The sequence below is a fragment of the Aquarana catesbeiana genome, linkage group LG01 (assembly GCF_042186555.1).
Source record: "Aquarana catesbeiana isolate 2022-GZ linkage group LG01, ASM4218655v1, whole genome shotgun sequence".
In the NCBI taxonomy this organism is placed as follows: Eukaryota; Metazoa; Chordata; class Amphibia; order Anura; family Ranidae; genus Aquarana; species Aquarana catesbeiana.
The window spans coordinates 692,597,673-692,741,851 of record NC_133324.1 but is presented as its reverse complement, the minus strand read 5'-3'; the positions used below and the strand labels follow the sequence as shown (position 1 = coordinate 692,741,851).

General features: G+C 42.6%; 1 protein-coding gene across 1 annotated transcript; it reads left to right on the top strand.

Annotated features, from left to right (window-relative positions):
* The first annotated feature begins 29,501 nt into the window (after positions 1-29,501).
* ANKRD50 (ankyrin repeat domain containing 50) lies at positions 29,502-128,177 on the top strand. Its single transcript, XM_073603661.1, has 5 exons — positions 29,502-29,775; positions 45,296-46,158; positions 74,629-74,858; positions 104,546-108,057; positions 123,492-128,177. The coding sequence occupies exons 2-4, from the start codon at positions 45,683-45,685 to the stop codon at positions 108,052-108,054; spliced, it is 4,215 nt and encodes a 1,404-aa protein (XP_073459762.1). The 5' UTR covers positions 29,502-29,775; positions 45,296-45,682; the 3' UTR covers positions 108,055-108,057; positions 123,492-128,177.
* The last annotated feature ends 16,002 nt before the right edge of the window (positions 128,178-144,179 follow it).

Here is a 144,179-nt window from a genome sequence, read left to right as displayed (position 1 = left end):
AGCTCTCTCTCTCACTCTTGTGAGAGTTTGCCAGGAAGGGAGGAGGGATGAGTTAGAGTAAGAGAGCCAATGAAAGCTGCAGAGCTGGAGGGGGGCCCACTGTGTGTCTGTGTGAATCCAGGAAGTTAACAGGCAGCAGCCTCAGATGTCCACAGTTAAAATGGCTGTAGCCAGACTTAGTGGAGGGAGATTTCTGCAGCATATTTGGCAAGTACAGAATCATATTATATATTAAATAATATGCAAAGTGGTTGGAGAGAAGCTTCAGAAGGGCAAAGATGTTTTTATTACAAACTCAGCTCCCTAAATAAATTTTATATAGGATTAAGGTCTGGAGACTGGCTAGGTCACTGCATGACCTTAATGTGCTTCTTCTTGAGCCAATCCTTTGTTGCCTTGGCGTTATGTTTTGGGTCATTGTCATGCTAGAAGACCCATCCACAACCAATCTTTAGTGTTCTGGCTGAGGGAAGAAGGTTCTCATCCAAGATTTTACAATACGTGGCCCCTTCCATTGGCCCTCAATGCAGCAAAGTTGGCCTGTACCTTTATCAGAGAAACAGCCCCAAAGCATAATATTTCCACCTCTGTGCTTGACTGTAGCGATGGTTTTCTTAGGGTCTAGGAGTGAGCTCGATGTTTGAGTAGAATGTAAGTTGAACATTGGGTGTTCACCCATTTGCTGAACAGCGAACAATATGGGGCGTTCGCGGGCAAATTCAAGTGCCGCAGAACGCCCAATAATGCTTTGCGAGTTCGCAGTGCATTAGTGTTTGATGATTGGCCAAAGCATGCACCTGACCTGCATGCTTTGGCCAATCACAGCAAACACTGCAGAGAGAGCCATAACTGGCCAAAGGCAGGGTGCCTTTGGCCAATCATGGCTCAGGAAGACTAAGTCCATGCCCCACACTATATAAGGCTGCTTACATAGCAGCCTTATATAGTGTGCGACTGTGGACCGAGATAGATTGAGCTAGATTAGGCAGGTAGTTTAGTTAGTTAGTCAGTCTAATATATATATATATATATATATATATATATATATATATATATATATATATATATATATATATATATATATATATATATATATATATATATATATATATATATATATATATATATATATATATATATATATATATATATATATATATATATATATATACACAGTTACATAGTAGGTGAGGTTAAAAAAAGACACAAGTCCATCAAGTCCAACCTATGTGTGTGAATATATGTCAGTTTTATATTGTATTTCCCTGTATGTTGCGGTAGTTCAGGTGCTTATCTAATAGCTTTTTGAAACTATTGATGCTCCCCGCTGAGACCACCACCTGTGGAAGGGAATCCCACATCCTTGCCGCTCTTACACTAAAGAACCCTCTACGTAGTTTAATGTTAAACCGCTTTTCTTCTAATTTTCATGAGTGGCCATGTGTCTTGTTAAACTCCCTTCTGCGAAAAAGTTTTATCCCTATTGTGGGGTCACCAGTATGGTATTTATAAATTGAAATCATATCCCCTCTCGAGCGTCTCTTCTCCAGAGAGAATAAGTTCAGTGCTTGCAATCTTTCCTCATAACTAATATCCTCCAGACCCTTTATTAGCTTAGTTGCCCTTCTTTGTACTCGCTCCATTTCCAGTACATCCTTCCTGAGGACTGGTGCCCAGAACTGGACAGCATACTCCAGGTGCGGCCAGACCAGAGTCTTGTAGAGCGGGAGAATTATCGTTTTATCTCTGGAGTTGATCCCCTTAAATAGGATTGGTCCCAGCACGGAGCCTTGGGGGACCCCACTACCCACCTCTGACCGTTCTGAGTACTCCCCATTTATCACCACCCTCTGAACTCACCCTCGTAGCCAGTGTTCAATCCATGTACTCACCCTATGGTCCATGCCAACTGACCTTATTTTGTACAGTAAACCTTTATGGGGAACTGTGTCAAATGCTTTTGCAAAATCCAGATACACCACTTCTACTGGTCTTCCTATATCTAGATGGCAACTCACCTCCTCATAGAAGGTTAATAGATTTGTTTGGCAAGAACGATTCTTCAATCCATGCTGATTACTGCTAATGATACCATTCTCATTACTAAAATCTTGTATATAGTCCCTTATCATCCCCTCCAAGAGCTTTCATACTATTGATGTTAGGCTAACTGGTCTGTAATTCCCAGCAATGTATTTGGGGCCCTTTTTAAATATTGGTGCTACACTGGCTTTTCTTCAATCAGCTGGTACCATTCCAGTCAGTAGACTGTCAGTAAAAATTAGGAACAATGGTCTGGCAATTACTTGACTGAGTTCCCTAAGTACCCTCGGATGCAAGCCACCTGGTCCTGGTGATTAATTAATGTTAAGTTTCCCAAGTCTAATTTTAATTCTGTCCTCTGTTAACCATGGATGTGCTTCCTGTGATGTGTCATAAGGATAAACACTGCAGTGTTGGTTACTGAAGCCCCCCGATTCCCTTGTGAAGACTGAAGAGAAGAATAAATTCAATACCTTCATCATCTCCCCATCCTTTGTAACCAGATATCCTTCCTCATTCTTTATGGGGCCAATATGGTCTGTTCTCCCTTTTTTACCGTTTACATACTTAAAGAATTTCTTGGGATTTTTTTTGCTCCCCTCCGCTATGTGTCTTTCATGTTCTATCTTAGCCACCCTAATTGCACCCTTACATTTCTTGTTGCATTCTTTATAAAGTCTGAATGCTGATGATGATCCCTCAACCTTGTATTTTGACAGAAGCAGATCAAGCGTGGGTAGAACAGCAGCCGCTTGGCAACCTGCCATGCAGTCCGTTGGCAGCAGCACCTGAAAGACCCACATCATAGAAAAGGGCAGACATCTGGGATCTCAAACAATACTACACAGTATCTCCAGTCCTCTCAAAAACCTGCACTGAGAGGAATGAAGGTATAGCAATAGGTGTCACAAGTACCTGCATCCAATCTGCTAGCAGTATACCACCAGTTGATTTCAGCAGGCAAATTTCCCTACCCCAGATACTGAACCATAAAAAGAAATTTGGTCCCAGCCATCCACATGCTCAGCGTCTAAATGCTAACTTGGTCAAATTGCTAGCACTGCAACTGCTGCCTTTTCAGCTGGTAGATTCAGCCCCCTTTCGTGAATTTGTGGAATGTGCTGTACCACAGTAGCAGGTTCCAAAACACCATTTTTTTTTTCACGTAAGGCCATTCTGACTCTCTACTGCCATTAGAATTGAATGCCTCTGCAAACTTACGCTGGATGGCCTCCCTGATTCTGCAAAGCCTGTGCAAGGCCCCTAGGATTCCTGGTATTAAGGAGAGGGATCATTATTGGCTGGCAACCCTTCCTGATCCACATTACAAGGGTAAGGTTTCAGAACTCATCCTGCCTTCACAGAGAGAGCAGAGGATGAAACATCTTTAGGAGGCCTTGAAGAAAAGTTTGTGTAATGCATTTCCAAACCCTGGGAGGTTACCATTTCCTGGTGCTGAAAAGAAAAGAAAAAAAAAGTGCTCTCTTAAAGTGATAAATAAAAGCTGCCAGCACAAAAGAAATCTGTGAATATGTGAACAAATGGGAAAGTGGTAAAGTGCAGCGCTAAAAGTGAAGGTGAAAGTGAGATTCCCCTGACGGGATCAAACTAGTAACAAACCATTATTACTGATGTGCATAAACCATGATAAAATACATACAATATTACTCTAATATACAAACAACAATAATGATGATGTTTACATAAACTAACAGTGCATATATATATATATAAGAATGAAAGCCAATAAAGTGACTCCAATATATAAAGTGACTTGCGAGATAAATCTGTGAACTAGTTGTCTGTTGATAATCCACCACCAAAAGGAAAGAGGCTTACCAGACAAGTTGAACCCAACTAGGCATACGCCTGATGAGTCAACAGAGCTTGTGGCGTAACACACCCAGGAAAGAAAATCAGCATACACGGTTTCCGATGTAGACCAATCAGGCAGGGGTCCGTCACAATGTATAACATCAATGGATATCCACCAAGGGAACAGTGACCAAAGATCAAGAATGGATCCTCCCAGTATTATACATGGTAAAAGGAAAAAAATTGGGCCACATAGTGTGATTCCATTTACATAAAAGGCATTTTATTGAAATAAGTAAAATGGTCACTCACATTTGAGAAGGCATTAAAAGGCATGTAAGTAAAATCAAATATCGCAGTGGCATCAGCAGAGCCCGTCCCAGAGCCCCTTTAGGGACGAGCTCTGCTGATGCCAGGACTGATTCAGTCAGAGGCTTTGTTCAGTCAGAGGAAGAGCTGTGGAGAAGGTGGCCGGCTGCCCTATGCCTTTCAACAATTTTTCAGTCCTCAGCACCAAGGTTTCAGCAACCATCGCCAGTGTCTGCATTATATGCTACAGGAATATCTAGGGGCAAGAGCAGACTTGGAGACCTTTCCAAAAGAGCATCCACTAGGTTACTGGGTCTTGAGGTTGGACCACTGGCCAGAACTTGCTCAATATGCAATCGAGCTACTGGCCTGTCCTGCATCCAGCGTGCTTTCTAAATGCACATTCAGTGCTGCTGGAGGGTTTGTAATGGATCAAAGAGTGCGCCTGTCCACAGGCTCACATTTATAAAAATGAATCAGTCCTAGATCACTAGCTATCAAGCACCTGGTGCTGATGTACAGTAACTGGTTGAATTTGCTATGGATCTAGGATCCCTTGAAGACTGCCTATGCTGCCTATTCTTAATCATGATGATGCTAGCTTCCAACAATTTTTTTGGTTTAGGGCACCACCACCACCCAAGGCCTAATTTTTCTGCCCCTGTTTAACAGGGGCATGTAATTAAGTTTTTTGAAATTTAGAGTATATAATGCAGTCCATATAGTCTATATACTGCAGTTCAGAGTATAGTGCCGTTCGAATTATATATATCTTGCAGTTCAGAGTATATAGTGCAGTCAGTGTAGTATATGTAATACAGTGCAGGGTATATAGTGCAGTGTAAAATATATAATATTGTGTATTGAAGTGGTTAAGGGGAGCCCTATGACAGAATTAAGAAAAAAACAGCATGAGTTCCCCCATCCATAACAGGCCCTTTGAGTTCCCCTTAACATCCATATCAGACCCGAAGGGACTGGTATGGACTGGGGGGACCCACACTGTTTTTTTCAATGATTTTTTTATGTATATTGCTGGGATCTGACAATACATTACAGCCGTGAGCAATTTTAGATGATATTTTTTCCTTTAGAAATTTAATTTTGCTGCTGTACTGTGCTAAACATGGGGGAAATGCGCTACTTTACAGGCAGACTAAGGGGACCCCCCAGGCACGATATTTAAAGGAATATTTCATTTGTATTGTTTCACTTTAACCATTATTAAAATCACTGCTCCTGAAAAAACGGCCGATTTAAAAGACATTTTTTTGATTGATACATGTCCCCTGGGGCAGTACCCGGGTCCCCAAACACTTTTTATGGCAATAACATGCAAAAATCAAAATTAGCAATTTTGATTTTTCATGTTTGTATCCCATAGACTTTAACAGTGTTCGCGTGTTCGAACAAATTTTTTGCCTGTTCGCATGTTCTGGTGCGAACCGAACAGGGGGTGTTCGGCTCATCCCTAGTTCCAAGGCAGAGCAAAGCTGAAAAAGAAGTGGCTCCAATAAAAACTCACCGCAGTATATGTATCAGAACAAGTTTATTAGTACAAAAGTTTCATTTAATGTAAAAAAAAATACAAACCTTCACCATGCCAGATTAAAAAACATTTGTGTCAACATTGTTAAGAACTAAAAATAAAAACAACCCGGGCTCTCATTCATACACCCACTCGCAGCAGAAAACCGACTGAATGGGGTGTATGGGGCAAAGCAGCAGCAATGCAAAAAAAAGTTTTAAAAACAGCCATTTTTTCGGGAGCAGTGATTTTAATAATGCTTAAAGTGAAACAATAAAAGTGTAATATTCCTTTAAATTTCGTACCTGGGGGGTGTTTATAGTATGCCTGTAAAGGGGCACATGTTTCCCATGTTTAGAACAGTCTGACAGCAAAATCACATTTCAAAGCAAAAAAAGTCATTTAAAACTACTCGCGGCTATTAATGAATTGTAGGTCCGACACACAGTTGTCCGTCGGTCCGACACACAGTTCATTGATAAAAACGGCATGGGATTTCCCCACAGGTGAACCCCGAACCAAAATTAAAAAATGAAATGGCGTGGGGGTCCCCTGAAATTCCATACCGGGCCCTTCAGGTCTGCTATGGATATTAAGGGGAACCCCGTGCCAAAATTTAAAAAAAATGGAGTGGGGACCCCCAAAAATCCATACCAGACCCTTATCCGAGCACGCAACCTGGCAGGCCGCAGGAAAAGAGGGGGGCGAGAGAGCGCATGACGAGAGTACCCGGTTACGTAACGGGTGACCCGCTCCCCTCTGATGTCACGGGGAAAGCCATAGGGAAGTCCCCGTCCATCAGAGGGGGGTGGGGTCACCGGGTGGCCTCGCCCTCCGTTATATAAGAAGTTTTAGAAGAAGAGAAGCGTCACAAAGCGGGAGCCTCCCATGGATGCGGAGCGGCCCAAGAACGAAGCAGGGAAGAAGACACCACGGAGGAAGATGCCGGACGAGAACACCGGAGCAAGAAGCAGAGGATCGGAGGAAGAACCAGAGGAAGAAGAAGATGGAGGAAGAAACCAAAGGAAGGAAGAAGGAAGAAGACCCGAAGAAGATGGAAAGAAGAAGACTTTAAATAAAGGAATTGTCAAAAACTGTCTCTTGTCATTTTTAACATTTTTGACACTTTTTTTGTGAAATGGTAGGGGTACTTTTGTACCCCATTACCATTTCACAAAGGGGGGGTGGGATCTGGGAGTCCCCTTGTTAAAGGGGGCTTCCAGATTCCGATAAGCCCCCCGCCCGCAGACCCCCACAACCACCAGGAAAGGGTTGTGGGGATGAGGCCCTTGTCCCCATCAACATGGGGACAAGGTGCTTTGGGGTAGCCCCCTCCCAATGTTGAGGACATGTGGCCTGGTATGGTTCAGGAGGGGGGGCGCTCTCTCGTCCCCCCCTCTTTTCCTGCGGCCTGCCAGGTTGCGTGCTCGGATAAGGGTCTGGTATGGATTTTGAGGGGGACACCCATGCCATTGTTTTAAAAATTTTGCCCGGGGTTCCCCTTAGTATCCATACCAGACCTGAAGGGCCTGGTATGGAATTTTGGGGGACCCCCCACGCATTTTTTTCCTTAATTTTGGTTCGGGGTTCCCCTGTGGGGGAATCCCATGTTGTTTTTATCAATGAACTCATATGTGTATTGCCGGACCGACAATTCATTATAGCCGCGAGTAGTTTTAAATAACTTTTATTCCTTTAGAAATGTCATTTTGCTGTCAGACTGTTCTAAACATGGGAAACATTCGCCCCTTTACAGGCATACTATAGACACCCACCAGGTACAAAATTTAAAGGAATATTACACTTTTATTGTTTCACTTTAAGCATTATTAAAATCACTGCTCCCGAAAAAACGGTACTTTTCAAAACTTTTTTTTGCATTGATACATGTCCCCTGGGGCAGGACCCAGGTCCTCAAACACTTTTTATGACAATAACTTGCATATAAGCCTTTAAAATTAGCACTTTTGATTATTCATGTTCGAGTCCCATAGACTTTAATGGTGTTCGTGTGTTCAAACTAATTTTTTGCATGTTCTGGTGCGAACCGAACAGGGGGGTGTTCGGCTCATCCCTTTTCCCAAAGCAGAGCAAAGCTGAAAAAGAAGTGGCTCCAATAAAAACTCACAGCAGTATATGTATCAAAACAAGTTTATTAGTACAAAAGTTTCATTTAATGTCAAAAAAGATACAAACCTTCACCATGCCAGATTAAAAAACATTTGTGACGTTGTCAAGAACTAAAAATAAAAACAACCCGGGCTCTCATTCATACACCCACTTGCAGCAGAAAACCGACTGAATGGGGTGTATGGGGCAAAGCAGCAGATTGATTGGTTCAGCCGTGACCAGGAGAAGGGGCAAAAGTCTTTTGGGAAGGAGCCAAGAATTGAGACAGTATACTGTAGTGAAGGGTGGACCAAATTTCTGTCAGGTGAGCACAGACAGGCACAGATAGAAACGGCTCATGCAGCATAGATGTTCAACAACAGTGGAACATGTGGTGGAAACAAGCAGGAGGGTAGAGGGAGGAAATGAAGAAGAAACACAGGAGGCTGATATCCACAGGGGGGGTTAGCTCCACACAACATGGGTTAGTTCAAGGTAATAGCATAACCTGGACTTGTCTATATCTATCTGCAATGGCAAACTTGAGACAAGAACTTTCAGAAAGGAGACAGCTGCTAACACACTTCTTCTGGCCTCTAGCCATCACTCATCTGGGGAATTCCCACGGGTCAGTTTCTCCACATTCGCCAAAACTGCTCTATTGACACTGATTATCGATAGAGGCTATTCTTGTCAAAGAATTTTATTGTAGAAATAGAGGCTACTCACACCAAACGATTAGGCAGGCATGGAAAAAGGGTCCTCATCCAAACGGGAGGACCTTCTTAAGACACAGAACAGTATATCCTCCCCACCTCATTCATCCCCGGTCCGTAATATCACCCGGTATGGATCTCAATGGAACAAAGTTAGGTCTGTTTTGACTGAGCACTGGCATATTTCATCTTGATCACATGAACTGTCTCAGATTGTAGGGCCTCGACCATTACTTGTGTCTAGAAGGGCTAAAAATCTTAGGGACAACGTGGTGCACTCGGAATTTGTACACACCCCAACGGAAAACTGGCTAGCTGGGCTGTCTCGCCCTACTGGTATCTTTCCTTGTAGACATTGCCATAGTTGCTGATTTGTAAACAAAAGGTCTATTCTATTAAACAATTCATTCATTGTAGTACTGCAAAAAATTCTGTGTTGGAAAGACGAAGCTCCAACTACGTATCCGCATTGGTGAACACTTCAGTAGCATCAGGAACCCTGGGAATTAAGAAAAACTGGAATGTATGTTTATAGCTCAACACTTTGACAGATTTCATAATTCCTCCCCTGATAGCCTGAGAATGAAAGGTTTTTTTGCCCTCACTCTATCCAGCCGAAGGGGGGACTTTGACACAGTCCTCCTTCGGAAGGAAAAAGAGTGGATTTTACGTTTACAAATGTTGATTCCCAAGGGGCTCAATATTGAGCTCAGTTTACAGGTATTCTTGGATCCCTAGATGTAACGTTTGAAAAAAATAATTATTTTCTGTGAAAACCTTTTTATGGTTGGTGTCCTTCCCTGTCTCCTCTGTTTCCCTCTTCCCCTTTAAAATTAAAATTGAAATCTCTATCTATGTGGGGTTGACTTTTGCTCTGTATTTCTAAATTTACTTGATTGATTTGCTGTGGATGCTATTGTCTTTGGTTCCCTGGATGTAATGCCTAGTGTAACTAATGACTGAAAATCTCATTTGTACCTGTGGTATATAACAAATATTATTATTATTCTTCTTCACCATTTATATAGCACCAACAGTTTATGCAGTGCTTAAGTGTTAAGTGCTGATCGGATATACCGGGGCAGGGAATTCCAGAGGATGGGAGAAGCTCTGGAGAAGTCCTGAAGACGAGCATGAGAAGAGGTAACAAGGGAGCTAGAGAGCAGGAGGTCCTGGGAGGAGCGAAGGGGACGATTTGGGTGATATCTGCAGATGAGGTTGGTGATGTAGCTGGGGCAAAGTTGTGGATGGCCTTGTATGTTGTGGTTAGCATTTTGAATCTTATACGGTGGGGTAGGGGAAGCCAGTGAAGGGATTGGCAGAGAGGGGCAGCAGTCACAGATTGATTAGTGAGGTGTATTCGTCTAGCAGCAGCATTCATAATAGACTGAAGGGGGGATAGCCTGCTTAAGGGTAGGCCATTAAGGAGAGAGTTGCAGTAGTCAAGGCGGGAAATAATCAAGAAGTGAATAAGTTGCTTTGTGGTGTCATTAGTCAGGAAGGGTCGAATCCTGGAGATGTTCCGGAGGTTAAGGTGGCAGGATTTAACCAGTGATTGGATGTCGGGGCTAAAGGAGAGGTCAGATTCAAGGATTACACCCAGCACCCTGGCATGTGTGGAGGTACCAATGGTTGTGCTGTTGATCTTAATGGTAAAGTCATGGGGGGGGGGGGAACCGGGAAGGATGAAATATTACAAGCTCAGTTTTGGAAAGATTGAGTTTGAGAAAGTGGTGTGACATCCATACCGAGAAGTCATTCAGTAAGTTTGAGATCCGTGAGGAGATAGAGGGGGTGAGTTGAGGAGTGGAGAGATAGATCTGGGTGTCATCGTCCTAGAGGTGGTATTGGAAGCCATGGGAGGTTATCAACTGGCCCAAGGAAGAGGTATAGAGCGAGAATAGGAGGGGCACAAGGACAGAGCCTTGGGGTACCCCAACAGAGAGAGGAGGAGTAGTAGAGGAGATGGAGTTGTAAGTGACACTGAAAGTGCGCTGAGAAAGGTAGGAGAACCAGGATAAAGCAGAATCACAGAGAAGAGGGAGTGTAGTTTGCTGAGGAGGAGCAGGTGTTCAACTGTGTCGAAGGCAGCAGAGAGGTCTAAGAGTATGAGTATGGAGTAATGGCCATTGGTTTTGGCAGTTAGTAGGTCATTGGTGAGTTTTAGTAGGGCAGTTTCAATAGAATGTTGTGGACGGAAGCCAGACTGTAGGGGGTCGAGAAGGTTGTTGTCCGTGAGGTAGTGACTCATTCGGTCATGGACAAGGCGCTCGATGAGCTTGGAGGCAAACGGGAACAGGGAGATGGGTCTTAAGTTATTCAAACAGGTGGGGTCTTGTGAAGGTTTTTTAAGTATGGGGGTAACCAGTGCATGTTTGAGCAGGGAAGGAAAGGTGTCGGAGGAGAGGGAGAGGTTGAAGATGTGGGTTAGGGAGTTTAGGCTAGAGTGGGAAGGTGGTCCCAGTAATTGTGAGGGGACAGGGTCTAGGGGACAGGTGGTGAGGTGGGCCATGGAAAGGAGTTTATCAACTTCATCGGTAGTAACTGGGCAGAAGAAGTCAGGGCAGCCATAAAAAATTTTGGGGCCCCTTACACAGCTTTCGGCCTGCCCCCCGGGTCTAACCACCAACATTCTCCAGGGCCCGCCCACTGGCTGTTCCACTGAATCCATCAAATCATCATCCACATCCCTCTCCACAGTGTAACTCTCATCCTCATCCCCACCCAGAATTATCTCCATCCATCTCCAGGAGAGGGATGAATGATTCTGGGTGGGGATGAGAATGATGGAGAGGGATGGAAGATTCTGGGTGGGGATGAGGATGATGGAGAGGGATGCATTATTCTGGGTGGGGATGAGGATGATGGAGAGGGATGGATGGATGATTCTGGGTGGGGATGAGGATCATGAAGAGGGATGGATGATTCTGGGTGGGGATAAGGATCATGGAGAGGGTTGGATGATTCTGGGTGGGGATGAGGATGAATGGAGAGGGATGGATGATTCTGGGTGGGGGTGACGATGATGGAGAGGGATAGATGATTCTGGGTGGGGATGAGGATGATGGAGAGGGATGGATGGATGATTCTGGGTGGGGTTGAGGATCATGGAGAGGGATGGATAATTCTGGGTGGGGATGAGGATGATGGAGAGGGATGGATGAATGATTCTGGGTGGGCATGAGGATGATGGAGAGGGATTGATGATTCTGGGTGGGGATGAGGATGATGGAGAGGAATTGATGATTCTGGGTTGGGATGAGGATCATGGAGAGGGATAGATGATTCTGGGTGGGGATGAGGATGGAGTTACATTGTGGAGAGGGAGGAGGATGATTATGGGTGGAGATGAGAGTTACATTGTGAAGAGGCTCCCCACAATGGCACTCATCTCCACCCAAAAACTTCCTCATCCCTCTCCACAATGTAACTTCATCATGTTAGCTTGTCAGGGCCAGTTGTATGATATTCCATCTGGGGAGATTAAATATGGTTCACTCCACACACCAATCTACAGCAGGACACCGCTGCACACTTAGTGACTTACCATGTCTGCATGCATCTGAGAGGGCTGGGTCCCATCACTGATGAGGCTGGCCACACCCCCTCCCCGAGACCCGCCCAATCACATTACTAGCCTATCACCATGCTCTGTCTCAGCAGGAAAGTGAAGTGACGGATCATGGAGCGGGGTGACAGAGGGAGGAGGAATCCATGTCCTGGCCTCGGCTGCTTGTGTGCAGAGCTGCAGCCTAAAAGTAGTGCTTCTCTGTTGCTGGCAGCGTGCGGGCCAGCGGCTAGCTGCTAAAGGTCTAATTACATTATGCTGCTGTAGGGGGTGCAGGCTGGCCCTGGGCTATGGTTGCCACCTCATCCCTTTAAACCCGAACACATATTAATTACACAGGTTCTGTGGCTGATTAAGGTAGTAATTAAACTCACTTGGTGCCTCATGTGCATTTAATTAGCCTCAGAACCTGTGTAATTCATATGTGTTCGGGTTTAAAGGGATGAGGTGGCAACTCTACCCTGGGCCCCTCTGGCCGGGCCCCTTGGGATGCTCGGGCCCCTTACAAGTTTATTAGCTGTACCCCCCTGATGGCGGCCCTGAGGAGAGTATTGAGTGTGGTGTTGGACCTGATGTGTTGGGTAGGGGAGGAATTTGAATGCTGGATATCTCCTTGCGAATGTTGTCGATTTTGCTTTTGAAATGGTTGGCAATCTGTTATGATATGATATATATATAAATATGATATGATAGATTTTTCATATATATATATATATATATATATATATATATATATATATATATATATATATATATATATATATATATATATATATATATATTATGATATAAATATTTTATCTTGCACACATATATTATCATTTCTCTATTGGTTTATTCATGATGTGGATCTTTAAGTCTGTGGTGAGTGAAGAGGGAAAATTTCAAAAGGAGGTTCATCTTCTTCTAGTTATAAGCCCCAGTACGGACATCCACAGTATCCTAACGAAGCTCAAGTGACCCGGTGAGCGAAATGCATCAATGTCACTACATCATGTGACCCAGCCTCTCCTTCCATCCATATGGCATGCACACCTGCCGTCCCACATCGCTGGACATAGACTGCACAGTGTCTATGAGGACTCCATGAGGACACTTATGGCAAATGTAGCAGACTACGCTTTTGCCTAAACTTATTATAAGATTATTTGTTTGCAAAATTTTAAAAACATGTTTTTTTTTCAAAATTTTCAGTATTTTTTAATTTATATATGTAGCACTTACCCCCTCAGGAGCGGCTGGTATTTGATTGGGCTTACCGTTCCTTTACTGTTTCACCATATCCGTCATAGGGGTCCCATTAAAGACTTCTTTCACTGATTTTAGCTCCGACACACAGTCTTTTTTTCCAGTGCTTTATTTAAGAAAGACACATGCAATAGAGGGATGAAAGGTTTAAGGGAATTCAGGTACCTTGGAATTTCAGATCAGGAACACTTTCTTTGATCCAGAGGACAACAACTCCACAACTGGATTCAGCAACCACCGGATAGGCCTCTCTCACTGACCCAGCAGCCGATGCGATGCTCGCTCATAGTCTCTGCCACAGACTTTAAGATTTGGTATAACTGTTACACAATCCTCTGCCACAGGATTGGGTAATTAGAGACTTTTTGCAATATCAAGGCTTGATCACATAGTATCAGTTTCCTTCTTCCGAACCTACGGTACTGTGTGGTAGGTGACCCGGGATACATCCTTCAACCGAGTCTCCAGGCTCTTCTAGAGGCACCGGCCTTATTGTGCAGTCCTCTCCTGAAAAGTCCTCCCCTGGATCCTCCAGTCGCTCGGCTTCTTCACGCAGGCAAGACCGCACAGGTCCATCCCTGGAGCGGTAAGCCCCAGGACTTTTGGGCCTACCTTCAGTAACGACGCCTCAGGCCAGCCAGCCCTGAGACAACTTAGCAGCAGCGACACACCTTAGGCCAAGAGGGCCATCAGGTCAGAACTTCTTTCCTTTCACGGGGTCTGCCCCTTAAGTACCCCCTCCCAGAATGCACAGCAGGCAGACCACACCCACTGACCGTTTCCGGGCAAGGAGGCACTCAATACACTCAGCTTGTTGCAATTTCCAACTTTGGCCGAAATAATAGGGCACCATCCCTAGGCCAAGGGGAAAACCACACAACCAGCCAAGCTGAAACAGAACCAGAATTTACAAAAATGGCAGTCTGAGCTAAACTACAGCTTCAGACAACTAATTTTGTATTTATAGCGTATGTATTGAAAATACCAGTGCTACATATACAGTAGCAAAAACTGAAAAGCCCAATAGTGATTCAATACTACCAAAAGAAAGCTCTATTTGTGTAAAAAAATTATATAAATTTCATTTTTGTACAGTGTTGCATGGCCAAGCAATTGCCAGTTAAAGTAGCACAGTGCTGAATAGCAAAAAATTGGTCTGATCATGAAATGGTCTGAAAGCCCACACATATTCTGGCAGGAGTATGCATCATTTTACAGCGTTTCACTGACTATAGCATTCCATGGGATCCAGTGGTGGTGGGGGGCGGCCCTTGGCTCCCATCCAGCCAGTCAGGGTGCAGTGCTTTCCATCCTGAGCCCACCCTTTTTGAAGCCAATCTAATCATGTGCTTAAAAAAAAAAATGCATGTGTTTTCTAAAAAATCCGCTGCTAAATACCCTTTTTTATAGCGCCAATTGGCGCTCATGTGTCCAGCCTTCTCTCTCCTCTCTCGAGCTGAAAGGAAAGTGGGCGGAGCCGAGAAATTCTCGCTGATGTCACCTGGGAGGAGGAGGGGAGAAGAGGAGAGGAGAGACACGGCCGTCACGTGACAGCTGCTATAGAATAAGGTAATTAGCGGCAGATTTTTTAGAAAACACATGCAGTGCAGCACATCATTTAATATTGCAGAGAGGATGGTAGCAACAAAAATATCTTATGATACCAGCATGAAGGGGGGGGGCGGCCCTGCTACTAGCTGACAGGCAGGGAGGGGAGGGGGTAGGAGGACATAGACACATGAGAGCAGGTTGCGGATGACGGAGGCACGTAAACTGGCCACGGTGTCAGGGCTCAGTAGCCATGATACACCGTGGTCAGTTTACAGAGGTGGAGGGGAGAAACTGGCAGGATCAGCCAGGTTTTTTAGGTGTTACAGGGGGCCAAATGACACAGCACAAGTATTGTGCTGTATAACATGATTCAGAGGAACAGGATCCATTTTTTTTATTTTTTGGGGGGTTAACAAACACTTTATTCAAATCTGTTCTCTGAGAATCTGTTGCAATGTTTCTGCCAATAACATCATTTTCTGTTGCAGGCTAAAAATACTATGAGGTGTATTTATAGAAAAATGTTCATAGCAATTGGCCCAGTGCAATGTATATTGGGTCTGTGTGAATGTAGCAAAGAAAAAAAAGTGTTAGGCTATTTCCTGTGCTGAATGAATGTTTCGTATTAATTTAAAACAGAAAATACTGCATCTGGACACTGGATGGTGGTAAGTATTATCAGAATTCCTTATGATACTTAGCTCCATCTAGTGGAAAAATGCAATATTTTCCATTTTAGATCAATGAAAAACATTTGTCAAGCACAGAAATAGCTTACTAACATTATTTTTTCCCCCATTTGCACAGAACAAATGTAAAATGGCAAAATAAATGATTTGTTTGCCTTTTTCTTTTTTTTTAATGCCACCTCACCTCTTGTCCGCCCTTCTTGCATAGGCAAGAATGACGTCTACTCTGCTCTGAATCTTTCAAGTTTCAAACCTACCAATAATGTTAGTGGCATTGCGGATCTCAGCTGGTTAACAGTGAATATTTTTAAAAAGTCAAAAATTTTAAATCATATATTTATTTCCTCATCTTTAAGTTTCAAATTTTTCTTGGATTCTGTGACACATATTAACTATACCCTTTGAATTGGCACTGCTGTGTCACCACAGCTTGCAGGCAACAAGGAACCATTGGATATACAGTTTATTCTTTAGTAATTGAAACCAAACCTAAAGAAAGAATAGAGGAGAAGCTGCAAAGCATGCAGGGAATACAGAAAGTTGTAGGAAGAGATGACCATCAGACAGGCAGCACTAAGGCTGGGTTCACACTATTGCGAATTGGATGTGGGGCATCTCGCATAGCAGGAGATTGTAACCAGCTCTCTATGGAGCCGGTTCACACATCTCCGGAGCGGCTCTGAGGCGAATTGTACAGGAGTCCTGTACGCCTTTTGGTCCATTTCAGGTCCAAATTCAGCCAAAAATTCGGGCTGAAATCGGACCTGAAATGGTGAATGGAGACGCACCGCTGTGAGACGTTTTCTGGTGTGAACCCAGCCTCAAACAATGAAAGGAGATTTTTCCAGTAATCCAAAATAACTATCGTTTGTGTTGCTATTACTGTACAATGCTGATTTTATAATGAAATTAAAATGTATGCAGTGAATTTAGATCTATTTTATAGCTGGGGGAGATCTCTAGCTGCAAAAGCTATTTCTCTTTTAATAGGCTAATCATGTTTATCTTGTTGTTTTTGGCTGGAGTTCTGCTTTAACCAATATCAGCATACATTTTTGAAAGGCAAAGTGGTGGATGCTTATTTCTACAGTGCCATTTATAAACATTGGGTGGCCAGTGTGCCTGTTAAGGCCTGTGAACTGAGCCATTCGAGGACAACTTGGTTTAAAGACACCGTGTGCAGAGCCGAGCGATTCTGTACCTTGGAATTGCTGTGATTGGTCATAGGAAGACCAATCACAGCAATCGTAGATGTAAACAGTTTAGTGTTTACATCTATGAGCCCTCTCCTTCTCCTGACAATGGAGAAAAGAGGAAATCATCAATAAATAAGTAATTCAATAGTTCCTGATCACTGCTGTACAGATCATGACAGCAGCAGATGCAAGAAATTTTTTTAACCCCTTACCCCACCTCCCATACATCTGCACTCAATACTGTCTCTTCAGTGACATGTATATTAAGCCTTCACCTCCCCTTATCTCCATCCTCCCACTAGCTGTGTACATTAATTCCTTCACCTCCCCCTCCCTCTGTGTATGATTTGTATGTGCTATATCTAGTGCACCATTACCAAGCTCCATGCTTTAACCATCTCAGTACTAGCATGTTTCTTCATTTCCAAAAAATTGTGGCAATAAAATGAGATCATCTTAGGGTGAGCTATGGTCAGTGGTGGCTGCTCATGCAGGGCACACGGGCGCCTTCCCCCCTATCCATGGGTCCTGCCTCTAATCTACATGTGGGGTGCTGGACGCGTAGAATTTAATGTTTTTTTTTTTTTGAAGCACATGATTAGAACCTGAGGCTCTAATTGGCTTCAAAAAAGGGTGAGCTTAGGGGCGCCCCAAGCCCACCCACTTTTGTGACAATAGTGAATTAATATTCGGTATTGTCTTCCTGATTCTCCTCCCGACCAATCAGGAAGCAATTCCTGTGACCTGATTAGCTGGGGAGTCTTAGGACTCCATGGCCAATCGAGTCTCAGGACATACTTCCTGTTCGCCCGGGAGGAGAATCGGCCCAGCTCTTCATTCCCCCTGACTCCAAAGGTAATGCACTGATCACCTCCATCCCGTCTGTCCCCCGGGGGGACACTGACTCTTGGAATGTGACGTAGACATCCCAAGAGGCAGTGAGTGGTTGGATCAGGTCATCCTCGCATAGGTGGGGATTCAGGAAGTGGATTGATACACAAATAAAAATAAGTATTTAATGTTTACAAAAAAAAATAAAAAATCCAAATGTGTAATGCCGCGTACACACAGTTGGACTTTCCGGCAGGAAAAGTCCGAAGGAATCTTTTCATCGGACATTCCGATCGTGTGTGGGCCTCATCGGACTTTATCTTTCGAAAATTCTGACGGACCTAGAAATAGAACATGTTTTAAATCTTTCCGACGGAATCAGTTCCTATCGGGAAAACCATTCGTCTGTAAGCTGTTCCGATGGACCAAAAACGGCGCATGCTCTGAAGCAAGTACGAGATGGCAGCTATTGGCTACTCGCTATTGAACTTCCTTTTTCTAGTCCCATCGTACGTGTTGTACGTCACCGCGTACTAGACGGTCAGACTTTGGTGTGATCGTGTGTAGGCAAGACAGTTTCAGGGGAACTCAGTCGGAAAAACCTTCAGAGTTTATTATGATGGAAAAACCGGTCGTGTGTACGTGGCATAAGGGGGAGGAGGCAGAAGAGACTAAATGCTATACCTGAGTCAAGGTCTGCAAACGATGGGCTGCCAACAATGCTGCTAACTGTGAGGCAGTGGCTTAGGCAGTCCATAGACTAATCGAAATCCGAAAGTTCTGTCGAACGAATAACAAAAATAGCTCATACAATTGTGCCATCAATTATTTCATTTTTCCTAATAGAAATCTACCACGTTGGATCGGGCACTTGACGCAGCTGGCACACTAATGATGCAAAAAAGAAAAGATTCAAAATTTTTGTTTGGTTTTCACATTGTCTATGGCCTGCTTTACTCTTTTTATCGTTGTTACTTGCAGGACCTCTATACTAGCAAAAGATTTTGAAAAATCTATTTTCTTAAGACAATGGTATACAGTGAGGCAATGATGCCATACATCTAATGTGAATACAAATAAAAGCACATCAGAAGAAAGTCAGAAGCAACTCAAACTCAACTCAAACACAAACTAATTTTGAACACAAGCCATTTTTGGCATGCTGCTGATGCCCATGCACACAAATCCTAATATGCAGGCTTGGATATTCAAATGGTCTGTGAAAACCTGAGGGGCTTCCTTTAAGGAGTATCACTAGTATACAAAGTACCTCCGTTCCAACCATCTATTTCCCTTGTAATCATGCAGAGTTTTTGGTTATCATGCTGAGGTTGAAACCTATTGTCACCTGAAAGCTCATTCAGGTATGTATATCCATTAGTGCCCATCCAGCACTGTCTGCGGTCTTCAGTGTCTGTTTTTGTCCTTCCTCCTAGTCTGTGTTCATCAATGTCTGTGTGGAGCTGTCAGTCTCCATCTGTCATTGTCATTCAGCCTTTCTGTGAGGTTTACTGCAACAGCAGCAGTAATGAGGCACTTGGAATAATTAATGATGTTACGCTTTACCTTGGAGTTCACTGGCCTCTGGCCTTCTGTCTTTGTGAACAAATGCAGGCGCTTCTCTATGCTCCCGTGACATGTTGTTTATAGATCTGTTCCTAATGTTCCTATATGGCACAGAAAGGAAGCTTGCATTAGATTGTACATTGGGCATACACAGTTATTGCATGCTGCTGCAGTTCAAGGTAAAATCCCTCTGTTCTATGCCCTTGTTGGTGTAAGTTGGATTCAGAAGCCACCAGGAGCATGGTGAGTAATCCTTGGCAGCCAGCTAAGACAGTTTTGCAAAGGTCTGTAACAAGGATATGACTGTAGGTGAGACGGGCAATTAAAGTATTTGTAATCCCAATCACTAAAATCTGATATAAACTTTCATTTTAAAGTAGATGCAAACCATTACTGGCTGACATCTGGTTTGCCAATGCACCCTGCACCATACATCATTGCTGTAATATTTTTATTATAAAATATGATTTATTCTTTTTTTTCATCCTCTGTTGCATCTCAGTGCTGCTCTTTCAGGCACTTCCTGCCCGCATGCACTTAATCCAGCACTGGTTGCATATCAGTGCTCAGGACTGGCTTCCTGATACTAGTGATAATAATGGATCATGCCTGTGCAATGTGTGCTGGTAAGGCTGCTTGTAGCATCCACCAAGGGCTTGTGTTTAAGGGTATGCCTCGATCTAAATATTCTAGAAGTGGGGGCAGGTACCATCATCCATAATTGTTGAAATTGAGAGGAAATACCTGGGGTTGCCCCAAAACATGCCCCTGGTAAAATAGGAAAGGATTGGACTATCTCGGTACCCAAGGATTAGGTGAAAATATGATAATTAAAAAAAAACAATTTATTGAATAGAAAACATGATTAAAATTGGGAAGGGGACAATATTACAGGAAAATTGTATACACTCAATAGTTACAACCATGCTTTGTTGTTGACAATGTTCAAATAGGTTGATGAACCCTGAGTAGACACAGGGGGTACCAGAATGTAGATTTTGACAAGGTTCCCTTGTCAGGGCTGGGCTTAGCCCTTCCTTCTCAGAGCTGGCTTCTCAGCTGTCGGCTAATTGCCAGCTCCTATCTCTCCACAGTTACTCAGCTGTTGATGATATCCTGCTCGTCAGTCCTGCCTACTTAAGCCGTCCAGTCCAGAGGAGCTCTGCCTTTGCCTTGGTCAACATCACAAAAACTGAGACACTCTCCTGTAATCCTGTTCAAGACTTGCTTTGCTGACATCCCTTCTGGCTCCAGATCCTGCTTGCTGTTCCACTACACTGATCCCTGACTTCTGGCTTGGCTGACTATCCATTTTGGTTACTGAACTTTGGCTATGTTTTGACTACGTTTGTTCTTTTTACTTTTATTATTAAACAAGCGTGATTTAACTGTACTTCTGTCTCAGCCTGATTTCATGGTTTCTGACACCTCGGCAAAAGCCGCTTCCTCAGGAGTCAATCATTGTCAACTACAAAGTAAATCATAAATATACTCTCAGTCAAACAGCCATAACAGGTGTATAATATAACAAGGGGGAAATAACAATTGTTTAACATACACTTTAACATATATTTTGGGGATCCATAGGTTTATGCACCGCTTACCTGGAAAGACGCATGGAGCATGAAAACAGCACAATTAGAGGCACCCGAAGGTAGTCCCCCCATGGCGGACACTAGGGAACGTTGGTTTCTATACTTCCTAAATATATATATATAAAAATGAGATCGGTGATCTATTGTGAAAGACTAAAACACAGGGGGAAGAAAAAAGAAAGAAGAAGAAAAGAAAAAGGGGAAAAAAGGGAATGTTTTTTATTATATTTTTGCCCAATCCTTGGGTACCGAGATAGTCCAATCCTTTCCTATTTTACCAGGTGCATGTTTTGGGGCAACCCCAGATATTTCCTCTCAATTTCACCAAGGGCTTGTGATGGGGTGACACAGCAGGACCGCAATTGGTAGACAGTTGTCAATCCTTAATAGAAAGTGGCCTTCATGGCAGGATCATCTGTTTATAATTTTCATAAAAGTTGCAGGTTTAAAAAGATAGATTTTAGTGATTGGGTTTGGATCTAATTTGATGTAATTTCCAAAATAATTTACAATATTCCAGATATGCATGTTTTGCCTAGCTTGGACCAATATAAGGATATATGTAAGGATATATGAGTCCTGGAACCTGGAAGATCCCCGTGGAAGATGGAAATTATGGTGGCAGTTACTACAGCGATCTCCACTAACTTCTGGGCCCTGTGCCAACCGGTTGTCCTGCTGCTGAACACAGGAGGCCGCATACTCGGTATGGGCATCATTCAGAAAGCATTCTCTTTATCAATGCAGAGCGTTCTTTGTTTGAACAAAGTGGTGAGGCGAGGTAGGGACGTCCAATCAGAGAATGCAAGGGTTAAACATTTGTTATGTTCAGGGGTAGAGGAACACGGCAAATTTAATACTCACTCCATCAAGGTCCCTTCAGGGCTGCGGCTGGTGCCCTGCAGCTGGCTCTGTACGTTGGGTAACTACAGTCGCACGTCAGCCACCTCAACTTACAATACAGGGCTAATGTCCCTGTATTGTACGTGGCAATGCCAAGGCTCTGCACACAAACAGGAGCTTTAGGTAGAGGAGGAGAGCGCTGGAGCCGACTGAAACAGGGGGATCATTTAGTAATACAGCCATTGCTATACTCCTAGACATATAACAAGCGTTTAACCCTTTAAAGTGGAAATTCAACCAAAATCTAATTCTAAACTTACAATTAGGCACATTCTAAGCCTAATCTATTTAACCCTGTAAAGAGATCGCTATACTTATCTATTCTGCATTCTATTAAACCTGCAATTTTTATTTTTTTAAATAACAAACATGTTATACTTATCTGCTCTGTGCAATGTTTTTGCACAGAGCAGCCCTGATTCTCCGCTTCTCAGGTCCCCCATCGGCACTCTGGACTCCCCCCTGCCGAGTGCCCTAGGCAAGTGGCTTGTTATGGGGGCAGTCAAGCTTGCTCACTCCCGAGTCGCCTCTGTGTGTCTATGGGACACACAGAGCATGGCTTTGTCCTGCCCCCCATTCCCTTCCCTCCTCCCTGGCTGTGATTGACAGCCATGGGAGCCAAGGGCTCCCCCTGCTGTGTCTCAGCCAATGAGGAGGCAGAGACCCAGGAGAGCAGCAGATCTCGTGCACATCCCTGGATTGAGGTTGGGCTTTGGTAAGTATTGGGAAGGGTCTGAAGGGAAGCTGAATACAGAAGGTTTTTTTACCTTCATGTATAGAATGCATGAAGGTAAAAGAGCCTTTAGAACCACTTGAATTTGGTCCATAGATCAACTTCAGTACAACCAGCCTGTCGGATTTTTGACATGCAGTTGCTGCCGGCGGCTATAGCTGCTAGCAGTAATCATGGTGGTCTGCAAACTGGGGTGGCAACCCTGCTGACAAAACACAAGTGCTACTGGAGGCAACCTGTCTATTGCTTTCCATACTGACCAGATCTCCAGAAAATAAAGCTTAAAAAATAAAACTAATGCAGCCACCACTGGTAAGTTGCACTATAATAAATGTTTGCATTTGGGTTCAAGGGCTCATTCACACCAGAAACTGTGCATTTACAGCATGTTTCTGCATGCGCAGTGACGTGCATTTGATGCATTTTTTTACATGTATTTTCATGCCTTTGCAGTGCATTTTTCCTAAGCTTAACCTTCCTTTGAGGTCACTTCCACTTTCTTTGGGTTTTTACATGCGCTGCATTTGCACGCTTACAGTGTCTTGGAAAAATATTTATACCCTTTGAAATTTTCCACATTTTGTCATGTTACATCCAAAAACGTGAATGTATTTTATTGGGATTTTATGTGATAGACCAACACAAAGTGACACATAGTTGTGAAGTGGAAGGAAAATGATAAATGGTTTTCAAAATGTTTTATAAATAAATATCTAAAAAGTGTGGCGTTCCATTCAGCCCCCTTTACTCTGATACCACTAACTAAAAAGAAAAATGAATTTCAATATTTTCAAGCAAGGCAGCTCATATATGCTTCTTACTCCTTGTCCAGCCTGGTCTCTGAATTCTCCCAAGTATTAATATTTATGAAGTCCAGTGAGTTCTGTGAATATGGGAAACCATATATGCTGTATTTATTTTGTTCACTTTGTCAAAGCACTTTCAGAAATGTTTATTTAAATATTTAATATATAATAGCAATTGGTCATCATTTTTTCATTGGTGCATACTGGATCTGTTTTTTAGGCACTTGGTCAACTTGTTGGACACTGATTTTTAGATCAAAAAAAAAAAAAATCTCACACCACATTTTTCATCAAGGTGGTGAATTGTTGTTTTCTTTTGTGGCTCTTATGATCTATTTTTATCATCGATATTTGATATCCATTAGCAATAACCTTATGTGTTTACAAGGGCCGGTTCGCACCTGAATTGCACTAGAATGCAATCCACGTTCCTGTGTAGCAATTTTCAGCTCTTTCATTTGAAAACTAAAATGGTACTGAATTGCACTATAAGTAGTGCATGCAAAAACACTGCACTAAATTGCAGGGTACTGTGGTACCTTGTGATCCAGTGCAGGAAAAAGAGCTATGTTTTGGGTTGTCCTTGGGAATATAATGATACTCGCAGCAGGTCGCACACTGTTTTGAATGAGGGGCAGAAAATGCACAAGGAACGTGGGTTTCCCACACATCTGTGTGGTGGCACAGTGGTGCAGTGGTTAGCACTCTCGCCTAGCAGTAAAAAAGGGTCGCTGGTTCGAATCCCAACCACGACACTACCTGCCTGGAGTTTGCATGTTCTCCCTGTGCCTGCGTGGGTTTCCTCCGGGTACTCCGGTTTCCTCCCACACTCCGGAGACGTGCTGGTGGGTTGATTGGCTTCTGTCCAAGATTGGCCCTAGTATATGAATGGGGACCTTGGATTGAGGGTGGGGATTGATGTGAGTGTGCGATGTTCAGGGTTAGGGACAAGGGTCAGGGTTGTAGACCCACACTCACTCAGGTTGAACTGGATGGACTGGTGTCTTTATTCAACCTTACTAACTATGTAACTATGTAAAATCTAGTGGAACCAATTGCCCTCAGAAGCCACCTACTTAGTAAATAGAGTCCACCTGTGTGTAATTTAATCTCTGTATAAATACAGCTGTTCTGTGAAGCCCTCAGAGGTTTGTTAGAGAACCTTAGTGACCCAGGATCTGTGCTCACTCAAGGGGCTCACGGGCCCTTCTTTGATCGTGTGTTGGCATTTTAACTGTGGGCTCCCTGCTGTGACAGTCAGGTGCCTGCCGCGCATTACGAATGGTCCCGCCATCTTCTGGGACCTGTGATGTGTCCCAGAAGACTGTGGGGAGGGTGGTGGGAAGGAGAACTTCTGTTCAGATCGCCTAGGCGATCCGAGCAAAACTGGAAGCTGGTACCTTTTAAAACCAGGTAACCCCAAATAAAATGGCAAATGTCAAAGAGGAGCGGGGGAGGAGGCCTTAAAGTGGAACTTCCCCTTTGGGTGAAGTTTCGCTTTGAGGTAAAGCATGTCTAGCACTTAGAACTAATCAAATCCCTCCTTACCCCATTCAAAACTGGAAAGAAGAGTTGTGTAGATACACATTACCACTTGCCGACTGCAACGTGTATATATACTGGGACTGTGGCTGAAGATATCAGCCATAACCCCGGTATCGTCTTTTGCAGCTGGCAGCTGGCTTCCTCATGAAAGCTGGAACACTTTCCGAAGAGGCGGATGGGGACATCCCCCCTCCCGTCGCTTGCTGTTGTTTCTCGGGCTTACCATTTTTCGCCCAAGAAACGATCCAACAGTGTGGCTGGCTGCTCCCATAAGCGATCAAATAGTAGATACTCTTTGATCACCTCTGTGGCCTTGAAGGACCGGAGCAACATCATGATATCACTTCTGGTTCAGGCTGGAAGTAAATATATTTTTTTTTTATCCTTATCCTCGTTTTATCCTTTGCTTTTAAAGGTAAAGAAGATGTTTTGGGGTCTTTTTGGTCCTAGATCTCTCCATAAAGAGGACCTCTCATCCTTATTTCTATTACAAGAAATGTTTATATTCCTTGTAACAGAAATAAAAGTAATTTTAAGGGTCCTTTCACATGGGCATGTCCATGTACGAACTCCGCTTTGCTCAGCAGGGATCGATCCGCTGATCCCCGCTGAACAGGCGGATGACAGGTCTGTCTCCGTTCACTGTGCGGAGATGGACCTGTCAAAGCCCCGCTGTCCTCTATGGAGAGTGGATGAAAACCGACCGCCTGTCTGTTTTCTTTTGATTCTATTCTCCAGACGGATGGAAAATAGGGTTTCCATCAATCTGGATTTCATGGACAGGATGGGATCGGGTATCAGTGGATGTCAGCGGACATGTCACCACTGAAATCCGCCGCTCCATGGGGTGAATGGAGTGTCCGATCAGATCAAAAACTGACAGGCGGACCTGATCGAAAAGCCTGTGTGAAAGGGGCCTAAAAGAAATTAAACGGACAGTGTAAAAATACAAAGTAAAATAAATAAGAAAAACAAACCCCAAAAGGTAAAGCGTCCCATCCATCCATGCTCACACGCATATGTAAGTTGCACACGCATATGTAAACAGTGTTAGCACCACACCTGCCTGTGAAGTATCACCATGAACGTTAGCAATAATTCTAGCGCTAGATCTCCTCTGTAACTCTAAATAGGTAACCTGTTAAAGCGTTTAAAACGTCGCCTATGGAGATTTTTAAGTACCATCGTTTGCAGTCATTCCACGAGCGTGCGCAATTTTAAAGCGTGACGTTTGGTATCTATTTACTCAGCGTAACGTTATCTTTCACATTTTGCAAAAAAATCAGGATTTATATATTGTTTTTTTTTTTATTTATAAAATCGCTGCGCAAATACCGCGTGACATAAAAATTTTTTTTCTTTCTGTGAACTCTGCTAAAACAAAATGTATAATGTTTGGGGGTTATAAGTAATACTGATTTAAAGTATAACTAAAGGCAGAACTTTTTCCTGGTGACTCCATGGCAACATACCTGTGACAGAGCTCTGCCTCGACTCCTCCCTCAGGACCAGTGAATAGCATAAATTAAAGACGCAGTCCCTCCCCCAACATTCCCCTTTTTTCCCTCATACCTCTTGAGCTGGTGAATAGTAGCAGACTTTGGCAGCGTCCCCTCGGGTTCAGCCTCTCCCATGCGTAGTCCCTGTTCTTGGGCCGCTATTAGCGCTAATAAGACTGGTACTTCCCATGGTTCGTCGAGTAGCGCAGTAATCGTTACTGCGCTACTCAACGAACCATGGGAAGTACTATTTCTAGTACTTGGCATGCTGTATCTCTATTTGACCGTATGATCCTGTTCAAGACCACTTTCTAGTGAATAGATGTATATTTATTAGATCCATCTGGAAGGGTTACCCACACATCCTCCTTCATACATATCTTCACAAGCTGTATGTCCATTTTTGGACTGTATGACTGTGGTAGAAATTGCACACTAACTCTCATGTGGGGTCTCTCTCGATTACTGCAATTTGGGTCAATCAGTGTGGACAGGCGTGGGCCAGCGACCGACTTCATTATCCTTTCGGCCTTGGGGTGGTGGATATGTGATACAGTTGTCATTATGGTTCCAGCAGTGAGATTTTTATGGTGACTGTCCCTGGTATGATCCGACTCCATGACCTGCCCCTGATGAGGGGACATCTTTATAGACCTGAAACGCGTTGGCCGCCTGGACTATCTTGGATAATCACTACCATCGACACCATTGTTTTTAGTGATTTTGTAACCTTTGCATTTATTTACAGTGTTTGGTATATTGTATATTTTTGAGTAAATGATTTTACTTTTTATTTTTGTTGTCACTTCCCCAGCATAGGAAGGTCCAGAGGACAAGAGCCTAGCTTTCTAGATTTCGACAGTCAAACTCCAGAGACTTCGGGCAGTCGCGACCGTTTAAGGACAACAAAAGGTCGTGGAGAGGCACTCAGACATGCTTTCTAGGAGCCAGGAGAAATAAGACCCTCACAGCTCCCCAGGAGGGGACGAAGTCTTTTTGACGCCAGAAGAGCGGAGACGCTTCCAGTAGTAGCCCGGCTAATTTTTTCCCAACCTGGGCTGTCAGATGCCAGGACCCATGGGTTCTATCAACAGTTCAGTTCGGTCACATTTGAACCTTTTTTCGTCAGCCTCCTCACACATCCTTCAAAGGAACAGAGGCACCAGCCTTCCCGTAGAAAGCACTAGCCTTAAGCCAGTTTATAATGTCACTTCAGCATCAGGGAGCAACTGTGCCTGTCCCCTCATCGGAATGATTTACAAGGTTTTTTCCTTGTTTTCCTGCAATCCATACTGTGACTAGTACCTTTCCTGAAGGGGAGAACTTTTCCCTGGTGACGCTGCTCACGGGCTAGCGCTTCCTTCCAGAGTTTGCAGCGGATAGAATCAAACGATCCCAGCAGGACCTGCTCTGATACTGGTCCTCTGTGCTGTATCTGCATCTTTCGCAACCTCCTTCTGAATTCCTCTTTCATGGTGGCTGGTATCTGTACCTCTCCTCTCCTGCTATCCGGACATTGGATCCAGGTGGAAGTTTGGATGTCCCAGACTGCAGGAAGCGTCCCACTGCTTGCCACCAATGTAACGAAACGTTCCACACTCCGATTGAGTGCTTTCGTCATATACCACTTCCTCCCAGTCTGAATATAGGTATCAGATATTCCAACCACGCACAAGCACAAAACAAGATGATACTTGTTTATTTGCTGAACATGGACTGTTTATTAGAACCAAAATACAAGTCTTATATACAGTAGAAGAAGAGGTCCGCCCTCCTGCTCATATTACTCTAACAATACACCTGTAACCAGAAACAGAATTAACATGAGCTAATTAACCAATCCCTTAAAGCAGCCGATGTGACTCCGTGCCCTCCTGAACATTGTTATGATAAATCAAGATTTCACTACAGGTCAGACTTGTTGTCACCGAGCTTCACACAGTAGATTATACATTATCACAAGTATAAACACAGGACACCTTCACACAATAGCAGGAGCTCCAGCAGGAGTCGGCCTGTCTACTGCATTGTACAGAGGCCAATGTGATCAGCTCTCTCAGCTAACATATTGAGTTCAGAACAAAACAAACCGAGAACAGTCTTTACATATATCCTGGGAGATATTGTGGATAAATATTCCTCTCCCATTTTAAGTAATCCAAGATATATTTTCTTAGTCACCCTGTGCCAGGATTGCACAGGATGATTTAGACATAAGAGGTGCATGGGGAGCTGAAACAAGGGTTTCCCAACCTTTCCAAGGGATTCTTGGTTTCACTGGCCGTGATTTTCCTTTCCTGGTGCCTATCTATGGCAGCATACGCCCCCCACCCTCAGTATTCTATGTTACGGAGAATGTTGGGGGAGGGACTGCGTCTTTAATTTATGCTATTCACTGGTCCTGAGCGAGGAGGCGAGGTGGAGCTCTATCACAGGTATACTGCCATGGATAGGCACCAGGAAAGGAAAATTATGGTAAGTATGATACAGATTTCTGTTTTTTTTTAGTTTTGGATAAAGTGGAGAGGGATTAGAAAGCTTATCAGTTTTTATTGCGGTCTGTGCCCCCATTAAGGACATTCACCCTCTCTTTTTGTCCTGTTTACCGTTATCATTGAAAATGAAAGTAAAAGAAAAGCCCAAATTTTGAGTGTCCCCAGAGAAGTAATAGAGGGGAAATCTTCCAATGGGCACTAGTTCTGGTGACCTGGGGGTCCCAAAGAAATTCCCTTAATTTGCAGGGTTTTCCTCTCACTTCCTGTTTGGTTATTGGACAGGAAGTAAAGGGAAATCTCCAAAATGGGACACAGATGGCAAAAAAAAAAATCTGACAGGGTTATAACCCTCCCTAACTCTATCCAAAATGAAATAAAAAAGTTTTGTTCATAGTTCTAGTTTAAACTTGACTAAAAAAGAGCCTGGTCGGCAAGTACATGAAGTCGCTGTGAAAAGTGGAAATGAGGACTCCTGCACACCTAGGACCACCAGTGACTTGGTCAGTTCATCACCATCTACATACAAAAGACATGTGAACTCTCTTCCACCATGTACAGAAATCAGAATTCACACCAATAAGGAGAGAAGTCGGTGAGGCTGCGCACGCACACACACAGCTCAGAAGACCCCCGTTAAGGGTTACTCCAGGACGCCCGCTCCCTCACGTGACCAGCAGCCCGGAAAGCGCCCCGAACTACAAGTCCCGTGATGCCCCGCGCCTCTGGCTGGCGTCCAGACCATGGTAACTAGAAAGTGGCCGCTAAAGGAGACGGCGACGTCACGAGGTGGGCGCGGCCACCTGCGAAGAGTTGTCCTCGTCTTTGCGGTGGTGTCTGTGTGGCTCGCTGTCCCCTCCTGCTGTTTGGAGGCGGAGTCCCCGGCTCTCCGGGAGGAGGGGCGGCAGCCGCTGTACAAGGCAGACTGAGGACCCGAGAAAGAGAGAGAGAGGGGGAAACAAAGAGCGAGCACCCCGGGAGGAGAGCGGCAGGAGGGAGCCCGGCTGACTGGCGGTGGCCGTGCCCTGTGCAGGTAACTAGCCCGGGACTGTACTGTGTATAGACATCAGTGACTGACAACACACCCACCCTCCATAGGGACTTGTGTCAGCGCTGAGCCGGGGACAAGTTGGCTGTCAGTGGGAGAATGATGATGGAGGAGGGAGGGGGACCCCCAATGTTAGGTGTGGACCATGGGACACCCCTCATTATCAGGGCTTCCTCTCCCCTCATCTGTTTGGGTGGGGTCTGTGACCATGGCCTGGCCTGTCATTGGCTGCCTCCCCCTCTATGTTGTCCATACAGCCCCTGTGTACGTGTGTCTGCACGGCCAGACACGGATGGCTGGAGCTGCCCAACTCTCCATAGACACAGGGAGGAGGAGGAGGGTAATAAATCCCCCCACAAGACAAGTCCAGCATGGCATCACTGCCCCCTGGAAGTCTCTTGTCTGCTTATAGACCCTGCATCTCTTCTCCACTTTGGTAATACTTTTCAAGCCTTGAGGTTATTTGTCTATGGCGTTAGTCTGCGTTCGGGACGCGTTTCCCGCATTCAAACGCCACCGCCTGATCTTTAGGTTTTTAAATGCTAAAAACGCGTCAAAAAGGCACTTTATGTAGCCTTAAAGTTGAATTTAATGGAGGTGACAGGTTGTAGCAATGTCTACCGCTCTGGAGGCACACTTGTGGCCCTGGGGGCGGAGTACTGCATTTTGGGGCTTTTTGTGTTGTTATCGGGGGCCCTGTAGACACCAATCTGTATATTCCTATTGCCTTGTTATAGCAGTGATTTCTAGCAGTCTCATGTAACATGTTTCATGTCAATGACTCTCTAGAAAAAGCATGTCCCCAGTCTCCCAACAACTCCCATAGCATGTTCACAGTCTCCTGCAGCAGGTCCGCTGTCTCTGACCGTTCTCTGGCGTCCGCTGTCTCTGACCGTTCTCTGGCGTCCGCTGTCTCTGACCGTTCTCTGGCGTCCGCTGTCTCTGACCGTTCTCTGGCGTCCGCTGTCTCTGACCGTTCTCTGGCGTCCGCTGTCTCTGACCGTTCTCTGGCGTCCGCTGTCTCTGACCGTTCTCTGGCGTCCGCTGTCTCTGACCGTTCTCTGGCGTCCGCTGTCTCTGACCGTTCTCTGGCGTCCGCTGTCTCTGACCGTTCTCTGGCGTCCGCTGTCTCTGACCGTTCTCTGGCGTGGCGTCCGATGTGTCTGACCGTTCTCTGGCGTGGCGTCCGATGTGTCTGACCGTTCTCTGGCGTGGCGTCCGATGTGTCTGACCGTTCTCTGGCGTGGCGTCCGATGTGTCTGACCGTCCTCTGGCGTGGCGCACGCTGTCTCCGACTGTGAATATTCACTTTAATTTATTTATGTGTGTCTTCTTGGTGATCTCAGGGGCCGTTCTAGAGGCCCACCATATCAAGAAACTTGACCATTAATGTTCTAGACATGATGCTAATGCGTTGGTGTATACCAGGGTTGAACAATTAGCGGACCTCCAGCTTTTGCAAAACTACAAGTCCCATCATGCCTCTGTCCCTGGGTGTCACACTTGTGGCTGTCAGAGTCTTGCTATGCCTCCTGGGACTTGTAGTTTTGCAACAGCTGGAGGTCCGCTGATTGCATATCCCTGATGTATACTGTCCCCTCCATTGTGGCTTTCCTTACCTAGTGCGTTGGCAGTCAGTATGGGAACGTTAAAAATATAGTGAAAGCACTTGTTTTTTTCTTTCTCTCTAAGTTCATGTGAAACAGACTATTATTATTATTATTATTATTATTATTATTATTATTATTATTATTATTATTATTCAGGATTTATATAGCGCCAGCAGTTTACGCAGCGTATTACAACTTGAGGGTAGACAGTACAAATACAATACACTTTAATACAGTAGGAATCAGAGGGCCGTGCTCCTTGGTGCTTACATTCTAAGATACATCTTGGGGCTCATTTTAGGCATTAAATACGTACAGTTGAGCCATGTTTTTTGCGCCCCCCCCCCCCCAACCTTTAAAGGGGTTGTAAACTTACGTGTTTTTTCACCTTACTGCATCCTATGCAGTAAGGTGAAAAAACACCTGGCACTGACTGGCCCCCCGTCTTACTTACCTGAGCCCTGGAACTTGACCCAGCAGGGACGCGCTGTCTCTGCCCGGGGTTCTCGGCTATTGATTGGATGGATTTATAGCAGCACAGCCATTGGATCTTGCTGCTGTCAATCAAATCTAATGACACGGGGGACGGGGTCGAGTCACACATTCGGCGGCTATGGACATGGAATGCTGGATTTGGGAGCGCGCCTGCAAGATAACCCCCTCGGGAGAGTGCTTCTCCTAGGGGGTTATCTGATGTGAGGAGGAGCCGCGAGAGCCACCGGGTGACCCCAGAAGAGGTGGTTTGGGGTCACTCTGTGCAAAACGAGCTGCACAATGGAGGTAAGTATCATATGTTTGTTTAAAAACAAAAACAAAAAAAAAAACGAACCCTTACAATCACTTTAGGCTACAAGGGCAGTGGATGGGGCTGACTGTTGCTGCAGTCACATCCTGCGGCGAAAGTTATCACTCTTGTTACGTTTGGCAAGAAGCAAATGGGGATGAGCTGTAAGCATGTGCAATACACGTGATAAAGGGGTCCAGCATGGCTCCAAAACATTGTTTTCTGCTGTAACGATGTGATCGCTAATAAAACTTTGGATCCATTTTTGGAGATCCCTGGTGTGCTGGTGACGTTTTTTGTTTTAACTTTAAACTGTTCCAAGCCGTTGGTGCCTACAGCACCCACTTGGTTTCAAAGGCACATCAACAGGAACGTGTGTGTTGGGATTAGTATGTTCAATACATGTGATTGTCCCAAGTGGGTGCTGCATTTATGGGGCTAAAACGGGTGGTAAGGAGGCGGTGTTTATTGGGCTAGGACGGGCATTGAGGTGGCATCATACCTCCTCCTTTTCACTGCCTGTTAATGCCTCTGAAAAATGATCCAAATGCAAATCACTTTTCAAAGATGCAAGTCTAAACTTAGCCTTGTTCTTCTAGATTGAAAGCTGGTGGGGAGACACTTTTTTTTTTTTTTTTTTTCCTGTCTGTCCTCCTTGCATTAGATTTGTTAGGCTTAAAATAAAACACTGCAGGACAGGCTCACTATTTCTGTTGACTAACATGGTTCTATTGTAGATTATGTGGTTAACTGTTAGTGCAGAGGAAGCTTCTTCACATACATATTGGCAGTTGTGGGCATGGTTGGTGTACACTGGCAGGCTTGATGTGCAGCTGATTTGTCATAGGGGTGGGTCATTAGAATTGTGTGATCTGGATTTGTGTTTAAAAACCAATGTTGTAATAACTGGCAAGGAAAAGCCAGTACTGTATGCAGTTGTGAGCAATGTGCTTATCCTGTAAGGTGAAATGCGGCAAAGCATGATCCATGTGATGGAATAGATGAAAAGGGCAATGCCAGACACATCAGACATGTCATTCCCACCGCTCTCCAGTGTCTGGGCACATATCTCTCATTTCCCCTCCCCCTCTCTTTTGAAAATGCAGAGCTGGTATATTGATTATTTCAGTGGAATCTAAACATATGTTATTACGCAACTCGGTATACATATTTATTAACTCATTACCTAGAGAATTCTTAAAGGAACACATCCCGTTTTCTCTTAAATACCCGTCTGTCATCACTTTTTTTTTTTTTTTGCTAAGCAAATAAACCTTTTCCAAGCTGTCATTTTTGTCAGTGCCTAGAAAATGCATCAACTCTCCTGACTGTATTACCTAAATTCCTTTTGTTATGTCTCTGTTGTCCTTGTAATGTCAGTGACATTTTTTTTCACTTTCTTTTTTTTCTCCTGTGAATGTCTTCATTTTTAGTCATCAATATTGACACATAGTTTTAAAAATATGTATACTGATTGTGCTAAGGTTTGGAGCTCCCTAAGGCCTCATAAACTGGGCGTTTATCTCCTGTACATCAGAACTGGTATTTTCATGTAACTGGAATGCACAGGTGCATCATCCGGCCCTGCTGCTAGCACCCTGTAAAGGTCTATGAGAGGCTGAAAAATGCAGTGGCTGGATGCTGCATCGGGTGCTATTAATGTTCAAACGTCTAGGGACAAAAGCCCAGAACAGAAGAATTCTGAGTTCTGGGCATACGTCCCTAAGCACCAGTACCACACGATACAGTGTTCAGCCACTGCGTTTTTTTAGCCTCTCATAGACTTTTACTGGGTGCTGGTAGGTACTGGATGGTGCACTTGTGCGTGTCAGCCATGTGGAAATGTTGGGATCTATGGCAAAGGGGCGCAATGCCCAGTATGCATGAGGCTTAAAGTTGTTCTAGAGGCAAAAGGTGTTTTTTTTTTTTTACCCTTTATTACATTCTCTGCATTAAAGGATAAGTTCACTTTTGTAAAATGTTACACCCATATTCAGGGTGTAACCTGTTACGAACAGACCGGCTCTGACAGCTAGCGAGGGCCTTCTTCCCTCCCCTTGCGCTGCGCTATGGAGTGTCATGGTAGTTCATTCTCTTCCTGTCAGCTTGTATTGGTTTGCCTGTAGGGATGTATGGGTACACTAGCAGATCTGCTGGAGACCTGCATGGCACCAGTGATTCTCTGGTGCAATGCTTTACATGCTTCAAAAAAAAAAAAAAAATGTAAATGCATTTTTTTTTTTTTCCTGCAAAAAAAAAAGTGCATTTATTTTTTTTTTTTTTTCAAAAAAGTGAACTTATGCTTTAAGGTAAAAAATAAAAAACAATTTTCAATATTTGCTCCCCCTCCCCTCTTAAACACTTACCTTAGTCTTCTTCTCTCGGTCCAGCGCTGTCCCGGCTCCAATAGCTCTTCTTCCCTCCCCTCTTCCTGTATTCACAGGTGGCCCTTAATGGCAGTGGGAGCCATTGGCTCCTGCTGCAGTCAATCCTATTGTGAGGAGGGGGTGGGGCCGAGCCGAGCTGTGTGTCTATAAATGCATACAGCCTGCCTCTGGAGTGCACCCGCACGAGTGTCCCATAGCAAGCAGCTTGCCATGGGGGCAATTCAAAAAGAGGAGGAGCAATCAGTGGAAGCGGGGGGGGGGGGGGGCGACACCGGAAAACGAGGCAAGGGGCTGTTCTTGCACAAAACGGGTAAGTATGACATATTTTCTATTTTGGCAAAAATGACTGCTTTATGTAAAATGAAACTACAACTACATTGTCACTTGAATAACTTCATCCATGGAACAGATTTTCTTTAGCATCTGTGCATTCAAAAGTACCTTGAGATATTTGACATGTATGGTTCTTTGCAGTGCAGCCTATTGCCCTGTGTTGGCTATCATGTAAGCCAGAGGAAAGCAATAAAATTTCAGTTTGTAGTGTGTTGTTGTTTTTTATTTTTTTTTTTTATTTTTTTTTTTTTATTTTTTTTCTGTGGGATTACATCACAGCAAGTCAGCTATGTATTGGAAAATATCAGGCTGTATTCCCTTCCACATGTTTACCCATGTTATTAAACTGTTATCATTTAGCTATGGTAATTGGAGGTAAGTAAATTTAAAAACCTACTCCCAAAATCCACTCCTTTTGCATTCACATTTGATAGTTCATTGGTAACTAAAGTATATGTATATGTCATGAACTGCTCTAATTTGCTCCCTTAGGCCAGCCATAGACGGAGCATTTTTTTAGTTGCAGGAAAGAAAATTGCTCAATTCCTCGCGTTTAAAGCGGTTGTATACCCGCACATAATTAAAAAAAAAAAAAAAAAGAAACAAAAAACCCCTGCAAGGCAAAGGCATAATGAGCTAGTATGCAGTGCATACTATCTCATCATGAAATACTTACATCAGAACGAAGCCCCATTATCGGAGCCTGGTCCACGCCGAGGGAGCTGACATCTTGCCCTTGGCGTGTCCTCCGGGTTCGTGGCTCCGGCGCTGTGAGTGGCCGGAGCCGCAATGACGTCACTCCCGCGTCTGCCGGACCTTCAGCCGGGCATTCAGAGAGCATGCGCCGCTGACATCAGCAGCTGCATGCAAAGGGAATATCTCTTAAACCTTACAGGTACCTATAATTAGGCTTACCTGCAGGTAAAAATGTCAAATTTGGGTATACAACCGCTTTAACACAGCTTAAAGGGTAACTCTACTTTCGTGGCAAAAAAGGGGCAAATAAAAAAATATAGTGTATATAATTGCGACACAAGTCATTTTGTAATTGAATGTTATTAAAAATTACCTTTCCATTTCAAACTGCAGCTCTAATTTTCTGTGAAATGCAATATGGCTACCTGGAGGTGTTCTGTACACAGAATGTCCTGCTTGTGTGATTGGCTCACTGATTTTCCCAAAAGTCTACACTAAGATACAAGTCAGATTTGAGGCATTTCCTGGAACAAATCGCATCTGAAGGGATTCAGACCCTGCAGTTTTCCTCATTGGAGCTTTACACGTTGCTGCAGCTGGTTGATAATTAAGAAACCACTCCCATTAGACTCACTTCTGAACATGGACACAGGCAAACACACAGACTTTTTTTTCTCAGAATAACAAAAAGTAGCAATCCAAAAATGTTTTTGTAAAAAATCCCTGCAATGTACATGGATCACCAGAGGGGAATGTTTTTTTCTTTTTCTCAACAAAAGTGCTCTCTAAAGCTGGCCATAGTTTGAATCTCAGCCAGTTTAGCAGAAACCGACCCAGATTTGATCCATGTATGGGCAGGCTAAATGTACCCAAGTTGATTGACTTGGGTACAACCATCCTGTCAGATTTTACATGCGATTATTGCTAGCGGCTGTTACAGCTGCTAGCAAGAATTGCTGTGTCCTCCTGGCAGGGACAGCTCCTGCTGGGAGAACGCAGTAGCTTAGTGGGAGGGATTTTTCCCATCAACACTCACTGTTTTGTTGGAAGAAACAAGCAATTTTCTTTCCTGGTTACAGGAAATAAAATCGCTCAGAAGTACCTTAGTGCCTTAGAAGTACTTTTGTTTTTATCTGGTTGCAACGTGTAAAAGCCAGTTCCTGTGTTATCTCAAGGAGAGTAAATAAAGAAGTCTGGTAAGAACTGTTAATTGTCTCTTTTACAAAGATAGTATTTAAAAGACAAGTATGGCCAAACTTTTTTTTTTTTTTTTTGGTCATACTTCTCTTCTGGGTCACAGGAGTTGCACTTACTTTTCCACTCCTGTGACCCAGAATCAGCTGACAGCTGGTGTCGGCTGAGGTCACAGAGCTGCTGCATGCTCTGGAAGGATCCCGACAATGTCAGGATCCACCCAAATTCCTGCTCAGCAGCTGGCTCGGCCTCCCGGCTCGCTGCTGAGAGCCTGAGCTAGCCACTCCAGTTTCAGTGCTCCAGTGAGTGGAGGGGCAGAGCAGAGAACGGTGATTGACAGTCACTGTTCTCTGCTCAGAGTGGACCAAGAACTGAGCGATCAGCGGTCATGTGATCGCTCAGTTCTCGGTCTTAGCGCCAACAGGGGACAGCTGCCGTGTCAAACTGATGCTGCAGCCAGAGATTTGAGTATAGTTGTTTTTTACCCCACACTTTTTCTTTAAACATGTAACTATAGACCTGCATTTAAAGCGGAGTTCCACCCATTTTATTAAATGTCACCAGCTACACTTTTTGTAACTGCTGACTTTTAATAAACAGACACTCACCTGTCCAGTGATGCGGCCCCCTGAAGCCTTGCTCCTCTCCTCTCTTATTTGACTGATCAGTTAGGCTGCAAACTACTGATCTAGGAGAATATTTCTGTTCCAAATGTATAGCTAGATCTGGGTTTAGGACAAGAGATTGGGTTATATAAATTCTTGAATCTGATACAGTGATTTATTTCTATTTTGAAAAATGTTTTGTTTAACCTAGTGTCCATTTTCAACCAGTTTTCCTGAGAGCCAATAACAATTTATCTGGCCACTGCAAGTGACACCTTTCTGCTTGAGGACCACAGTGGGACAAGAGGTTCCCATTATATTTGGGCTGGTTTTTTGATAGGGCTCTTTTTTTTTTTTTTTTTTTCAGGATCTGTGCTAAAAGGCTTCACACAGTTGTCAGCATAGTGGGGGATCCCTGCACATTCATTGAACTTCAGCCATTGGTATTTCTACCTGTAAATCTTTCAGTTGGTGTATTTTAGGGGGAACATCTGCTAATCTCAACACAGTGTAGGCCACATCTTTAGTTTAATGATTCCTTAACGCATATGGTCATAGACTTGGCAACTTTGGAACCATTTGATCAACTGGGGGGAGTAGATTTTCAACAACCAAATGAAGGGAAATTCATTTTAAGTGGCATTCATGTGGCTCCAATCCATTTTCACTGCAAGTGTGATCACTAACTTGCTGGCAACTAGAAAATTATTAAAACACTGGGTGAAAGGTTGCTGCGGGCTGTTCATTTTCAGGTGACCCTTTCACTGAAAGCTAATGGAAGGCTTCCAAAATTAGCAAGTACTGTATAGGCAACTTATTTGTGACTCTTTCAAATTCTACTCACATAAACATAAGAATTCTGGGTAAGGCTCAACATGTTTACAGAGCGCTCCCATGTCAGTGAAAGTAATTCTTCACTGACCTGTACACATGTATGTATGCAAGTGGCTGCATTATGTGTATCAGATAATAGAATATAATAGATCTGTCACCAAACAATACAGACATGCAGTAACATTGTTTGGTAGATTTTCGCTTTGATTAGAATGTATAGAATGTCATGGTAAACTTTACCCAATGCTAAAGCCTAGAATGCAAAATGTATTGTATATTGCAGCTTACTAGTCTTTTAAATATGGAGAAGCAGCATTGTCACCCCAGGCTTCACTACTGATCTGGACTACAAACCCCTCAACTCCCTCTCTCCATCTCCATTACATAGGGTGAGGTGTTTGCAATTTACAGATGATAGCTGAGTTGGCTAATAACATTCTATGAGATTTCCGTTGCGTGCACAGGAAGTTACAAGAGCACAATGTGTGGCAGGATCCGCAGGTATTTTTCTGTATTTATAATAAATGTACTTGGCCTGAAAAAAATCAAACCATGTCTGAAGTGGTAAGCTGTAATAAAATACATTTTTGTTCTTGGGTTTAGATTTCATTTATATGTTTTGAGTTTTACCTTAAGTTTATGCAACAAGTTAAGTAGAACATTTTTTTTCCAGGAAATTCTGCCACCAGGATTTAACCTGTGGTGTCAAAAAACTAAAATAGAGGTGGTTCTACCTAAAATACAATACCTAAAGTGGACCTTCACACTCTTATGCCCTGTACACACGGTCAGATTTTCCGATGGAAAATGTGTGATAGGACCTTGTTGTCAGAAATTCCGACCGTGTGTGGGCTCCATTACACATTTTCCATCGGAATTTCCGACAAACAAAGTTTGAGAGCTTGCTATAAAATTTTCCAACAACAAAATCCGTTGTCGGAATTTCCGATCGTGTGTACACAAATCCGACGTACAAAGTGCCACGTATGTTCAGAATAAATAAAGAGATAAAAGCTATTGGCTACTGCCCGTTTATAGTCCCGACGTACGTGTTTTACATCACCGCTTTCAGAATGATCGGATTTTTCAACAACTTTGTGTGACCGTGTGTATGCAAGACAAGTTTGAGCCAACATCCGTCTGAAAAAATCCTAGGATTTTGTTGTCGGAATGTCCGATCAATGTCTGACCGTGTGTACGGGGCATAAGTCAACATCAACTATTTTTAATCCTTATGATGCTAGCAATAGTAAATAGATAAAAGTTTATCATAGTTACTTGTTCCAAACTTTTTTTTCCTACATTTCTTCAGTTACTTCCTGGGCAAATTATGTCATTCATCCCAGGAGTCTTCAGGAGAGATTTTCTCAGCTAAGCACCTTTTTTCTTACATGCTTGAGCTAAGGGCAGATGGATTCCAGGGAGTAAATGCTACATGAATCATCTGCTTTTACTCAAGATGGCCATGGCCAGAAATGCTAGGAGGTGTTTTTCACAATGATTTCTTAGCAAAATAAAGCATGGAGAAGTGGAAGGAATCCTGATATTCTGACTGCTTATCACACTTATTGAGCCTCTAAGAGGACAGTACAAACTAAGGTACTTGGTAAGAGAATTGGAAGGATGACTCGCCAGCAATGGGGTAGCTGTGCCTGGTCTATCACAAAACAGACAAGTCCTGGAGATTGCAGATGTCCACTTGGGAAGGGAGCATTTGGACATAGAGTTTTCAGCAAAATGCTGATGTAACTATTGTTGGGAGATGAGAACTGAAATGTCATGGCTCTCGTTGGGTGAAGCTGGTACTGCGTGAGAAGATAGCGGCTAATGTGACTGTATTGAACACTGGTGTTGCGCCATAGAAGTTGGCTCAGTTTGTCTTGTGCAGTGCTAGCTGTCAACACACTTAGCTGCGTCCTTACAGTGTTCTCACAGTGTTGGCTTTACCTAACAATAGCCTTGACATTTTAGTACCTACCTGTGTCCACCAGCAATATCTCTCAATGACCAGTCCCTATATATTATTTATTTTTTATTTTTTTTCAGCCCCGCAATAACCAGATGTTTAATTCAGTTTTTCCTCTGAAAAAAGACTTGCATTGCATGAGTGGTCTGATTAAAGGTAAAGGGTGTACTATTAAGGTATTTATTGAGAGCTCATGTTAAACCCTATTATCAAAAATCAGTGTTTATTATATGCATTATGGTCTCCATTCATCTATTGTGACAGCAAGCTGCCACTCAAATTATAGCGTGGGTCAGCTGTACCATGTCTGCACAAGTGTATTAGCTGAACTCAAGGCAAACGGGTAAATGCACAGATGTAACAAATATGAGAGCTGTTTAACCTACGTATGTATGTATGTTCTATCCAGTTCTGAGATTTACACAGCCCTGTCTAGTAGAGTAGTGGCCTTTCTCTGTCTGTGCTGCAGTTTCACTTTTACTTGGAGGCCTCCTTCCTACTCCCACCCTGTAACTGGACTGTGAAAGGAGAAGCAGCAGACTGATGAACTCTGCTCTCTCCTTCTATCAGCATGTTCCTTGTATTGCAGCACACCTGCTTGGCTGCTGTTGCTGCCTCTTTCTCCCCTGTTCTGAGCTCTGCTGTACAGCATGTACAATAAACTGCAAACATCTGTACAATGGAATGCAAAGCTGATCTCTCAAATTCAGGTATTTTATACTGTTTGTATCTAAAAAAAAAAAAAAAAAAAAAATTATGCTAAATGAAGATGTGATTTACTAAAAGATCAGCATGGCAGGACTCCACAGGTGCATGGTAAAGCATCTCTGATTGGACAAGAGGTGGCAATCACAAAGCCCTAGTCCAATCATAAAGCACGTTGTATTCTTTAACTAAAATTCAGGAAGTTTTCTGAAAGGTGGAGTTGCACAGCCCTGAGTGTCAGTTTTGCTGGTGGAACATTAGCAGTGACATCACCATCAGAGGTTGCATGTTAGTAACATTTTTCAAGAAGCAAGCAGCAAGTGGCCAGTGGGACACAGCTCATTACAGGTATCTTCTTTTTTTTTTTTCTTTTTTTTTTTTTTTTGTACCTATTTAATACCCCTATAAGGTTCTTTCTCATGCTTCGCCTTTAAGACACACAAAACCTTGTGTGCTGCTCAGTGTTGGGCAAGAGGGAAATCCTTCTCACCTTACATGACAGTAATTCTGGAAGTCTGGGTACTCTTTATCCTATTAGAACATGCCAAGTAAAACAACGAGATGCAATGAGCGTGGGCAAGATTTTCAGACCAGAACATCCTTAACACATTGCACTTAAGCTCGGTTTATACTGCTGCGATGCAATTTTGACTCACTTTTCAGTGTAACTATGTAGTGCGACTTTGATGCAACTTTGCATATTCAATGGGGTCGCACTGCAAGTAGCACAGTAACCTTTTCCAAAGTCGCATTGATGAGAAAAGTCCCATTGAGTATAATGTCTTTTTTCTTGTCCTGCGACTAGTCACACTAGTGTGAACGAACTCTTAGGCCTCTTTCACACTACCACGATTTTAAAGTCGCATGATTTTGCTGCAGTTATGCCACGATTTCAGGGAATGTGTAACTAGCATCAAAGTCGGACCAAAGTAGTACAGGGACTACTTTGAAGTCGGTGCGACTTGAAGTTGCACAAATATGGAAATCATGGAGTACAACTTGTCATGCAAATTTTGCAGTCTCAAGTCGCAGGACAAGTCGTACAAGCGTGAAAGGGGCCTAACTTTACAAAGCTGAGTAAGCTTTCATCAAGCAAGATCCTCCTGGTCCTTATAGCAGCTAGAAGTGCATGATTCTGGAACTTTAGGTAGAAGTCTGCCATTGTTATTTGGTGAGCACTTGTGATTCAGTAAAGAGATCTGGAATATGTGTGTTTTAGTGATCAAGGTAGACTGAAGTTTACATGCAGTGTTGTGTTTTTTTTTTTTTTTTTTTTTTGTCATATGTAGACTGATGGTCAGCCACTATAATATTTTCCAGTGTCCATTTGTCCATTTAGCACATTTTGATTATTAGCAGCTTGCTTTTTAGGCTTTAGGCTGAGGAAAGATATTCAAAAGATTAGCTAGTAGACTCAACACAGATTTGTAATCTCAACCATTTAAAAGCATGTGGTCAGATACTGTATTGGTACCACAGGCTGAACTGGAATGTTCCTGAGCAATAATTTTATGATGCTTACTTTAAAGTAGAATTCCAGCCTAACAGTAAGTAGTCTTAAAATATTCCCTCCCCTATCCTGCTACCTATGCTGCCTAACCTGTGCAAAAATGATGTGTATACTTTCCTGGTCTGGTCATATGATCCCCTGTGTTAGTGAGTGGTGGCTGCAGGGGAGAAGAGGGAGAGCCGACAACGACAAGGACATGGGAATCTGAGTGACTGCTACCAAATTCCCAGCTGTTGTTGAGCTCTCCCTCTTCTTCTCTGCAATCGGCGCTCAATGACCCAGGAGATCACTGGACTGGACTAAAAATAGGTAAGTATGTACATCATTTTTACACAGGTTAAGCAGCATAGGTAGTAGGAGTACAAGAGAATATTTTATAAGACTATTTAGTATTAAGCTGGAATTCTACATTAAAATAGAACTATGCTCAAAATGAGAAAATCAATATAATATGTAAAATATGTTGCTCTTTGTTTTGCATATAAAAGCAGGATATTTAGAAATGTACCTTTTTTCCTGCTGCAGCTGAAAGCCCTCCGGTCCCCTTCCTTTAATAAGGAGATAGCCCAGCTTTTTCTGTCTTCAAATGCCCCTGTTCCCTTTTTTTGCATTTATGCTGCTGCTCTGGACTACAGTGTGGTGTCATGATGTCACTGGGGGCGTTGCTATTACATAGAGCTGCACGATTCTGGATAAAATGAGAATCGCAATTTTTTTTGCTTAGAATAGAATAAAGATTGAGGCTAATTTTACTGTTTATTTTTTTTTTAATTCATTGAAGTGTATTTTTTCCCAAAGTATTGCATTTGAAAGACCACTGTGCAAATACAGTGTGACATAAAATATTGCAACGACTGCCATTTTATTCTCGGGATCTCTGCTAAAAAAATGAATGAGTGAGTGTGTGTGTTTGTGTATATGTATATGTGTGTGTGGATAGATGGATAGATGGATATATAGATATAGATTTGGGCGGCACAGTGGTGTAGTGGGTAGCACTTTTGCGTAGCAGTAAGAAGGGTTGCTGGTTTGAATCCCAACCACGACACTACCTGCCTGGAGTTTGCATGTTCTCCCTGTGCCTGCGTGGGTTTCCTCCCACACTCCAAAGACATGCTGGTATGTAATTGGATCCCATCTAAATTGTCCCTAGTATGTATGAATGTGAGTTAGGGACCTTACATTGTAAGCTCCTTGAGGATAGGGACTGATGTGAATGTACAATGTATATGTAAAGCACTGTGTAAATTGATGGCGCTATATAAGTACCTGAAATAAATAAATTAAAATATATATATATATATATATATATATATATATATATATTATAAATAAAAAATGTATGTGTGTTTGTTTTGGGTTCTAAGTAAATTTTCTAGCAAAAAATACAAATTTTACCTTGTAAGCAACAAGTGTCAAAAAAAAAAAAAAAAAAGTCTTTTAAGTGGTTAAACTGACCTCATTTACAGACCGAAGTTCATTCTTTTGATCTAAAAAGAACTAAAAGATACATTGTGTCTCTTCTCTATCTCTCAGCCTGAGCAATGTTGATAAACATTTTGATATCTATTTCTATTATATTTTGACAGCTGGGCTCTGCGCTGTTTACATAGAATCACAGAAATTGCTGATTAGCATTGTGAGGGGGGTAGAATTGAGATCGTTATATATATATATATATAAATATAAATTTTTTTTTTATCCAATAATCGTGCCGCTCTACTATAACAAGTTCTACGTTTCCCCAGTTTGTCAATCCTATAAGGCTCTGCACATTCCACCCTCACAGTTGACCTGCTCATGCCACACCCCTCCCATGTCTTTCCCACTGCTATATATTCCCCGCCTGTAAAGTCACATACCTCAGATCAGGATGATTGATTCTGTTTTACATAACGCACAGCCAGCTGTCAAGGCTATTCACTTGCAACACCCTTTCAAAAGAGCATGACAATAGCTTGACTAATAGATGGGCATGTGTTATGTAAACTCCTCCCATCATTGCTAGCATTATCCAGCAGCGGTGGAACCGTGTGGGGATTGGAGACCTTGATTGCCATTGTGGGCTAGGGTAATAATCATTTCATTTATCATGTTTATTATTGTGTGTAGCTTTCAGGTGTTTTGTTTGTTTGCCTTTTAGTTGTACAGTAAGGGCTTGTTTACTCCAGATGCAGTCAAATGAGTTTCCAATGAATGTATTTCAGTGAGCCTAGTTTGCACTATTGCAATGCTTTCATGTGTGCTTAAAACAGTACATGCTGCATTTTTTCACACAAAAACACATGCAAGTAAATGCACATGAACACACCATAAATGCAAAATATATCCTTAAAAATGCACTGCATACAAGACAGAAATGCACCATAAATGTTACAAATACATATGCGGACCTGCACACAGAACGGGGGAATTGTGGTGTGAATGAGCCCTAAATGGGCAAAGATGCATAAGATTTCCATAGGTTTATAGTACATCGTATTTAGCACATACTTTTTGTTGCTGAAAGCAAGGAATGTGCTGTTCATAGCAGCCAATCAGATGTTTACTTTTAAACTTTCCAAACGGTCTTGCCAAAGAAAAAGTGAAAGTTGATTGGTTATTTTGAACACATTCCTTCCTCCAGCTTTGATAAATTAGGACACTGTTGAATCTGGCTTGGCCACAGTAACAGTTTTATATATTAGGACTTCCGCTTTTGAATGGTATAGCCGATCTATTCCCTCACACACATTTTCTAGTTCTACTGTCTTCCCAATTCAAACATAAATAAAGCTTGTTAAGTGCTGTTTGGATATGAACCGTTGCATGTGATTAACAGTGTTTGCATGCTAACGGCTGTCTATTTTTTTTTTTTTTTTCTCCCTACTCCTCCTTTTAGTTTTCCAGATGTATTGTCTCCTGCCTGTACTGAAAGAATGCATCGTTATATGAAATCCAGATGCAGTGATGAGAGTACTTAACTTTTGGAGCCAACTGAATATTACTTGTGGATGCAGTCAGCCTATTGCCATCTCAGCTATAAACTGAGTCTTTCAAATACTGGAACGTAAAATGTCAAGGAAACGAATGAAAGCTTTTAAACTTGCATAGTGTGGAGATTGACATGTACAGAAACCGGTGAATTCGCCTTGCATTCCACTGACCCATCCTGGGCTATGTCACTACTGGAATTCAGTTCTGTGTTTTGCCCCAAGGTTTATTCAGTTTCAAATGCTGAAGTAACACAGTCCTATGTGAGAGCTCAAATTCACAAGCAATAGCTGCAATGGCTCAGACCAGCTTGCTGCAAGGAAAGCCCTTCTACTGCAGGGAATGGATCTTTCACAAGCTTCAGCACTGCCTGCAGGAAAAAACAAACTGCAGCACCATCACAGCAAACAAATTGTCAGTTGTGGCAAATTCTGGCAACAATGGTGGCAGCACAGGCAAAGGGTCAGCTTGGGGTTTATTGTTTGTTGGCGGCCCTGGAAGTGGAAAGACAGCCCTTTGTACAGAGCTGGTGTGGCCAAGTTCACCTGCTGGCTTGCAGAGAGGATTACACCGCCAAGTCTTGGCTTTTCATTTCTGCAGGGCCCAAGACTCTGACACATTATGTGTGGGAAACTTTATCAGGACCCTCGTTGACCAGGTTTGCCAAGGAGGACTGATGCCTGGATATGAGGAAAAACTAAATGATCCCTCAGTTCGGAAATTGCTACAACCTGGAGAATGTGAACGAAATCCATCAGAGGCTTTTAAAAGGTACAGACTTGTTTGCAAAGTCCTTTTTTTTTTAAATTTACCGGTTTTTGTATACTGCACACATTTTTTTTTTTTTTTTTTATTTAAAAAATTGAATGTTCTTTTTATCTACTTTTGCTCATCATGTCTTTTCATGTAAAATCATCCATCCGTTAACATGCCTAAAGCTTTACAGATAAGGTTTTAATTGGAGCATTTGTTTTAAGTCTGTAATTTTATCTCTTTTATCATGGTCATTAACAGCAATATATTGGAACCTCCGGTGCCACATTTTACCATTTTAATACTAAATTTTCTGCCTACTTCCCAAACCTGGTGTTTGGCAGCACACGCCCAATATTAAAGCAGAAGTATGGCCAAAGCTTTTTGCCTGTACTTCTCCTGTTGGTCACAGAAGTGCAGTTCTGCTTTCCCGTGACCCGTTTTTAGCTGACAGCAGGCTTAAACCTGCTGTCGGCTGACATCACTCAGTTAGTCCAGGCTCTGGAAAGTTCCCAACTTCACAGTTGGGATCTATCCCAGATGCCTGTACCGGCAGCTGACTTGGCCTTTCAGCATGCCACTGGAAGCCTGACCCATCCTTCCCTCCCACTCCAAAGCTTAGTACTCTGATGAGCGCTGGAGGGGCACTGGAGCAGTTTGTGATTCTTACGTTTTTTTAAAGAAGGCCAACGTGCGTTGGCATTGCCTGCACAGTTATGTTCTTTCATCACATGAAACTTAGTGGTACTAAAGTTTTTGTTTAAAAAAAAAAGAAACAAGCATGTTATACTTACTTGCTCTGTGCAGTGGTTTTACACAGAGCAGCCCCAATCCTCCTCTTCTCGGGGGGGCCCCCCGTCGGAAATCCTGGCCCCTGCCTCCTGTTGAGTGCCCCCACAGCAAGCGGTTTGCTATGGGGGCACCTGAGCTGAGCCGCTGCTCTGTGTGTCCATTCAGACCCTGCCCCCTCTCTCTCCTCTTTGGCTCACTGACTTTGACAGCAGCAGGAGTCAATGGCGCCCACTGCTGTGTCTCAGCCAATCAGGAGGGAGAGTCCTGGACAGCCGAGTCTCTCGTGCAACATCACTGGATCGAGATGGGTTTCAGGTAAGTATGAGGGGGGCTGCGGGACACAGATGCATAGAATGAATTAAGATTTAAAAAAACTCCTACCTTTAGAACCACTTTAAGACACTCAAGACATCCCCAGACAATTCTATGGAAATGTATGAGGGCAGTAAAAAAAAAAAAAAAAAAAAAAATTGTGAGAAGGATGTAAACAAAGCCACATAGACTGAGGAAAGCTGCAGCTGTCACATGTAAGCTGAACTCCAGGCAAAAAATGTATACCCTTAGCATTAGTGATTTCACATCTCACTGCAGTATACTTGTTTCTTTTCTCAGTGTTTCACCTGTGAGAAACTAATTATTTGAATCGGCTTATCATTCCTTGTGACATTCATGTTGTAAGACTGGTGGCTGCTATGCTGTGTATCCTCCTGTCCACCAGCCTTATCTCTGCACCACTGTAGATCTTTCCAAGTGAGCGGTTATGTCATTTACACTTCCGCTCTCTGTAGTGGGTGGACTCGGGAGTCTGAGACTGCTGGTCTGAAATGCCCACTGATGCACCATTGTTTGATTGATATTCCAGGAAGCTCCTGATCTGTCCTACCCCCTAAAACTTCACACAGTGACAGGCTGGCATGATACACCCCAATACTGAGCCAGACCTGTAGCTCTGCAATCAGCAAAGCTTATAATTCTTGCTCTGACTCAGCAGACGGCCTGTTGGATCTCTCCTCAACATGATGGCAAGGGACAGGCTTTTATACTCAAGATCTGGCTCATTTTTTAAAGAAAACAATTTGTAAGACTTTGTAAACCTTTGTTGTGATATGCCCTGGTGTATTCTTTTAGGTCCCTTTCACATGGGCCTCATCCATTCAGTCACATTTATTGCTGAAAAAAATGCATTCAGCTTACATCAGCTTTTTGTCAGCTTCCATTTTTTAAATGGAAGAAAAATGCAGACTTGTTCCGTTTAGGAAAAAGGGACCTGAACGGAAGCGGATGAAAAACCGATGTAAATGGAAAATGTGGGTAGCACTCTCACCTAGCAGTAAGAAGGGTCGCTGGTTCAAATCCCAACCACGACACTACCTGCCTGGAGTTTGCATGTTCTCCCTGTGTCTGCGTGGGTTTCCTCCGGGTACTCCGGTTTCCTCCCACACTCCAAAGACATGCTGGTAGGTATATTGGCTTCTGTCTAGATTGTCCCTAGTATGTATGAATGTGAGTTAGTGACCTTAGATTGTAAGCTCCTTGAGGGTTAGGGACAGATGTGAGTGTACAATGTATATGTAAATCAATGTTTAAATTGATGGCGCTATATAAGTACCTTTTTAAGTAATAATAATAATAAAATGTCTGTATACATCTGTTTACCCATAGGAATGCATTGCTGTCTGTTTTTCATCCATCAATAGATGGATAAAAAAAATTAGACAGAATGCTCGTGTGAAAGGGGCCTTAATGTGAAACTGCAGGGAAGAAAGTGTTTGTGGGTTTTTTTTTTTTGCTTGGTTCAGATACTTTACTTGTAGATTGCTGCTGGGTAAGGATGGGCTCCAGCGTGTTCGCACACACCACGTGTGGAGCCTGCCAGGAAGTCGGCACGGCGCTGCGCTAATCGCAGGCAGTGAGACATTGTCCCGATGTGCGGCTGCAGAGATCGGGAAATCTCTCACTGCCTGTGATTAGCGCAGTGCCGACTTCCTGGCGGGCTCTGCATGTGGTGTGTGCGAACACGCCCGAGCCCATCCTTACTGCTGGGATACTAAAAATCCTAGTTTTATTCATGACAGATAGTATTGTCAGCTGCGATCTTGGGGCTTGCTGCAGGGTGGATATAAATCAATTATATTATATTATTTATTTTTTTATCTGATTTATTTATTTTTTTTTCATTTTAAATAGTTTTTGTTTGATTTTTATCAAATTTATTTTAATAAAATGTGTTTGGAGCAAAAATCTATCTAAAGATAGTTTTCTATTTAAGATACATTAATAATTTAGTTTATTCAGCATGAAATGGAGCTTAGTTATGTAGCATAAGGCTGTATATTCTGCAATATTTACATTTTTGGTAAACTCATTCAATGAATCCAAGCTCTGCAAGCTGAGATAACATGCACTACATTGATGCATTCACAGAATTTCACAGTAGCCACGAGATAAAACAAAGTTCGGGAATATTCCTTTATCCCATTGTTGTATGTACAATTGTATGATTGAATCGGTTCTGATATTGCTGTTTTACTAACCTGACAGCTTATTCTAAATAGGAAACCTTCATTATGTTTGCAAATATTAAAGATTCTAACTACCATCATGGCGGCACCTGTTTAGCGGGCATTCATTCACCTGCTGCCGCCACGTCCCTCAGCTTGTTGTGTCACTGCTACATCACCAGCTGTCCCGTTAAAGTGAATTAGACTGTTGGTGAGTCAACAGCGGGTCAGAGGAGGAGCCGCTGTGGGACAGAGATGACAGATGCTCTTTAAAAATTTATAATTAATCAAGTTTATTTAAATCGAGCCTTTTTACTAGTGATTTAAATCAACTTGATTTAAATCAAATCCACCCTGGTTCCAACCAGACAGACAGTTCCAACTAATGTAGAGTTTGGGGACTGCTCAGTCTTTCCTCCTCTCCCCTTGTCCATTCACAAAAAGCCATGTATTCCTTTCCCATAATACAACACATTCCATGAATGGAACAGGGGAGAACAGAGGTGGGTTAAACAGGCTTTGGCTTTTTTGCCTTCATTTTCACCTGGTAGCCCTGTCCCTAGGTGGCTACACTCACTCCTTCAGTGTAACTATGGAGGGAGCCATTGCCCTCCAGACTATACTACAAATATGTCTGCCTCGGGGGGGGGATTGAGAGATTTATAGAAAGACCACCTCCTTTTTGATGAAGCTCAATTTATAGCAAATGACAGACTGAAGGCTGAAAATGTTCTTAAGCCGGGCATAAATGGATTGAGCTGGCTCAGCAGGGACCAGCCAAATTAAAGTAAACCCCCGCTCATATGGTGCGACTTGTCATGCGATTTGACTATTCCAAATCGCATGATACTTCGTATCCTATTGCTGCCAATGGAAACTTTCATATCGCCACAGCTCATGTCGCAGCGATTGTGAAAAAGGTTCCTACACTACTTTTTACCGATTTCATTGTGACTTGCATAGACTTCAGTTATATGAAGTCGCAATCTGCAATGAAATTGGCACTGCAAATCGCACTGATGTGTGGCTTTGAAATCGCACTGAAGTAGTGCGATTTCAAAGATCCACTGGTGTGGGCAGTGGCTTATATCTATATATATCTAATGATCAACTCCTCTTTGAACAATACTGTTGGTAAATCATTATATATATATATATATATATATATATATATATATATATATATATATATATATATATATATATATATATATATATATATATATATATATATATATATATATATATATATATATATTTAGGGAGGACAGACCATATTGGCCCCAAAAAGAATGAGGAAGGACATCTGGTTACAAAGGATGGGGAGATGGCAAAGGTATTGAATTTATTCTTCTCCTCAGTCTTCATGAGTGAATCGGGGGGCTTCAGTAACCAAAACTGCAGTGTTTATCCTCATGACACAACACAGGAAGCACCTCCATGGTTAACAGAGGACGGAATTAAAATTAGACTTGAGAAACTTAACATTAATAAATCACCGGGACCAGATGGCTTGCATCCAAGGGTACTTAGGGAACTCAGTCAGGTGATTGCCAGACCGTTGTTCCTAATTTTTACAGACAGTCTATTGACTGGAATGGTACCAGCTGATTGGAGAAAAGCCAATGTAGCACCAATATTTAAAAAGGGCCCAAAAAACATCCCTGGGAATTACAGACCAGTTAGCCTAACATCAATAGTATGTAAACTCTTGGAGGGGATGATAAGGGACTATATACAAGATTTTAGTAATAAGAACGATATCATTAGCAGTAATCAGCATGGATTCATGAAGAATCGTTCTTGCCAAACCAATCTATTAACCTTCTATGAGGAGGTGAGTTGCCATCTAGATAAAGGAAGGCCCGTAGACGTGGTGTATCTGGATTTTGCAAAAGCATTTGACACAGTTCCCCATAAACGTTTACTGTACAAAATAAGGTCCGTTGGCATGGACCATAGGGTGAGTACATGGATTGAAAACTGGCTACAAGGGCGTGTTCAGAGGGTGGTGATAAATGGGGAGTACTCAGAATGGTCAGGGGTGGGTAGTGGGGTTCCCCAGGGTTCTGTGCTGGGAACAATCCTATTTAATTTGTTCATAAACGATCTGGAGGATGGGATAAACAGTTCAATCTCTGTATTTGCAGACGATACTAAGCTAAGCAGGGCAATAACTTCTCCGCAGGATGTGGAAACCTTGCAAAAAGACCTGAACAAATTAATGGGGTGGGCGACTACATGGCAAATGAGGTTCAATGTAGAAAAATGTAAAATAATGCATTTGGGTGGCAAAAATATGAATGCAATCTTTACGCTGGGGGGAGAACCTCTGGGGGAATCTAGGATGGAAAAGGACCTGGGGGTCCTAGTCGATGATAGGCTCAGCAATGGCATGCAATGCCAAGCTGCTGCTAATAAAGCAAACAGAATATTGGCATGCATTTAAAAGGGGGATCAACTCCAGAGATAAAACGATAATTCTCCCGCTCTACAAGACTCTGGTCCGGCTGCACCTGGAGTATGCTGTCCAGTTCTGGGCACCAGTCCTTAGGAGGGATGTACTGGAAATGGAGCGAGTACAAAGAAGGGCAACAAAGCTAATAAAGGGTCTGGAGGATCTTAGTTATGAGGAAAGGTTGCGAGCACTGAACTTATTCTCTCTGGAGAAGAGACGCTTGAGAGGGGATATGATTTCAATTTACAAATACCATACTGGTGACCCCACAATAGGGATAAAACTTTTTCGCAGAAGAGAGTTTAATAAGACTCGTGGCCACTCATTACAATTAGAAGAAAAGAGGTTTAACCTTAAACTACGTAGAGGGTTCTTTACTGTAAGAGCGGCAAGGATGTGGAATTCCCTTCCACAGGCGGTGGTCTCAGCAGGGAGCATTGATAGCTTCAAGAAACTATTAGATAATCACCTGAATGACCGCAACATACAGGCATATACAATGTAATACTGACACATAATCGCACACATAGGTTGGGCTTGATGGACTTGTGTCTTTTTTCAACCTCACCTACTATGTAACTATATTCTATACACTGTCAGAATACAATAGCACAGCGGGTAGGATTCCTCCATCCACCTCACTTTTGTGTGGATGGGAAAGTTTTTCAATCAGTCTGCTGACATCTCTGGCCAGCTTTACTTGTGGTTGCGGCGGCATCAGTTTTTATTTTTAAGGCAAAGGACTGGTAAGTAGAAACTGATCAAGAATGTCCACAGTAAAATTGGACATCATTATTTGTTCTAGTATTGATTCGTTAGCATTAACTAAATTAGCATTGGCAGAATTTAAAGAGGAGCTGCCGACTTTTCATATAACGACACTTGCGGTGTCCTCCAGCGGTGTCCTCGCCTGAGCCGATTCGTGTTCGGAGTCGGCTTCTGGTGCAGGGACCAGCATCTTGACTAAGGGAAACCGGCAATGAAGCCTTCAGGCTTCACAATCGGCTTCCAACTGCGTGTGCGCAAGGCGCGCTGTGTTTTGTGAATGGTCCCACAGTCTTCTAGGACCTGTGATGTGTTCCAGAAGACTGGGGGGAAGAAGGGGGGACCAGGAGTGGGAGCAATCTGTGTCCCCGTTCGGGAGATTCAGCTTATTTTTACTGTAGTATATAGAAAGGTAAAAGAAAAATCTAAAATTTTGGGCTGTAATAAAAGGGGAATATTCCAATGGAGACACTAGTTCTGGTGACACACAAGGATTCCCTTACTTTGGAGGGATTTCCTCTCACGTTCTGCTTAGCTATGGGACAGGAAGTGAAGGAAAATCTCCCCAATGGGACACAGATGGCCAAAAACTGATGGGTAAAAGCGCCCCGCTAGCGGACGAAATGCGCCGCAAATCCAACGGTAAACCATCGCTATAAATAGCGGCATTTTGCCGCCGACGATATAGGCGGCTCGGTGTGAAAGGGGTCTTACTCTATAAAAAGTAGATAAGTAATGTTTTGTCTTTAGTGACACTTTAAGTGCTTATTCACACAGGGGTGGCTTTAAAGTCGTCCGACTCTGAAGCCACCCTACACAGTGAGACCTCAGTGCGGCTTGTAAACGACTTCTTTAATATAAAACTTGAGTCGCTCCTATTAGAACGGTTCCATTGCACTGCATGGAGCACGACTTGTCAGGCTACTAAGTCGCCCCTGTGTGAACCGGGACTAAGAGTCAGCAAAGGCAGCCTGCATGGAAAGGTTTCCTTTTAATTGAAATGTCCTATGTAAAAGTATAATAATAATTACCAGTCCTACCACTTCAGCCTTTGATCTTCTGCAGAGCTAAAAGTGCCGCTCGAATCTTCAGCAACTGATACTTGTAGGTGTGTCAGATTACAGATTCTCTGTGCTGAGTGCTGTGGTTCTACCATTGCTTCTAGATCTGCAGGAGAGAGCAGTTTGGGATCACCAGTATTGAGACTGATAGTTTTGCTTTTACAAGCTGCCTTTTTTTCCTTTGATCAGCAATTGGTTTAACATGAATAAATAAGGCTTATCAGCATTACCAAGCAACATTAAATGTTTTATAGTTTTGATTTTATAAAAAGAAAACCTTTTTTTGCCATTTAAAAAAAAATCTGATTGTGGCCCTTCCATCCGAGGCAAAGATGAATTGTTCTCTGCTTACCTGAAGCATAAGGCCTCATGCACACTGGACGTTTTTGGACGTTTTTACAGGAGCTGTTTTTGGCAGTAGATGTAAGTAGATGTTTTTTTCTAGTCATTAAACTCTCAATCATGTTGTCCTATGTGTCCACACATAGGCTGTTATCAGCAATTTTGGGCAGTGGCGTTTTTGAGCAGTAAAAATCCCCCAAAACTAGTGAGTTCTGAGAGATGTTTTTCAGCTGTAAAAACGCTCTAACGCTGATAAACGTCGCTCACCAGTGTTTTTTAACGTTTTTGATCTATTGGGGGGGGAATAATTTTTCTTCTTCTTCAAAAAAAAAACAAACGCTATTGCAAAAACGTTGAAAGAAGTTGAAAAACTCACTGCAAAGGTACTGGCGTTTTTTATAACGTTATTTTAACATCCAGTGTGCATGAGCCCTTATGGGTGTTTGACATCCGTATAAACTTTAGACTGAAGAAAGCAGATCCTCTTTTATGTAATGAGATAATACACTGCCCCCTGTTATGTATAATATTACAAGCTATGCCTATACTGTATACGTATATTTTTTCTAGAACTGTAAGACATTGATAAGATTTACCGTCTGCTTGTGGAGTTTTTTTTTTTTTTTTTTTTTTTCACATGAAGACTGCGGTACCTCTTTAATGCAAGAAATGAAGATAATGTGACCTTGTATAGAAGTCCAGCAGCTAATCTTCCGTTATGGCCTTTTATAATTAGAAATTTAATGGATTGATTTTCAGCGTAGTGAGATTTGACCCTCCCAGGGGAAGCCTAAATATTGGTTATTCCAAAAAGTGTTTCTGCTGTTTTTGTTTCCAAACCAACGCCCCCCCCCAATAAAAAGCCCACTTTTGCAAAAAAAAAAAAATTATCATCACTCTCTCTCTAAGTCTTGCTTTATTCACGTTTTTTGGAGTGTTGAAGTGTTGATTTTGTAGCATTGTTTTATCCAATGTAAAGCTGGTTACTAGGCAGAAGAAATAGTTGTTGGGGTTCTTTTATACAGGCTTTCCAAATAGGGGCATGATGGGGCGGGCCTCTGGATGACAGCAACCGGTGACCCCGCCCCATGCCAATATAGGTAGTGGCACCCAGCGTTAGAGAGGGAGAGAGCATCGCGTCAACATCGGAAGAAGAACAGAGAGAGAAGACAGCGGAGAAGACTCGACAGAGGCAGAAGACAGCGGAGAAAGGGAGAAGGACCAACAGAGACAGAAGACAGCAGCGGAGGAGGCAGAAGAGACGCCGGAGCTGCTTTAATAAATTACTTTAAAACCGTGTAATATGTTTTATTTTTGACACATATTATTATATATTTTTTTTTTTTTTTTTTTTTGGTGAATGGGTAGGGGTACAATGTACCCCATACACATTCACATAGGGTGGGGGGGCCGGAATCTCAGGGCCCCATGTTTAAAGGGGGCTTCCAGATTCCAATAAGCTCCCCGCCCTCAGACCTGGACAACCAACAGCCAGGGTTGTCGGGAAGAGGCCCTTGTCCCCATCAACATGGGGGGCAAGGTGCTTTGGGGCGGGGGGGCGCAGGCCCCCCCATGCCCCGAAGCACCCCCCCCATGTTGAGGGCATGCGGCCTGGTACAGTTAAGGAGGGAGGGGGCCGCTCGCTCGTCCCCACCTACTTTCGTGACCTGCCGGGCTGTGTGCTCGGATAAGGGTCTGGTATGAATTTTGGAGGGGGACCCCACGCCGTCTTTTTGGCGTGGGGGTTACCCTTAAAATCCATACCAGACCAAAAGGGCCTGGTATGCTCCTTGAGGGGGAACCCATGCCGGTTTATTTCTAACATTATGCGTGGAGTTCCCCCTAAAGATTCATACCAGACACGGTGCCTGGTGTTGTCGGAGATCAAAGTCAGATCGCTGTTCATTGAAGTCGGACGCATGTCGGACTTCAAGTTGCAGGGCAAAGATGGATCCAAAGTGGTACGACAAACGCTCTGACCTTGGGAGCACATGTCACATGATGTGTGTAAAGCAGCGATTCCCTATGAGAGCCGTCTTAACTAGCCTGACACAAGTCAGTCCGACCTTGAAAAAGGTTTCTGCACTGCTTTGGTACGACTTTGGTCTTACTTCAGCCCATTGAATATCATTGAAGTCGGGTCAAAGTTGGATCCTTGTTCTAACCATCCAACTAGTGACATCTGACATGGTGATTACAGCAGGATTAAAAGGAATTTATCTCACACTGGGATTGTTTTGACTGGTCAAAAGACAAGTCAGACTACCTCAAAGTCGGAGCAAAATCTTATCTTGTTCGTTCAAGTCAGATGGAAGTAGGACCAAAGATGGACTAATGTAGGACCCATGTCGCAGGGCAAAGTAGGATGACAGTTGTGTAGTACTAGTGTGAACCCGGCCTAAAGGACTGTCCTTTTCTGTTCTTCCAGACCTAAATCTGGCGAATTGGAGATAGCCTGATGTAAACTGACACAGAGTCCATTTACATCAGGCCGCCCATAGAGCTATCATAAGTCTGCCCATGTCTGCCGGACACAAACTGAACAAGCACAGATGCCAAAAAACTGCCGTCTGTCCCGCTCTGACTGGATACAGCAGGGAATCTGCTCACAGATTCCCTGCTGATCAGAGCAGACTCCACTGTGTATGAAGAAGCCCTAAAGCTGGGTATAAACATTGAAATTCCTTTGGTCCAGCAGGAACAGGCTACATTTGTAGCCAGGTTCGTGCAGTAGAAGCCGATTGCTAGACCTGCTTCTGGCAAATGGTCCTGTTGGAAAACCAGCATGCGATCAGCCACTCGGTGTATTCTAATAGGGAGGGGGGAATGGGAGTCCCTGCTGTCGGAATACAACAGTGCAACAGCCAACAGCGGGGAAGTTGTAATGCATGGACAACCGTTTTACATGTCGTGTGTTTTATGTGTTTTTTTTTTTTTCCTCATTTGGGCTTGATTTGCCTTGCAATCGATTCTGTTTATGCATGTTTGCATGCATTTTAACGCATTGCGTTTGCACTGTTATGAAAAAAGTAGTGAAAATCATATTTTTTGGTTGCCATGCATTGGGAATGCATTCCCAAACTCACCAGATCACGAACCCTGATTGCTTCTGGAAACATGCTTCAAGTCACTCCGGTGGAAAATGGGGTGAAGATATGTCCTGTGTTATAGTAATAAAGCCACTCTAATGCCCCGTATACACGGTCGGATTTTCCGACGGAAAATGTGTGATAGGACCTTGTTGTCGGAAATTCCGACCATGTGTAGGCTCCATCACACATTTTCCATCGGATTTTCCGACACACAAAGTTTGAGAGCAGGCTATAAAATTTTCCCCAGATGACGGCTCCTTAGCTGAAACATGTCGGGTGGACCCCTCACGATCGCCGCTATTTGATATTTGAGCTCTGTTTCGTTCTTCCAAATGTGAGTTTGTTTTTTATTATTTTAATAAACTAGTGTTTTAAAACGTTATTACGCTATGTGAGTTTTGTTTGCTCCTTGCATGGCATATGAAACTACACGTTTGGCTTATGCTGGATTACCTATGGGAGAGAAAGCTGTGCGGACCCCCTTTTTCTTTCCACCATCTGTTGATGACATCTGACAAGACGCATGTTCCAGAACCAGTGGTTATTATGCTTTTTTGACTTGTCTGGCGTACGCCATTTCAGGTCAATTCTTTCCGGTAAGCCTCTTCTACTCCTGGTGTTGGCTCCGGCACTGATGTACAATCTATGCACACTTGTAGTTTCCCTTCTGCCCACTCGCCAGATTTGGTACGACTTCTGCCCACTCGCCAGATTTGGTGCGACTAAAACTCTGTGAATACCATCTGGCCATGCATCACCCCCTTTGAACTCTGTTGATGTTTTCTTCACTATTTTTCTACACATTTTTTATGGACTTTTAAAGTTTTATGTTTGGTGTCTGGCTCATGGAACCAGCACGGGTTTCTACTAATCACTGGCACATCTGATGATTAAGCATTATTGTGTATTTACTTTATATGTGATCAACACTGATTAATTATCTATTTTATGATCATACATTTTTTGGTAGTATTCACTATTTTTATATGTCTTTATTGTAATACACACGGCTGTGGATGTGATATATAGCGCCACACTTTTGTTTCTTTTATAAAATTTTCCGACAACAAAATCTGTTGTCGGAAATTCCGATCATGTGTACACAAATCCGACGGACAAAGTGTCACGCATGCTCAGAATAAATAAAGAGATGAAAGCTATTGGCCACTGCCCCGTTTATAGTCCCGACCTACATGTTTACGTCACCGTGTTTAGAACGATCGGATTTTCCGACAACTTTGTGTGACCGTGTGTATGCAAGACAAGTTTGAGCCAACATCCGTCGGAAAAAACCCTAGGATTTTGTTGTCGGAATGTCCGAACAAAGTCCGACCGTGTGTACGGGGCATAACACCAAGTATGGTTGATTTCGTGCACACTCTTCTTTATCTTGCTTAGTAGAGGGGCAGGCAAATTATGTCTGTTGAGGTTCATGTTCCTGCTCTCTTGTGCATCTTTCTGGTTCCTAGATTGCAGTTGGTGTCTTCTAAAGTTTAAAGGATAAGTTCACCTTTTAAAATAAAAAAATGCACATCTTTTTTACAGGTAAAACAAAAAAAGTGCATTTAACCACTTGCCTACTGGGCACTTAGACCCCCTCCCTGCCCAGGCCATTTTTCAGCTTTCAGCGCTGTCGCACTTTGACAATTGCACGGTCGTGCTACACTGTACCCAAACAAATTTTTTTATCATTTTCTTCACACAAATAGATTACCAGTATTTCCGCCCCGGTGGGCGGAAAGCAAGCAGTTATTATTATTATTATTATTAAAATATATATATATATATATATATATATATATATATATATATATATATATATATATATTTTTTTTTTTTATTGGCAGCCTGGAGAGCTGATCGCGGGTGCAATGCAGGGCTCTTGCAGACTGTGTGTAAGCTGTTTGGACATACATCATATGGCAAAGCAGTTACACACTAACAGGAAGCATCAATGAATTGCCATAATGCTCAACAGCACTGTGGTAGTTCATTGAGAACTACAAACAAAAAGCCGCAAAGGCTGACGGACCTTTGTAGTTTTCTATTCACAGAACTCTGTAAATGAATGAATGATGCAGCCGGGCGGATTGAGCCCTGCACAGCCACGTTCTTTGCAGGGTGTGACAGAGAGCCGGGGGAGAAGATCCCCTGGCCGCCTGTCACAACGGGGAGCCTGGGGGTGTTGAGGCTGGTGGATTTGTAATGCCGCGTACACACGGTCGGACTTTTCGTCTACAAAAGTCTGACGGACTAAAGCTGGCTGACAATCCGATCCTGTGTGGGCTTCCCCCGACTTTCAGCTGACTTTCAGCGGACTTTTCCAGCCTCAAATCTGACGGACTTTAGATTTGAAACATGCTTCAAATCTTTACGTCGTAACTACACCGGACCCAGAAATCCGCTCGTCTGTGTGCTAGTCCGACGGACAAAAACCCACGCTAGGGCAGCTATTGGCTACTGCCTATCAACTTCCTTATTTTAGTCCGGTGTACGTCATCACGTACAAATCCGTCGGACTTTTATGTGATCGTATGTAGGCAAGTCCGTTCGTAAGAAAGTCTGCCGCAAGTCTGCCGCAAGTCTGCCGGACAGGCTGTCGGACTTTTGTAGACGAAAAGTCCGACCGTGTGTACGCGGCATTACATGTTAAATGTAACATCGTGAATATGGGTGTAACATGTTACAAAAGGTGAACTTATCCTTAAGGACCCATTTATACTTCTGCTAAATTGTAACATGCACCTCCATATAACCTACATTACTGCGTTGAAGTACCATTCATTTTTATATTACATTTTAAATCCTCAATCTTTGCTAACTTTTTCTAATTCATTGTCCTGGTGACTTTTTGACATAATTGGTGGCCCTGCTATATACCAACAGGTCATATTTTACGAAAGTGGAGCTAATTAAAACCAACTCTTTTGGTGTACAGAGCGAAGCTGGTGCAGACAGATTTTGTGAAAGTGTGCCACGTGCATTCTAAAAATGGCGCAGCATGTGTCAAATTCAAATACAGGTTCTAGACAGGTACATAAATTTAGCACATGCTGCACCACTTTTAGAACATGAGGCACTTTCGCAAAATTTGTCTGTGCTGGCCTTTATGAATTCCCTGGAATGCGTTCCTTTGTCCTGTGTCGGTAAAGGATAGTTCCATTTTAACCACTTGTACAACGTGTTCCTTGAGCTGTTTTTTCTGCACACATCTATGATGTGAACAGAACACAAAGAAGTGAGAAGCCCTAAAAGTGTAAGATTTTAAGAGGATTAAAAACTTGATTCGTTTTGAATAACCAATAAAGGAGAAGTCCTGCCAAAGCTCGTTTGGCTGGTCTTCTCCTGTGGATCACAGGACTGCAATTTGTTTTGCACTCCTGTGACCAGTTTTCAGCAGAGAGCGGACGTCATGGATATCATCCCAACAATGGGAGCCTGGATCCTCCAAGTGCCTGGACTGACGCCCATCTCAGCGAGCCGCTGAGATCCTGAGTGGGCCGCTCTCCGCCTCTCCACAGCCCAGCGCTCCAATGAGAGCGGAGGGAGAAGAGCACAGAGCTGTGACTGATAGTCTACAGCTCTCTGCTCACGGAGCTCTGAAAAACGAGTGGTCAGCGGTGTTTGATGACTAGGCTCTCAGTGTAGAGGCGCTGGGAGACGGATGCAGTGTCGGATCAATGCTGCATCCACCTAGGTAAGTATGAATGGGGAAAAAAAAGAAACCCATACTTCTTTTAATGATGGAAGAAAAGAAATGACACATCACCATTGCTTTACAACTACACTGAGGTGAAGTGCCCTTTCCTAGTTGATCTCTCAGCTAGATTGACAGCCTTCTCCCAGGGCCTTGTTTTGAAGGCCATTTCATTTAAATGTCTCAGTGTATTGTTTGTGTATGCAGCTGACCTGGCAGCAGAGGGATCAGCTGATTTGTCATAGGGCTGTCTCCACTCCATAGCTTCCTTTTATAATGAATTCCATCTGCTGTGAATGCTTTCTTTTTTTGATTGGGGATTAGAAGAAAGGATGAAGCGTTCAGGATAATTCTATTCCAAAAAAAGTTTTTAGGAATCAAGGCAACAATTCGAAGACGAATAAGAAATCTAAAATATCCAACAAATGAGGTGGCAAGCAGATGTTGCCTTAGCGATGTCAGTAGACCAAAGGGGGTGGCAGGACAGTTTGAAACCATATGTAATTTCCAACAGCTGTGCGGATGAGGAGGTTGTACGATTTCACCCAGGCCTCCACGTTCTAGTACAGTATTGCTAAAACAGATGCAAGCCTGTCACGTTTAGACTTGAACAGTTGCTATATGTAAAGCTGTTAAACATGCTAATCCGGTCTCTGCCATGGAATAGCAGGTATGCTAAATGCTTATCGCAAGATAGGTCTTTACAGTAATCACATTTGGTGTACAGTATACTTTTAAATATCAAAAATCAGTTGCTTCAAGATGAGTCCAAGGACAACCAGACATTTCACACCCAGTACTTACTTTTCTTACCTTAGTTATGCAGGTCATACACAGAGGGATTTTTTTTTTTTTTTTGCAACGACCGTGTTGATACAGGAATCCTTCCTGCCAAGTCATTGTCTTCTCCCGGTGGGCGGGGGAAGCTATCCCTGCCTGGAGAAGACTGTGATTATCGCTAGGGGCTATAGCCGCTGCTACCGATAATCGCAAGAGAATCGGGCAGGCTTTACCGCTTTCAAAGCGATCATATGATCGGATCTTTAGTACAGAGGTTTCGAGAACCGATCACGACAGTTCATCCGATTGTTATTATTCAATCGGACAAACACGAAATTTTTTCTCATTAAATGGAAATCGTATGATCAGTACAGTTGTCACCCTAAAATACAGTAGAAACGCACTGCAACAGATGACATCACTTCCGATTATTATTTTTTTTTTTTTTTTCTGTCATACGACAGTTTTCATCACTTTAGTAACCTCCATTTTGGATATGCGACTAGCATGCAAAAAAAAAACACAATCTGTCATCCGATTTTCAGATCTTGTGTATGGGCCATAAGTCTCCTCTCGCCTTTTTTTTTTTTTTTTTTTTTTTTGTGACATTAGTTTCCCACAGTGCATTTCTTCCGTAATTTAACCACTTTAGCTCCAGGCCTTTTCTGACACTTTTTTTGTTTTACATGTAACATATATATATGTTCAAATGCATCAAATGCTTTTAAGGGCAGAGGAGGGATTTTGGGTCTTATAGACGCCATAAAGCTTACTCCAAGTACTTCATAAAGAGTACCTGTCACATGCCTATTGTGATCACAAGGGATGCAAGATTTCACCTCATGGAGTTTCAATGATCATGAGAACGGTGAGGAATCGGCCCAGAACTACACAGGAGAATCTTGATATCAAGGCAGCTGGGACCATACAGTGGGGAAAATAATTATTTGATCCCCTGCAGATTTTGTAAGTTTGCCCACTTACAAAGTAATGAAGGGTCTATAAATTTTTTTTTTTATCATAGGTGTATTTTAAATTGAAAGACAGAATATCAACCAAAAATCTAGAAAAAACTTATAAACATATGCTATAAATTAAGTTGCAGTTCACTGAGTAAGATAAATATTTGATCCCCAAGCAAAGCATGACTTGATGGAGAAACCCTTGTTGGCAAGCACAGAGTTAGGACGTTTCTTGTAGTTGGTGACCAGGTTTGCATACATCTCTGGAGGGATTTTGGTCTACTCTTCTTTACAGATCTTCTCTAAATCCTTAAAGTGGATGTAAACCCTCACATATGCCCTGTGAAGTGAACAGCCATAAGTTTTACTTGTATATCTTCTGTCTTCAGCTTTATATATTCTTTATAAAGTTCAGATTGTTACAGATTTTCTCTTCCTGTTCAACACTGAGTGTGGGCAACCTCCCACGACACAAAATTCAGCCTCCTTTTTTATCTCCTGTGTCGGAGAACTTGTCAGAAGTTATCATGCTGATAACAGAAGAAGCTTTGAAGAGAGATATATGAACACACTGCAGATATGTGCGCAGCTCAAATTTCATGAATTGGGTTTACATCCACTTTAGGGTTTCTTGGCTGTTGTTTGGCAACTCGAAGTTTCAGCTCCCTCCATAAATTTTCTCTAGGATTAAGGTCTAGAGACCTCCTGCTCTGGGATGGCGGGTCGTTAAGCCCATATTGCGGGTTCCTGACCCGCCATCCCAGAGCAATCAGTGTTCTGAATGGAGCCAGCACTGAAGGAAGCTGGCTGCGGATGGTGCAGAGCCGCATAAGCCGATGCTTCCCTGTATAGCGCCAGCTCCGGTCACAGGTGGATTGATACCCATTGCACTCCGCCTGGGACAGTAACAGCTGGCATTACCTGTAGTAAGAGAGATTCCTGAATGGAAGATTATTATTATTATTATTATTATTATTATTATTATTATTATTATTATTATTATTATTAAAGGTAAGTATATATTCTAAAATCAGAGTGTATATATGGGCATATCAGTCTGCACTGGTTACTGGGCTACTTTCAAACTGATCTGCAGGTGCACCTTAGTGTACCTGCGGGTTACCTGCACTGAGCCATAGACTTCTGTTATTACCTGCGGGTTTGGTGCACTACACCTGCAGGATAGAAGTCTATGACAAAGTGCAGCTAACCCGCAGGTGCAGTGCAGGTAAAGCGCAGAACATGAGTGTGAAAGCAGCCTTGGGCCCCTTTCATACGATTGGTCCACCTTTCAGGCAGACCCAATCAGACCCTCCATTCACCTTTTATGGAGCGGCAGATGTTAACGCCCTTGTGTCCCTTTTTATACCCACCTACCTCTAATCCGATCTGCTAAAAAAAAGGGAGAAGGGGATCAGTCCCTTTACATCTGAGTGGGTCAGATCGGAGGGCCCCTATAGTAGAGCAGGCTGTGTCTGCTCTGCATATGCAGGGTGGACATGGACCTGTCATCCGCCGATCCGCTCATTGTGGCCCGTGACCAGTTCCCAAGTCACTTTTATGGCCCTCGCTCTTCAAAAGGTTGAGCACCCCTGCTCTATTCCTTAGTGGGTTTGCTAGTGTGCTTTTGGATCATATTTGTGCTGAAAAACTAACATCAAGACTAAATTTTACTTTTGTGCAGATGACTTCACATTCTTATCAAGCACGCTATGACATGATGCAGAATGTATAGTTGACTTGATGAGTGCAAGCTGCCCAGGCCCTATTGCAGCAAAGCAAACCTTAACATTTTCACTGCTATGCTTCACAGGTGTTTTGAGGTTCTTCTCCTGAAATGCTGTCTTCAGTTTGTGGTAAACATATCTACTGTTAAGCCTCGTACACACGATCGGATTTTCCGCCAACAAAACCGCGGACTTTTGTCCGAAGGGCGTTGGCCCAAACTTGTCTTGCATATACACAGCATACAGTTGTTGGCCAGCAATCTCGAATGTAGTGAGGTACTACATGGTATTTCAGCTCTTTAGCACCACCCTTTGGGCTCCTTCTGCTAATTTCGTGTTAGTAGAAGTTTAGTGAGTGCTGATTTGCGCTTTTCATTTCGTGCTTTTCAGTTCATTTCTGAACGACCGTTCATCAACCAGCCATGAAGTGGGAATCAGAGGAGATATCATGTTATTTATTATTGGCCTTGGAGTTTATTGCTTTGACATTATTTTTTTGGTTAAATGATTTGATTTGGTATATTTTTTCTATATTTTTGGATGCATAGAATGCACTTTTTGGTTAAGTTGTATTGGCAGATAGAATGTCTAATTTTATTTTTTTAATGCACAATAAAAAAAATTGTGTAGAATAATACTTGGCTATGTGTTTTACTTCAAATAACAGTTTGGGAGTAGGCAGTTGCATTTTAAAAATTACAATGTAAAAATAACAAGGGACGCCAACACAGTTGTATCTTTGATCTTAAAAACTACAGAAAAAAAAGCATAATATTTATTTTTGATATCACTAGAAAAAAAAAGCCTTTGAAAATGTGTTTGCAATAACTCCATCAGTATCACCAGCAAAGCAGCTTCATTATTAGATTTCATAATTTGCCATGTCACGAATGTTAATTCTACATTACGAACGCTAGTTTACAAGACCGACCGCTTCTGGCTCATCCTTGCTTCCGAGCATGCATGTTTTGTACTTTGGACTTTTGTCCGACGGACTTGTGTACACACGCTCGGCAAATCCGACAACAGACATTTGTCTGCGGAAAATTTTATAAATCTGCCATCCAACAATTGTCTGATGGAGCGTACGCATGGTCGGATTTTCCGCCAACAGCCTGTCATCACACATTTCCCATCGGAAAATCCGATCATGTGTACGAGGCTTTACTGTGACTAAACAGCTCAACCTTGATTGATCAGTCTGTTCCTGAAGGCCTGGTCTTTGCCTATATGTTTTATGTAACCTTGTTCTAATGTACTTTTTGTTAACAGCTCACATTCAGATTGATTTTGGTGCAATCTCTTAGACCCCTTTCACACTGGGGCCACCCGTGCGTTAGCGGTAAAGCACCGCTCGTTTTAGCGGTGCTTTAACCCTGTTTAAGCGGTGCTTTTTGGCCGCTAGTGGGGCGCTTTTAACCCTAGCTAGCGGCCGAAGAAGAGGTTCAAAATGTCTGTGTTGCGGCGCTTCCGAAGAGCTGCCCATTCATTGCAATGGGCAGGGGCATTTTCAAAACTTCCCCAAAGATGCTGCTTGCAGGACTTTTCCTACCGCCCCACGAGCGCACCGCCCCAGTGTGAAAGCACTCGGGCTCAAATTTCATGAATCGATTTTCATGAATCGATTATCTTCAAGTATGCAGCCCTTTCGAAAGCAATAGGAGGCTCCCGACTCTCGCAGCTAATGGCGCACACTCTCATGTAATCACTCAAGCACTGATCACATGCAAGTGATCGGTCCTGGACACAGACCGCTTGCCTACTCGCAGCTTATCACGGCACTCCCGCTGGGGTTCTCACAGCTGATCGCAGACGAGGTGCATTCACTCCCTTTAGAATCCGTCAACTCTTACATACCCAGTCACTATGAGATGCGTTTCCTGTATTCTGCAAAAACCTGGTTGATCCTGCTATCTCCCACTTCTGTCCATGTCAGTAGTGGCTGGTGGGGTTTTCTTTTGGGGAGGGGGGCAAACCACCCCCCTCCCCCGGCCGCCGGTGGAGCGGCACTAGCACAACTGCCAGCTACCCCCCCCTCCCGGCGGCGCTAACATCCCCCCTCCACCACCTGCTGTCCTTACTGTTTTGGCCATTCAGGAAACTGTTTTCATACCTGCTTCCCCTTCGGCCGGGAGGAGGATCAGTGTTGCAACAGCGAATATTTATTCGCTGTTGCAACATACCTGGGTGGGCTTTGGATGCATCCTCTGCGACCCAAGCTCACACTATTTTGAAGCCTATTAGAGCCTATGGCTCTAATCAGGTGCTTAAAAAAAACAAAACCCTGGCTGCTGAAGAGTGAATCTATCCACTGCATATAGGGGGAGGGGAGGAGAGAGGGGGCGGCGCCCCTAATGGACGGGCGGCCACTGATCCGTGTCCCCAATTCAGCTAGGGTTTTTGCAGAGCAGTTTTGGCAGCTCTGCACATGCTCAGTTCTCAATGAGTTTCTATGCTGAGCATTTCCTCCCTATCACATCTGAGCAGCCCATGTGACTTTAGAGTCACACATGTGGGCTTATACACAGTGGTAAATAACAGCCCACTCCCTCCCTCCTCCATGCCCACTAACCAGCTAAAAACAATAGGGGTAGGATATTACATTGTAAATAAATGTGAAGTTTTAAGCAGCGAGCACTAGATTTGTGTGCTTTTTCTTTCTGCGTGCATGCCGTGGGGATTGGAAATCTACTAACCCATCTATCCGAGTAAGAGGCATCTGAAGCGGTAGCTGTTTGTCTTCATCCCCAGAGAGGGTGAGTGAGACCTACTGGTAATGCCGGGGTCACGGCAGTGAGAGGTTTATCCACAAGGGTGGAACATTCACGTTTTCGAATTGCATGTCACACTGGTGATTGGAGTGGATTTAAATTGGATATCATTTGAATTGGATATCCTTTATTTTTTTTATATTTTTGGATATTTATTGGACTATTTTTTTTGGCACATATATTTTTGCACAATTGTTTGTATATTTGTATTAGTTGCGCTACATCATTTTGTTGAATATATTTTTTGGATATAAAGAATGTGGCATGTTTACAGTGAAGCAATAGGTTGTACAATTAAATTAAAGACTTGCATATTAAAATTCGCTAATGAGCACAAAAATTAACTCCTGCGTTTTCAAATTTAAAGCTGCCTAAACCTATGGATTGAGGTACTAGTTAAAATATCTTTTTAACCACTTGCTGACCTGCCACAGTAATTATACTGCAGTGTGGGGTGGCACATGCAGGCACAATCGCATACATGTACGTCATTGTGCCTGCTCCGGTTTAGGAGTGAGCTGTGCGCTTCTTCCCGCGATCGCTGTGTCCACCAGAATGTGGATCCTGGTAACAGGCCTCCTTTGTTGGCCAGAGGATCATGTGATCGCTATATGATCACAATGTTAACAAAGCTATTATGAATGAATTTCATTCATAACAGCTCTGCTTCCTATACAAGTGATTAGCTGTACCATGTGATTAGCTGTAGCCAATCACAGATCACAGTTGTCTTGAATGCAACCCAATGTTGAAAACGTTGTTACAATGAACATCATTGTAACAGGATTGTTACTATGGCGACACTGAACTACTCTGATGAAAGTTTGTTAAAAATAAACAAAAAATGTTACAAAAAAAATTAGAATAAATAATGAACTTTTGGTTTTTCACACAACACATTGCAGGGGAGGCATGTTTCCCGCAATGCGTTAAAACACACTGCCCTTGCAATTTGCATGCGGGGTGCCAAAGTAATGTTAAGGGCACCCACGTGCAGATCACACACGCAATGCGTTTGTGGGCACCAAATCACTTGGTAACGCTGTGTTTTTTCAAAGTAGTGCTTGTGCTACTTTTTTCACGTTCTGGTGCAATTTGAATGGGCTGCAAAATCGCACTGCATGGGAATGCACGCATGCCACATTCCCGTGTGAACCGGCTCTGATAATTTTTGCAAGCTTGTTTGAAATGGTTAGAAAACCGTATGGGCAGAATTAACGTCATTTTAAAAGTACAGCTAGAATTCTTTTCTGAAACTGTTTTATCTCTGTGCACATGCAACATTAAACCTAACCTGGAGCTTCACAAAATGTGTGCCATCTGTACCTGTTAGCCGTTTAATGACCCTTGATACGCCTGTCACATCTACCATATTTTGAGATGCACAGTTGGCTATATTGTGAATTGAATGTTGCTGTCTGAAGTACTGTTTTCTAATTTTTTTTTAGCTGGAATGTTTCTAAAATCACACAGATAAACATGACCTGGTCCTTGTCATTTTGTGCATTTTTTACTTTTTTTTTTGTTTTTTTGTTTCAAGGTCATATAGTTTATTTTTCTATAATTTATTCTCTGAGTAACCATGTAATTATTTTTATTAGGCAAGGATAAAGCTCAAGAGACATATCAATTGTACCTATGAATCTCTCACGAAGGTGTGTTGAAGCTAACATTAATACAAGGCTCCATTGACTTGTACAGAGCAGTTTTGTAGTGGAATTGTATATCTCACAGCGTGGTTTTGAAATGATACTGACATATCCATAGGAGTGTATATATAATATTCATCAGTAACAAGTATGGCTTTGAGAAGCAAGCACTTTAGCTGACCTTTTGTACATTAAAACCATTTTTTTTTTTTGTATGTAATTCTGCATCAGTTTTCCTATTTAGTATATACAATACCGCCCTGGGTTGGAAATATCCTGTTTTAGTTACCCTAATACTTGGGATTGCTAGTTTAACAGCTGAAGGTAGGTAAGTAAGGTAAGTAGATAGAAAAGAAAAATCCTAATAAATACAGTTGGTGATTTCAAATCATTAAATGGATGTAGTGTAAACACTTGAATTTGGCATTATTTCATTCTCTTATAATTCCTTGTAAAGCAGAACTCTGACCATCATACTCACCTATATGGCTGCAGCACCAATCCCATCTGCATCTGTCCCCCGCTGGCTCCACACTAAGAACTAAGCAATCAAACTGCTGATAGCTCAGTTCTCAGTATTCTGTCTGCAGAGAGCTGGTGACTGTCAGTCACCGGCTCTCTGCTCTGCCCCTCCTGCACTCACTGGAGCACCGGGCTGTTGAGGGGGCAGGAGCTGCTGGCTCAGTCGCTGAGAGGCTGAGCCAACTGAGGGTCCAGACATCTGGGCGGATCCAAATCGTAAAATCAGGATCCTTCCAGGGCCTGGGCCAGTCCCGTGCTGTGTCCCGATATCTCAGTGTGAAGTTCTGTTACTAATGCTGCCAAGCTCTGCCCTATTGTTGTATACTCACCTGTAGACCCTGCGGTTACATGTGAATAACTGGCATTGATATGTAAATATGTTGGACCGTCTGCATTGATATGTAAATAGAGGCGGCATTCATATGTATATCATGCCTCCCTGAGTACAGTCTAGCAACCAATCAGTGAGCGGTATTGATGTACAGTAATCTCTAGCAACCAATTAACAAGCAGAAGTCACGTGCTGTGACCTTTAGCAGCCAATGAGCGGTAATGATATGCTGTAACCTCTAGCAACCAATCGCAATCACTGCCTGATCTCATTTAGTAAGCTGATTTTGAGTCTAGCTGCTATTTATTGTATGTCTCAGAGCAGGTGGAGCACGAAATTGCATGGGGGGGTCCCAAGAAAATGTCTGCCCAGGGTCCAATCAATAGTAAAGACGGCCCTGGGCATATGTACATATTTGTGTATGACCAGAACATTTGATGATAGGCAAATCCTATCCTCATATTGATTAGTGGTTCCAGATTAACTACTGCAGTAGGGAACAGACACAAAAGATACGCTCAGCATCTTTCCAAATAACTGTTCTGCTTTATTATGACGCAATTGAAGGTTTTTATACACATGACTACATAGTTATCACATTAATATTACATTTGTACGTTTATGGTAACAAGGGGTGTTACATAGGCAGACTAATTCTAATCAGGACTTGAAAGAATGTAAACATTATTAGTGTCATGTGCACAGTGAGGGCAGTGTGCAATACATACAAAATAGAATACAATTATATACAGAACTTACAAATTTCCATTACAGTGAAGTAGGATGCTTGTGATAATTATTGGATTCTTCCTAAATTGTTTACCTCACTGGAATCTTATTTGTCATTTAATATACACCGGACTGGAAAAAGGACTAAAATTATTACTGGTTAAAAAGTGTTATTAAACCCAGTTAAAGCAGTATTAAACTAAAAATTAAACCATTTATTGTATTGCAGTTTACCGATTCTTAGCAGTTTAAGGGAGAGACAAACCATTTACCACTGATAGGGGTGCTTACAATGATCAGCTTTTATTAGGGGTGCACCGAATGGGTTTTTTGGTGCCGAAACTGATACTGAAAATGAAAAATACACTAGACCGAAAACCGAAACCGCTACCGAAACTGACCGATACCGAAAATGACTGTTTGTTTTTAAAAAATATTTTTATACAGGAGATGGTCAGAGACCGGGGACAGGGTACAGGAGATGGTCAGAGACTGGGGACATGGTACAGGAGATGGTCAGAGACTGCATACATGGTACAGGAGATGGTCAGAGACTGCAGACATGGTACAGAAGATAGTCAGAGACTGGGGACATGGTACAGGAGATGGTCAGAGACTGCATACATGGTACAGGAGATGGTCAGAGACTACATACATGGTACAGGAGATGGTCAGAGACTGCAGACATGGTACAGAAGATGGTCAGAGACTGGGGACATGGTACAGGAGATGGTCAGAGACTACAGTTCCTATGGACGTTAGTAGATGATGGCCGATCGGCCCTCTCACCTGACCCAGCAATACCCCCCCAGGGCAAACCACCCCCCTCCATTAGTACAGACCCCCCCCAGGACAGACCAACCCCCCTCCATTAGTACAGACCCTTCCAGGACAAACCAATCCCCCTCCATTAGTACAGACCCCCCCCCCCCAGGACAAACCCCCCTCTCTACATAAAAACAGGTGGAGAAAAGATCACAGCAGGCAGGAGTTAAGACAGAGAGGAGGAGAAGAACACGTCACTGCAGGCACGGACCGCCCCGTCGGCTACGTTGTTGCGGGGCTAGTCTCTCTCCACACAGAGACAGCCGCTCCGATCTCCAGCTGCTTCGCTCTCCTCCTCTGACAGGAGGAGGGAGGGGGGACGGGCTTGGGAAACGCAACGGCGACCAGCGGGGAGAGACGCCTCTCGACACGGACAAGGAGAGGAGGAGGAGGATGGCAGGGAGGACTCTGGCTCTTCAGCGCCCCCACCTCTGTTGCACCCAGGTGAACTGCACCCACCTAGGATTGGCCCTGACAACACCCCTGTAATGGGTGGCACCAGGGGCGGGGCCCCTGGCCAGGACCCGCCCCATTATCGGCGTGATTTCTCTTTTGGCAAATTGCCGAAAAGGCCCATTTTTGGTTTTGGGCTTATTGCTGCTTTTATTTGAAGATGTCATTACATGTGCGCATTGTATTCTCCCATTCTTGTTGACGCATTCTTTTATTTGTTTTTTTTACTTAAAATCATGTCTTCCTTTGCGGTGGTGACTGCTCATTAAGGTGGAACTTCACTCTCCCAATCAACATTGATTCATTTTAATCCTCGTGCTGCTAGAATTAGTAAATGGATAGGAAAGTATATCCTATTTACTTTGTTTTTAAAACACCATCTTCCTTCTTTTTTTTTTTTTTTTTTTTTTTTTTTTTTTTTTAACATTCCTTCAGTTACTTCCTGGTTTCTTGTCTAGGCAAATGATGTCATACATCCCAGAAGTCTTCAGGAGAGGAGGTGGGGTTTTCTCGGCTAAGCGCACACTCCACCTACATGGTTGAGCTAAGGGCAGATTGATTCCAGAAAGTAAATGCTACATAAATGATTTGTCCTTACTCAAGATGACCACGGCCAGAAATGCTAGGGGGTTGTTTTTCAAAGTGATTTCTCAGCAAAATAAGGCATAGGGACATGGATGGATGGGGGAATCTGCTTTGAATATGAAACATGGTGTTTTTGGTGTGTGGTGCTCAGATGCAGTGAAGATCCTATTAACTGAGTCTCCTTGGAGCCACCACATTGCATACATTATTCCGCCCTTTTCTATGTGATACAATATTGTACAGTGCATATTCATGTTATTCTGAAAGACTGATTAGGCCTAGGTTTATATCCAATTATATTTTTGTTATGTTGGTTAAACATGGACCTATATATTTATAGACCATGCAGCAAAGAATCAAGCACTACCATTCAGTAAGTGGATCATATAGAAATAACATAGGATCATGAGGAATGAATGCAAATCAGTCTTTGATAGAGCTTGTATGACCTGTATGTATGTCTATGTATGTATGTCTATCTGTCTGTAGCGACTCATGCAAAAATGCAGAATAAAATTGTCGTTATTGGACTGTGACCAGCATTAGCTTGGAGGTCAGGCCTGGAACTCCTAGAATGTCATAGTTACTTTTTTTTTAAAACCAATTTATTGTTATACAGTATTTATATAGCGCCAACAGTTTGCACAGCACTTTAAAACATTAGGGCAGACAGTACAATTACATTTCAATACAGGAGGGATCTGAGCCCCCCCGCTGGTTTAAGCATACAATCTAGGAATCGGTCTCCGGGTAGTGCAACAAATGGTGCAATCATGTTTATGTTGGAAAGGTGTATATGAATCCGTTGTAGCTCTAACAAAGCTGTTGCATGCTTTTCTCCTGTGAAATGGTGGAGTTTTGCAGACAGAATTTACTTGGATAAGTAGAAATAGTAATGGACAACATATGAAATATCCAATCCTGCAAATCTTGCTGCAAAATGTAGATTTACTGCTACAGGGTGGCCGCTCTGTGCAGTATCACGTGTGTGTGTGTGTGTGTGTGTGTGTGTGTGTAATTGTTTAATTCTGCACTTCCAGGTTTTTTTTTTTTTTTTCAAACTTGTAGGATGTTCTTTGTTTCTAGTGCAAAAAATAAAAACCGCAGAGATGACCAAATACCACCAAAAGAAAAAAAGGACATCAATTTTTATTGGGTACAGCGTCGCATGACCACGCAATTGTCAGTTAAAGCAACGCAGTGCCATACCGCAAAAATAGCCCGATCAGGAAGGGGGGGTAAAACTTCCGGAGCTGAAGTGGTTAAAGATGTGACATAATACTTGTTTAAAACCGTCAACAATTTGCCCAAACATGGAAGAGGTTTTATAAACCTCCACTTTCTTATCACAGATATGGCAGTATTTCTTTATAAACCTGCCTAGTACAAACAATGAGAAAATTGGACGAAAAATACTGCTTTTGAAGCGCTTGTACAATAATCTATTTATTTAGTATACAGCGTTCAAGAGCTGATCACAACAGTTCATGCAAAATTATCCAAAGAGACAAACGCAAACATTTTTTCTCATACGATACCACAACAAATTAATTTTGTTTAATCGGTACAGTAAAAGAAAATCGGAAGACCACGCATGCTTGGAAATTAAAGAATGCATTACAATACAACACATTCCATCACTTCCGAAGTTGTATTCTGTCATACAGGAATTTTTGCAACTTTAGTAACCTATTGGTTTTCAATATAAGACTATCGTGCAAAAAAGAAACTGACGATCATTCGTCCAATATTCTCATAGTGTGTATGAGGCTTTGTGCTGTACAGTAAAAGTGTCACAAATGGGAACTACATGAATTTGTTGTCAGTACTAATGCCCCGTACACACAGTCGGACTTTGTTCGGACATTCCGACAGCAAAATCCATGGATTTTTTCCTACGGATGTTGGCTCAAACTTGTCTTGCATACACACGGTCACACAAAGTTGTCGGAAAATCCGATCGTTCCAAACGCGGTGACGTAAAACACATACGTCGGGACTATAAACAGGGCAGTGGCCAATAGCTTTCATCTCTTTATTTATTCTGAGCATGCGTTGCACTTTGTCCGTCGGATTTGTGTACACACAATCGGAATTTCCGACAACGGATTTTGTTGTCGGAAAATTTTATATCCTGCTCTCAAATTTTGTGTGTCGGAAAATCCGATGGAAAATGTGTGATGGAGCCTACACACGGTCGGAATTTCCGACAACAAGGTCCTATCGCACATTTTCCGTCGGAAAATCCGACCGTGTGTACGGGGCATTACAGTGAAAATGTTGCAGGATTTTCATAAATTTGACACTAGGCTTCCAGCCACATGCACCCTGTCAGGAAACTGAGGCGAATGCTTATTTAAATATCCCATTATGTTATCTGGTTGCTGATCAGATATTTTCTACATGACAAAGAATTCTGACAATAACAATAATTTTCTGGTTTTAGGTGTGTTCTTCTCCCTCTGCTGGCCATGAAATCGCCTCCTCAAAGTCTTTTGATGGTTGTCGATTCTGTTGATGAAGGATGCAACGTAACTGAAGGAGAACACAGGCCATCTGGATTATCTGGAACCATAGCAGATCTTTTAGCAAGTCATCACGAGTTCTTTCCTCCCTGGCTCCTTCTAATATGTTCAGCCCGCAAGCAGAGCAGAACAGTCACTAAAATGTTTACAGGTTTGTGTTAAACCTTTTTTTTTTTTTTTTTTTCGGTGTCTGTACATCAAACTTGCTGCATGGGTTTAATTCATCTTCACTTTGTTGTGTCCCTCTCTTGCTTGTTTCATTGGGTGATTTGTGTCCTCTGAGATCACCCAGTTGGGATCTATGGTAATGGCTATAGATCACTAATTAGATTTTAACTATAGGTCATTCACAGTGTAGCTCAGGAGTGGGAAGGAATTTATTACGGGAATACTGAAGACTTTTTTTTTTTGTGTTGAAGTGACCCTGAAGTGAACTCGCATACACAAACCTAACCGTATATTGTTATAGCTGGTGATTGTGGTTGCGGGGTGCTTACCCTTCGTCCACTTATATCACCAAACCTGTGCACCTTTTAAAGTGGTTGTAAAGGCTGAAGGTTTTTTGTATTCTATGCATGGCTCCCCCTTCGGACTCCCTTATACTCACTTGGGCCCAATCCCAATCCAGCGATGTGCATAAGAGCAGAAGCTCTCCTAGGTTTCTGCCTCTTCATTGGCTGAGACCCAGCAGCGGGAGCCAGGACTGTAGAAGGAGCTGAAGCTCCGAGCATGCTGTTGTCTTACACCGACCTGACCTTCCTGTGATGTCACATCCACCCATGCGTGCAATCCACGCTGGCCCTGGAGACTTCCTGGTTCCTACCTGGCATTCTGGCTTCCATCTTATTCTCTACAGCGAGAGGAGTCCACTGGCGGGTCCTGCATTAGAAGTCTGAGTGGCAGTGCTCCCCTTATCTGATGAGTGAGTGCCTCTATTTTGTCCTGTGAGGTTTTAATGACAATTTGCAAATAAATTGGATTATAATATGGCACTTAGATTGCACTTCCCCTCTTTCTTTTTATTTTCTCATACAGAGCTGGCATATTGTGAGGACAGCCGCAGCTGATGCTTACTATAGCCTATGGACTTATTTGGACTTTATGAATTATGAACATTAATACTGTTTAGCATATTTTGTGCAGCAGTTAACCCTTGCTGTGGGCCATAACTCTTTTAATACATATAACTATACTGGCATCATCCCAGTATTGTTTTTTACAGCTGACGGTCGGCTCTCTTGTAAGAGTGATCCTAGCGGCTAACTAGCTGCTGCATTCCTTTTACAAGCAGCAGGAGGGGACATCCTCTCCCCACCACCTTCCGTTACTTTCTCCAGCTCTCTTGTCCCACTGGGAGACCCATTCGACCAGCCGGCTGAATGACGAGACCAGAATAGCTTTGTTTGCCTCTATGATATAGAAAGGTTTCCCTGAATGTAAACGGCGCCATTTTTAAAAACAAAATGCATCTAATCACACCAATCTTGGTGCAATCAAATGCTTTAAGCCCCTTTCACACTGGGGCGGTAGGGGTGTCGGCGGTAAAACAGCGCTATTTTTAGCGCTGTTTTACTGCGGTATTCGGCCGCTAGCGGTGCGGTTTTAACCCCCCGCTGGCGGCCGAAAAAGGGTTAAAACCACTCGTACAGCGCGGCTATAGCCGCGGTATTGCCGCGGTATAGCCGCACTGTCCCATTGATTTCAATGGGCAGGAGCAGTGAATACACCGCTCCTTCACTGCTCCAAAGATGCGGCTCGCAGGACTTTTTTTACCGTCCTGCCAGCGCACCGCTTCAGTGTGAAAGCCCTCGGGCTTTCACACTGAACAAACAGCGGAGGCTGTTTAGGGGCGGTTTGCAGGCGGTATTTTTAGCGCAATAACGCCTGCAAACCGCCCCAGTGTGAAAGGGGCCTTAAGGGTAGAGAATGGATTGCTTGCACACAGATTGTCCCACACATGTGAGGTATCACTGCAAATGTCAGATCATGGGCAGTAATTCTAGACCCAGACCTCCTATGTAAATATAAAGTGGTAAACTGTAAAGGCTTTTAAAGGGTCATCTATGGATAGTAAAACTTACATTGTCGCCATTGCACGGGTGTATGCAATTTTAAAGTGTGACATGTTTGGTATCTATTTACTCATCGTAACATCATATTTTAAATTTTACCAAACAATTATTATATTGTTTTTCTGCATTCAAATTTTAAAAAGTGTATTTTCTTTTCCAAAAAAAATTGTGTTTGAAAAACCGCTGTGCAAATACTGTGTAACAAAAAAAAAATTCCAACACCCACCAATTTATTCTCAAGGCCTCTGCTTTAAAAAAAAATAGATATAATGTTTGAGGGTTCTACATAATTTTCATTGCAAAAATAATACAGATTATTATATGGAAGCAAAAAGTGCCTTGGTCTTCAAGTGAATAAAGTGTTACTAAACCCACACCAGTATGGACCAGGTATGTACAATTTTCTTTCTATGCTCAAAAAAATACTTATTGTTTGAGAAAAAAAAAACCCACACCAGTAACGTTAGTCTGTATATGCAGTAAAGCATGCTTGTTATACTCACTGGAACCTAAGGTGTTAATTGTCTGCATTGTGAAAAAGGCTTTTTTATCCTGTCTGCTCTGATCCTTCCCTTTGTCCACTGTCCCCAATCCATCTGCTGATAGAACAAAACCCTAGGAGGCACTCTGCACATGCTCAGTTTGGTGTGTATTGCTAGTTTTTGTTTTTTTTTATTATTATTTGGGGAGGGTTCATGTATTTAGCACAGGGTCAATCAGCAATGTCCAGACGGAGGGCTGGGGGTCCTGCAGCCTCATAGGACAGTCAGAGTAGAATGAAAACTCCTCCTACAAGCTTTAACAAGACACTGATCAAAGTCACAAGACTCCTATATACTGCTGATGAGAAAAGGTATTTAGCCGTTTATATTTACTAAAATAATTGCATTTCTATGTTCTGTGCACTGTGAGAGACCAGATATAGTGAATGCAGGGTCCTGGGTTTAGTAACGTTTTAAGGTGTTCTCGCTTAAGGCACAGTTGCCTTGTACCTTGCCCAAGTACGATTGTCTCCACTCCCCTGCTGTTCTGCGCTCAAATTGTACTTGGCCCAAGTACACTTACGTCATCTCCTCTGTCAGCCAGATAACAGTGATCTGTGCTTTCATGTTCTGTGAGTGCTCCGTGATCTATGACAGTTCTTTGCTCAGGTGCAGTTAGCAATCACATATAAACATACTGTGCTGGAGTCCAACTGGACCATGCCCTGGACCACCCTAGACTACCGTGTCCAGAACGTCTTCCAAGTGGTCCTGAACATGGTATGCTGTAATAATACTACTCAAACGAATTGGTCTTTGGGGGTAAACTGTGTTCAGCCATGGTTCATACACCTAGTGTGAGTACACTGTAAAAGTGCCAATGCTAATAACTCAGGGATGTGGCAGAAAACCAAGGCAAACTTAAAGTAATTGTAGTGGTACCCCCGTAGGGGCTGCTGGTAGTTGTGGTCTGTCATTCACCCTGCACAGCCAGGCACACGTATTCCCAGACATCCGACAGTCAAATAGTCCTTGTAGTTTGTTTTTGTTTTTTTTTGTTTTGTTTTTATATGGGGATTTAACTTGAATAGAGATAGGGTACTTATGGGATGCCCAATTGATTGCAGATAGGAAATTAAGGACTGAACTATGTACACCTCCAGCACAAAATTTCTTGTAGAACCACAACTCCCAGGACCAGCTAGCACTGAATTTCAGGCCTGACACTGTGGCCTGGGGACTGTGGCCCCTATGGTCTAGCAAAAAATGGTAGTCCTAGTGCTAGCTGTCCCACGTGGCTACTGATCCTAGTACCACCTCTTCAGGCCCTTCCAGCCCTCCTAGCTGCAGCTGCCTCTTTCTACTGCTCGTGCCACCACAGTCCTCCTTTTTGACTCTGCACCCATCCCATTCATAGGGTGCATGAAGGTAAAAAACCTTGAGCTACTTTGAGAACAAAAATCTCTAGAATTAAAATTATACCAAGGAACATAGCATTATAAACCATAATTTCAAATCACTGAGCCATACTGTCACAGTGATAGCAGAGTTCCTTTGACTTTCTTCAAAGCTGGAAAACATTAGAAACATGCTGCCCCTGTCACTGAATAATTAGATGCTCTAGGTCTGTTGCTTTTGTTACTTGTTCAGGTCTGTTTATAGAAATACATTTGTATTCATTAACAAGACTGTGAAAGAAAGTTTTCACCTTAAAATAAAAATGAATAGAATATAGCATTTTATTTGCATTTAATCTCTGCTAAACATGATCTAAACCTTTTATCTTTTCCACAGATTTTAAACCTTGTGTGTTTTTTGTTTTTGTTTTTTTTGTTTTTTTTTTTATATATCAGCATCAGCTGTTTTCCTCTGTCTTCATTTCACTGACAGTCCAGCCTGCAAATAAACTGATAATTTATGTTTTCTGCAGAGCTATGCTAACTATGTAAGTTTAACAAAGCGGCCCCAGAGTTCAGTGAAAGACCCTTTGCTGTTTGTGAAATTGCCGGAGGCTCTGCTTTGCTGGTTACTTTCTGCAGTGGCCAAAGGTCACCCTGCTGATTATGTGAGGGAATGAAAGTGCTGAAAGTAGTCATAAAGCTAACATGTGCATAGTAAATGCTATGAGCAGATAAGGAGACTATGGTGGGAAAAGCTTGCAGGGTAAAGGATTATCTGAGATGCCTAAGTCATCCATGTCATTTTCAGTCCTTCTAAAAATGTTGACTGGGATATAGAAAACCTGTTTGTCTATTGGATTATATCTTTACAGATTAAGAGCTCTATGCTAGAATACTAAGGCAGGCCATGCACGGTGCAAATTTCTTTGCACCATGCATGGCCTGCAAAGAAATTTCCTTGATTCCCCCATCAATGCAGTGTTGATGTGGCCATTGTGTTCTCCCGGCGAGGGGAGGCCAGGAAGGCTGTCCCCACCAGAAGACTTATTTTTGCTTGCGGCTATACCATCTGCTAGCGATAATCACAAGTGAAATCCGGCAGTCTGGTTGTGCCCAAGTTGTTTGATCGATCAACTTGGTACATTTAGCCTGCCCATACACTGAATCTCAGCCGGTTTCTGCTGGACCGGCCAAGATTCAAACAGTCTATGGCCAGCATTACAGTTACACATCATTGTGTTGCAAGTCTTTTGAAAGACCCAAATTTCTTTCTTTGTGTGTGTGTGTGTGTGTGTTTTTATTTTTTTTTTCATCATCATCCTGGACAGGGGCTTTTGTTTGAATTTTGAGAATGATGGTTTGTGCACATTTGGCATTTATACTTAATTCTTCACATTTGAAGTTCCTCTGTTAGTCCCATCTCTTTACATGCTTTTGCTGTTTGTATGTGTACTTCAATACAGGAGCTTTGTAGAGCTTTGTTTGCTATATATATATCTTGTCAATACAAATTTGCATAGAGGCTGATGCTGTCATCCTTTACCCTTTAAAGAACCCCACTTAAAAAAAAAGATACTGGACTTTAGATGCAAACAATGCTTTGACTGCCTTTAAATAGTTTGAGAACTGGCTGCACAAAATGAAAGGATCAAAAAGGGACCAGGTACCTAGGGTTTCTACTGGAAGTCCATATTTGCTGAGAGAAAAGGAAAACCTTCCCTCCAGATCAACTGTACTGTATCTAGCTAGGGTTGTGGCAATTCATTTTTTGTTTGCAGATACTTTCCTGCATTGTAATGTCCTGCTTCAAACTCACTGGAGAATGGGAGGATCAGCCTTCAGTATCGCATCTTATCAGTCTGTGTTGCATTAAGGCTGGCCATAGATGAATCAAAACTTGACCGGTTCAGCAGGAACTGGACAAATTTTGGTTCATCTATGGGCAAGCTGGTTATACTGAGGGTTTTTTTTTTTTTTTTGTGCGAAACTGCCGGTGGCTTTTGCTACCAGCAGTGATCATTAAATTCTAATTGCAGGAAAACCTCCTGCTGTCAGAATGCAGTAGTACTGCGGGAGGAACTCCCCCATCAACACACTCAGAATCAAGAGATTTTTTTTTTTTTTTTTTTCATCCATGGTTGAAGGAAAGAAAATTGCATAATCTATGGCTTGCATAAGTAAAGGAGCATCATCTGCATCCCTTCAGTCTTGATGTATTTTAGAAACTCTAGCTGCAGGGGATGCCTTTTAATCTGATATCCAGACCTTGGCTAATTACACAAATTAGAATTTGGTTTTCTGGGGAAGTTCTAGAAGTATATGGAACACTTATAAAACTTGGCATATTGAAAGAGGGTGACTGCTGATATTTTTTTGGAGTTTAAGATAATTATTGCAGGTGCTGATTTATATTGTAAGGTCATTTTTCATAACGTTAAATTTCAAGAGGTAATGTAGCAGCTGCCTCTTTTTTGTATTGGCAAAGTAGGGTTCTTTTTTTAGATCATTTTTATTTTTTCCCACAAAAGTATAATTGCAAACATTGCATGAAAAATGTTTATATTGTCATGGGCAGTTGTCTTTTTTAAACATATCCTGTATATAGCAAGTATAATGTTAAAAATATGACCTATGATAAATTTCTGGTAGAGAGAGGATTGTCCTGCGGCTGCATTTATTTATTTTAATTAACGTGTATGTTAACCTACATTATAAAACATGGGATCTACTGTCTTATTATGTTTTATGAGATCCTTTTATTGAGGTGAAAACTTTTATGTACAATAAAAGATCAGTGATCATGTAAACCCATAGATTAAGAAGCCTTTCCTGTTTCTGACCTTCATGGATATATTTACACTGGATGTATTTACAGCAGCTGTTTTTGGCTTCAGGCGTTTTTTTTGTTTTGTTTTTTTTTCTGCATCCAATAAACTCCCCAGCATGTTATCCTATGTGTCCATGTACACACAGGCTGTTATTGGCGTTTTTTTGCAGGGGTGTTCTCTGGCTGGAGAAAAACCCAGAACTAGTGGGTTTTAAGAGGAGTTTTTCAGCTGTAAAAACGCTCTAAGGCCCCTTTCACACTTATACGACTTGTCCCACGATTTCGTACTGCAAAATCGTATGACAAGTCATTCTCCATGATTTTCAATGACTACCATTCATATTGGCACAACTTTGGTCCAACTTCCATGCGAGTTGATGTCCATAGACCTCATTGTTAAATCCTCAAGTAGCATGCAAATCGTACCTGAATAATATAGACACGATTTCAGTACGACTTTGTAAGCACAAGCCTCACACCATGTATGTTTTAATTTGTTAATGCCAAAGTTGTGGCAAAAGTAGTCGTACAAAGTAGTACTGCTCCCAAATCGCCACTGTGAAATCGCGGTAAAATTGCGTGGCTTTGAAGTCTTATACGTGTGAAAGGGGCCTAATTCTGATAAAAGCTTAAAAACGTTAAAAAACTTTGCTGTTCGGCATTTATCAGTGTTTTTGAGCCATAAGCTTTTGTGGGTATAAAGTTTTGCTAAAAAGGCTATAAGACGCTGAAAAATGCTACTGCAAAATCCCTGCAAAACTCATTCTACAGCTTTCTACAGCTAACGCTACTGGCGTTTTTATAACATCCAGTGTGCATGAGAATTAAAAAGGATAGAAGACCTGTGCTAGTGTGGTCAGTTTGCATTTCTGCTTCCTCATTGGGATCTATTGGATTCCATGCCAATGCATGACATATCTGTATACCCGTAGTCAGATTGTGGCTAACACACCACGCCCAGACCTGCTTAGCTTTAATGACTCGGGTCTTTACTAAGCTGTTGGGATTTGTGATGTCAGTGGAAGCTGCTGAACTTCATTTTCAACCCTCAGCCCTTTGAACATGGGGAAGAACAAGGGACCTAGCGGTAACGTGATCACCACTAAAACATTTTTTTTAAAAATGGCTAAAAGGACAAATTTACTTATGGTGCAGTTATCATTTTAATATCTGGATATCTGAAATTTCATTAGACATCATATGTAGCTATGCGCATGTAGTAAAATTGGGAAACAACTTCTGCCCATTCTTTTTGAGGCTTCTCAAGTTGGGTTTTCTAGAACTCATTTCTGAATAGAGAATCCAGTTCATATTAACCCTTTCATACCTAAGCCTCCTTCTGACATTTTTTGCTTGCAAGTTAAAATCTGTATTTTTTTGCTAGAAAGTTACTTAGAACCCCCAAACATATACATATGTATATTTATTATATTATATTTTTTTAGCATAGACCCTAGAGAATAAAATGGCGATCGTTTCAATATTTTATGTCGCGCGGTATTTGCACAGCAGTCTTTCAAACGCAATGTTTTTGGAAAAAAGGCACTTTCATGAATTAAAAAAAAAAAAAAAAAAATACATTTATCCCAATTTTTTTTTGTATAATATAAAAGATGTTACGCCTAGTAAATGGATACTTAACATGTCATGCTTTGAAATTGCGCACACTCGTGGAATGGCAACAAACTACGGTACTTAAAAAATCTCCATAGCTAACGCATTAAAATTTTCTGCAGGTTACCAGTTTAGAGGTACAGAGGAGGTCCTGTTCTAGAATTATTGTTCTCGCTCTAACGATCGCAGCGATACCTCACATGTGGTTTGAACACATTTACATTTGGGGACGCAACTTCCCTATGCGTTTTGCTTCTGCATGCGTGCATGGAGGGACAGACGCTTACATTTTCTTTTTATTATTATTTATTTATTTTTTATTTTTACACTGTCATTTAAAAAAAAAAAACACTTTTGATCATTTTTATTGCTGTCAAAGGAATTTAAACATCCCTTGTGACAGCAATTACTAATTAGCCAGTGACAGGTAGTCTTTATGGAGGGATCTGGGGTATATAAGACCCCCAAATGCCTCCTTCGCACTTAAAAGTATTCAAAACGCCAAAATTGGCTTTTTGGAATACTAGGGTTTTTTTTTTAAATCGATGCCATTGGCATCTGAGTAAACTGGAAGTGATGTCATGACATTGCTTCCGGGTTACTAGATCTGAGACCTGATCGAAGCCGATTCTTCGTTGTCGGCTGGTGGGACGGGAGAACCACCAAAGGCGATGGGGGGGCGGACATCTCCTCCCTCTCTTTGGGATAATAGCCGACTCTAAAAATTGGTACTGGGTGATGCCTGCAGCACCCCAGTACAACCTCTTCAAGACGAGACCGCATATTTGCGTACGGTCGGCGTGAAGAGCTTAAGGTAACCAACTAAAGTGCCCTTAGTTCTATTTAAAGCAGAACTAAACCCTCCTATCCTTTTCAGCCAATGAAGCTGTCATCTTATCCTCTGTTTGATCTGCAACTGCCATGGTGCTGCACATGTGTTCAGTTATAACTCCAGCTACTTGATGGTTTGGTTGAGAGCATAAGCAAATGTGACGGCATACCCGACATGAAGGGAATATAACGGTTTCTTAAAAACCATGTTCAACAGTTTATGGTGTAAGGGCTTGTTCACAGCACTAAGTTAATTGCTAATGGCACTAAAGACATCTAGCAAACACACCACATTTGCGGCCACCAAACTGCATCGTGCCATACAGGTTTTAAGTCACATCTGTCCTGCATTCCCTGTGCGTTTGGCAGCCTATTGAAATATATTTAGGCTGTTGAAATCGAAATGCACAAAAACATACGCGTTCTGATGTGAACCAGCCCCAAACGAGCGCTTAATTAAAGAAAAAAGACTGCTATCTTATAAAAGAGGCACTATACTTCCCTTTCTGGTGGCCTGTATCTGGAAACTCCTCTTCACTGTTGTTCAGCTGCTGCAGGCATTTGACCAATTGCATGGGTTGAATATGGGTGTAACGAGGCAAAAGGTGGAGTTAGCCTTTAAAACATGGGCCAGCAGAAAGGTGAGTACAGTAAATGTTCCTTTATAATCTTGTTTGTAAATGACCCATGGTAACAGGGCCACTTTGAGTTAATAATGGAAAAGTTTCATTTTTCTCAAAGAACAGAAATAGCTGAATAGCGTTATACTGGTATCTCTTGTGTTGCAACCAAAAAAAACCTATACCTGTACAGTAATATAGTGTCTTGAACCTGTGTTAACAAACATCTGGATTTTGATGGGAAGAGGTGAAAGTTCTCAGTAGTTATTTGAAAGAATTAGAGAACATTAGCATGCTTTTGTTTCAAGTGAAAAATCATCATTTTGGTTTATGCAGCTGGTTACGTTACCCACTCCCGCTATGATTGGTCACATGCTTAGCAAAACATTGATTATAGTAAGTGCTGCAGATAAAGCACAGGATTTTAAGATCTAACATGTAATGTGCTTCATGAATTTTAGAGCTATAGACTGTGGGGTTGATTTACTAACACTGTAGAGTGCAAACTCTGGTGCATCTGTGTATGGTAGCCAATCGGCTCCAAACTTCAGTTTGAATAAAACTTGGTCTCTCCCTCTTCCCGAAAATGTACTGGAATTATGTAGTATTAGGACAGATAAGCGATCTGCACGCGATTTCCATTCATGTGTATGTAGCTACAAATTGCACTGCACTAAACTTGCACAGCACTTTTTTTTTTTTTTTTTTTTTTTTTTTTTTATTGCATCGGAATCGCACTGTCTGTATGTCAATGGTTTCCATAGAAATTTGTGTTTTCACTTGTTATGCGATTCTATGCATTCTGGAATGTATCCGAATTCGCATCGGGGTGAACCGGGGCTTAATGTTTTAAGAATGTATTTATTATGATTGGAATGAGGGAGAGTTCCCATTTTTTTTTTTTATTTTTTAGAACCACTCCAAGTTAAATTAAAAAAAAAAAAAAAATCACCTAATGTCTGTGGTTGGCGCTAGACTAGGCTTGTATGTTTTAATCTTGTTTTAACACTGAAAACATTTGTAATATTTATTTTTTTACTTAAAGCGGTGTTCCACCCAAAAAAAAAAAAGACAGCAACTGCACATACTGCAGCTGCTGGCTTTTAACAATAGGACACTTACCTGTCCTGGAGTCCTGTGATGTCGGCACTGCAGCTGATGTCTCCATCAGCTGTCGGGTGCTGCCGCCACCTTTTGCGGGTAAGGGAACCCGGCAGTGTAGCCTTATGGCTTCACGCCGGGAACCCTACTGTGCATAGGCAAGGCCCCACTCCTCTCTCCTACTGGCCCGGCGACAGGGAGAGAAGGAGGAGGGAGCCCCATGGTGGAATCGCCCGGACTCCCGGAAGTGGGAACAGGGTACCTGTCCCCCCCCCAGAAGGTGCCACAAGACAAATGAGCGGAAGTTCCACTTTTGGGTGGAACTCGGCTTTAACCAGTTGGGGACACTGGAGGGGCTACACAAAAATAAAGTAATCAAAGTACACTGGACTTCCCTATTGCTGATTATTCTCAGCTTTGAAAATTAAGCCAGGAGTTGCTGTGTTCATTCAGTAGCTTCTAGCAGCTGTCAAAAAAAAAGAACCATCTGACTCAGCATTTATCAATGCTGTTCAGACCCAAAATAGAGCGATACAAAGTAATGTTCTTTTATTCATCTGTAAATCAAAGGGATGAACTTCAATCTGCGGATGATGTCAGTTAGAATGGTATTAAACCCTAAAACACACATTTATTATATTGCAGCTTACCAGTTCTTAAAAGCAGTGGCTGTATTAGATTTCTTTATTAGGTGTTTATTTTCATTTTTATTTGATTCAGCCAGTAAATCCGGCTGTACATGGATCGAAAATCAGCCAGTTCAGCAGGGACCAGACAAATTTCGATCCATGTGTGTTCAGGGAGGTTGTATAGAAGTTGATCTGCTAATCTACTTCTGTACAGCCACACTGTCAGATTTTCCCCACTCAGTCAGTGCCAACGGCTATAGCCAGCAGCGCTAATCAGTGTATTCTGACGTCGAAAGTTTCCCTTACGTCATAATACAAGTCGACTGATTCCCCATCCACATCCAGTGTGTGGATGGGGAAATTGAGTCATGTGTTTGGTCCTTCCTTCCCCTTCCCCTTCCCCTTCCCTTCCTTCTTCTTTCTTCTTCTTCCTCACTTTTATTTATGTTTTGTAAAATCTTTATCCCAAAAGGAAAAAAACTGTTGCTGTAACTGCAGTGTGAGCCAGAGTTTGGCTTCAATTTGTTAGTGTGTGTAAATCTGCTAGTACAACTCAGTCAGGACACTGAAAAAACTGCTGTACATCAAGACTGAATCCAATTATTTTTAAATCTTATAAACCTATATTTTATTCACAAACATAAAATGTTTAAACTGAGAAAATGTACCAATTTAGGAAAAGAGGTAAGAGGAATGTTGTCCCATTCTTGCTTCGTATAGGATTCCAATTGCTCAACAGTCCTGGGCGGTCTTTGTCATATTTTTTCTTTTCAAGATGCGCCAATTTACAGTTGTGAAAGGTCTGGACTATAGGCTGTCCAGTTAAGCACCACGACAATTCTATTACGAAGCTTTGCTGTTGTCATAGATGCAGTATGCAGTTTAGCATCCCCTTGCTGCAATATGCAAGGCCTTCCCTGAAAAAGACATCCTCTGGATGGGAGCATTAGCTGCTCTAAAATCTTTCAGCACTGATGGTGCCTTTCCAGATGTATAAGCTGCCCATCCCATACACACTAATGCACCCCCACACCATCACAGATGCAAGCTTTTGACCTGAGTGCTGATAACAAGCCAGAAAGTCCCTTTCCGGGGATCTGAAGAGCTCAAAGATCATGAGCATCCAATGTGTTTTGGCTGTGTCCCTTGCGCACAGAGATCTCTTCAGATTCTCTGACTCTTTTGACAATATCATGTACTGTGCTTTGTCAATGGCCCGGCAGGGAAAGGAGGAGGGAAGCTGAACTTTGGGATGAGTACTTGCCAAAAACAGGTACCACCCCCCCAAAAGGTGCCAAATGTGGCAGCGGAAGGGGGGGGGGAGCAAACAAGCGGAGCTCCCCCTTTTGGATGAAGCTTAAATGGTGCATTTTCTCAGTGTAAACATTTGATGTTTTCTATTGTAATGCAGAGGCTGACATATCTCCCCTCCCCGCCCCCTTTCATTTACTGTTGCTTGTTTCAGATAAGTGCTTACAGCCAAGACAAGCTGCAGATCCTCTTATCCGTTACCCGAAAAACTTTACAACACCACTCCAAGCAGGAGTATATTTTGTTTTCCCCTTGGCCCTCAGGTGTAGGGACGCCGGTGTCTGAATGTGACATCCAGTGGTATCGATGATCATGAATGCAGCCTCTCCCACCTGACCCATGTACAATGTATTAGACAGCCTCAGCCAGCGCTACTGCACTGACGGCATCCTCGGATACATTTCATCCCACCCACCGGGGCTTTAGTCACCTGATGAAATGCGTCAGCGGCCATGGTCAGTGGAGTAGCAAAGGCTGAGGCAGACTAATGCATCTTACACAGGTCGGGTGCGCCGTTCCCAATGCTTGTCCTCCTATCTGTTGTTGGATTGGCCACCACTGGAGGGGAGGGGGAACAGGTCGAACCTCATATCTAGGGTTAAAAGCACTTGAAAGCATGGGACACAACCTGTAAAAAAAAAAGATAAAGCTTCCTAAAGATCAAATCCACCCAGTGCTAGTCTTACCTGTTGGCTGGGCACTGATTGGTTGAATCGCCCTTTGGATTCTTTAATCTGAAAGGCTTCCCTCAAGTGCATTACAAAGGCGTTGGATGCTTGGTTGCTGTTTACAATTATTCAACCTCCCATGGAGAATCCACAATTGAATGTGATGACATCTTTTGGTTTTGGAATGGCAACTGAGGATTTCCATTAATGTATAAAAATTTTTACTTGATTAGTGTTCCCAGCAACCACAACTACTGATATGTATCTGCCTTTAAAATGTTTACTGTCCAATGGTTCCTATTGTAGTCTGGGAGATCCACGAGATTCCTTGGACAGTGGGAGGAAGCATCTGTTACCTAACCAGTTCATTGAGGTTATGAAAATGTGTTTTCTTGTTCAACACAAACATGTCATAGACTTCTAAGGCTAAAGAGAACAGGTATGGTGGATGATATGATGTGAAATGGACATGATTCCATCAACTACCTGGTTCTAATAGTAGGCTACAGGAGACCTCTAAGAAAGCCTGTTGAATGCAGTGGTCACTTTAAGTATCTCTGTATCAGGCTTTGTCACTGGACTCAGGATGAGCCAATACATAGAATTTGAAGATGTGAAACTGAAAGGGTTAGCTTATATGGAATGCTTCTAATGATTAATGCTCAGCTTGTTCCAAGAAAGCTTAGACAAAGGGCTCTGTAGTAATGAGAAACAGCTGTTAACTTGATGTTCGATAACTCTTAAAGGTGTAATCCCTCTATCGTACTGATAAACGTTATCAAGTACTATATTCCATTTTCGTAAACGTTGGCATTTCAACTTGTTGTGGTATTTGTTTAATATAGTATATATTTTAGTAAATTGTGTCTCTCTCTCTCTCTCTCTCTCGATCTCTCTCTCTCGATCTCTCTCTCTCGATCTCTCTCTCTCGATCTCTCCCTCGATCTCTCTCTATATATATATATATATATATATATATATATATATATATATATATATATATATATATATATATATATATATATATATATATATATATATATATATATATATTATTTTTTTTTTTTTTTTGATAGAGTAGGGGGGGGCTAAAGTGATATTTAAATACTCCTTGTAAAATTCAAAGAATAAGTGCAGCTGCATACCTTTTTTCTATACAGTTGCCCTCCTGACCCTGTTTTGTGTAGTCATTTCAGCGTTACCAGCCTCTGAAAGTTAGTGTGCTGTTTCTGCTTGTAAGGTGCCCCATTGGCCCCCAGTGTCTTGTAGGGGTTCCAAGAAGTTCTTGCTGCCCCTGCTTTGTACGTTTTCTAGGACACAAGTACAGTGGGGCTGCTAGCACTGTCCTGACAACACCTGTGCTATGGGGGAAGCTGCTTGACTGACATGCACACTTTCAGTGCAAAAAGTCATCCAACTAAATTGAACTTGAAGGTGTTACAACCAAGCGCTGTTATCTGCATGAAACGAGTTAACATCTTTATCTCCTGGTCTATGCTTTTAGTTTTTGAATACTACAATAAAGATTTTGGCATCCTTCCGGAGTGTGCAGCCATTCATCCATTTTTTTCCCCTGTTGATCTTGGAGCCGAGCTAGGCGGGCACCTCTGCTTTGGAAGCAACACTAGACTTGCAGCACTCACACCTTGAGCAGTGTTTCCTCATCATTGAACTAAATTGAACTTGTAATGAGGGTTATACTTTTTCCTATTTGTTATGACTTTAGTGTACTACTTTGTAGTTTTAAGTCAAAGTTGTAGAAATGTATTGTTCAGTGAGCCAGACTTATAGAAAACCTTTGCTTTGTTCATGCAGGGCAAAGCAGCAGGTTGACGATAAAGCAGGGGTTTCCAATTTAGTTTCATTGTGGGCCGCATCAGCATTATGGTTGCCTTAAAAGGGCAAGTTGTATCTGTAAGACTATATAAATGTATAATCTTTTATCATATTAAAAAAATGCCTCTGCATTCGATTACTACTGGTTTTAGCAATAACTTTAAGTTGTGAAGGACAGGTGCTGGCCGGCATGGAGCCCACTCACACTCCTGTAGCAGATGATACAAGTCTGAAAAGGAGGATCGCACAACACTGCTATCATCCAAAAGAAACTTTATTGGTTACTGCTCAGACAGAACATGGTTCTGGTGTAAAATTTTAGATTTCCCATCACTTGCTGTCTGTCCAACAATGGCCACCGGGACACAGAGCTAATCTATCTAACGGGAACATGGATAGGAATACAAACCTGATGGTGGTTCTAACGCTTCCCTTCTCTATTCAAATGTCAAAAAAGAAAGTTTTGCTATACATTCCTTTTAATGTCTTCCACCTCAACAGCACAGATTCACATTTGGCTCTAAATTCTCCTGTGAGACCAGAAAGAGAGAGAAACCTTGCTACAGATGGGGACATCGCTGGATGCAGAGAATGCATTAAGGTAAAAAATCTTTTGAGCGTATAACCACTTTAATTATGGCAAACACAGTATCACATGTCCACAGCATTGTGCCCTGTCATGAGAGTAACATGGAGACTGCTACTATTATTTAGCTCTATTTCTAGAAAAAATGCTTGTTGCCATACTGACCCTCCTGCTTCAATAGTTTTGAGTCCCTAGTTCAAAACAATATGCAGATAAAGACTTTTCTCTAACTACTCATATTAGTCTAGTGTGGAAGAAGGTGGATGGAGGGCGTGTGATCAAACGCTTACATCAAAAACTTTCAGTTTATTCATGTACAATGGAATACAAACATGTAGATAATCATATAGATACTACGTTTCGTAAGAGCAGGTAACAAAATATGCACTAAAAGGTTAAAATTGAGATAAGCCCATGTAAAGGCAAGTGTTTAAAATAGTCTGACGTGTTTCGAGGATAACCCCTTCATCAGCGCCTTGAGAACAGGAAGACAGTCTGTATAAACCAGTAGACCAACTTGTGTACATAAGGAGGAGTGGCTAGTTGGAAGGTATAACCTGTGATGGATAATTAATTTTCCTTAGCTCCATATCAGTCCACATCCAAGCGTTAGTCTAGTTCAGCAGGGACCAGCCGAATTTCGATCCATGTACGGGCACTGTAGTTATACAGACGTCGATGTACTATTTTTTTCCCCGCTTAATCAGCACTGCAGGCTATGGACTGGAACACTGATCAGCATACTTTGGTGGTAGGGAAGCCTCCCCACTGTCAGAATACAGTAGCTCAAGCTGAAGGATTCCCCCATCAACCTCAAGTGTGTAGATGGGAAATTGGGTCACTTTTTGGTTTAGTGTTTTTTATATCACTTCTAGGCCCACCTAAAGCAAGAGAATTGCCTGAAGATAGGACCCTCCAATTATATCAGCACTTCTCCCACAGAGGCATTTCTTTTTATCAGTAAAGGTAAGTATGTCCTCTTTTGCATCACTCTTTATTGGTCCATCAGAACAAGGCAGTCAGCTTAGCTTTAGGTCTACTTTTAAATATCTGCTGCATCTTATTTTTCATGGCAGATGCAGGTTCGTGTTTGAAGCACCTACTGTAGATTTCTGGGAAGTAAGCTGCAATATATTTTCACAAATTTGGGCAAAGCTATCATTATGCTTGCTGTATTTTTCACTCCTAGTGTAACTTCACTTTTCTTGGGGTAAAAACAGTCCTTGTTTTGGTTATGCACAATGAAAGGATGTTATACACTACTGTGCAAAAGTTTTAAGCAGGTGTGAAAAAAAAAATGCTGTAAATTAGGAATGCTTTCAGAAATAGAAGGGTTAGGGACAGTTCACACCACATGCAGTCCAGTGCTTTTTTTCTGCATCAAAAACACATGGAAAGTAGGTTATATGGTTTCCAATGGCAGAGTTCACACCAGTGCGGTCAGTTCCAGGGCTTTTTACAGTTCCAGGAAAAAAAAGTAGAACATGCTGAATTTTTCCTGCTCTGGACTGTACTGGAACGCATTAAAACACATTAAAAATGCACTGAAATGCATAAAAACACATAAAAAACGCACTGGACCCTACTATAGTGGGGAAAAAAGCACCTGCAATGCACCCGAAATGCATCAAAAACACAGCAAAAGCTCTCCGGATTGTGCCAAAAAATGTGCATGTAGAAACGCATCCGGAACGGATCTAGAGTGCGTTTTTGTGGAGTGAACCAGCCCTTAATGTGTTTTTCAAATGGCAAAATGGAAAGTAAATGAACAGAACTTTTGAGAAATCAAATCAATATTTAGTGTGACCACCCTTTGGTGTCCTCAATGCTGAGACATACAGGCAGATACTTATCCATCATACTATATCATCAGGGAGGCATCTGATTGGCCCCAAATGTATTCTACAACAGGACAATCACCCCAAACATACAGCCAATGTCATTTTTTTACCTGCAAAAAATATATGCATTTATTTTATTTATTTATTTTAAATGAATTTCACCTTTTAGGCTGGGTTCACATATATGCAAATTGGATGTGTTTTTTAACCGCATTCAATTCGCATATCGTGAATGGAGCTGTTTCACACATGTCTGGGGCGGCTGCAGTGCGGATTTGAACAGGGTCCTTTGCGCTTTTGGGTCCGGTTCAGGTAAAAATTTGCACCTGAACTGGTGAACAGAAATGCGCCAGATATGTATATATATTTGCAGGGGGTTTCCTTTCACTTCCTGTTTGGCTATGGGCACAGGAAGTGAAGGGAAATTACTGCAATGGGACACAGATGGCGGGAAAAAAAAACAAATCTGATGGGTTTTAACCCTCGCTTGCTCTGTCCAAAATGAGAGAACAAAAAAAAAAAAAGTTTTGCCTATAGTGCTACTTTAAGATTAGCCTGGAAAGAGTCCAGAAGAGGTCCAGCTGCTAGATGGAGATACCTGTAGACATTTTAAAATACACACACACACACACACTTATGCCCCGTACACACGGTCGGACTTTGTTCGGACATTCCGACAACGAAATCCTAGGATTTTTTCCGACCAATGTTGGCTCAAACTTGTCTTGCATACACATGGTCACACAAAGTTGTTGGAAAATCCGATCGTTCTGAACGCGGTGACGTAAAACACGTACGTCGGGATTATAAACGGGGCAGTAGCCAATAGCTTTCATCTCTTTATTTATTCTGAGCATGCGTGGCACTTTGTCCGTCGGATTTGTGTACACACAATCGGAATTTCCGACAACGGATTTTGTTTTTTATATCCTGCTCTCAAACTTTGTGTGTCGGAAAATCCGATGGAAAATGTGTGATGGAGCCCACATACGGTCAGAATTTCCGACAACAAGGTCCTATCACACATTTTCCATCGGAAAATCCGACCGTGTGTACGGGGCATTACTTGACCTGACAAGCAAATATAAAACAATTGTGCTATTAACAAAGCATATACTATTGACATGTACATCACTGCTTTGTCCACTAGATTAATCCAATGCGCCGTACTACTTCTGGCAGTGTTTAGATACATTTCCATCCTAGTTTAAAGTGCTACAGAAATAAATGGGTTAATGTTGTGTTGTATATGGAAACGCCTTCCTTCAGTGTTTTTGAAACTCTTGCCAGTGCAGTATTTTATTTTCCCATGTGGTTTATTTTTAAATGTGTTAAGTATAACATTGTGAAATGTAATCCTTCCAGATTATTCAGCAGGTTTAAATAGTGAATGCCACAGCAGTTAGTCATAAGGGTAGCTTTGGTCTTCATGTTGGGTAGTTCTATAGGCAGCAGGTGTTGTACCAGGTGCAGTCTTTTTTTCTGTACCCTTTATTTTACTGCAAATGCGAAACATGCTTACCTGTGCTTTTCTAATCCCAGGTGCAGGATTTCCTTTAGAAAATTATTTATTTTCCTGTAAGAGTTCTGGAAATTTCAAAGAAAGTAGTGTTTTATGATCTTCTTCTCCAAGATAAGAAGCTCGTTCATTAACCTTTGTAGTAGGTGCCTTGTGTCATTTCTGTGTTTGGGGTGCAGCATAAGGAAATGTTGAATGAGAGTTTGAGGAGATCAGCAGTTGCTCACATCACTGGGATATTTTATAGAAGATCATCAGTATATGGGTTAGTGCTGCTTTTATTTCTCAAAAGAAATGTGTTTTGGTTTTTAATAAATACATGGCTACAGGCGTATTATTCATTATTTGTAGACTCTACTCCCTGTGTCATTTCTTGCTGTTTCTTGTAGACGGGTTTATTTGATTGAAAACAATAGACTAGTAGTCTCCAAGGACCCACAATGCTCTAGATAGCCTAAAACAAAAAACATTTTTTATCACAAATGTAAATTTGGTAATGCTGACACATGTTCTAATGACTGATGTCATATGTGATGATTCATGTGAAATGTGAACCTTAACCACTTCAATACTGGCACTTATACACCTTCCTGCCCAGACCAGTTTTCAGCGCTGTCGCACTTTGAATGACAATTGCGCGGTCAGGCTAGACGGGACCCAAGCTACATTTTTATCATTTTGTTCTCACAAATAGAGCTTTCTTTTGGTGGTAATTGATCACCTCTGGGATTTTTATTTTCTGCTAAAAAAATAAAGACCGAAAATTTTGAAAAAAAAAAAAAAATTTTTTTGTTTCTGTTACAAAACTTTGTAAATAAGTAAGTTTTCTCTTCACTGATGGGGCTGCACTGACGGGCACTGATGAGGTGGCACTGATAGGCGGCTGGATGTTCACTGGTAGGCAGCACAAATGTTCACTGGTAGGCAGCACAAATGTTCACTGGTAGGCAGCACAAATGTTCACTGGTAGGCAGCACAAATGTTCACTGATAGGCAGCATGAATGTTCACTGATAGCCATCACTGATATTCACTGATAGGCGGCACGGATGTTCACTGATAGGCGGCACGGATGTTCACTGATAGGCGGCACGGATGTTCACTGATAGGCGGCACGGATGTTCACTGATAGGCGGCATGGATGGGCACTGATAGGTGGCAAGGATGGGCATGGCTTGGCACTGATAGGTGGCACTGTACACTATTGGATGGTACTGATGGATGCCAATCAGTGCCAAACACTAATGCCTGCCAATCAGCGATGCCCATTGTGGGCACTGATTGGTATCCATTGTGGGCACTGATTGGCATCCCTGGTGGTCTAGTGTGGCATACCTGGTGGTAACTAGTAGTGGCATCCCTGGTGGTCCTGGTGGCGTCCCTGGTGGTCCAGTGTGGGCATCCTTGGGGGGCTGTGCTAAAAATCAATCTGCACAGACCCCGCTTGTCAGAGGAGCAGCCAATCGGCTCTCCTCTACTCACGTCTAACAGTGAGGAAAGCCGGTCAAGGCTCTTCCTGTTTACATTATGATCAGCCGTATTGGACATGGCTGATCACGAGTCTCTGTCAGAGACTCTAGATCGGAGTTGCGGTGTATCAGACTGACACACCGCAACAACGTTCGCCGCGATGCGCGCTCCGGCTTGATATCCTGGCGACGTCATATGACGTCCGGTCAGGATATCGCAACCACTTACGGACGCCATATTGCTATATGGTGGGCGGCAAGTGGTTAAAGTGGATGTAAACCCACTCTCATTGTTTCCAAAGTAATGGCATAGTGCTGATCTCTAGGTACTGTATATACATGCCTCCTGCATGTATGCTATCTTTTTATATATCTCCCCCTTCTCTATTTGGAGCCCTGCAAAACTTCGGATTCAGTGGACGGGTCTATTTTTCCGCGCTCGTGATGTCACCAGACTCCCCGCCCACCTGTACACTCCCCTTGGCCAGGCAGCGTCACAAGGTCAAACCTCGCTCCAGGGGAGTCTCCAGTGCGCGCACAGGAGAAGCAGAGCATGTTCTGTGAAGGAGCAGAGTGTGCTCATGGCGCCATGTCACTCCTGCGCGTGTGCACGTACACTTAGCCAGCTGCAGTGGAGGATTCGGAATAGCTGTGTAGTATTGTAAAGCTTTGTTGGTTTTGTCTTATTTATTTGTTATTAAAATAACAAATGTGCTATACTTGTTCTTTGCAATGGTTTTACACAGGACAGCCCCGTTCCTCCTCCATGCTGGCACTCCTGGCTCCCAGACAACACCCCCCCCCCTTCCAAAAGCCTCTTGATATGGGGGCACTTGTGCATACTTGGTCCCGAGCCTTGCTCTGCCTGTACTTAAGACACACACAGTGGGGCTCAGCCCCAACCCTGCTCTTTTGTCCCTGGCTCTGATTGACAGCATTGGGAGCCAATGGCTTCTGCAGCCATCTCTGAACCAGTGAGGAGTGAGAGAGCCTTGGCTCTTGTGCACATCGATGGATTGAGATCGGACTTGGGTATGCATTTAGGGGGGCTGCAGGGGAGCCTCATGCTGAAGGTTTTTTAAAATGCAGGAAGGTTAAAAAAAAAAAAAAAAACTTGTGTCTTTACAACCACTTTAACTACTTGCGGACCACCTGCAGTCGTACGATGGCTGTTTGACGTTAAATACCAGGGTTATGGCAGCAGATAGTTGACAACCCCATTTTTTTTTTTTTAAATGGCGGGCAGTCCACTTTCAGAGTGGTCTCTGCGGCAGATTCGCCGTGAGATTTTATCTGGGCGGGATAGGGCCCCACCCCTTTCGCCATGCTCTGGTCGTCTCTGCCGCTTTACGGGGCTGTCGGTAGCAGCGGAGCCAATTAGGTCCTCTCCCCTCTGAAACATGGAGCCAAGTGAGGGAAAGATGACCCCTGCTCCATAACATTGGATGACAGAAGCGACGTCAAACGTCATTTCCACCCAATAGTCTTAAAGGGGTAATTGTATTTATTTTTTTTGGGAAAAAAAAGACATTTATTTTATTTTTATTGTTTTATTGCATTTATGTGTAAATGTGAGATCTGAGGTCTTTTTGATTGTTACATTCCTTGTAATAGGAATAATAGTGACCCTTCCTTTTTTTTTTTTTTTAAAAAAAAAGGGACATTGTAAAATTAAAAAGTAAAATAAATAATTAAAAAAAAACAAAAAATGCCCGTCCCGCCAAGCTCGTGCGCAGAAGCGAATGCATACGCAAGTCGCGCCTGCATATGAAAACTGTGTTCAAACCACACATGTGAGGCATTGCCGCGATCGTTGGAGCGAGAGCAATACTTCTAGCAAAAAACCTCCTCTGTAACTCAAAACTGGTAACCTGTAGAAAATGTTTAAACGTCGCCTATGGAGATTTTTAAAGAAGAAGTCCAGCCTGGGCTTGTTTAGCTGGGCTTCTCCTATAGGTCACAGGAGTGCAGTTCGTTTTGCACTTCTGTGACCCATTTTCAGCAGAGAGCAGTCTGAAGTCCACTCTCTGCTGATTTCACCAAGATCAGTCTAGGCGTCATCCTGAATTCGGAAGTCTGGATCCGCCAGGTACCTGGACTGATGGCAGTCTCAGCCTCTCGGCGAGCCGCTGAGATGACCTCTCCCTGCCCCTCCACAGCTCAGCGCTCCAGTAAGCGTGGAGGAGCAGAGCAGGAGAGCTGCTGATTGACAGTCAGCAGCTCTCCTCTGGGGGGAGCCGAGAGAACCGAGCCATCGGCAGTGTTTGATCGCTCGGTTCTCAGTGCATAGATGCCGGGGGACAGATGCAGCATCGGATTGATGCTTCATCCACCTAGGTAATTGTGATTATGGGGAAAAAAGCCAAACCCATACTTCTCCTTTTTAAGGGTCAAAGTTTGTCGCCATTCCACGAGTGGGCACAATTTTGAAGCACTTGTTTGGTATCAATTTACTCGGCGTAACATTATCTTTCACAATTTAAAAAAACAATTGGACTAACAATACTGTCTTATTATTTATTTTTTTAAATTAAAGTGTATTTTTTTCCCCCAAAAAATTGTGCTTGTAAAACCGCTGCTCAAATACGGTGTGACATAAAGTATTGCAATGGCCGCCATTTTATTCTCTAGGGCAGTGGTCATCAACCCTGTCCTCAGGGCCCACTAACAGGCCAGGTTTTCTGTATTTCCTTGGGGAGGGGAGATGCAGACTAGAATACTGCAATCACTGAGCAGCAAATGATATCACCTGTGATGTACGGTATTTCAGTTATCTTGCAAACCTGGCCTGTTAGTGGGCCCTGAGGACAGGGTTGATGATCACTGCTCTAGAGTGTCTGGGGAAAAAAATAGTAATTTTTCTAGCAAATAAAAAAAAAAATTATTTTAACTTGTAAATACCAAGTTTGAAAAATAGGCTTGGTCATTAAGTGGTTAAAGCTCAACTCCAGGTATGATCTTTAATGTATACTTGCATTGGTCCAGCTTGGCATTATGTAAGTATGCATATCTCATACTTGAGGGGCTGCAGGGAAAGCTGACAACCACTGTAGTAGTTGGCACTACTACAGTGATAGTGGTGATGTTCTGCATCATGTGTGAGCAGCTTCCCCTCCACATTCTGACCATGGGGATTCACTCACTTGGCACTGTCATCATCCAAATACCATCTTTTTATTTTATTTTTTTTAAATGAATACAAGTCCTACTCTGATTTTACAAGGTGGAGATCATGAAATCCTAGGCCCTCCTCTCCACCGCATCTAATCAGAGAATACCTTGCATTTATTGAAAAAATATAAGGTGATCTTGCTGAGTGAGCGACCCCCAGTCTCTTCAGTGATTGTCCACATACTGAGTGGCCTATTATGAGATTTGCATACTTGTGCCAAAAATGTTTGCAATAACGATCATACCTGTAGTTCAGCTTTAACAAAAGCTCCGCTTTAAAGTCCTTTTTGAAAAATAATAAATTAAATGGAATAAATTGGCGCTTCGACAATAAATTATTAGAGAATATTCTGCTGGTAAATTATTGTCAAGACCAGCAGCATTCTAAAACTGTAAATTGGGCTTTCCTTCATGGCACAGATTTTAAAGTGAAACTGTCCCGTTTAGTATTTTAGTCAAAAATTCAATTTTTGAACAGGTGCTGGGATTACATTTGATAGTCCCATGGCATTTCAGAACTGCACCTCGCTCAGCTGTTCTGCTGGATTCTGGCTGGGGAGCTGAATCGATGCACTCCAGGGCTTGCAATCTATAGCAGCAAAATACAATACAGTGCAGATACAATCTGATAGGAAGTAGAGCTGCACAATTAATCGTTAAAAAATCGTGATCTCGATTCACCTCCCCTGACGATCTCTCCTGCTGAGTTTGACGATTCTTTCATATAAACAAGTGGAGAGACTATCTGCTCACTCAGCTGTCAAAAGAAAACATCCAGGCATTCTGCCAAGTTTAGAACTTGAAACATTGTATCTAACTTCCTTCTTAGATCAAAGGGATAGAACTTCTCTGTGTAAACAAATAACCTGGGCAATCTGCCAAGCTTTAAACAACCTGTAAATGCAGGAAGTTTAACCACTTAAAGTCTAAATCTTTTTCTGACACTTCTTTCTTAAGTTAAAATCAATATTTTTTGCTAAAAAAAATTACTTGGAACCCCCAAACATTAGAGATAAAATATATATATATATATTTATTTATTATAATATTTTATAATATGGAATAAAATGGCAATTGCTGCAATATTTTATGTCGCACTGTATTTGCCCAGCAGTCTTTCAAATGCAATTTTTTGGGAAAAAATACACTTCAATAAATAAAAAAAAAGAAACAGTAAAGTTAGCGCAATTTTTTTTGTTTTAATGTGAAAGATGATGTTACGCCGCGAGAATCGTGAGAGAATCGTGATCTATCCTCTAAGCAAAAAAATCGTGATTCTCATTTTAGCCAGAATCGTGCAGCTCTAATAGGAAGCATGAATGAGCTAGTTCATTGAAAACTACAAGCAGACAGCCGCAAAGGCTGCTGGACCTTGTAGTTTTCCATGCACAAAGCCCTGTCAATCAGCGACGCGGGTGGAGCCGCGCTGGGCCACATGTTGTTTTTTTTTTTTTTTTGTTTTGATTTCTTTTTTTTTGTAACAGCTAGCAGGGAGGGAGAAGAACCCTGCTAGCTGTCACAGCGGGGATCAGGGAGGTGCATGGGCTGGTCCATTCGTAACATGTTACACCTATATTCAGGGTGTAACATGTTACGAAAGGTGAAAATATCCTTTTAAAGCTCATTACTGGCACCATCACATTTGTGAGCTCTAGCAGCCGTTTTTTTAAATCTGACAAGGCTGGTTTAAGCCTAGTGCACATGATCAGAAAATCAGACGAAAAATACCCCCTTCTAATCGATCGTACGATAATCTGGTTGTTGGTACACAGCCTTCGAGAGCCGATCGCGACAGTTAATCCAAAATTATCTGAAGGGACAAACACGAACATTTTTGTTATACGATACCGGATTTCGTTTCAATCAGTACAGTTTACATACAAAAAAGAGCAAGACCACGCATGCTCAGAAATGAAAGAATACAATACATTACGTCACTTCCAAAGTTGTGTTCTGCCAAGGATTTTTTCGTAACTTTAGTAAACTCTTAATTTTTCCATATGAGACTAGCATGCAAAAAACAATGTGCGATCATTTGTCCGAATTTCTCATTGTGTATACAAGGATTTAGTCTAGCTCTACCTTCTTCCCTAGGAACAGATCAAATGCAATATTGATTTGGTGCTGCTGATAATGGCGAGCAATAGAATGCTGTGCAAAGTGAATTGATGCAGAATTGGATAGGGAGGGGGGGAATGAATTGGGTCTTTCCCTGTCCTGATTCAGACCTTCTACCATCACCATAAGCCAAAATTGTAAAGATGAAATCAACCAGTAGAAATCTGTTTTAATCCTGAGGTTTCAACAAATAGGATTCTCAGAATGGCATTTGTGTTTACTGAATGAATGTCTAAGAGTGCAAAATGAAACTGGAATTTTGTAGTGATCTCAGACCTGTTAAAATGTTACCATTAGAGATGATTTCTGCCTGTGCAAACCCAGCTTGATTATATGTTAAAGTGGAGTTCCACACTCCCCAAAAAAAAAAAAAAATGATGTGCTTAAAAAAAAAAAAAAAAAAAACATTTGGAGAAAATTTTTTTTTTACTTCTAAATGCCTGTTGCTAGGGGGTCCCTCGTAGTCTGCCTCCTTCGGCGCCTGGGCTCCTGGCGTCACTTCCCTTGGCGCAGGAAGGGAGATCGCCTGTCCCCCCACCCTCTTGTCAATCATCTGGGACACGTGACCGGTCCCAGATGATTGTGCGGCCAGTGACGGCGCTCGGCTCGCACACGCGCAGTTTGTGCCCGGCTGTGGAGCCACAGCCGGGCGCCCACAGTTAAAATGCCGGCTCCGCCGAGTGGAGGGGGGAACGAGCAGGGATTCGAGCCCCTGCATCGCTGGACCCTGGGACAGGTAAGTGTCCGATTTATTAAAAGTCATCAGCTGCAGTATTTGTAGCTGCTGACTTTTTTAATTTTTTTTTTTTTTTTTTTTTAAGTGGGAACCCTGCTTTAATGTTATGCTAACAGTTTAAAGCGAAACCCAAAACCAAACAATTGAGGTATTATAGCTTACCAATCATTAGATGTGGTAGCTGAATTTTTCTTTTTTTTTTTTTTTTTTGTTAGGCTTTTTCCCATGTGTTTTCACCTGATCTAACTAGTTACATCTATCTTCTGTAAGGGTAGATTCACACTGTTGTGGGTGTGGGACACCATATAAATTGCACGTGTTTCCACAGCCAAAAGTGCACTGTTCTGTATGGTTTAGGAGATATTCACTTTGCGTGCGGCCGCTGTCGTCAGCGGCGCATTCGCTCTGAATGCCCAGCTCAAGGTCCGGCAGACATGCCGAGGGCAAAATGTCAGCTCCCTTGGCGTGGATTGGGCTGCGATACGGGGGCTTCTATCTAAGGTAAGTATTTCATAATGAGCTAGTATGCGGTAAATACTAGCTCATTATGCCTTTTTTCCTTTACAGGGTTTTTTTTTTTTTCTTTTTTTTTTTTTTTTTTTTTTTTTATAAATGTGTGGGTATACAACCACTTTAAGGGTGAAAAAGGAGGAAGGCTGTGGGATTCAGGTGAGTAAATAAGCACATTAAAATACATTTTGTTGACTTTGATTACTACAGTAAAGACGCCACAATGTAGATGCATTCCAGTAACAAGCTGCATTCCTGTGGCACATCACTTAGAAACTTGTATAAGCTCCTGAATGCAAAGATCAAAAACCCACATCTTTAGTAGTGATCTCATGTTTTGTTAGCGGCAAGTGGGATATGTTTGAATCAGGTCTGTAATGCTACAGTACAGAATCTTTGTGTTCTGTACATAACTGCAGAAATGGTTTTAAGATAAGTGTAGCACTAATACATTGACTTTTATCCTGCTTTTTTCAAAAGACTTTAAATCTCATCTCCGGGCAAACGTAAAGTATTTCAATTTAAACTTTTGGTCCTTTTGCCTTGTTTGTTTGTTATGTATTTACTTTATTGGTGATGTAAAGGTAATAACCCCAAGCTATGTGCATGCAGAATTAGAAGCATTTACTTACAGTAGACCAGCATTCTTGGGTCACTCATATTTGTCCTATTCAAACAAAATGTGTTTGTCAATGTTAGCCCCTAAAGAATTCCAGACTAAGGTATCGTTTTTAATAACAAAATCCAAAAGAAAGAAATACTGCTAGTGTTTTTGCTTTTTTCATTTTACTGTTCTCTACAGTTGTGAATATGTAAATTGGAGGATGCAAGTGTTTTGAGACATGTCTGTTATCCATATAAGTATACATCCATCATTCGGTTATTGCTTGCACTGTGAGGCACCGTTCGCAATGAGTTCAGTGATTAATACAAATGTCAGCCTAAAGACTTGAAACTTTTTTGCCCTAAAGCTACATGTACACCCTGACCGCGCCTACGGGAAAATGCAAACTGCGTTTTTTTTTTTTTTTAAACACCATTTCATCATAACCTGCGTTGTCCCATGGCTGGCAGTCATAACGTTCCTATACTGAACGCTCTACTCCTGCATTCAGAAGAGGGAGATTTAACCTCGCCTAAACATGGCAGCTCCTAAACTCTGCTAAAAGCCTGTGTGTACATTGACACATAGGATTCCTGGAGCTGAGTTTTAGAGCTTTGGCAAAAAAAATGCCAAACTAAAGTTTAGGAGCTGCGCATGAAGCCTTAGGCCGAGTTCACATATGTGCGGCGGCAGTTCCCAGAATGGGGTCCAGTGCGTTCCTGCTCACCAGTTCGGGTGTGAATCGGGTCAAAATTTTTGCCTGAATTTGCACCTGAACCGTCCCCAAATACACACAGGACCCTTTTGGAATGTGGGCCGTGGCCGCCCCAAACATGTGTGAACCGTCTCCATTTAGAGTCGGTCACACTCACATGTCATGTGAATTTGGATGCAGGAAAACCCACATTCAATTTGCACGTATGTGAACCCAACTATATAGTCTAAACAAAACAAAAAAAAAAAGCGTATTCCAGAGCCCAGGAGGCACATATGCAGCATACATCCCGCTGATAGCAGCCCTGCTAAAATCAAAGGCTGTAAAATGCAGCAGCTGTATTCTGTTCTGAGTGGCACTTGCAATTCAGGGCTTTATGCTCAAATGCAGAATTTCTTGCATTAATGACTTGGGTTCCTGAACATGTGACTCTGACTGCCCCTCAGAACAGTATTCAAATGCCATTTTAAAGCATGTACACAGGTTCGAAATGGTATTATATGGTACTATCACATCTATGCAACTTGTGTTAGACCAGAAAGTTCATGTCCACTTTTAGTGGTAAAGGGCCTATTGATTACAATGGCTCTACATGAAAACGCTCATTAACGTGTTAATCATACCTAATGGTATAAAATATATCACATGATATGTCAATACAGTATTAACTTATTTACATTTTCTACAGAAAAATCAAGATTTGCATGTGAAATTGGCATGCAGAAGTATTGTAGAATTTCCTAATGATTTTTGTAAAACAGGTTTTCTATGTGAACATTTTCTTGCGGTTTCTTCAGCAGTATATTTGGAATTTTCTAAAAAAATAAATACAGGAAGTGTAGTTTTTTCTTTTCTATTGTTGCTGGAATGTAATATAAGTGGGAACCGCTTTTCCTTATCAGAGTAAAGAATGAAGTTTGCCTGCTTGAAGGATCTCAAAAATTATGAAAACACATCCTGTGTTTCAAACTGGCACAGTAGTTTTTATTCACTAAAACTGGAGAGTGCAAAATCTGGTGCAGCTCTGCATGGTAGCCAATCGGCTTCTAACGTCAGCTTGATCAATTAAGATTTTTAGTAAATTGACCCCACCAACTCTAAAATTTTTGTTGTAAAGCTTAAATATTGATGTTCAACGGTACTATAGTTGCTAATTATTCTCTCCTTTCTTATTTGCAGGTTTCCGGAAGATCAGTTTAGATGATCTTCGAAAGGCCTACATAGTTAAAGACGTCCAGCAATATATTCTTCATCGTTTAGACCAAGAAGAAGCACTGAGACAACATTTAACAAAGGAGACTGCAGAGATGTTAAATCAGCTTCACATTAAAAGCAGCGGGTGCTTTCTTTATCTGGAGCGTGTATTAGATGGCGTTGTTGAAAACTTCATCATGCTTCGTGAAATTCGTGATATTCCTGGAACTTTAAATGGTTTATACCTCTGGCTGTGTCAGAGGCTGTTTGTAAGAAAACAGTTTGCTAAGGTCCAACCAATTTTAAATGTTATCCTAGCTGCTTGTCGACCACTAACAACTATTGAACTGTTTCATGCGGTCTGGACCAAAAGCATGTCATTAACCATGGAGGATTTTCAGCGTAAGATGGATGCTCTGTCGAAAGTACTTGTTGATGGACTAGGAAATACTAAAATCTTGTTCCACTACAGTTTTGCTGAGTGGCTGCTTGATGTAAAGCACTGCACCCAGAAATATTTATGCAATGCAGCAGAGGGACATAGGATGATTGCAATGAGTTATACATGCCGAGCAAAAGAACTGACACCAGTAGAGGTTCAGGAATTTGCATTACATCTAATACATTCAAATTTACAGTTAACAAATTCAGAACTGGCTTTGTGGATGATCTGGAATGGAACGTGTGTAAAAGACTCCTTATGTACGTTAATACCAAAAGAACAAGAGGTGCTGCAATTACTAGTGAAAGCTGGTGCCCATGTTGACAGTGAGGATGACAGAACGTGTTGCATTGTACGGCAAGCTTTGGAAAGAGAAGATTCAATCCGTACACTCCTCGATAATGGTGCATCTGTTAATCAGTGTGATTCAAATGGAAGAACTCTGTTGGCTAATGCTGCATATAGTGGTAATCTAGATGTGGTCAACTTGCTAGTCTCAAGAGGATCTGATCTTGAAATTGAAGATGCCAATGGGCAAACAGCACTTACTTTGGCAGCCCGCCAAGGCCACGTGAAGGTTGTGAATTGTTTAATTGGATGTGGCACAAATATAAATCATTGTGATCATGATGGTTGGACAGCATTAAGATCTGCAGCATGGGGTGGGCACACTGAGGTTGTGTCTGCACTTTTATATGCTGGAGCCAAAGTTGATTGTGCAGACGCTGACAGTCGAACAGCTTTAAGAGCAGCAGCATGGGGAGGGCATGAAGATATTGTACTGAATTTACTACAGCATGGAGCTGAAGTTAACAAAGCTGACAATGAAGGCAGAACTGCTTTGATTGCAGCAGCATACATGGGGCATAGGGAAATTGTAGAGCATCTGTTAAATCATGGTGCAGAAGTCAATCATGAAGATGTGGATGGAAGAACCGCCCTATCAGTAGCAGCTCTTTGTGTTCCAGCAAGCAAAGGTCATGCATCTGTGGTCAGTCTCTTGATTGAGAGAGGAGCAGAGGTAGACCATTGTGATAAGGATGGAATGACTCCCCTACTTGTGGCTGCATATGAGGGACACGTGGATGTGGTTGATCTTCTCCTAGAAGGTGGTGCAGATGTTGATCACACTGATAACAATGGACGTACCCCCCTCCTTGCTGCAGCTTCTATGGGGCATGCATCTGTTGTTAATACGTTACTTTTCTGGGGTGCTGCTGTAGATAGCATCGACAGCGAAGGTCGTACTGTTCTTAGCATAGCATCAGCTCAAGGAAATGTTGAAGTAGTAAGGACACTTCTGGACAGAGGCCTAGATGAAAACCATAGAGATGATGCTGGATGGACTCCACTTCATATGGCTGCTTTTGAGGGTCACAGACTAATCTGTGAAGCATTAATTGAACAAGGTGCTCGAACAAGTGAAATCGATAATGATGGCAGAATACCTTTAGTTCTAGCTGCCCAGGAAGGACATTATGATTGTGTACAGACTCTTTTGGAAAATAAATCTCCTGTTGATCAAAAAGGATATGATGGTCGCAATGCTCTCCGTGTTGCCTCCTTGGAAGGGCATAGAGATATAGTTGAATTGCTTTTGAGCATTGATGCTGACATCAACTCCAAAGATGCTGATGGACGTCCTACACTTTACATTCTATCCCTGGAAAATCAGTTAACAATGGCTGAATATTTTTTAGAAAATGGAGCTAATGTGGAAGCTAGTGATACTGAAGGGAGAACAGCTCTTCATGTTTCCTGCTGGCAGGGACATTTAGAGATGGTTCAGACCCTGATGTCCTACCGGGCTGATGTTAATGCTTCTGACAATGAGAAACGTTCTGCCTTACAGTCTGCTGCCTGGCAAGGGCATGTAAAAGTAGTGCAGCTATTAATTGATAATGGTGCTCTGGTCGATCATACATGTAACCAAGGTGCTACTGCACTTTGCATTGCTGCCCAGGAAGGACACACTGAAGTTGTGCAGGTTTTATTGGAACATGGTGCAGATCCAAATCATGCAGATCAATTTGGAAGGACAGCTATGCGTGTTGCTGCTAAAAATGGGCATACACAAATAATTAAGTTGCTTGAAAAATATGGAGCATCAACTCTCAATGGATGCAATCCATCGCCTGTTCATACAATGGAACAAAAAAACTTAAATATACCATCAACAAAAGTACAGTCTTTAACAGTTAAATCTAATAGCTCATCCAGCACTGGCGGTGGTGATGTTCACCCAACTATGCGTGGATTGTGTAATGGACCCTCTCATGCTTTCAGTTCTCCCTCAGAATCCCCAGATTCTACAGTAGATAGACATAAGTCTTCTCTTTCAAACAATTCACTTAAAAGTTCTAAAAACTCTTCACTTCGTACAACTTCATCTACAGCAACTGCTCAAACAGTGCCTATTGATAGCTTCCATTGCCTTTCTTTCACAGAACAAATTCAACAGCATTCACTTCCACGTAGCAGAAGTAGACAGTCAGTAGTATCCCCCTCTTCCACAACACAGTCTTTAGGGCAGAACAATTCACCAACAAGTGAATTTGAATGGAGCCAAATCAAACCGAGTTTAAAATCCACAAAGACAAGTAAAGGGGGCAAAGGAGAATCGTCAAACAAATCTAGCTCTGTAACAAAGAAAACCAAGCAAAGTAGCTCTTCCCAGTCTAAGGTTTTGGAATATGAAATGACACAATTTGACAAAAGAGTGCATGTTCCCAGTTCTGGCCCTGGAGTGAATGTACCACTAAAGCAAATCCCTACGGACCCTTCAAAAATTCAGATATCTTCAGTTCAACAGCAGAGTGCAGAACAAAAGAAAAGGAATGGCATAATGACCAATCCCAATTATCACCTTCAAGGGAATCAGGTTTTTCTTAGTAGAGTTTCTGTGCCTCGTTCTCTGCAAGGTCGTGGGCATCCGGAAGTTCTAGAAGGATATCCTTCAACAGAAACAGACTTGGGCCTTAAACAGTCACTTAAACTTCAAATTGAAGGAACTGATCCTAGCTTTAACTACAAAAAGGAAACTCCACTATAACTGGTAAGAAATGTTTTTTTGTCATTTTAAATACATTTACTTTAAAATCAACATTTTTAGTAGTCTTTTGGCAAACATAAAAAGGTGCTTTTTATGTTTAAAGCAACTTCAGGGCACAGATCTCTTACTACCCTACCCACTGAACCACATATTCTTGTCTCCTCCACCATTCTTCACTCTGTGTAGACTCCAAGGAGCATGGTGTTGGTGATTACGCAGGGATGATGACATCCTCCTTTTCATTGGGTAAAATTTCTCAGGCCTGGCAAACCTGGAAAGAGGTCACATGCTTCTCCATCCTTGGAAGCACTAGTATAAGATTCTGGCACGTTTTCTGAATGTGTGAAGTGATGAGGGCTCTTTAAATATATTAGTAATATATGGTATTTATATTTTAAAAGGTTTATAGGCAGTTATAACTGGAAGTAGTACCTCTACCCCTGCTGGTCATCGGTTGTTTTTTTTTTTTTTTTTATGTTTTTTGCAACTATGTTACAAAGCTATAGGGTTACCACCACTGAAAGCTATTCAGCCTTTTTTGCTGCAGTGCAGCCTAGCTTTTGAAACAACTACTTCTCACACTGGTCTCTTTCGGTATGACCATCATTATACAATGTTTTTAATTCCTGCACAGTCACTCCTGTTTGATGAAAGCCATTGTCAGTACTAGTAAACTGACATGGTTAATTTACGTCAACAATATATCGATCAGCTCATATTCAAGCAGAGCATAATTTCTTGCCACAGGCTTTAAACTTTGTTCCGCATTGTGTATCTACATAACAAAACCATATTTTATTCTATGTGCAAGTAAAGAAATAACACAAGTTGAGTATATGTAGGAGAATATGTACAGTTCTCACAAAAGTGTGTACACCCCTCACATTTTCAGAAATATTTTATTATGTCTTTTCATATGACAACCCTGAAGAAATAACACTTTGCTACAATGTAAAGTAGTGAGTGTTCATCTTGTATAACAGTGGCAATTTGCTGTCCCCTTAAAATAACTCAACACACAGCCATTAATGCCTAAACCGCTGGCAACAAAAGTGAATACACCCCTAAACAAAAAAAGGCGAAATTGGGCCCAATTAGCCATTTTCTCTCCCCGGTGTCATGTGATTCGTTAGTGTTGCAAGTAGAGCTGCACGATTCTGGCCAAAATGAGAATCACGATTTTTTTTCTTAGAATAAAAAGATCACGATTCACACAACGTAAAATCTTTCACATTATAAAAAAAAATGGGCTAACTTTACTGGTTAGATTTTTTTTTTTAATTCATTAAAGTAATTTTTTCCAAAAAATTGCATTTGAAAGACCGCTGCGCAAATACAGTGTGACATAAAATATTGCAACAACCACCATTCTATTCTCTAGGGTGTCTACCAAAAAAAAATATGTTTGGGGGTTCTAAGTAATTTTCTAGCAAAAAAAAAAAATGATTTAAACTTGAAAGTGGTTAAACTTTTTTCACTTACACACAAAGTCTATTCCATTGACAAATTGTTACAATGTTTATACTTAAGTTCAACTGATAAAGAATGTTTTGTTTCTTGGCAGACTGCCCGGTTTTTCTCTTCCTTTCTTTTGAGGGCTGTGGCTTCAGAAGAGCAGAGAGAATTCTTTGCATAGAAAGAATTGTGAAACACTTTAGTCAAGATCGCGATAACGATTCTTGACGATTAATTGTGCAGCTCTAGTTGCAAGGTCTCAGGTGTGAATGTGGAGCAGCAGGTGTATTCAATTTTGGTGTTATCGCTCATACTGGTCACTGGTAGTTCAACATGGGCACATCATGGCAAAGAACTCTGAGGATCTGAAAAAAAAGAATTGTTGCTCTACATAAAGATGGCCTAGGCTATAAGAAGATTGCCAAGACCCTGAAACTGAGCTGCAGCACAGTGACCAAGACCATACAGCGGTTTAACAGGACAGGTTCCACTCAGAACAGGCCTCGCCATGGTCAACCAAAGAGGTTGAGTGTACGTGCTCAGTGTCATATCCAGAGGTTGTAGATGTATGAGTGCTGCCAGCATTGCTGCAGGAGTTGAAGGGGTAGCGGGTCAGCCTGTCAGTGCTAAGACCATACGCCGCATACTGCATCAAATTGGTCTGCATGGCTGTTGTCCCAGAAGGAAGCCTCTTCTAAAGATGATGCTCAAGAAACCCTGCAAACAGTTTGCTGAAGACAAGCAAATTACATGGATTACTGGAACCATGTCCTGTGGTTTAATGCGATCAAGATAAACCTATTTGGTTAAGATGGTGTCAAGCATGTGTTATGGCAACCAGGTGAGGAGTACAGACAAGTGTGTCTTGCGTACAGTCAAGCATGGTGGTGGGAATGTGATGGTCTGGGGCTCCATAAGTGCTGCCGGCATTGGGGAGCTACAGTTCATTGAGGGAACCATGAATGCCAACATGTACTGTGACATACTGAAGCAGAGCATGATCCCCTCCCTTCAGAGACTGGGCCGCAGAGCAGTGTTCCAACATGATAATGACCCCAAACACAGCTCCAAAATGACCATTGCCTTGCTAAAGAAGCTGAGGGTAAGGCGCCTTTCACACGGACGACTATTCTGCCGCAGTTAAAAGCATGTTTTTTTCCTGTGAAATTCAAGACTCCAGGCACTGTGATCAGCTGCATTTGCACAGTGCGATTAGCTGCAGTTGCGTTTAGCTGCGGTTTGCCATTTCCATGGCAACCCGACAGGGTACCGACTCGCACTGTTTGGTATGAATCTTGAGGGGGAACTCCACGCCAAATTTTAAATACAAAACCGGCATGGGTTCCCCCTTCAAGAGCATAACAGGCCATTCGGTCCGGTATGGATGTTAAGGGGAACCCCCTACGCCAAAAACGGCGTGGGGTCCCCCCCAAAATCCATACCAGACCCTTATCCGAGCACGCAGCCCGGTCGGTCAGGAAAGGGGGTGGGGACGAGCGAGCGCCCCCCCTCCTGAACCGTACCAGGCCGCATGCCCTCAACATGGGGGGTGCTTTGGGGGAGGGGGGCACCCTGCGGCCCCCCACCCAAAAGCACCTTGTCCCCATGTTGATGAGGACAAGGGCCTCTTCCCAACAACCCTGGCCGTTGGTTGTCGGGGTCTGCGGGCGGGGGGCTTATCGGAATCCTGTAGCCCCCTTTAATAAGGGGTCCCCCAGATCCCGGCCCCCCACCCTATGTGTATGAGTATGGGGTACATACCCATTCACCTGGGAGAAGAAGTGTCAATAAAAAAAACACTACACAGGTTTTTAAAGTAATTTATTAGACAGCTTCGAGGGTCTTCTTCCGGCTTCGGGGGTCTTCTTCCGGCTTCGGTTCTTCTCCACGCTCTCCGGGTCTTCTGCCGGGCTCCTCCGCTATCTTCTGCTCTTTTGCCGCTCTTTTGCTAGCGGAGGAGCCCGGTCTGCTGCCTTCTGCCTTCCCTCTTCTCTTCTTCCGATGTTGACACGACGCTCTCTGGAATGCTCTGAGCGCTCCGCTCTGATTTATATAGGCGGTGACCCCGCCCTCTTATGCCGTCACAGTCCCTGGGCATGCTGGGACTGTGACGTTTTAGGGGGCGTGGTCATCTGGTGATGACCACACCCCCTAAAATTTCACAGTCCCAGCATGCCCAGGGACTGTGACGGCATAAGGAGGCGTGATCACCGCCTATAATAAGTCAGAGCGGAGCACTCAGAGAGCATTCCAGCCAGAGAGAGCGTCCTGTCAACATCGGAAGAAGGCAGAAGGCAGCAGTCCGGGCTCCTCCGCTAGCAAAAGAGCAAAAGATAGTGGAAGACCTGGAGAGCGCAGAGAGACCCCCGAAGCCGGAAGAGGACCCCCAAAGCCGGAAGAAGACCCCCGGAGCTGTCTAATAAATTACTTTAAAAACCTGTGTAGTGTTTTTTTTTTTATTGACACTTTTTCCTTAGGTGAATGGGTAGGGGTACCATGTACCCCATATTGACTCACATAGGGTGGGGGGCTGGGATCTGGGGGCTCCCTTATTAAAGGGGGCTCCCGGATTCCGATAAGCCCCCTGCCCGCAGACCCCGACAACCAATGGCCAGGGTTGTCGGGAAGAGGCCCTTGTCCTCATCAACATGGCCCAGGGCCTCCCCTCCCCCAAAGCACCCACCCCCCCCTTGTTGAGGGCATGCGGCCTGGTACAGCTCAGGAGGGGGGGTGCTCGCTCGTCCCCACCCCCTTCCCTGACCGAACCGGCTGCGCGCTCGGATAAGGGTCTGGTATGGATTTGGGGGGGACCCCACGCAGTTTTTTTCAGCGTAGGGGGTTCCCCTTAACATCCATACCAGACCGAAGGGCCTGGTATGCTCTTGAAGGGGGAACCCATGCTGGTTTTGTATTTAAAATTTGGCGTGGAGTTCCCCCTCAAGATTCATACCAAACAGTGCCGGGCATTGGCGGGGATCCGAGTCGGATCCCCGTTCTTGTCGCTCATTGGAAAAGGAAAAATTATTTTTCCTTTCCCGATGAGCAGCTTGGCGCTGTTATCCGCAGCTGCCACAGTGCACTACGATTACCCGCGGTTATGTGCGGATAGCTGCGCTAAATCGCTCCTGGACACAGTCAATTCTATTTTTTCTTTCCGCACGGAACCGCATGTATCTAATTCGCAGCTAAACGCAGTGTGTGAATGGGGCCATAGGAAAGCATTGTGTGCTTTTAGCTGTGGTAGAAAATTAGAAAATCCTCAGCTAAAAGTACCATTCTATCTGTCCGTGTGAAAGGGGCCTAAAGGTGATGGACTGGCCAAGTATGTCTCTAGACCTAAACCCTTTTGAGCATCTGTGGGGCATCCTCAAATGGAAGGTGAAGGAGCACAAAGTCTCTGTGATGTCGTCATGGAGGAGTGGAAGAGGACTCCAGTGGCAACCTGTGAAGCTCTGGTGAACCTCATGCCCAAGAGGGTTAAGGCAGTGCTGAAAATAATGGTGTCCACACAAAATTTTGACACTTTGGGCCCAATTTGGACATTTTCACTTAGGGGTTTACTCACTCTTGTTGCCAGCGGTTTAGACATTAATGGCTGTGTGGTGAGTTATTTTGAGGAGACAGCAAATTTACACTGTTATACAAGTTGTACACTCACTATTTTACATTGTAGCAAAGTGTCATTTCTTTAATGTCACATGAAAAGATATAATATATATATTGCTGTGAAAAAGTATTAAAAAGTCCTGTCTTTTTTATGCATATTTCTTACACTTTTTAAATGAATCAGATCATGAAAAACAAATTTTAGTATTACACAAAAATAATAAAAGTAAATCCAAGGTGCCGTTTTTTAAATTATTTCATTTATTAAGGAAAAGAGCTGTTTAAACCTGCCTGGCTCTATGTGAAAAAGTAATTGCCCCCCCCCGCTGAATCATGAATGAACTGTGATTAACCACAATTTCTTGGAAAGCTGAGTTAAATTTCACTTGTCACACCCATGCCTGATAACTGCCAGACCTGTTGAATCAAGAAATCGCATAAATAGAAGCTGTCTTACAAAGTGAAGCACGCTAACATCACAAAAAGCCACACATCATGCCACAATCTAAAAAAAACATTCAAGAACAGGTTAGAAACAAAGTAATGTACTGTACGTGTATCGGTCTGGGAAGGGTTTCAAAGCCATTTCTAAGGCTTTGAAACTCCAGTGAACCACTGGGAGAGCCATTGCCCACAAATGGAGATAACTCGAACAATGGTGAACCTTCCCAGGAGTGGCCGGCCTACAAAAATTACTCCAAGGGCATGACCACAACTAATCCAGGAGGTCATAAAAGAACCCAGAGCAACATCTAAAGAACTGCAGGCCTCACTTGCCTCAGGTAAGATCAGTGTTCATGATTCAACAATAAGAAAGAGACTGGGCAAAAATGGCATCTATGGGAGAGTTCCAAGGCCAAAGCCACTGCTGCTCAAAAAGAACAGTCTCATCTCACATTTACCAAATAAAATCTTGATTATCCCCAAGACTTTTAGGCAAATATTCTGTGGACTGATGAGATCTTTACTTTTTGGAAGGTGTGTGTCCTGTTACATCTGGCATAAAACTAATACAGCATTTCATAACAAGATCATCATACCAACAGTCGGACATGGTGGGGGTAGCGTGATGGTCTGGGGCTGCTTTGCTGCTTCAGGACCTGGACGACTTACCATAATTGAGGGAACCATGAATTCTTAGCTCTACCAGAAAATCCTAAAGGAGAATAGCCGGCCATCAGTTTGTGACCTCAAGCTCAAGTGCACTTGGGTTATGCAGCAGGACAATGATCTAAAACACAACAGCAAGTACACCTCCCAACGGTTCAAACAAAGCAAAATTTAGGTTTTGGAGTCTAGTCAAAGCCCGGACTTAAATCCAATTGAGGTGCTGTATCATGACCTTACACAGACTATTCATGCTGGAAAACCCTCCAATGTGGCTGAATTAAAACAATTCTGCAAAAAGTGAGCCAGAATTGCTCCACAGCAATGTGAAGACTCATTGCCAGTTATTGCAAACGCTTGATTGCAGTTGTTGCCGCCAAGGGTGGCACAACCAGTTATTCGGTTTAGGGGGCAGTTACTTTTTCACATAAAGCCAGGCAGGTTTGGACAGTTTTTTTGCCTTAATAAATTAAACCATCATTTAAAAACTGCATTTTGTATTTACTCGGGTATCTTTGTGTAATAATACAATTTTAAGGGGTTGGTTAAATTGAGAGAGACCGTTTTGGTGTGCAATGAAACTGCCATCATCCTAAATAATATTGAAAGAATTGATCTGCAACAAAGTGCATGTAAGGGACGCCCCTTTGGATTATAAAGTTTATAATCCAAAGGGGCGTCCCTTACATGCACTTTGAATGAGTTAGCCACAGGGTGCTATACAGGTCCAATCCTATGACACTCAGGCACTACAAACCCCTCCCCCTAACTTTGCATGCTGGTTCATGGCTACACATATCTTCTTGGATTATTACATGGATATGTAGTAGATATCACACTAAATCATTTTATCCTTCTTTCTCCTTATGTCCTACCTTGAGGGCATGTCAAATGCTTACAATTCACCTTTGCAAGTGAGTCAGGACTGTCATATATACCCTTGCCAGCAGACATCTGTTCCATTTCTCAAAGGGTGGTCTCTCTGGGGGATCCCTTCCCTCTTCTTCCACCCGACTATGTGGGTTTTTGCCTTTTTTTAAAAAAAAAAATGTTCCCCTTTCTAGGTCATCTGCCCTCAGGGAGTGGGTCCCCTTATTCTTGGATTCTTTACAGCATTTAGCATTGCTCCTAGGGTCATCGCTTGTTTTTATGTTCACGTTTTCAAAATGTTTGACATGTGGCTGTTTGAGCCCCAGCTTATCCCTGCTACACGATGCTTCTACCGCCATCTGTGTGCACGTCATGGTGCTCCATTGAGAAGGGGCGGGGCTAGCGGTACATCATCACAAGGCCCGGCAGCTAAACCCGGAAGAACCAAAGGGCCTCGTGGTGATGATGTCATATAAGAAGATGGCGTGCAGGACTGAGCCGGATCCACTCAGCAGGTGAGTATTTGAAATTTCCTGAACCAGCATCAAGCTTCAAGGTAATAGAAATTTTGATGTGGTTGTAACTTTCATAACTTTCAGTATAGTACAGAGCACAGGTCCCTCCCCTTATCCTCTGTGATCTTTTTACTGCTTGCTAAAAAACAGGAGCCTCACAGCATATGCGGGGTTGAATGGGCACATTGGAGGCAGGTCACAGCAAAGCTTTTTCCAGTGTGCAATCACCTGAAGGTAGTAGCATTAAAACCATGGTATAATAAACTTCTGTGTCATGTACTGTACTCTAAGATACGGAATTTACACGTAAATCAAAATCTAGTTCGCAGAGAGTGAGCTCATCAGTCTGCTACTGCTCCTTGGTTGTTCATTTACAGGCTGGAGGCAGGTGGGTGACCAAGCTGTATTGCTTAAAGGAGAAGTATTGCCAAAATTATTTTGGCTATGCTTCTGTGGATCAAAGGAGTGCAGTTTGTTCTGCACTCCTGTGACCAGTTTTCAGCAGACAGTGCGCTAAAACCTGCTGCTGGCTGGCGTCACTTAGGCTCAGGAAAGATCCCAACTTTACAGTCGGGATCCACCAAGGTGCCTGGACTGGCAGCTGGCTCAGCCTCTCAGTGAGCCAATTGGAGACTGAGCCAGCCGCTCCCGACCCCTCCATACCCTGGCGCTCCAGTGAGTGCTGGAGGGGCAGAACAGGGCCAGTGACTGACAGTCACGGGTCTTTGATCGCTCAGTTCTTGGTCTTGGAAGTGGCGGGGTGCCGCTGGGATCGGTGCTTCAGCCATCTAGGTGAGTATCAATTTTTTTTTTTTTTTTAAAGCCATACTTCTTTTTTGACTACAAAGATAAGTGATGTCACTAATCTGACTTTGCTGTCAGTTGTAAACTGGTAAATGGAACAAAATAAAATTCTTTGGCAGGAAAAAATGTTCCTTGATATGTGTTTCACCTCTATATGTGGGTTTTTTTCCTGAAATTCAGTTTTCTCTTTTCGTTCATTGACTGACACAGCGCCTCCTTAATCTTGACCATTGGGTTATATCGCCTCTGCAGGAGTAGGACTAGGCAGAACAAGAAAACACCTGGCTAAGCCCATGGGCTGTCCTCAGTCAGTATATAACCCCCTCCCCGCTGTAGGTATTCAGTTTATTTCTGTCTAGTCAGGAGTAAGAACCTAGCTCCTTGCTGGGATCTTTTGGTCCTAGCAGATTTAGCTTTTTTGTCTTTCCTCCATGCATTTTCTCCTGGAAGATCTACATTCAACTGTAGGGCTGGGCTACAGGCTGGATAATCTAGATCCAGTGGTCTCCCCATGCAGCCACCCGGCTGCAACATAGCCTCAACGGATGGAGGCCGGCCTGCGAGTTAAACGTCTTGCAGGGTCGCAAACGAACGGGCTCTGGTCCGAGTTGCAGTGGTCCCTTGGCCGACAGCCCCCCACTTCAGGGGTGAGGCGTTCTGTCTGGAGGGTTACCCGCACCATGGATCGGTAAGTACAGTCCCCCTCTCCTTCTTTGTGCGGTTTGGGGTGGACGCGGGTACCCTCCAGGGATGGTCGGACCCGCCTGCAGGATCCCTCCTCCCATCCTTAAGTCCCTTGGTTAAGCTGGGCTTCCACCTCCCCCCACAGATTGGTGGGAGTCCCAGGGCAGGCAGCAGTGACCCCTGGGGGTCTCCCCCGCCATTCCCCTTCTGGGTGGTGTGTGTCCTGCCCTGGCGATATGGGGGGTTCCAGTGCAGAGGGTGCAGCAGAGACCCCTAGGTGCATGCCCTGCTGGGTGTGCAGTGTGAGGTAGTATGCAGTTTGGGGGTCCCAGTGCTGATAGCGCAGCGGTGCAGAGTGCACAGTGGAGTCCCCTTAAGTGTTCACCCGGCTTGGTGGAGTAAAGTACCTTTTTGGAATGGGGTCCCCTTGCAGAGGGTGCAAGGATGTTGAAGGCACAGTGAGGATCCTGGCAGCATGCTTCAGCATGTCAAACGGCCAGCAGCCTTGTTTGGGCGGTCCAACGACATCACGGAGGCTATTTTCCCTTGGTCTGGCTGGTCTCTGGACAGCGACCATGTTTGTGTAGCCAATGATGTCACGGCGGCCATTTTTAGTTAGTCTAGTGAGACGCTGGAGACAGTCGGAACCTCGTGGAAATGACAGAGCTCCTCCTCCTTCCTCCCCAATGCTTCTCTTCCTGTCCGGGGATATATGAAATGGACGCCGACATTTTGCTGGGTGTTGCTGGGTCCGAATTGCGGCGCTCCTCCACTGCTAGGGTGAGTCTTTAGGGGTGCTTGTACGTATCTTTGGGCATTGGGGGGGGGGTCCCTTGGTGGTGCCAGAGTTTCTTTGTACTACAGAGTCTTCTTCCCTTTGGAGCCTCAGGGTCACATCTCACCCACTGATCCCCTCATAGAGGTGGCAATCCCTCGGAACCCCAGCTTCCCATGGTTGCGCTGACGGCTGTCCTTGAGTCATTGGTATTCCAGGTGGAAGTAGCGTGAAGAAATTACAGATAAAGGAAACGGATCTCTCAAGTCTTCCCTGGGAATTTCTTAGTAATCTTGTCTGGTAAGCCTAGAGCAGACTTCTCCGGAGCCACTGACAAGACTCCTTCAGCATGAAGGTCTGCCCTCACCCATTGCTGGAGTGGGGGGACATCTTCGCTGGTTTCCAGATTCATGGACCTCCTTCGTGAGCGTCAAGGGGTCCACAAATTGAACCTTTTGGGGGGACAGAGTTCATCCACTTCGGGGGGGGGGGGGGGGGGGGGGCCTGTGTCCCCTTGTGCAGGTATGATACCTGTAAAGGTTCGGGTGACGTCCGAACTACCCAAGGTCCCCCCTAGCCCCATCCAGGAAATTAGGTTACCTGGGTCTGACTGGAGTGAATGTTGACCAGGTTAGTAGTTTTTCTTCTCAAACGTCTGCCCCTTCAGCAGGTTCGGTTCAGCAGGAAGTAACTGAGGCTCGTGGCAATCTTGAGAGTTCCTCTGGTAGACGCCTCAGTTGTCCTAGTGACGCTGCAGGACCAACACCTTCCTCTTCTGCGGTGCCTGCAAAGGACCAAGGGCGAAAGTCTTCTGGTCATTCTGGTGGCCGTAAACATCCCTTGGGAGCTGCCTCTCAGAGAGGACCAGTTGTACCAAGGGCTGAGCTTCCATCCTGCTTTACAGTTACTGGTTTTTATGGCCTAGCCATTGAAATCCAGGTACGGAGAGATAGAGGTCTGTCAGGATTTGTGATCCCAACTATGGTGAAGGCGAGGAAGTCGACCTCCAGTAAGAAATACCATTGTACGTGGAAAGCATACATTTCTTGGTGTAAGTTGATTTGTGTTCATCCTCAATCCTTTTCTGTGGCTTGGATCTTAGCCTTTCTTCGACTGGGTTAAGCAGAAGTTGGCCTTGAGTACCATCAAGGGCCAGGTATCTGCCTTAGCAGTCTTCTTTCAGTGACCCCTAGCCACTCACTCTTTTAGTTCGTACCTTCATTCAAGAAGTCCGGCACATGGCTCCGCCTTTACGGTCTCTTTTGCCGCCATGGGATTTAAACTTGGTACTATTGGTTCTCCAGAAACCTCCATTCGAGAATATTGGGGAGATTCCTTTACCTACATTGTACCAGAAGGTGCATTCTTGGTGGCTATTACCTCTGTCCGCAGGGTTTGGGAGTTGGTGGCATTATCCTGTCGTAGTCCCTATTTAGTAGTTCTTCATAGGGATAAAGTGGTTCTTCGTTCTTGTCCATCATTTCTGCCCAAGGTTGTCTCTGACTTCCATTTGAATGAGGACATTGTGTTGCCGTCCTTGTGTCCCAGGCCGGCTCATTCCAGGGAATTTGCTTTGCTCACCTTGGATGTGGTTCGTATGATTCCGGTTTATCTGGCAGCCACTGAGTCCTTCCGGAGGTCAGACTCCCTTTTTTTTTTTTTTTTGGTTAACCAGGGACCAAGGAAAGGGCTGGCCACTTCCTCGGCCACCATCTCCAGATGGATCAGACTGTGACTCAGGCCTATTCTATTAAGGGTCGAGTTCCTCCTTTCCCTGTCACGGCACATTCTACTTGGGCGCTTAGTACTTCTTGGGCCTTCCTTCATCAAGCGTCAATATCACAGGTTTGCAAGGCGGCCACCTGGTTGTCAATGCATACCTTCACTAAATTCTATAAAGTAGATATTTTGGCATCTGCGGATGTTTCTTTTGGCCGCAAGGTTTTGCAGGCTGCTGTTTAAGAGTGGAGTTCCCTCTTGAAGGCTGTTTTTTCTTTAAAAAATGTTATTTCAGTTGGGGCTCCTGTGTCCTGGTTAGGGCTCTTGTTGTTAGCCTTGGGTTATTTTTCCCACCCCTCATTTTTCTTTGCCACTGCTTTTGGACATCCCAATGGTTAAGATTAAGGAGGCGCTGTGTCTGTCGAACAAAAAAAAAATGGGGTTTTTGTACTCGCCGTACAATCCATTTTTCTGAGTTCGATGGACACAGCACCCACCCCTCTATGGAGTTTGATACTTCTATTAATTCTTGCTACTAAACTGAATACCTAGATCAGGTAGGGGGTTATATACTGACAGGGGACAGCCCATGGGTGTAGCCAGGTGTTTTTTTTTGTTCTGCCCAGTCCTACTCCTGCAGAGGCGATATAACCCAATGGTCAAGATTAACGAAGCGCTGTGTCTGTCGAACTCAGAGAAATCGATTTTATGGTGAGCACACAAACGCTTCTATGTATTTCTGAATACATATTTAAGGCTGGGTTCACACTATTGCGATGTTGGACATCGCTTGTGATTTGCACCACATTGCTGTGCAGATCACATGCGATGTCTGTGCGATGCGAATTCAGCTATCTAGCTATACAGATTGTATGGCTGAATTTGCATTGCATTCATACCAAAATGGTGCAGGGCCCTTTTTTTTTTTTTTTTTGGTTCGCACTGGAATTGGATCGCATGAGCGATCAGATTCCTGCACCATTTCACAGTTTGCACTGCGATCTGCGAACCGATCTGGGGGTGTCATTAACTTTTGTATTGACATTCGCATAGCGCATAACTGCCTGCGAGAGACATGCGATGCCAGAACCTGCTCTGGAATCTCGCTGGTTCCCTCATCGCATATGTGTGAACCCAGCCTAAATGTATATGCAAGGGCTTGAATTTGTCCTGGTATCAGTATTTTGCAGTAGCACTGTACAGCAAGGTTCAGACTGGGAGAGAGTGAGACAGCAAGAGTCAAGCTGGCCAGATTTGGATTGAAATTCAGCTGGATCAGCAAATTTTCGATCCGTGTGTGTAGCCCTCTGTTGAACGGCAGCTCATCATTAGACCGGCTTCTGTTAAATGATTCTGCTGGAAAACCAGCATTTGTTCAGGGCAGGCTGCAACGCTGATCAATGTATTCTGACAGCGGGGTAGTCCTGCTATCATAGACAGGGTGGGGAGGATTTCTCCATCCACCTTGAATGTGTGGATGGAGAAATCCGTATTTTTTTTTTTTTTTTTTTTGTAGCAGGGTGAAGTAATGCATGTCCAGCTTTAATCAGTTGTGCTGCAGTATGAGCAAGCTATTAGGAGGAGGGGAGAATGACAGAGATTAGCTTACCAGTGTGCTGCTTCTCATTTAACTGCCCATTCACAAGGTTTGTAAGTGTTACTGAACTGCAACAGGAAAAAGCAGGCCTTTTGCTCCTGCCAGAAAGGGCTGTGCTTTGTGGCAGATCTGTGTAAATATCAGAAATAAAGGAACATAAATGCAAATCTTTTAGTGCAGAGCTTGTCCTATTTGCCTTCATTCTAGTTTGGTATTTAACCTTTTTGGGATCATAGTCCGTAAACAGAAGATCCATTCCTTTTCCTTCCGCAGAAGGACTGTATCATAATTTCCTCTGCGATTTGGCAAAGAGCAAAAAAGCCCTTTATCTTTAATCCATCAACAGAGGAATTCTAGAACTTTTCAAAATGTTGTGCAATGGGGCCCCATTTTAGGTTATCCTTATCCTTGCTTTTTTGAATATTCCTGATACTACACAGGTGTTCACCGATGCATATGCGTAACTGTCGTTTCGTCTTACCAAAATATATCTTTTTGCATGGACATTGTAGAATATACAAGACCTTTTCAGTACTACAGTTAATAAATTGTTGGATCTGATAGACTTTATTATCATCCACATTGGTGAACTTATCTGTGCATTCAACATGTCGACAAATGTGGCAATGGCCGCATGGAAACATGCCCTTAGAATGAGGAATGTTCGTCTGCCAGCTGTTGGATGGACTGCGAGTAAATTCTGAATGTACAAGGTTATATTTGAGGTTCTTGGCTCTTCTAGAGACTAGCAATGGTCGTGGGCCCACGATACTGGTAAGGTCAGGAGATCTTGTCAAGATTGACCAATGCTTGTCCAAAATTGATCTAACCTCCTCCCATTGGGCCCCATAGCGGGTGATGATTCTCACTGGGGAGGATTGAGTTATGATAGATTTGGACTGCAAATCATTTGTCTGTTTGGGAACAAGAAAGTCACCTCATTTTTGGTTGAGGAGGCCCTCCTGCGCATGTTTCTGATAGTTTTGTGGGAGTAGCTCCTCTGTCTAAATCTCTGATAAAGTTAACGTGACTTAGACTGATAGGCAGTCTCACTGGAGCAGTTCCTCAGAATATGGAAGAACTGTTCAGTTGGGAGCCCCCTAATGAGTGATGGCGGATGATGGCTGGAGGCCTGAAGTAGTGTATTTGCCGCAGTGGCTGTTCTAAATGTTCTAGTCTCCAAGCCACCACCATTGGTGGTGATCAGGGGGTCAAGGAAAGATAAGGTTTTAAGATCCCATGTATATGTAAGTTTGATGTTTTTATCATTAATATTGAGCTCAGATATAAAATCATGCAGCTCCTGGATCCCACTATTCCAGACCATCATGATATCGTCGATGTACCTTAGCCACAGACTTACGTGGCCAAGGTACATCGGTGACTGGTAAACAAGGGCCTCCTCCCACCACCCAAGATGGATACAAGCATATGCGGGTGCCCCCATCGATGTACCCGTTATTTGCTGATAATTTGCCCCCAAAAACTGAAAACCGTTATGATTGAGGGCAAATTCCAACAACTCATTCTGTGATGCTATGGAGGGGTATTTAGTTTCCAAAAAATAGGCCACCACAGCTAGCCCACAGTGATGGGGGATGGAGGTATAGAGGGACTCCACGTCAATACTGACAAGTATGGCACCCTCTGGTACCTCCACCCCAGCTATCATAGTCAGGACATCACATGTGTCACGAACATAGGAGGCCAATTCCATCATAATTCCCTTAATCGGGGCATCCAAGTATTTCCCGATTCGCTCCAAAGATCTGCCAATAGAGGAAATTAGGCGTCCAGGGGGATTCATTATGCTCTTGTGTACTTTGGGGATTTTATATATATATATATATATATATATATATATATATATATATATATATATATATATATATATATATATATATATATATATATATATATATATAAATTAATATGTGTGTGTGTATATATTAAATTCAACCACAGTCGGATAATCAAATTCCTTTTTGGTGAGGAGGGATGACTCTGGCAAAGTGTCGGTGTCAAAACCCGGACTGTTCGGGTCAGTCTCGTACAGGTGGCAACCCTATGCTCACTACTGTTGCCAACAGTGAATAGGCTGACAAAAGCCCAGGCGCCAGGATGCAGTTTCTAGTCAGCATGGCGACCTGGAGCATGAGATTTGTCGTGCCCTGTTGTAGTGGCTAAAATGGCTCACATATATAGATTATGTCTTTGTATTTAGCTGTTTGCATGATGTTTATCTTTAAAAATGTGTATTATTGTTTCGACTTTATGTAATAATATTTTTCTTCACATTTCACAGGTTGAAAAAGCACAAGACTGTAACATACTAGAAGACACCTAAAACTGCAAATCTTTTCTTTTCTTTTTTCTTTGCTGACCATTAAAATCAACTGGTTATTGTTTTAAAAGGACAGTCCATTCAAATGTGATATTTCAGTTATTGGTGGTATGTGCTGGGTCAGGTCAGATTTTTGGCATCTTAAGCATCTAGGGGACTTAAGCAGCAAGATTCCTAGCTATAGTTCCTGTCAGTTTCCAATCAATGTGTTAATTTTTTTTTTGTGTTTATTTAGCTCACCCTAGGTAATTTTGTTTTTATTTTTTATTTTTCATCCAGAAATCTGACTGAGATTGTGTCATGTTTGTTTATGCAAGATGTGCATCAACTGCAATGATCTTACCAGAGACTCGCACATGTATAAGACAAGTTAACTCTCCAGCAGTTACCAAAAACTGAAATGCCAATTTTGGGTTGACTGGATATTAAATATGCCTAATTCTAGGCAAATTTACAAAAGGAAAAAAAAAATTTCAATTGTGTTCTTGAAAATTGTGCACAAAATGCACTTTGTGACTGCACCTAAAATTCCCCTCCCCCCCCCCCCCAAAAAAAATAGTGCTATTTGCAGCTTTTTATATGAAACAGGAGCATAAGTATGCATGTCCTGCCGTGAACTGTATGACTCTTCTCAAATCTGCTGTTCAGAAATGAGACAAGCAGCAGAAATGTATTCATTTTTGTGTGTTTTAAGAAGTCAGGTCTTGACAGCATCTGAAATAATACAACTCTGTAGACTTGCAAACCTACAAAGTATCTTAACACTTTGAAGGCCAGAAATGTATGAGGAAAAAGACATACGCACAGCCTAGTCCTCTGCAGTATTTACTTATCGAATGCAACAACTCTTGTATCATGCCCAGACATGCCTTGCACAGTCAAGAGTCCAACAAATTCCTTTTCCACCTTTTTTGCTGTGGAGTTGAATGTATTATGCTCAACTTTGCAAAACACAAAAATCTTTCAAAAGTGCATATTTATCTGCCACTGATGATCTCAGTGTTAAGTATTTTTCTGGTGTTAACATTGTCAAAACTTTATTTAAATGAACTTTGTAATCTGTTATGTTTTCGTCCAGTTAGAGAAAATATGTAGTTAACTTGTTTGTGTCAGACATGTGGACGTGTACAAATGACAAAGGTTCCCTTTTTTCCTGTAACTGTAATGGCATATTTATTTTACACGTGTAGCATATAGTAGTAATAGTAATAAAGCCTTTGCTGAAGAGCTACAACACATTGGGGTTGATTTACTAAAGGCAAATCCACTTTGCACTACAAGTACACTTGGAAGTGCAGTCGCTGTAGATCTGAGGGGAAGATCTGAAATGAGGGGAAGCTCTGCTGATTTTATTATCCAATCATGTGCAAGCTAAAATGCTGTTTTTTATTTTCCTTGCATGTCCCCCTCAGATCTACAGCGACTGCACTTTCAAGTGCTCTTGTAGTGCAAAGTGGATTTGCCTTTAGTAAATAAACCCCATTATCAATGTTTCAAATTTCTTGTCCCTGTGGGACATATACTTGGATATATTCAAATAAATTCTTAAAGAAAACCAGCCATAATTGGGCTTCTGAAAAATTCTGAATAGTATGTATTAGTAGTATTAATTATAATTGCGGAGGTATATGTATGAAACCTTTTTGTTTTCCCTTTATTTATGCTCGCTGGCTTGAGAGCTGGTGTTTTCTGCTGTATCATCTACTTGACCTTAGACTGAGACTGCAGAACAGTGCCAAATAGAGCTACGTAGTTTAAAAATGAATATAGACAACTGATAATACAGTCAGGCAGTTGACAGGACAGCTACTCTCAAATATGAGAGGACATCTTAAAGTGGAACTTTACCTATAACAACTCGATAAAAAATAATGTTCTTTAGCAAGGAACATACGTTCCAGATTAATTATGCTACTGAAGTTAGTGTGTGCTCTAAAATGCCTCCAGCATTGTTCCTGTTTCTTCTTGCTGGAGGCTGCCTTATTGCTAAATCCCAGAGCCCCCTGAGCAGCAGTAAATATTTAGGCTGTCAGCAGAACGGCCTCTACATTTTCAGCACAAAATAGATAGCAACTGAGCATGTGCAGAGCAGGGTGTGACAGTGTATTACTGGATTTTAAACAGTATAGGCACTTATTTTTAATATTTTTCATAGCTATACCTGCAAAAGGGGCCAGCCTGAAGTGATCTAGCAGGACTTCATTTTCTGGCCTTTCGCTGGACAAATTTCAACCGGCTCATCAGTATAACCGGCCAAAATTCTACTTGTGGATGGTCCTGTCAGCACCCTTCCACCCAGCATCCTTCCATTCAATAGTCAAAGGAGCTGGGTGGAAAATTGCAACCGCTGTTCAGATATTCTGACAGTTACTGCCTCCTGTCAGAATACAATAGCTTGCACTCTAAATTAATCCATCCACACACTCTATTGTATGGATGGAGGAATCTGATTTATTTATTTTTTCATTCAGTACACAGGCTGAATGAAGAAAAAAATATTTTAGTTTATAGCCAACTTTATTCCTTAAAGTGGAAGTTCATGCAAAACTAACGATAAACCTGCTCTCTGCCACATTCTAAACCTAATCCCATCTAATCCTGTAAAGCAAAAATCAGTGTGCTTACCTATTCTGCAGCTGCTCCGATCCAGTCCCAGCATCAGCTGTCAGTGGTGGCTTCAGTGTGGAGGCAGGTGCAGGAGAGGCGGCCAACAACGGAAGCCCCATAGTAAGTCTATGGGGGATGGCACTTCCCAGGCATTTCCCAGCAATTGCCGGTCCTCTCCTGCACTTCCACTGCTGGAAACTGGACTGAATTGTCTGCAGAATAGGTAAGTACAGCGATTTTTTTGCTGTACAGGATTAGATAGATTAGGTTTAGAATGTGGCAGAGAGCAGGTTTAGTGTTAGTTAGGTTTCCTTGGACTTACACTTTAACCGTCACTATAGGTAAAAAAGGAGCAGATATAAACATTAACTAATTAAACCTGCACAGATATAATAAATTTAGACATAAAAAAAGAAAAAAAAAGGCTCTCTACTAAGTTTTTTTAAATGTTTCCTGCACTGCCTTTAGTAATACTGCAGACTGTAGTAAATAGCATTATAAATGCTAGAAAAAGGCAAAAAAAGTATATACACTGCTATTTATTACAAACTATCTGCTGCATTACTTAACGCAGTGGTCGGGCAACATTTTAAAGCTTTGTAAATAGTCTTTTTTTTTAAATTCAGATGTTTTCTATAATCCCAATTATAACAGGTTCTCTTTAAAAAAAAAATTGCCTTAAGAATGCAAACTGTTCCTCAAGTCCTGAAAGTATGTTTATTCTGTGTTTCGTATGAGGAAAATAGGTTTTTTTTTTTGTTTTTTTTTACTCAAAATACACATGTCACAAACCATTTGCTGCTTAGAGGTTGTTACACATTTTAAGCATACATGACTTAAGCAGGGAGTTATCAACATTTGTTGGATTTGATAAAACAGTCGCTTTTGCAAAACAACTATGGCTAATCATACAAATGTGTGTGGATGGACATATCTCTACAAAAGCCCTAGACTGAAACGGTGAGAGAAAGGTTAGTATGGTTTCTGTGCATGCCCTCTGGGAGGAAATGGATACTTTTGCAATGATGGAAGAGCGTTGGTCATCCATTTCTGCATGAGTATCCATTTTTCAGGTGTCAGGGAGCCCAGGACTACTACTTTACTGCACTGTTTTCCAAAATGCCTGGTCTTTTCTTGGCCTCTGAAAGAGGCGGGAGGAATGATGGATATCTACTTCCCATATAGATACAAGGCATTTGGGACAAGTAGAAATCTAGCAAAACCTACAAGCCCTTTCTAAATAATAAATAAATAGTCTTCAAGAAACCAGAAATGTGTTGTTGGGTGAATAAGTAATACAAAATAAGAGCACAACTGCAGTCTGGCTCTATGATAGAATTTCATTCAGTGCTTGGGGAGGGTCAGTTGGTTGGATTAGAACTACAACAAGAAGTAGCCCTGCAATTATCGTATTTATTTCTTCCTTTTGAAATGACCAATTGTGAAATGGTAAAATGTTGCATGGCAATGTGTGCAGAGAGAAGAGGGACTGTGAAGGAACAATGAGATGCACATCCCCTCCTTTAATGAAGCCTTATAGAAGTGTGTGTATGTATTAATATGTATATAATGTATACATAGACACACACTTAGAGGGGTATAAGCACACATACAGACTGGTAAATGAGTTGTAAAACCACTAACTGTATTCTTTCTCAATATGCCATTAAAGCTGTCTCTGAAGGATGAAGCGAATAAAGTGTCATCTCTTTGAATCAGTGAACATGTAAACATTGCTTTTCATTACATCAAAGTTACAACATTTTTGACTGGTTTTGTTCTACTCTCAGCAGTATTTAATTTGTCATTTGTACAATATTACTTCCCAGATCATTTACTCTGCTATGCAAATGTATTTTGCCCCATCGTCAATGAAAACATTTTCATTTGTTTTTTTATTTTTTTTTTTCTCCTGTTTTCAATTGTAAATATCTAATGTAAATTGAATTAAACATGTAAATTTCTTTTTATTTTATTCCTTGTATAATATTCAGCAAATGACTGTATATGAAAGTGCATAATAAATATATTTGCTTTTCATTTGATATCTCTATTCTTTTAATATCATAACGTAATTAGCATTTCTGTTCTGTTAGCATATTGTTTGCTGTCTTTGGAATAGTTTTAGGCTCATGCTCACAACAGAATTAAACTGTAGCAGTCCACATGTATCCTAGTCAGAGGTAGAAATGGACAGGTTTGACAATTAAAAAAAACATTTGCATGAACGTATGCATACTGATTTAGCCAATTTTAACAAACAATCATACGTGTAATTTAAAACAGAATAATGGATTTGCGAAAAAAAAAAAAAGAATCCACTGAAGTCATGAATAGATTTCCCACTGTAGAATGCCTCATGGGTATTAGTTGGCCCATTTGGGCTTCATGTAGTAAATGATCTATCCGAAATTTATATGAACTTACACACATCACTACCCCAGAAATCTGTCATGATAGAAATATAGATTGCTGCCATTGGTAACTTTTTTAAAGTGATACTCAACACACACTTTTTAATTTGCATTTTCCCTTCTATTTCTGTATATGGATGATGGCACTGTAATTATTTTAACCACTAAGCCACCGCCCACCGTCATATGACGGCGGGACAAGGCTTCTCTTGTTATGAGCGGACGTCATATGACGTGATCGCCCTCCCGAGCCACTAGGCAGGGCGCGCCCGCTGCGTCGCTCGGGACCCGGTGCACGTGCCCGGCGGCCGCGATGTCCGTCGGGCACCCTCGATTGCCGGGTAACAGAGCAGGACCATGGATCTGTGCATGTAAACACAGATCCACGTCCTGTCAGAGGAGAGGAGACCGATGGTGTGTCCCTTGTACATAGGGACACCGATCGGTCACCTCCCCCAGTCAGTCCCCTCCCCCCACAGTTAGAATCACCTCCCTAGGTCATACATTATCCCCTCGATCGCCCCCTAGTGTTAACTCCTTCCCTGCCAGTCACATTTACACAGTAATCAATGCATTTTTATAGGACGGATCGCTGTATAAATGTGAATGGTCCCAAAAATGTGTCAAAAGTGTCCGATATGTCCGCTGCAATATCGCAGTCACAATAAAAATCGCAGATCGCTGCCATTACTAGTAAAAAATAAAAAAACAAAAATGCTATAAATCTATCCCCTATTTTGTAGACGCTATAACTTTTGCAATATACGCTTATCGCGTTTTTTTTTTTTACCAAAAATATGTAGAAGAATACATATCAGCCTATACTGAGGAAAAATTAAAAAAAAAAAAAAAAATTGGATATTTATTATAGCAAAAAGTAAAAAATATTGTGTTTTTTCAAAATTGTCCCTCTTCTTTTGTTTATAGTGCAATAAATAACCACAGAGGTGATCAAATACCACCAAAAGAAAGCTCTATTTGTGGGGAAAAAATGATAAAAATTTCATTAGGGTGCAGTGTAACATGACCGCGCAATTGTCATTCAAAGTGCGACAGCGCTGAAAACTGAAAAATGGCTTGAGCAGGAAGGGGGTAAAAGTGCCCTGTATTGAGGTGGTTAATAAATAAAAAAATCAAAGTATCTTTTTTCCCAAATCAATATACAGCTGTCACATGACCCAGATCTTTTACAGCCTGTCTGCAGGGAAACATGACCAGGAGGAGCTTCTACTCCGCTGCTGGTCACATGTTCAAAATAATAAAAATAAACAAACAGCCTTTGGGATACAAAGTAAAATATATACATACATTGTTGTAAATTGTCATACAAATATATATTTGAAATCAAATCAATATTTTTTTGGAAATGACATGGTGGTGTTGGATTTCTGACAGTCACAGGCTCTGTCACACTCCTCCAGCCTGTGTCTTAGAATAAGAGGGAGGTGAAGCCTCAAATAATCTACATGTAATATCCCGCCCCCTTTGTGTTTAGCTGTCTAGTGGGCACGGAGGAGGGAGGGAGGGAGTGGGCTGTCATTTACCACTGTGTATACACTCACATGTGTGACTCTATATGGGCTGCTCAGGTGTGATAGGAGAGGAAATGCTCAGCATAACAACTCACTGAAAGCCGAGCATGTGCAGAGTTACCAACACTGCTCTGCAAAACACCCAGCTGAATTGGAGACTTGGATAGAAGGGGGGTGGGGGGTAGGTAGAGAACAGCAGGATCAACCAGGGTTTTTTGTTTTTTTTTTTCTTTTTTTTTGCATAATTCAGAAAGGGAATCTCCTAGTCACTGAGTATGAATAGCATGTAATACAACATTTATTGAGAGTTTTTTTACGACATGGGTTTAGCGTCAATTTAAGCCAGGTCTTGCATCGATGGGCAAAAGCATCTTGCTTTGCAGGTTCATCCAGTACGTATTTGAGACTCTACTAGAATTATTCACAATTCACTGACTGTATAGGTAGAGAAACCGTTCTGACTTGAACAAAAGCCCACACAGGCCGCAAAGCTGACATCCTGATCACTGTACTAATTTGCTGATACGGCACAAGACAGCGAGTAACATCAGATCTCCCACTTTTGTTCCAGGTTGGTAACTTGCTAAGTAGTGCAATAAGGATGAGGCATCGCTCCTAATATCCTTGCTGATCAGCAGCTCTAAGTGTCTGCCCAAAGCATCACAGAGGCTGTTGATGACTCGGAGCTGTTTTTTCATAGTTATGCTGTGGTGTAAAAAAAAAAAAAAAAAAGCCACATGTCTCTCACCACTATAATTTTGGCTCTGCAAAGTTGTTTCCCATGATCGAATCTAGATAAGAAAATGAGGTGGATGGCACTAACTTCATACTATTATTACACCTAACCTATTGTACTTAAACCCTTTTAACTTGGCCATGAACGCATAGGACATACAAAATGATATCAGCTATATGCTAACAATTTGCATTTGATAAATATGTTCCACATGTGAAACAACATTAGTTATCAGTTTTTGAAAGCTGCTCAAGCAAAATATTTTTGAGTTGTAAATTTACTTTTTGCTCTTTTTCCTTTTTAAAGTTGTACTAGTTTAATACATATAGTTTAATTATTCTGTGCTCTCCGATTTTAATGATATTATCAATATTATATGAAATATGATATTTATAAGTGAAAAAATAGAAAAAATATGTGTAAAAGATGCTGCTATCTCCAAGAATTAAATACTTAATTCAACGTATAAAAAAGAAGATTGTGCAAACCTAAAAACACATTATTAAGTGATCATGCAAAAACACATAACATGTGAGTGAATCTGTCCATGTGAATAAATTGTTAATGTGTAAAGTCCAAAAAAAAAATTAAAATATTTTTATGTAAAATGTAACAATTAAAAACAACTTCTAGTTAATTGGTTATAAAAGTCACACGAAAAAAATGCAGGAACAATGAAGGCAACTTCAGGTGCAGTACCTAGAAATCTGCAATGGCAACTGGTCAGTACTTTATATCCCAGCGAAGAAGTAAGCTAAAAAGTTATCTCCGTTCCCAGTCAATGTTTGTTACAGGGAAACGCATCGGTTGGAGAGAACCTTGTGACGTCACCACGCACCAGCTGGCAGTCTGAAAAACCTGTGGCTGTGTTTTTGTATCGTATTTCTTTGCTGTGCTTAAGAAAATTTTATGGAATAAACTACCATTACTTACTGCACTATGAAGTTCCCTTTTTTCTAAATCCCTTATAATTACTGGATGAATGTCGGGCAGAGTGACTGGAGGGTGGAATTTTATTTAAAACGTCCTGTTCATGACGGAGGAGAGTGGCTAGTGTTTGGAGCGGACCAGATGGAACATCACAGCTGATTACTGTGCACATCAGGTGAGCTTGATCCCTATAACTTGGGTTCCATTGTGTCCGGTAAGAGGCCATCTAGCTTTTTTAGCTTATTTCTTCACTGGAATATAAAGTACTGACCAGTTGTCATTGCAGATTTCTAGGTGCTGCACCCGAAGTTGCCTTCATTGTTCCTTCATTGGTACTTCATTTTTTTTTTCGTGATTTGGGACTTTTATTACCAATTAACTAGAAGTTGTTTTTAATTGTTACATTTTACAAAAAAAATTTTTTTATTTTTTGTTTTTTTGGGGGGACTTTTTTTACACATTAACGATTGATTCACTTGGACAGATTTGTGTTTTTGCATGATTACTTAATAATGTGTTTTTAGGTTTGCTCAATCTTCTTTTTCTTTCTAGTTTAATACATGTCTGTCAGTATTTTTTGTGCCTCACATTGAGGCGTGCTACTGCATCGAGCTAGAAGAAAAAGGTTCTTCTAATGCAAACATGGTAAGCAATTAAAGAAGAATGTAGTAGAACTTGAAGTTCCTTTCTTCATTCCAGTAGATGCAGATCCAAGGCTGCAACATCTTAAACTCTGCATCACAAAGTAAAACATTTATAATTAAACTGCTTGATACGCACAAATATTTTTTGGATGTGCAGAACAATAATGTTCAGCTGAATGCACAACTGATAGCCTTTTGTGCTGCTGTTAACACCTGTACCCAGACATTGCACGCAAAGGTATTAACATATTTTGAACAAGCGGCAAAAGCACTTAGAGACAAGCATTCATTCACTTAAGTAGCTTTAGGCTTTTTGGAGAAGTTCATATTAAAAGGTTTGACAACACAACATTGACACTGAAATCTTGGAATCACTGAATCTTGGAAATGACACTGAAATCTTGGCTCTTTTCCTTTTACTTTATGTTCCAACAGACTCTTGGCAGCTTAGCATCTCTTTAATGTAATTACACAGTATTTCTAAGCTGTTTGAAACTGAAAACCTGGTTTGAGAGTCTTTGTTTTAATCTCTGAGATTTACTCCACAGTACAGGCAGTTAGAGGTCAGTGATGGCTTGTTTTTGGCCACATGCAAAATCCCGTTTGCTCACCTTGATATGTGGTGCATTGTGTTGAGTTAGCTGCAGGGTGCTATAAAGGTCTACTGTGGTCTGCCTGAGGTGGAGCCATATTCCTGAAGACTCCTTCGAGGGTATGGCTATCGTGGAGGGTAAAGCCATAATGTGACTGGTCCCTATTCTGCCCAGAGTGGAAGACTTCTGCTACGGTAAGTGCTTAGGGGCTTGCACCCTTATCTGACCCAGTGTGCTGGTGTCTAAATCGTATAGCAGAGCACAGTCTGTGACATTTTAAATCTGCCCCAGGCATGGAGCAGGAGCGTTAATGTAGAGTGAATATATATGTATAAATATTTAATTGCAGCTCCACCCAAATTTATTATTTTGCTGGTGCTGCAATTATTTATTTATACATACCTATCAAGATTTATATATCCATCCTTATTGTTGCTAGCAGCCTGCATTTGTTACCATAGCGTTGACTTTGTTTTGTAGCGTCAATGACTATACAGTGAATAAAAAAAGTCTAAACACCCCTGTCAGGTTTCTGTGATGTAAAAAAAATGAGACAAAGATAAATAATTTCAGAACTTTTTCCACCTTTTAATGTGACCTATAAACTGTACAACGCAAACTAATCAGCATGGCACATCTTGACTTGGCAATATATGCCCACTCTTCTTTTGTGAACAAGCACGGTATACCCGTGTGAAACGTTAACCTTGCTCCTGTATTGTCTGTCTGGCGTGCAACAATAAAGATTCCGTCTAAGCAAACATCTCATTCCTGTGTGCGGCCACTCTCCTTTCTACTTACTTCAGCAATGGTGGTGAGCCGGGGCGAGCATCTGGGGAGATATTGCTCCTCGATGGCTTGAGCAGTGCTTGTTTTGTGTTTTGGACTCTTCTTTGCAAAAACATTCAATCTGTCAGATTGTGAGGGCATCTCCTGTGCACAGCCCTCTTCAGATCACCCCACAGATTTTCAATCGGATTCAGGTCTGGGCTCTTGCTGGGCCATTCCAAAGCTTTAACCACTTGCCGACCGTGTCACGCAGATATACTGCGGCACAATGGTACTCTTGGGCGAAATCCCGTACGGGTAAGTCCTACCCATTTTCGGCCACCAGAGGGCGCGTGCATGGTGGGGGACTCGATGCGTATGGCCGCCCACGAGCGATCACGTGCACGAGCGCCAGCACAGGGATTTGTGTGTGTAAACACACAAATCTCTGCTATCAGAGAAGAGGAGCCATTTAGTTTCTTTCTTCTAAGTAGGAAAAACAATATGGCTCCTCTCCTAGTCACTCCTATCCCCACACAGTTAGAGCATGCTGAGGGAACACACATTTAACCTCTTAATCGCACTTAGTGTTAACCCCTTCCCTGCCAGTGACATTTACACAGCACTGATCGATCTATAAATGCCAGTGGTCCCAAAAATGTGTCAAAAGTCTCACATCTGTTCGTTGCAATGTTGCAGTACCGCTAAAAATCGCAGATCAAAGCCATTACTAATAAAAAAAAAATTTATAAAAATGCAATAAATCTTTCCCGTAGTTTGCAGACGCTATAACTTTTGTGCAAACCAATCAATATATGCTTATTGCATTTTTTTATTTATTTATTTATTTTTTTTACCAAAAATATGTAGAAGAATATATATTGGCCTAACCTGATGAAGAAATTTGTTTTTTAAAAAAACTTTTGGGGATATTATAGCAAAAAGTAAAAATATTGTTTTTTTTTTCAAAATTGTCGTTCTTTTTTTGTTTATGGCGCAAAAAATAAAAACCGCAGAGGTGATCAAATACCACCAAAAGAAAGCTGTATTTGTGGGGAAAAAAGGACGCAAATTTAGTTTAGCTACAGCGTCGAATGACCGTGAAATTGTCAGTTAAAGTGACGCAGTGCCAAATTGTAAAAAGTGCTCTGGTCAGGAAGGGGGTAAAATCTTCCGGGGCTGAAGCAGTTAATCTTCTGGTGAAGGCATTCCTTTGTTGATTTGGATGTATGCTTTGGGTCGTTGCCATGCTGAAAGATAAAGTTCTTCTTTAGGTTCAGCTTTCTTGCAGAAGCCTGAAGCTTTTGTGCCAATGTTGACTGGTATTTGGAACTGTTCAAAAATTCCCTCTACCTTGACTAAGGTCTCTGTTCCAGCTAAAGAAAAACAGCCCCAAAGCATGATGCTGCCACCACCATGCTTCACTATGGGTATGGTGTTCTTTTGGTGATGTGCAGTGTTTTTGCGCCAAACATATCTTTTGGAATTATGGCCAAAAAGTTCAATCTTGGGTTCATCAGACCATAACACATTTTCCCACATGCTTTTGGGAGACATCAGATGTGTTTTTGCAAAATGTAGCTGGTCTTGGATGTTTTTCTTCATAAGAAAAGGCTTCTGTCTTGCCGCTCTATCTCATAGCCCAGACATATGAAAAAAACGGGAGATTGTTGTCACATGTACCACACAGCCAGTACTTGCCAGATATTCCTGCAGCTCCTTTAATGTTACTGTAGGCTTCTTGGCAGCCTCCCTGACCAGTTTTTTTCTCGTCTTTCACCAATTTTAGAGGGATGTCCAGTTCTTGGTAATGTCACTGTTGTGCCATATTTTCTCCACTGATGATGACTGTCTTCATTGTGTTCCATGGTATATCTAATGCTTGGGAAATTCTTTTGTACACGTCTCCTGACTAATGCCTTTTAACAATGACATCCCTCTTGATGCTCTGGAATTTCTCTGCGGACCATGGATTTTGCTGTAGGATGTGACTAAGAAAATGTCAGGAAACACCTACTAGAACAGCTGAACTTTATTTTGGGTTAATCAGAGGCACTTGAAATGATGGCAGGTGTGTACTGACTCCTATTTAACATGAGTTTGAATGTGATTGCTTAATTCTGAACACCGTTACATCCCTAGTTATAAGAGGCGTGTGCACACTTATGCAACTACATTTTTTTGTTTTACTCCCCCACCTTCGATGCTTCGTGGGTTCAGCAGTCTACAATGCCTGGCACAGAAGGCTTTACCCTTACATCTCAGCAGCAGTAAAAGTTGTGAGGACGCCTCTGGGGGACATTTTGCACCGCACATGGCAGATCATAGGTGCAGCGGCAAGGGGTCAGATGGTCTCACTGGCTCAGATGCAGCTAACCGCTCCTGTTAAAGAACCAGTCCTTCCCAACCCTGACAGCCATTGTCAAGCGGACTGTGCAGAAGCTACAGAGGTTTGGTTGGATCTGTAATGTTTAGATGATTGGAACCAATTGGATTATACTGATTGTGAACGATCACCTTGTGAAACAACCCATTCAATTTAAAATAGAAATGAAAATCAAAACATCTGTGTATAGATATAAAAGAGAAACATTATAAATATATTTGTTCCGCCTTTTTTTTTTTTTTTTTTTTTTTTAATAAGTGATCACACTCCCTCTGTTGTCAGCTGCATAAAAGCTGGGGTAGGAGCACAACTAGAAAACTGACCACAGTGTGGTTAGTATTTAAAGCCCAACCACATATATGACATTTTTTTAAAAATGTATCTCTTACTATAACATAATGTATATTTAACATGGGTTCGTCTTGTCATTAGGCATTTATTAATATTTTATTTAAAAAGTTACCTTTGATTCATCTTGCTTGGGCATTCCCATCTTACTTGTGGGCAGGCGAAGCCCACAAGCATAAACTTCCGCGATACGGTGCTGCTGTATTCCCAGCATGCACCGCCCGTTTTTGCGCATGCACAGTAAGAGCACGTAGCAACACAGGAAACTGCACAGGTTGCCATCACAATGGGTGGTGTCGTTGTGCCTGTTGTGATGGCAACGAAGGTAAGCCTCCCTTGACCGCATCACTTCCGGTTTAAAAAAAAAAAAACACTGCAATTCTAGCCCTCGGTGCTGCCCACTGACTCCTGGAAAATGATGACACACATCTCCCAGGAGCACTAGCGAGCACAGGCACCGAGGGAAGTGACGTCAGGCGCCACGGAAAGAAAGGGGCAGATTACAAGGGACCACATAGCAACAGGCATGAAAACGTAAGTAAAAAAAAAAAAATTTTCCAAATGTCATTGGTTATGTTCATTGCTGCTGAATAATGTAAAGTTCATTTTATGGGTAGAACTCTGCTTTAATAAGAAAGCAGAGGGAGTGGCAGAAACTTCTGGGATTTCTTACAAAGGAAGCAATACAAAGAATGGGATACTTTTTCATACAAGTACATGGTACAGCAGGCACATATCAGGAATATGAAATGTTGAGTTTACATATTCTTTAACTGGGCCTGGTGTCAAATACTGCCCTGTCTAGGATCTTCTGCCCAGGTGACAAGCTTTTGTTCTCCACTCTTGTGTGCAGGCCCTCAAACTATTCTTGCATGAATGAGGGTCCTGAATCTTATAGTAGCTTCCTTTGAGGCAGTGCTGTACACCCAGTTTCACTCCAGACTATTCCATCTAAACATTCTGCCAGCTTGGTACAAGAAAGTTCTCAGACTGCCTCATGCTTCTGACCTACAAGGCCAGACTATACCTGAAGTGGTGGATTTCCAACCTGACACTGGACCCTTTTGGCACAAAGTCGCCCGACCATAATCCAGTCGAACACCACCACGGGAATGGCCTGTGTTAACCATCAAGGAAGCACCATAAATTGAGCTGCTTAAATAGAAACATACTTCCTGTCCAGTCTGCCATCCACATCCCAGGAGTGGAAACTTGGCAGGTCAATTTTATCAGCTGCCAGAGTATTCTAAGCCCTTTGCTCCAAGTGTGGGATGTAATGTCCACATTTAGCAACAAACTGAATGAGCTATGTCACCAGCGACTCTCGGGCCTACAAAATATACACTCTGGATGCTCCGGAAATTATGATTGCACTGAACTAGCCCAGACATACCTAGTACTCGGACATACTCGGGCTCTTGTTGGACTCTCCATGGGCCTTCTGGCCCAAGGGGCTGGTCTATCATCCAGCTTCTCCACTGCTGGCATTAACTGAATGGCTGCTGAAACCTAGGTTCTGAGGGACAGGGGCTTAATTCGATTTGGTCATCCATACCCTACTGAAGGCTAGGAGGCCGACTTCTCGCAAAGTCTACCATTGCACCTGGAAAGCCTACTTTGCATGTTGTGATGGTAGGAAACTCCATCCTAGGTGTTACTCTGGGACTTATTTCTTTCCTTTCTCCAATCTAGTCTAGATATTCCCTTGTCTGACGCCTATTGAACCTGGGTTATCAGCCTTATCCTGTAAAGATCCTTTCCTAGTGTTACACGAGTACAAGGAAGTGCGACGGTGGTTCCCACTCCCACCTCAACAGAGATATTGCCCTCCCTTTCTTATGTCCTGCTCCAAAATATCCACTGTCTAGACATGGTACACTCTGTGAGAGTCTACCTTTTGGCTAAAACTTTTTTCCTCCACAATCAAATTCCTTCTTTGTCTATACCAAAGGTCCTGCAGGAAGCTCCCCGATTTTTGGTTTTTAATTGCTTGGTGGCTTAGACAAGTCAATCTTTAAGCCTATGGTCCAAAGGATAGGGTTCATTTTATCCCTTTAAAACAAATAAGGAGGTGGGGGGGGGGACAGCGCAACCACTCTAGTGTAGTAAGTTCCAAAGGATTTTAATAGAAATAGATTAAAAGGTGTATATATAGCAGGATGGATGGATGAGCTACTATAGACAGAGTCCGGATCACTGTGCCGCCGGCTACTGGGTGGGCAACTGCTTGGACTGCCCAGCTTGTAGGATGTGCCTCGGCTTCCTCACTCCCAGAGTCAATGGCTGATGGATTATATAGTCCACCTGGTGTCCAGGGTCACAAGACTTGTTTCGAGGGACCTTCCTCTTCTTTAGCTCAAGCTCATTAGCTGATCATTAGCCCCTAATGCTTATTAACTGCTCATTTGTTTATTTTTAACAATATCATCTGTGTCATAATTAATTATGAGTAATTGAGCACTGGTAGCCAAGTGCCGCTTCTGACCTAAAGTATAATTTTTTAGCTTTGGGCTTTTCTTTTGTTCACTTCCCTGTTAGGGCGCACTCTACCAGATCCGTTACTGCTTCATAGACTTTTCTGCACCTGGCATCTTTTTCTCAGTTTTGTAATGTTGTCACCTGGTCTTCTGTCCGTATGTTTGGTAAAGCTAAACTCCATGCAGAAATGTTATGATCTATATGTAGAGGTGCTGCTATATTTTAAATAATTTGTTAGTCTTACAGAGCACAGTCCTCCTGCCTGTGAGAAATTCTTTGTTCAGTAAAAAGCCCTGTTAACAAAACTGGTAGCTTTTTTATCCCCTCAAGTACTGATCTTATACAATCCCCACTGTGGTTCTTTGACAGACCAAGATGTGCACAGCTCAGTAAAAGCACCCCTCATCACATCCACATCAAATGGTACACTGTGAGGAAACAATATACAAAGTTCTGGCATAAAATGAAAAAGGAGAGCAGAGTAGGGTACAGTAAGAAGGGTGGGTGGAGTCAGAAGCCAATTGAGTAGCACACTGCTCTGAAGCACACTTGTTCACAGTCCAGTCCACTCAGACTCTAAATCCAAGGGAATGATGGGATGTGTAGTCTCAGTGAGCAGTTAGTGATGTCACAAATTCTGAAATACTGTTCTATTCCACTTAACGGCTATTTTTTCATTTGGTAAAGCACACCGTATTACAACATAACAAAGTGATCAAGGGATTGCTAAGTTGTAAAGTTGTCTGAGGGGACGTTGCTAAGTATATTCTATCACTTGTGACTTTTCTTTCCTTGTGCCTGAGAGTTGTCATATTATACCCCCAGGCCAGCAGGGTTGAATTAATGTAACGGGCTATTGGAGCGGCAGCTCCAGGCACCTACCTTAATATAGACCCAGCTGCTGAAAAAGAACAGGCCATGCATGGAAAGCAATGGGCTGGCATGGCGAGATCTCCCCTGACCAGCCCTGCATTCTGCACACACTAGCTTCTGCTGGAGGGAGGATTTCGGCTATCTCCTCCCTCCAGCCTGCATGGGGTGGAAAGAGCCGGCACTGAGACAGAGAACTGTCCTCTGTTTCAGTGCAGTGCTGCTGAGGAAAGAGTACAGACTGTGTCTTACTTCCGCTCTCCCCCTGTCATGTGACATGTCACATGACTGGAGAGAGGAAGGAGATGCTGTGAGTACCGATCTGCCAGTACAAGGGGGAAAGGGGAGGGGGGCAACAACTGGGAAGCATAGGGACACTTGATATAAATGGGACTCCTGATGTAAAGGGGGACTCTACTGGGGACACCTGATGTAAAGGGGGACTCCTCATGACAGGGAAGGTCAGAGGTGCTATTCACCCTCTTCACGCTGCTTGCTTGATGACTTTATGCCACTGCCGGGTGGGCAGTCCTAACAGAAGCCTGGTATCCTGCTTTCATAGGGTTGTGTTAGGCCTGTGCTGCACAAACTGATGCAGGGTTCTTACGGAAGTCTGGGGCTGTGTGTTTGCGCCCTTTTACCTTAGGGTGCATGCCGACGTACGGCCCTTATGGAAGCCTGGCAATGCAAATGTCATGCTTCCCTAGTGTTATGCCAGTGCCGCAGCGCCCTTTCAAGTTTGGGTGCACACCAGCACAGGCTAATGGAAACACAGGAGGGTGGCCAGTAAAAGGAGGACGTTACTTACGCCATTTCAAAATCTGTTCCAGTGGCGCCAGCAGGTAAGGGCAGACTAAATGCCTGCCCCCATCTGAAAACAAATAAATAGTAATATTTATGATGATAGTACATATTTGTTAATGAAACACAGGGTCATCACTGAAAATAAATGTTATGGCAATAGGAGATTTATTATGATATTTTATAGAGGCTTTGCGTTATATCTCTACACCCATAGTACATCAATTAAAATTTTACATTTGCAGAAAGAGGGTACAGTATATATAGATTTTACTACTCTTCAAATACAGTGTAAATTTATATAACAGCATAATAAATTGATGCACTTTGGGTGTAATGATATAAGGCAAAAGAGGGATATACAGTATTTATCGGCGTATAACACGCACAGGCGTATAACACGCACCTTAACTTTAAGAGGGTAGTTTTAGCAAAAAAACTTTAGATAGCTCCCTGGCATAATACACAGACCCCCTGCATATTACATAGACCCCTGCACAACAAACAGCCCCCTGAATAGTACACAGACCCCTGCATAGTACACAGCCCCCTGCACAACATACAACCCCCTGCATAGTACACAGCCCCCTGCATAGTACACAGACTTGGAAAGAAGAAAGAAATGGCTGCACGTCCAGAACTTTCGATTGCCTTTTATTTTGCTTCACAAAGATAACACCAGAGACACCAAACTGTGGTCATGTAGACGTGTTTCACACATACATCTTGTGCTTGATTAAGCACAAGATGTATGTGTAAAACACGTCTACATGACCACAGTTTGGTGTCTCTGGTGTTATCTTTGTGAAGCAAAATAAAAGGCAATCGGAAGTTCTGGACGTGCAGCCATTTCTTTCTTCATTCCAAGTTTCCCACGGACGCGGGCCGGGGCTAGCACTCTGCAAGATACTCCAACAGCCTTATCTTTATACACCTGGAGCAGCAGTTCTTTTTCTTGCATAGTACACAGCCCCCTGCACAACACATAGCCCCCTTTCACTATAAAGACCCCCCTTGCACTCCCAGGAGACCCCCCAGTCTCCTAGGTCAGCGCTGCCAGCATACTCTAAGGTTGAGAAAACTTCACACTGTCAGCCCCTTCTCATACACCACTCCTCCTGTGTCACTCTCATTGTAAATCAAAGCTTCTATATACCTCCATTAACACCAGACCCGGTCATGTGACTGCTCTCCTCTCTATCATTGGTGGTCATGTGACCGCTCTCCTCCTCCAATCAAAAGCTACACATGAGGAGGAGGCGGAGCGGGAGGAGGAGAGCAGCCACAATGAGCGGTATTAATTGAGGGATTCAGAGGTTTAGAATTACATTGAGAGTGGCACAGGAGGAGCGGTATATGACAAAGGCAGCGCTGTCCCAGGGCCAGGAGAGGTGGGGAGGCCGGCCTGACACCCTCCCAATGGGTAGCACCCAGGCGCCCCGCCTGATCTCCACCCCCTGTTGGTAAAAAACAGATATCCGCGTATAACACACTGGCACAGTTTACCCTCAATTTTCATGGTAAAAAGTGTGTGTTATACGCCGATAAATACGGTATTCTAACAATATTATGCATCTCATATTGCATAAAATGTATTTTTAGCGATGACCCTGTTTTGATGAACCAAACAAAAATTTAGTTTTAATAAGGCCGGATTCACATTCATAAGACACCACTGTTGTATGACTGTCATCTTACTTTGCCCTGCGACATCAGTCCTACTTCCATGAATTTCTTGAATGAACAAGAAAAGATTTTGCTCCAACTTTGAGATAGTCTGACTTGTCCTTTGACCAATCAAAACAATGCCAGTGTGACATAAATTACTTTCCCTGCTGCTGTAAAACACCATGTCGGATGCCACAAGTTGGATGGTTAGGACAAGGATCCGACTTCAATGATTTTCAATGGGCTAAAGTCGGACCAAGTAATGCAGGAATCTTTTTCAAAGTTGGACTGGCTTGTGTCGGACCAGTTAAGATGGCTCTCATAGGAAATCATTGATTTACACATGTCATGTGATATGTGCTCCCAAAGTCGGGGTGTATGTTGTACCAGTGTGAACCCGGCCTTAATCGTTTTTTTTCACTGTTGGGGCTATTTATTATCATCATTCTTTTCTCTAGTTCACATATCTCCAGTGGCACCAGGCCCATGATGGTTTTAATTAGGCCCTGCAGGCCAGTGTGAACAGAGCTAGGGAAATAAATAATCCTATGCTGCACTCACTGGACAGTTAAAGTGACATATTAAGCCACTGTCATATCTTCATATAATCCTCTGTTTCCTAATCCTGTGTGCCCCTGTCTCTGTGTTTTATAAAAGAAAATACAGTCTATACCTGATTTCAGATCGCTTCTCGGCACTCACATGACCGGCCGCCTCTCCCAATCTGACAGCTAGAATGGGAGGGGCCCTGACTGTAGTTAGGAAGAGCTGGTTTTATGTATTATATGACTGTCAATTGAGTAGCCACAGGTTAATAATTAGTCACTATATGCCAAAATGGGTAATAAGCTACCATAGGTACAGCCGATCTGACAGCTAGAACGGGAGGGGCCGAGAATCCCCCGCTGATGTCAATCGGGATGAGAGGCGGCCGGTCACGTGAGCATCGTTCTGAAAACAGGTATAGACGGCATATTTTTTGTAAAACACAGCGGCAGGGACACAGAGGATTAGGAAACACAGAGGATTATATGAAAGATTAAAAGTTATTTCAGCAGCAGGAGGGGAAGGGGTGGGCACTGTCACAAGCTGACAGGCAGGGAGGGGGAAGAGAAGGACAGGATAGCTGTGGATGATGGAGGCACGTAAACTGACCCCGGTGTCAGGCCTCAACAAACATGAAAAACCGTGGTCAGTTTATAGGAGGGGGGGGCAGAACTAGGCAGGATCAGCCAGGTATTTCAGGTGATACAAAGGGCCAAATGAGACAACACAAGCACTGTGCTGTATAACATGCTTTAAAGTACCAGGGTCAATAATTTTATTTTTTTTTAGGGTAACAAACTGCTCAGAAGAAAGCAGTCCCTGCATAAATGTAGGCCCTTCTAAATTCCAAGCGATTCCAAAGCCTACCCTGACTGTAGTTAGGAAGAGCTGGTTTTATGTATTATATGACTGTCAATTGAGTAGCCACAGGTTAATAATTAGTCACTATATGCCAAAATGGGCAATAAGCTACCATAGGTACAGCCGTGGTCAAAAGTTTTGAAAAAGACACAAATATTAATTTTCACAAAGTCTGCTGCTTAAGTGTTTTTAAATCTTTTTGTCAGATGTTACTATGGTACACTGAAGTATCATTACAAGCATTTCATAAGTGTCAAAGTCTTTAATTGACAATTGCATTGTTTATGCAAAGTGTCAATATTTGCAGTGTTGACCCTTCTTTTTCAAGACCTCTGCAATTCACCCTGGCATGCTGTCAAATCAACGTCTGGGCCACATCCTGACTGATGACAGCCCATTCTTGCATAATCAATGCTTGGAGTTTGGGGTTTGGCTGAGCGACCCTTGATGTAATACGACACCTCATC

Excerpts from the sequence above, each read along its gene's own strand:
- ANKRD50 (XM_073603661.1), top strand. The coding sequence starts at position 45,683 with ATGGCTCAGACCAGCTTGCTGCAAGGAAAGCCCTTCTACTGCAGGGAA. Across the intron at positions 46,159-74,628 it reads CCATCAGAGGCTTTTAAAAG|GTGTGTTCTTCTCCCTCTGC; the intron begins GTACAGACTTGT and ends TTCTGGTTTTAG. Across the intron at positions 74,859-104,545 it reads AGTCACTAAAATGTTTACAG|GTTTCCGGAAGATCAGTTTA; the intron begins GTTTGTGTTAAA and ends TCTTATTTGCAG.